Source organism: Argopecten irradians, chromosome 3 (genome assembly GCF_041381155.1).
Source record: "Argopecten irradians isolate NY chromosome 3, Ai_NY, whole genome shotgun sequence".
NCBI lineage: Eukaryota > Metazoa > Mollusca > Bivalvia > Pectinida > Pectinidae > Argopecten > Argopecten irradians.
The window spans coordinates 70030775-70174953 of NC_091136.1; the positions used below are offsets into that span (position 1 = coordinate 70030775).

A 144179-nucleotide genomic window follows, 5' to 3' on the forward strand; every position below is an offset into this window, starting at 1 on the left:
ACACTGACCTCATACGACCTTGGTTGTAGTTGCTGTCATACACACTGACCTCATACGACCTTGGTTGTAGTTGCTGTCATACACACTGACTTCATACGACCTTGGTTGTAGTTGCTGTCATACACACTGACCTCATACGACCTTGGTTGTAGTTGCTGTCATACACTCTGACCTCATACGACCTTGGTTGTAGTTGCTGTCATACACACTGACCTCATACGACCTTGGTTGTAGTTGCTGTCATACACTCTGACCTCATACGACCTTGGTTGTAGTTGCTGTCATACACACTGACCTCATACGACCTTGGTTGTAGTTGCTGTCATACACACTGACCTCATACGACCTTGGTTGTAGTTGCTGTCGTACACTCTGACCTCATACGACCTTGGTTGTAGTTGCTGGTCATACACACTGACCTCATACGACCTTGGTTGTCGTTGCTGCCGTACACACTGACCTCATACGACCTTGGTTGTAGTTGCTGTCATACACACTGACCTCATACGACCTTGGTTGTAGTTGCTGTCATACACACTGACCTCATACGACCTTGGTTGTAGTTGCTGTCATACACACACTGACCTCATACGACCTTGGTTGTAGTTGCTGTCATACACACTGACCTCATACGACCTTGGTTGTAGTTGCTGTAATACAATCTGACCTCATACGACCTTGGTTGTAGTTGCTGTCATACACTCTGACGTCATACGACCTTGGTTGTAGTTGCTGTCATACACTCTGACGTCATACGACCTTGGTTGTAGTTGCTGTCATACACTCTGACGTCATACGACCTTGGTTGTAGTTGCTGTCATACACTCTGACGTCATACGACCTTGGTTGTAGTTGCTGTCATACACTCTGACGTCATACGACCTTGGTTGTAGTTGCTGTCATACACTCTGACCTCATACGACCTTGGTTGTAGTTGCTGTTATACACACTGACCTCATACGACCTTGGTTGTAGTTGCTGTCATACACTCTGACGTCATACGACCTTGGTTGTAGTTGCTGTCATACACACTGACCTCATACGACCTTGGTTGTAGTTGCTGTCATACACACTGACCTCATACGACCTTGGTTGTCGTTGCTGTCATACACACTGACCTCATACGACCTTGGTTGTAGTTGCTGTCATACACACTGACCTCATACGACCTTGGTTGTAGTTGCTGTCATACACACTGACCTCATACGACCTTGGTTGTAGTTGCTGTCATACACACTGACCTCATACGACCTTGGTTGTAGTTGCTGCCGTACACACTGACCTCATACGACCTTGGTTGTAGTTGCTGCATACACACTGACCTCATACGACCTTGGTTGTAGTTGCTGTATACACACTGACCTCATACGACCTTGGTTGTAGTTGCTGTCATACACACTGACCTCATACGACCTTGGTTGTAGTTGCTGTCATACACACTGACCTCATACGACCTTGGTTGTAGTTGCTGTCATACACACTGACCTCATACGACCTTGGTTGTAGTTGCTGTCATACACACTGACCTCATACGACCTTGGTTGTAGTTGCTGTCATACACACTGACCTCATACGACCTTGGTTGTAGTTGCTGTCATACACACTGACCTCATACGACCTTGGTTGTAGTTGCTGTCATACACACTGACCTCATACGACCTTGGTTGTAGTTGCTGTCATACACACTGACCTCATACGACCTTGGTTGTAGTTGCTGTCATACACACTGACCTCATACGACCTTGGTTGTAGTTGCTGTCATACACACTGACCTCATACGACCTTGGTTGTAGTTGCTGTCATACACACTGACCTCATACGACCTTGGTTGTAGTTGCTGTCATACACACTGACCTCATACGACCTTGGTTGTCGTTGCTGCTGTCACACACTGACCTCATACGACCTTGGTTGTAGTTGCTGTCATACACACTGACCTCATACGACCTTGGTTGTAGTTGCTGCCATACACACTGACCTCATACGACCTTGATTGTAGTTGCTGTCATACACACTGACCTCATACGACCTTGGTTGTAGTTGCTGTCGTACACTCTGACCTCATACGACCTTGGTTGTAGTTGCTGTCATACACTCTGACGTCATACGACCTTGGTTGTAGTTGCTGTCATACACACTGACCTCATACGACCTTGGTTGTAGTTGCTGTCATACACACTGACCTCATACGACCTTGGTTGTAGTTGCTGCCATACACACTGACCTCATACGACCTTGGTTGTAGTTGCTGCTGTACACACTGACCTTATATGACCTTGGTTGTCGTTGCTGTCATACACACTGACCTCATACGACCTTGGTTGTCGTTGCTGGCGTACACACTGACCTCATACGACCTTGGTTGTAGTTGCTGTCATACACACTGACCTCATACGACCTTGGTTGTAGTTGCTGTTGTACACACTGACCTCATACGACCTTGGTTGTCGTTGCTGTCATACACACTGACCTCATACGACCTTGGTTGTAGTTTCTGTCATACACACTGACCTCATACGACCTTGGTTGTAGTTGCTGTCATACACTCTGACCTCATACGACCTTGGTTGTAGTTGCTGTTATACACACTGACCTCATACGACCTTGGTTGTAGTTGCTGTCATACACACTGACCTCATACGACCTTGGTTGTCGTTGCTGCCATACACACTGACCTCATACGACCTTGGTTGTAGTTGCTGTCATACACTCTGACGTCATACGACCTTGGTTGTAGTTGCTGTTATACACACTGACCTCATACGACCTTGGTTGTAGTTGCTGTCATACACTCTGACCTCATACGACCTTGGTTGTAGTTGCTGTCATACACACTGACCTCATACGACCTTGGTTGTAGTTGCTGTCATACACACTGACCTCATACGACCTTGGTTGTAGTTGCTGTCTTACACACTGACCTCATACACTGGTTGTAGTTGCTGACCTCATACGACCTTGGTTGTAGTTGCTGTCGTACAATCTGACCTCATACGACCTTGGTTGTAGTTGCTGAGGTACACACTGACCTCATACGACCTTGGTTGTCGTTGCTGCTGTACACACTGACTTCATACGACCTTGGTTGTCGTTGCTGTCATACACACTGACTTCATACGACCTTGGTTGTAGTTGATGTCATACACACAGACCTCATACGACCTTGATTGTAGTTGCTGTCATACACACTGACCTCATACGACCTTGGTTGTAGTTGCTGTCATACACACTGACCTCATACGACCTTGGTTGTAGTTGCTGTCATACACACACTCTGACCTCATACGACCTTGGTTGTAGTTGCTGTCATACACTCTGACCTCATACGACCTTGGTTGTAGTTGCTGTCATACACTCTGACGTCATACGACCTTGGTTGTAGTTGCTGTCATACACACTGACCTCATACGACCTTGGTTGTAGTTGCTGTCATACACTCTGACCTCATACGACCTTGGTTGTAGTTGCTGTCATACACACTGACCTCATACGACCTTGGTTGTAGTTGCTGTCATACACTACACACTGACCTCATACGACCTTGGTTGTAGTTGCTGTCATACACACTGACCTCATACGACCTTGGTTGTCTTTGCTGCCTCACACACTGACCTCATACAACCTTGGTTGTAGTTGCTGCTGTACACACTGACCTCATACGACCTTGGTTCTAGTTGCTGTCATACACACTGACCTCATACGACCTTGGTTGTAGTTGCTGTCATACACACTGACCTCATACGACCTTGGTTGTCGTTGCTGTCATACACACTGACCTCATACGACCTTGGTTGTAGTTGCTGTCATACACACTGACCTCATACGACCTTGGTTGTAGTTGCTGTCATACACACTGACCTCATACGACCTTGGTTGTAGTTGCTGTCATACACACTGACCTCATACGACCTTGGTTGTAGTTGCTGTCATACACACTGACCTCATACGACCTTGGTTGTAGTTGCTGTCATACACACTGACGTCATACGACCTTGGTTGTAGTTGCTGTCATACACTCTGACTCATACGACCTTGGTTGTAGTTGCTGTCATACACTCTGACGTCATACGACCTTGGTTGTAGTTGCTGTCATACACACTGACCTCATACGACCTTGGTTGTAGTTGCTGTCATACACTCTGACGTCATACGACCTTGGTTGTAGTTGCTGTTATACACACTGACCTCATACGACCTTGGTTGTCGTTGCTGCTGTACACACTGACCTCATACGACCTTGGTTGTAGTTGCTGTCATACACTCTGACCTCATACGACCTTGGTTGTAGTTGCTGTCATACACACTGACCTCATACGACCTTGGTTGTAGTTGCTGTCATACACTCTGACCTCATACGACCTTGGTTGTAGTTGCTGTCATACACACTGACCTCATACGACCTTGGTTGTAGTTGCTGTCATACACACTGACCTCATACGACCTTGGTTGTAGTTGCTGTCATACACACTGACCTCATACGACCTTGGTTGTAGTTGCTGTCATACACACTGACCTCATACGACCTTGGTTGTAGTTGCTGTCATACACACTGACCTCATACGACCTTGGTTGTAGTTGCTGTCATACACACTGACCTCATACGACCTTGGTTGTAGTTGCTGCCATACACACTGACCTCATACGACCTTGGTTGGCGTTGCTGCTGTACACACTGACCTTACATGACCTTGGTTGGCGTTGCTGTCATACACACTGACCTCATACAACCTTGGTTGGCGTTGCTAACGTTATACACACTGACCTCATACGACCTTGGTTGTAGTTGCTGTCATACACTCTGACGTCATACGACCTTGGTTGTAGTTGCTGTTATACACACTGACTCATACGACCTTGGTTGTAGTTGCTGTCATACACACTGACCTCATACGACCTTGGTTGGCGTTGCGCATACACACTGACCTCATACGACCTTGGTTGTAGTTGCTGCCGTACACACTGACCTCATACGACCTTGGTTGTAGTTGCTGTCATACACTCTGACCTCATACGACCTTGGTTGTAGTTGCTGTGGCGCATACACACTGACCTCATACGACCTTGGTTGTAGTTGCTGTCATACACACTGACCTCATACGACCTTGGTTGTAGTTGCTGTCATACACACTGACCTCATACGACCTTGGTTGTAGTTGCTGTCATACACACTGACCTCATACGACCTTGGTTGTAGTTGCTGCCGTACACACTGACCTCATACGACCTTGGTTGTCGTTGCTGTCATACACACTGACCTCATACGACCTTGGTTGTAGTTGCTGTCATACACTCTGACGTCATACGACCTTGGTTGGCGTTACTGTCGCACACACTGACATACGACCTTGGTTGTCGTTGCTGGCGTACACACTGACTCATACGACCTTGGTTGTCGTTGCTGCCATACACACTGACTCATACGACCTTGGTTGTCGTTGCTGTCATACACACTGACCTCATACGACCTTGGTTGTAGTTGCTGCGCATACACACTGACTTCATACGACCTTGGTTGTCGTTGCTCGCACACACTGACTCATACGACCTTGGTTGTCGTTGCTGTCATACACACTGACCTCATACGACCTTGGTTGGCTGTACTGGCTGACTTCATACGACCTTGGTTGTCGTTGTGCACACACTGACTTCATACGACCTTGGTTGCGTTGCTGGCTACACACTGACCTCATACGACCTTGGTTGTCGTTGCTGTCATACACACTGACCTCATACGACCATAATTGAAGTTGCTGCCGTACACACTGACCTCATACGAACTTGGTTGTAGTTGCTGTCATACACTCTGACCTCATACGACCTTGGTTGTAGTTGCTGTCATACACACTGACCTCATACGACCTTGGTTGTCGTTGCTGTCGTACACTCTGACCTCATACGACCTTGGTTGTAGTTGCTGTCATACACTCTGACGTCATACGACCTTGGTTGGCGTTACTGTCATACACACTGACCTCATACGACCTTGGTTGTAGTTGCTGTCATACACTCTGACGTCATACGACCTTGGTTGTAGTTGCTGTCATACACACTGACCTCATACGACCTTGGTTGTAGTTGCTGTCATACACACTGACCTCATACGACCTTGGTTGTAGTTGCTGTCTCACACTGACCTCATACGACCTTGGTTGTAGTTGCTGTCATACACACTGACCTCATACGACCTTGGTTGTAGTTGCTGTCATACACACTGACCTCATACGACCTTGGTTGTAGTTGCTGTCATACACACTGACCTCATACGACCTTGGTTGTCGTTGCTGTCATACACACTGACCTCATACGACCTTGGTTGTAGTTGCTGTTATACACACTGACCTCATACGACCTTGGTTGTAGTTGCTGCTGTACACACTGACCTTATATGACCTTGGTTGTCGTTGCTGTCATACACACTGACCTCATACGACCTTGGTTGTCGTTGCTGTCGTACACACTGACCTCATACGACCTTGGTTGTCGTTGCTGTCATACACACTGACCTCATACGACCTTGGTTGTAGTTGCTGTCATACACTCTGACCTCATACGACCTTGGTTGTCGTTGCTGTCGTACACACTGACTTCATACGACCTTGGTTTCGTTGCTGTCATACACACTGACCTCATACGACCTTGGTTGTCGTTGCTGCCGTACACACTGACCTCATACGACCTTGGTTGTCGTTGCTAGTTGTCATACACACTGACCTCATACGACCTTGGTTGTAGTTGCTGTCATACACACTGACTTCATACGACCTTGGTTGTAGTTGCTGTTACACACTGACTTCATACGACCTTGGTTGTAGTTGCTGTCATACACACTGACCTCATACGACCTTGGTTGTAGTTGCTGTCATACACACTGACCTCATACGACCTTGGTTGTAGTTGCTGTCATACACACTCTGACTCATACGACCTTGGTTGTAGTTGCTGTCATACACACTGACCTCATACGACCTTGGTTGTAGTTGCTGCGTACACACTGACCTCATACGACCTTGGTTGTCGTTGCTGTCGTACACACACTGACCTCATACGACCTTGGTTGCGTTGCTGCGCACACACTGACCTCATACGACCTTGGTTGTCGTTGCTGCGCTTACACACTGACTTCATACGACCTTGGTTGTCGTTGCTGGCGCACACACTCTGACCTCATACGACCTTGGTTGCGTTGCTGGCGCACACACTGACTTCATACGACCTTGGTTGTCGTTGCTGTCGTACACACTGACTTCATACGACCTTGGTTGTCGTTGCTGGCGCACACACTGACCTCATACGACCTTGGTTGTCGTTGCTGGCGCACACACTGACTTCATACGACCTTGGTTGTCGTTGCTGGCGCACACACTGACCTTCATACGACCTTGGTTGTCGTTGCTGGCGCACACACTGACTTCATACGACCTTGGTTGTAGTTGCTGTCGTACACACTGACCTCATACGACCTTGGTTGTAGTTGCTGTCATACACTCTGACGTCATACGACCTTGGTTGTAGTTGCTGTCATACACACTGACCTCATACGACCTTGGTTGTCGTTGCTGCTGTACACACTGACTTCATATTTGACCTTGGTTGTCGTTGCTGTCATCACTTGGTTCTCTGCCTACACACTGACTCATACGACCTTGGTTGTCGTTGCTGTACACACTCTGACCTCATACGACCTTGGTTGTCGTTGCTGTCTGTACACACTGACTTCATACGACCTTGGTTGTCGTTGCTGTCATACACACTGACCTCATACGACCTTGGTTGTAGTTGCTGTCATACACTCTGACCTCATACGACCTTGGTTGTAGTTGCTGTCATACACACTGACCTCATACGACCTTGGTTGTAGTTGCTGCCGTACACACTGACCTCATACGACCTTGGTTGTCGTTGCTGTCATACACACTGACTTCATACGACCTTGGTTGTAGTTGCTGTCGTACACTCTGACCTCATACGACTTTGGTTGGCGTTGCTGCATGGCGCACACACTGACCTCATACGACCTTGGTTGTCGTTGCTGCTGTACACACTGACTTCATACGACCTTGGTTGTAGTTGCTGTCGTACACTCTGACCTCATACGACCTTGGTTGTAGTTGCTGTCATACACACTGACGTCATACGACCTTGGTTGCTTTGCCACACTCTGACGACCTTGGTTGTAGTTGCTGTCATACACACTGACCTCATACGACCTTGGTTGGCGTTACTGGCGCACACACTGACCTCATACGACCTTGGTTGTCGTTGCTGTCATACACACTGACCTCATACGACCTTGGTTGTCGTTGCTGTCATACACACTGACCTCATACGACCTTGGTTGTAGTTGCTGTCGTACACACTGACCTCATACGACCTTGGTTGTAGTTGCTGTCATACACACTGACCTCATACGACCTTGGTTGTCGTTGCTGTTGTACACACTGACCTCATACGACCTTGGTTGTCGTTGCTGCTGTACACACTGACCTCATACGACCTTGGTTGTCGTTGCTGTCATACACACTGACTTCATACGACCTTGGTTGTAGTTGCTGTCATACACACTGACCTCATACGACCTTGGTTGTAGTTGCTGCCATACACACTGACCTCATACGACCTTGGTTGGCGTTGCTGCTGTACACACTGACCTCATACGACCTTGGTTGTAGTTGCTGTCATACACTCTGACCTCATACGACCTTGGTTGTAGTTGCTGTTATACACACTGACCTCATACGACCTTGGTTGTAGTTGCTGTCATACACTCTGACCTCATACGACCTTGGTTGTAGTTGCTGGCGTACACACTGACCTCATACGACCTTGGTTGTCGTTGCTGTTGTACACACTGACTTCATACAACCTTGGTTGGCGTTCCTGGCGCACACACTGACCTCATACGACCTTGGTTGTAGTTGCTGTCATACACACTGACCTCATACGACCTTGGTTGTAGTTGCTGCCATACACACTGACCTCATACGACCTTGGTTGGCGTTACTGGCGCACACACTGACCTCATACGACCTTGGTTGTCGTTGCTGCTGTACACACTGACTTCATACGACCTTGGTTGTAGTTGCTGTCATACACACTGACCTCATACGACCTTGGTTGTAGTTGCTGTCATACACACTGACCTCATACGACCTTGGTTGTCGTTGCTGTCATACACACTGACCTCATACGACCTTGGTTGGCGTTGCTGGCGCACACACTGACTTCATACGACCTTGGTTGTCGTTGCTGCTGTACACACTGACTTCATACGACCTTGGTTGGCGTTACTGGCGCACACACTGACTTCATACGACCTTGGTTGTCGTTGCTGGCGCACACACTGACTTCATACGACCTTGGTTGTCGTTACTGGCGCACACACTGACTTCATACGACCTTGGTTGGCGTTGCTGGCGCACACACTGACCTCATACGACCTTGGTTGTCGTTGCTGCTGTACACACTGACTTCATACGACCTTGGTTGTCGTTGCTGTCGTACACTCTGACCTCATACGACCTTGGTTGTAGTTGCTGTCATACACTCTGACGTCATACGACCTTGGTTGGCGTTACTGGCGCACACACTGACCTCATACGACCTTGGTTGTCGTTGCTGACCTCATACGACCTTGGTTGTAGTTGCTGTCATACACTCTGACCTCATACGACCTTGGTTGTAGTTGCTGTCATACACTCTGACGTCATACGACCTTGGTTGGCGTTGCTGGCGCACACACTGACCTCATACAACCTTGGTTGTCGTTGCTGCTGTACACACTGACTTCATACGACCTTGGTTGTCGTTGCTGTCGTACACACTGACCTCATACGACCTTGGTTGTAGTTGCTGTCATACACTCTGACGTCATACGACCTTGGTTGGCGTTGCTGGCGCACACACTGACCTCATACAACCTTGGTTGTCGTTGCTGCTGTACACACTGACTTCATACGACCTTGGTTGTAGTTGCTGTCGTACACTCTGACCTCATACGACCTTGGTTGTAGTTGCTGTCATACACTCTGACGTCATACGACCTTGGTTGGCGTTATTGGCGCACACTCTGACCTCATACAACCTTGGTTGTCGTTGCTGTCATATACACTGACTTCATACGACCTTGGTTGGCGTTCCTGGCGCACACACTGACTTCATACGACCTTGGTTGTCGTTGCTGACGTACACACTGACCTCATACAACCTTTGTTGTAGTTGCTGTCATACACACTAACCTCATACGACCTTTGTTGTCGTTTCTGTCGTACACACTGACCTCGTATGACCTTGCTTGTAGTTGCTGCCGCATACACTGACCTCATACGACCTTGTATGCAGTTGCTGCCATACACACTGACCTTTACTGACCTCACATGACCTTTTTTGGTGCTGCTGCCGTACAAATTGACCTCGTATAACCTTTACCCTAGTTGTCGTCGTACACACTGACCTCATACGACCTTGGTCCTAGTTGCTACCTTCAGTACTGTTATTTTTCAGTCAATCATTGACATTACATCTAACTCCTTTGAGATATGTATATTGTTCTACAATGTCACAAAGCTCAAATGGGGGAATTTTCGAATGATTTTCGCCCTACAGTCCGCTAAACAAAGATTGTCACTGTTGACTCTCAGAAAGTATCCAACGAATCGTTTTCCTGTGTAGACTCCCTTTAGCATTGTCTATACTGCATTAAAATTATTAAAGAAAAACCACAATAAGGCAACAAGCCCGACACCTGACGATTTTGAATTTAGACAAGAACGGTTATCAGTTTTATTACAAAATGTGGTGAATGGTTCTGCCTAAAGGTCGTGCCTACAACCCCGTCGGCTCCATGGTTTCTTATTTCAGTATCACCGGGTATGGTGCCTTGACGAAGAGCTAGAGAGGATCGTTTCGTTTTGCCAGGGAGGGAATGGCTAATTTACACAATTTTGGGAATTTTTGATACATTTTGAGAACATGTGTGCTAAAAACATTGGACTTAAAGTCAGTCCAGAAACTTTGTTGATAGGTCGAAGAATTGTCGCATTTCAAAACAAAACATATATCAACAAGATATCAGATAATATCTTGGGCCAACAATCGTGAAAGTGAATAATCGGGCAAAGGAAAGCCAAAGTCGGTAAAAATGTGTTAATATATCCAAAATATTTTTTTTATGAAATAGAAAAATAGAATTTCCCGTTAAAATCGCTCTGCAAGTGAAGAAATTAATTTGTATTTGAGAAATCCTAAAACGTCCTCCTGACTGGCTGTGTTGACATTTCCACGCAGCCTTATTTTTAAAACTTTGCTAAATTTACACGGGCTTTCCCATAATTTCAATGGTTAAAAACTGGACAACGCAAGCAGACCTCGGCTGTCATTTCGACATGTAAGGACTTTTGGAAGGCCAATGAACGCATTTAGACTGGTTTTGGTTTTCTTTGCTCGACTATTCACTTTAATGCATTTTCAGGAATTATGGACATAGTACATATTCTAACACTCATCAATATCCAGCTGAATCATTTTAGTAAGACAGAAAATGCGGAATCATTACTTCTGATCAGGTGTTACGAAGGGTACTGTTTGTATTCATTATTGTTATGTGGTGTCGCATTGACAGCCCTTAGCATTGTGCACAGATGTCATAAAGTTATGAAGTTACTGACAATACTCTTTGCTGTCTTGTTAGTGAGGTAATTCACCAATGGATATCCCAATGGTTTTCCATTGATGGTTTATATATATATATATAGGTCACGGAAGCAACATCAACAGTTATTTTACATATAACGCTGGATCCTTATAGACAAATGTCTGTGGGATACGAATTACTTAAAATGGTAAATACATGGCAAAGAAGTGATTCTTACATTGTGGACAAAAGATTGCCTAAATATATATAATTCAATTCTGCTTGTTACGAGCATTTTCATTGGCTTAAAAATTTACTTGATCAGCCCATAAAGGAAAAAATGGCGTCGCCGTTTGTAACGTTGCTTCTGATTGGCTGAGATGACGGCGTAATGATTTCATAGACAAAATAGTCCCAAAAAGAATTTTGAATCTTCGCGGTTTATTTAGAGTACACTCAGATTTTTGTGTTATATCTCCATAACATAAAAAATCTATTCAAGTTAATCCTTAAATATATTACACCGTAGATATGTGTTTCAACTATTAGCATCAAATGCCTATGGAAATATTGTATTTTGTGTAATTTAACTGTTTGTTTTCTAAATTACTTTCATATGAAAGAATAAGAAACAGGACAATTTATGGGCCAGATAAAGCTCTATTATGTTTGATTGGATAACAAAATATAATCAAATGACAAGACGTTTAGCTGTTTGACGAAAATGGTTAGGTTTAACTGCTTAAGTGATCAGATCAGGTTGTCACGCGGACTGTTCGACAAAAATGGCTGTGATGGTCGAGCCTTCACCTGTGTCCGGTAGTGGACAGGCCAGTCACCTGTGTCCGGTAGTGAACAGACCAGTCACCTGTGTCCGGTAGTGGACAGACCAGTCACCGGTGCCCGGTAGCGGACAGACCAGTCACTTGTGTCCGGTAGTGGACAGGCCAGTCACCTGTGTCCGGTAGTGGACAGGCCAGAGTGTTGGTTAGTCATTTTTCTGATGGCCTCTAGTTCTACCTTATACTGTGCCCTTATCATAGCTTTCCGTTCTTCTTCGCTGTACCCTAATGGGGCCACGCCATTGCTGGCATTGGTGGTGCTAGACCAAATCTCTGTATTTGCTGAAACACAAGGTGTAGGCGGGCGGACGGCGAATCTCTCCGTATTGTTGGTTTCGCTATCGATCTGTACAGACTCGTCTGTGATCCTCTGATCACGAAAGTATGTGTAACCTCTATTGGGGTTTCTCCATGTGCTGACTGGCATGTGATCATTTCCCCGACGGGACACGTCTATAGATGGTACAACGTTTATACCACTGCCATTAGAGTGTAGACGCCACAGAATGTGCGGGTTAATGGTGCGTTCTGCCCTGTTCTGACTATGCCCACCGAATACCACGTGCTTTGCTTGTTGCTTTGGTCGTGGTAAGGATGTACGTCGGCTGGACCATGTTTGCCGTCCATCGATCCTGCTTTCTTGGTGGTCACGGCTGGTCTGTGGATGGACAAGTTTCGCTCTTGCGTAAGGGAACTCAGACGTTTCTATGAAATTGCTTTCCTTTGGTTTGACTTGCTTTGGTTGTTTTTGTTCATCAGGAACATTCGCCGACAGTACAGTTTGAGCAGTAGCACGGTGACTTGGAGATATCAATTGTTCAGGAGTTTGGTCCGTGGTACCGCTATAACTCGAGGTATCCGATTCTGCCACAGACTCTTTGCTGTCTCTGGTACCCTCACTGTCAGAGGAATAATTTGATGATGAACATGGAGACGGATCGTTGGCACTTTTAACTTGAATATTTTGCGATTTATGTTTTGTTGGAAAAGCCCCCATCTGCTGCCGTCCCACGTCCTCGCCTCGGTTCACATCGGTACGGTTTGTTCTGTCGTTCTTGGGAGAGTGTAACCACGGGCGTCAGCGCCAGTGACATCAAAATGAGTCGAGTACAAACACTGATTGTGACGTCACATGGGGATTGTCGTAATGTCACATGATATAACGTTCAGACCATGTGACAGTATTACCTTGGCGATGGCTAAACGATCTGCGATTATTATGGATAATGTATAGTCATCCGCCACGAAACTGTGAACTTCGAACTCTACGATTAATTCAGAAGAGGCGACAAACATTGGACTTCCTCCTTTGTGATTGCGACATGGGAGCAGCAGCCAGTACAAAAAACAATGAGGCTGATGTGAGTGACGATTCGGAATGTCAGCCACAAACAATTCCCATTGAAACTGCAGTGGAGGACCTAGACATGGAATGGTGCCAGAGGTTCGGAAGTAAAAGTTCGCTTCATCTCAGAGGCTCAAATGCCAGTTTAGAAGAAGTTGACCTTTCACTCATCGATAGCCAAAAGGTACTGAAGACGAGCGATGTACCAAATGGAGTAGCCTTCTTTCACCAGGACAAACCCGTGTTAACGCGGGCAAGACTAGCTTCAAAACGCCTTGATACACCATTTGTTGGTTACGGCATGTCATTTGAACCACCCGGAAGACGCGAATCTATCACCAATACAAAAGGCATCGATTTATTACAAATACACGAAGATAATGGAAACAAGAGGAAATTCCCTAAAGAACAGTTAGATGAACGGCCACCATCAAGGTTAGCCAGAAGCATGAAAATGGACAACACAGATATACTGCAGTCAGGGAGAAATAATATGTTTAACAGTAAGTCGGTCTGTAACCCAAGAGACGAGAGGCCAGCACTACACCCACAGGGAAAGACATGTCCCAATCAGATAGGGAAACATGGAATCGTGCATCCGGATTCAGCGACAGAAAGGTCGGTCGGAGAGACGCGCAGGATGTCATCCAACCTTGAAGAAATGTCTTACGTCCCTTCAGTAGATGCACCAAGACGGCTTGCACCGAGATTGGCACCCATCACAAGCACAAAGAACAGCTTGACAGAAAGCATGCGCAAGCCGCCATGGGAACGCAGTGTTCTTTCAAATGACCGGAATTACGGCAGCAAAGGAAACTTTGACGTTAACCCTCACTTATTCAACAATTCCGGAAAATCTTGGAGCGATGACGTCATGCCTCTTGAAATTAGACTCAACACCGGATGTAGAATGAAGGTGAAAATGATGGACGATTCGGACCATGGCTAAATGTAGAACTTACAAAATGTTCTTTTCTCATTTTGTTATCAAACAAAAAATGAAATAAACGATTGATGTGTTTTCAATATCCATTGTTTTGCGAAACGGGACGCAAGGGTGTCGTATACGATCAAAAAGTGATATATTCTAAGCTCTTTGAGTGCCACCGTAAACGCTTTTCTTTACAAGCTTAATGGGATGCCTGATAATATCACAGTAGTATAATATACATGTTTATTGATATGGAGTTCCAAAAATAAACAAAAGATTTGAGGCCCTTTGGCAGCACCCAAGGGAATACACCAAGAGCCCTTAGTGCCACAGTGCCTCAAATGAGACTCTTGGCGTATTCCCTTGAGTGCCAAAGGGCCTCACCCAGATTTCAACAGTTCAACAATGCCAATGGCGTCACTGATAACATGACGTCATGGATAGCTTGATGGTCTGAAGGCTACTCCATGTATGTTTTCTCTATAAACTGTATGTACTTACTTTTATCTTTTGGGTTTCCATGATCTCATTTATGAATGGATTTCAACCAAATTTTACAAGAAGATACATATAATATACTAGAATATATATAGGAAAGACGTTCAATGCTTATATTCATTTTATTACATTTGCAGAGTGAAATATAAGGTTTTATGGTGAAAATATATGTGGTATTTTTCACCCGAGTTGAAAGATAACTTGACATTTTCACCCAATATTGACCAACCAAAATCGTTTTGGCGAGAATACTTTTTTTTGAAACATCAAACCAAAATTATAACATGAATCTTTCCTATTAATTTTTCATTTTAATCGTTGGGACATAAATGTATTGCATTAGATAAATCTATAATATTATTTTCCCTCGAAATTTGTGCCCTATGTGTGGAACTACGGTAAATTAGTAAGTTGAGAAATCGCGACTGATTGAAATACATATATACAGTAGCTTAATAGACCTAATTTGAACGTTATCTTCCGTGATCGTGGCACGACAACTGTGACGTCACAATGACTCATAGAATTTCTTCTACACGGACGGTGTGACAACGAAGTCACAACCAGAGGGGTAATTCATGAACGTCCAACCCGAGGCTTGCCGAGTGTTGGATATTAAGGAATTCCCCCTTCGGGTTGTGATTTGTTGTCAATTCTATTGCGAAGTCACAATAATGATAACGTCATAATAAGCGGATGGCAGTTTATAGACTAATATTTACATTTTCACTGCAGCCCCACTATGTAACCTTACCAAGCGCAGTTGGCAGTCATACAGACAATGAACTTCAAGCGCTTATTATGACGTCACAATTGTCGTGCCAGCGATCACGGAAGACGGCTGTTCAAATGGCTGTTCCATCCATGACGATAACGAATGATTAATTCATTATATATGCAAAATTCCTTAGGATTTCATCATAAAATTGTAACCAAATGTAAATATAAGCATTGAACGTCTTTCAGTTGGCATTCATAGCCAATATGAATGCAAACTGGACAAAGGCAAATTCAACATGAAGCCTTGCGCGCTTCATGGAATTTGCCTCTGTCCAGTTTGCATTCATATTGGCTATGAATGCCAACTTAAAGACGTTCAATGCTTAAATGAATGCCAACTGCGCTTGGTAAGGTTAACAACGTTACTGAGGCTGTAATGAAAATGTAAATATAACTACATGTAGAACAAAAACGATACGTGACTGGCGTGCCCAATAAACACCACCCGTGTGTCCAATATCCACCACCCACGTATCCCATATACATGTACACCACATATGTATCCCATATACACCACCCATGTGTCCCATATACACCACCCATGTGTCCCATATACACCACCCATGTGTCCCATATACATGTACATCACATATACACTACCCATGTATCCCATATACATGTACACCACCCATGTGTCCCATATAAACCACCAATGTGTCCCATATACATGTACACCACCCATGTGTCCCATATACACCACCAATGTGTCCCATATACACCACCAATGTGTCCCATATATACCACCCATGTATCCCATATACACCACCCATGTGTCCCATATACATGTACACCACCCATGTATCCCATATACACCACCCATGTATCCCATATACACCACCCATGTGTCCCATATACACCACCAATGTGTCCCATATAAACCACCAATGTGTCCCATATGAACCACCCATGTGTCCCATATACACCACCCATGTATCCCATATACACCACCAATGTGTCCCATATACACCACCAATGTGTCCCATATACACCACCCATGTATCCCATATACATCACCAATGTGTCCCATATAAACCACCAATGTGTCCCATATAAACCACCCATGTATCCCATATACACCACCAATGTGTCCCGTATGAACCATCCATGTGTCCCATATACACCACCAATGTGTCCCATATAAACCACCCATGTGTCCCATATACACCACCCATGTATCCCATATACACCACCCATGTGTCATATATACACCACCAATGTGTCCCATATAAACCACTAATGTGTCCCATACACACCATCCATGTGTCCCATATACACCACCCATGTATCCCATATACATGTACACCACCCATGTATCCCATATACACCACCATGTATCCCATATACATGTACACCACCCATGTATCCCATATACACCACCCATGTGTCCCATATACACCATCCGTGTATCCCATATACACCACCCATGTATCCCATATACACCACCCATGTATCCCATATACATATACACCACCCATGTGTCCCATATACACCACCCATGTATCCCATATACACCACCCATGTGTCCCATATACACCATCCGTGTATCCCATATACACCAGCCATGTATCCCATATACACCACCCATGTATCCCATATACACCACTCATGTGTCCCATATACACCACCCATGTATTCCATAAACACCACCCGTATAAATCGCTACTTGTCCTAGAGTTCTACATGGATTTTAACCAAATTTGGCCACAAACATCCTTGGGGGAAGGGGAACAGAACTTGTATAAAGTTTGGCTCTGACCCCCGGGAGCAGGAGGGGCGGGTCCCAATAGGGGAAATAGAGGTAAATCCTATAAATCGCTACTTGTCCTAGAGTTCTGCATGGAATGTAACCAAATTTGGCTACAAACATCCTTGGGGGAAGGGGAACAGAACTTGTATAAAGTTTGGTTCTGACCACCCGGGGGCAGGAGGGGCGGGGCCCAATAGGGAAAATAGAGGTAAATCCTATAAATCGCTACTTGTCCTAGAGTTCTGCATGGATTGTAACCAAATTTGGCCACAAACATCCTTGGGGGAAGGGGAACAGAACTTGTATAAATTTTGGCTCTGACCCCCCGGGGGCAGGAGGGGCGGGGCCTAATAGGGGAAATAGAGGTAAATCCTATAAATCGCTACTTGTCTTAGAGTTCTGCATAGATTGTGGCCAAATTTGGCCACAAATATCCTTGGGGGAAGGGGAACAGAACTTGTATAAATTTTGGCTCTGACACCCCGGGGGCAGGAGAGGTGGGGCCCAATAGAAGAAATAGAGGTAAATCCTTTAAATCGCTACTTGTCCTAGAGTTCTGCATGGATTGTAACCAAATTTGGCCACAAACATCTTTGGGGGAAGGGGAACAGAACTTGTATAAAGTTTGGCTCTGACCCCCGGGGGCAGGAGGGGCGGGGCCCAATAGGGGAAATAGAGGTAAATCCTTTAAATCGCTACTCGTCATAGAGTTCTGAATGGAATGTAACCAAATTTGGCCACAAACATCCTTGGGGGAAGGGGAACAGAACTTGTATAAATTTTGTATAAATTTTGGCTCTGATCCCCTGGGGGCAGGAGGGGCGGGGCCCAATAGGGGAAATAGAGGTAAATCCTTTAAATCGCTACTAGTCATAGAGTTCTGCATGGATTGTAACCAAATTTGGCCACAAATATCCTTGGGGGAAGGGGAACAGAACTTGTATAAATTTTGGCTCTGACACCCCGGTGGCAGGAGAGGTGGGGCCCAATAGAAGAAATAGAGGTAAATCCTTTAAATCGCTACTTGTCATAGAGTTCTGCATGGAATGTAACCAAATTTGGCCACAAACATCCTTTTTGGAAGGGGAACAGAACTTGTATAAATTTTGGCTCTGGCCCCTCGGGGGCAGGACAGGCGGGGCCCAATAGGGGAAATAGAGGCAAATCCTATAAATCGCTACTTGTCCTAGAGTTCTGCATGGAATGTAACCAAATTTGGCTACAAACATCCTTGGGGGAAGGGGAACAGAACCTGTATAAAGTTTGGTTCTGACCACCCGGGGGCAGGAGGGGCGGGGCCCAATAGGGGAAATAGAGGTAAATCCTTTAAATCGCTACTAGTCATAGAGTTCTGAATGGAATGTAACCAAATTTGGCCACAAACATCCTTAGGAGAAGAACAGAATTTTGTATAAATTTTGGCTCTGATCCCCTGGGGGCAGGAGGGGCGGGGCCCAATAGGGGAAATAGAGGTAAATCCTTTAAATCGCTACTAGTCATAGAGTTTTGAATGGAATGTAACCAAATTTGGCCACAAACATCCTTAGGAGAAGAACAGAATTTTGTATAAATTTTGGCTCTGATCCCCTGGGGGCAGGAGGGGCGGGGCCCAATAGGGGAAATAGAGGTAAATCCTTTAAATCGCTACTAGTCATAGAGTTCTGCATGGATTGTAACCAAATTTGCCCACAAATATCCTTGGGGGAAGGGGAACAGAACTTGTATAAATTTTGGCTCTGACACCCCGGGGGCAGGAGAGGTGGGGCCCAATAGAGGAAATAGAGGTAAATCCTTTAAATCGCTACTTGTCATAGAGTTCTGCATGGAATGTAACCAAATTTGGCCACAAACATCCTTTTTGGAAGGGGAACAGAACTTGTATAAATTTTGGCTCTGGCCCCTCGGGGGCAGGACAGGTGGGGCCCAATAGGGGAAATAGAGGTAAATCCTATAAATCGCTACTTGTCCTAGAGTTTTGCTTGGATTGTGACCAAATTTGGCCATAAACACCCTTAGGGGATGGGGAACAGAACTTGTATAAAGTTTGGCTCTGACCCCCTGGGCGCAGGCGGGGTGGGGCCCAATTGGGGATTTAGAGGTTATTATTAAAATTCCTTCAGAAAAGAAACAATGAACCTGTATTCTGAACATTACTTGGCATTACAAACCAGGTGAGCGATACAGGGCGCAGGTGGGGTGGGGCCCAATTGGGGATTTAGAGGTTATTATTAAAATTCCTTCAGAAAAGAAACAATGAACCTGTATTCTGAACATTACTTGGCATTACAAACCAGGTGAGCGATACAGGCCCTCTGGGCCTCTTGTATTTCAGACCCAATATTTTTCCGTATTAGGTCACTAACAAACTGTGTAACTAATAATATGGGATACATGGGTGGTGCATATGTGGTGTACATGTATAAGGGATACATGGATGGTGTACATGTGGTGTACATGTATATGGGATACATGGGTGGTGTATATGTGGTGTTCATGTATATGGGATACGTGGGTGGTGTACATGTATAAGGACACATGGGTGGTGTATATGGGACACATGGGTGGTGTATATGGGATACATGGGTGGTGTACATGTATATGGGATACATGGGCAGTGTATATGTGGTGTACATGTATATGGGATACATGGGTGGTGTATATGTGGTGTACATGTATATGGGATACATGGGTGGTGTATATGGGACACATGGGTGGTGTATATGGGACACATGGGTGGTGTATATGGGACACATGGATGGTGTATATGGGACACATGGGTGGTGTATATGGGACACATGGATGGTGTACATGTATATGGGATACATGGGTGGTGTATATGTGGTGTACATGTATATGGGATACATGGGTGGTGTATATGTGGTGTACATGTATAAGGGACTCATGGGTGGTGTATATGGGGCACATGGGTGGTGTATATGGGGCACATGGGTGGTGTATATGTATATGGGACATACGGGCATGGTGAGGTGAGCCAGGTGAGCTAAAAATTGTATCGGGCGAGGCGAATAGGACCAATAGGAATACAAGATTCTTGTCTGAGGCGGGATAAACATATACACCATCCATGTATCCCTTATACATGTACACCACATATACACCACCCATGTGTCCCATATACATATACACCACCCATGTGTCCCATATACATGTACACCACATATACACCACCCATGTATCCCATATACATATACACCACCAATGTGTCCCATATACACCACCCATGTATCCCATATACATGTACACCACCCATGTGTCCCATATACACCACCCATGTATCCCATATACATGTACACCACCCATGTATCCCATATACACCACTCATGTGTCCCATATACACCACCCATGTATCCCATATACATGTACACCACCCATGTATCCCATATACACCACCCATGTATCCCATATACACCACTCATGTGTCCCATATACAACACTCATGTGTCCCATATACACCACCCATGTGTCCCATATACATATACACCACATATACACCACCCATGTATCCCATATACATGTACACCACCCATGTATCCCATATACACCACCCATGTGTCCCATATACATATACACCACATATACACCACCCATGTATCCCATATACATGTACACCACCCATGTATCCCATATACACCACCCATGTAACCCTATATAAACCACCCATGTATCCCATATACATGTACACCACATATACACCACATATACACCACCCATGTATCCCATATACATGTACACCACCCATGTATCCCATATACACCACTCATGTGTCCCATATACAACACTCATGTGTCCCATATACACCACCCATGTGTCCCATATACATATACACCACCCATGTATCCCATATACATATACACCACATATACACCACCCATGTATCCCATATACATGTACACCACATGTACACCACCCATGTGTCCCATATACACCACCCATGTATCCCATATACACCACCCATGTGTCCCATATACATATACACCACCCATGTATCCCATATACACCACCCATGTATCCCATATACACCACCCATGTAACCCTATATAAACCACCCATGTATCCCATATACATGTACACCACATATACACCACATATACACCACCCATGTATCCCATATACATGTACACCACATATACACCACATATACACCACCCATGTATCCCATATACATGTACACCACATATACACCACATATACACCACCCATGTATCCCATATACATGTACACCACCCATGTATCCCATATACATATACACCACCCATGTATCCCATATACATGTACAACACATGTACACCACCCATGTATCCCATATACACCACCCATGTATCCCATATACACCACCCATGTGTCCCTTATCCATATACACCAGCCATGTATCCCATATACACCACCCATGTATCCCATATACACCACCCATGTATCCCATATACATATACACCACCCATGTATCCCATATACACCACCCATGTATCCCATATACATGTACACCACATGTACACCACCCATGTATCCCATATACACCACCCATGTATCCCATATACATATACACCACATATACACCACCCATGTATCCCATATACATGTACACCACATGTACACCACCCATGTATCCCATATACACCACCCATGTATCCCATATACACCACCCATGTATCCCATATACACCACCCATGTAAACCTATATAAACCACCCATGTATCCCATATACATGTACACCACATATACACCACATATACACCACCCATGTATCCCATATACATGTACACCACATATACACCACATATACACCACCCATGTATCCCATATACACCACCCATGTATCCCATATACACCACCCATGTAACCCTATATAAACCACCCATGTATCCCATATACACCACCCATGTATCCCATATACACCACCCATGTAACCCTATATAAACCACCCATGTATCCCATATACATGTACACCACATATACACCACCCATGTATCCCATATACATGTACACCACATATACACCACATATACACCACCCATGTATCCCATATACATGTACACCACATATACACCACATATACACCACCCATGTATCCCATATACATGTACACCACCCATGTATCCCATATACATATACACCACATATACACCACCCATGTATCCCATATACATGTACACCACCCATGTATCCCATATACACCACCCATGTATCCCATATACACCACCCATGTGTCCCTTATCCATATACACCAGCCATGTATCCCATATACACCACCCATGTATCCCATATACACCACCCATGTATCCCATATACATATACACCACCCATGTATCCCATATACACCACCCATGTATCCCATATACATGTACACCACATGTACACCACCCATGTATCCCATATACACCACCCATGTATCCCATATACATATACACCACCCATGTATCCCATATACATGTACACCAGTACCCACCCATGTATCCCATATACACCACCCATGTATCCCATATACACCACCCATGTATCCCATATACACCACCCATGTATCCCATATACATATACACCACCCATGTATCCCATATACACCACCCTTGTATCCCATATACATGTACACCACATGTACACCACCCATGTATCCCATACACATGTACACCACATGTACACCACCCATGTATCCCATATACACCACCCATGTATCCCATATACATATACACCACATATACACCACCCATGTATCCCATATACATGTACACCACATGTACACCACCCATGTATCCCATATACACCACCCATGTATCCCATATACACCACCCATGTATCCCATATACACCACCCATGTATCCCATATACATATACACCACCCATGTATCCCATATACACCACCCTTGTATCCCATATACATGTACACCACATGTACACCACCCATGTATCCCATATACACCACCCATGTATCCCATATACATGTACACCACATGTACACCACCCATGTATCCCATATACATGTACACCACATGTACACCACCATGTATCCCATATACATATACACCACCCATGTATCCCATATACACCACCCATGTATCCCATATACACCACCCATGTGTCCCTTATCCATATACACCAGCCATGTATCCCATATACACCAGCCATGTATCCCATATACACCAGCCATGTATCCCATATACACCACCCATGTATCCCATATACATATACACCACCCATGTATCCCATATACACCATCCATGTGTCCAATATACATGTACAACAAACAATACAAAATACTCAGTTTATCAAAACAAATTTAATCTCTCCAAAAAACAATACAAAGTTGAATACAATGTGTAAACAATACATGGCCCAATGTGATGAGTAATATCTGCTAAACTTAATCCAAAATAAACATAAACTGATGAATTACAGCAGTACCTTCCTTAAGGTTCTACAACAAATAACAACAAATACTGAATTCTGTAGCTCACCTTGTGTACAACTAACTTTACAAATCTCTCAGACAAAACACCAATCCTTGCCCCAGTGATAAAAAGTGACATTCTGTTACTCTTTGTTATGTTACTCATTTAAACTCTCATCTTAATAAACATGGTATTCCACCATAGATTGCTTTTCTAATGACCTGCACCAGAAAGTTTGTTTGCTGGAAGTAAACATAACATCCAAGGAGCATGTTTCATCAGATCTTCCCAATAGTAAAAGGGAACAGGTGGTTTTTAATGGGAATATTGCTTCCACTGTTCAAGATTTCCACCCCGCATGAAATAACACAAAGATGTTGTGTTTAGACTTGGACATCAACTTGAAGCATGAAATCAAACTTAATATGTCCATATAATGTTCCTTTGTTTGATCTGTTTAGCTTGTTTGAGCCAATGTCACAATCCTTTCTGAACAATGCATATTTGAAGGAGAATATTTTAGAAACACACCATATAAAACTATCAATACCATTTAGCTTATTAAACTACTACGATGTTACAAGAGATCCCAGAGGGATCTTGGAGCCCATCAAAGATTAATTTATGTCTGACAATTGAAAGAGGGATCTTTTTTCTGTTTTCACACTTTATCAATCAAAATCCAAGATGACGGCCTGTCGGCCATCTTGCAGACCGATTGGTCCCGGGTTGCCCTAGGGGAACTTACATGTGAAATTTGAGGAAGATCCCTTCAGTACTTTCTGAGAAATAGTGATAACAAAAAATGTTAACGGAAGAAGGACCACGGACCATGGACGAAAAACGATTTGAATAGCCCACCATCTGATGATTGAGATGGGCTAAAAATTGATCATACAAGGTTTTGATCACGTAGATTTAGATTTTATCTAAAATAAGTGAGGTCATGTTTATATAAGTATCATTTATCATTGGTCTGGCTCTAACCATCAAAGAGAGCATTGTATAAACTATCCTTCCTTACCACTGTTATAACTAGTACAGTCCAGTCTTACACATCAAAACCAATACAGTAGTAGAGGAGTTCTACCATGCTACTATTGTAACATAACAAAGGAACAGAAACGTCTAATGTTTACCATAGTAACACGACACTTGCGTATTTGTGACAAGATTCAAATGGCATCTTACAAAATGAATAATGAAAAAAATATGAAATGTGAAAGTATAAAATGAGTTGATATCAAAAGCGAAATTGTTATCAAGGGTATCGTTTATGGTCAATGTGTACACCTTTGATTAGAGTTCACAATAGCATATGTATGGTAGTAAACTGCACCTGGATCCTACTTCTATATAGCACCAGGGAGCTATCCTGGATCCTACTTCTATATAGCACAAGGGAGCTATCCTGGATCCTAATTCTATATAGCACCAGGGAGCTATCCTGGATCCTACTTCTATATAGCACCAGGGAGCTATACTGGATCCTAATTCTATATAGCGCCAGGGAGCTATCCTGGATCCTACTTCTATATAGCACAAGGGAGCTATCCTGGATCCTAATTCTATATAGCACCAGGGAGCTATCCTGGATCCTACTTCTATATAGCACCAGGGAGCTATACTGGATCCTAATTCTATATAGCGCCAGGGAGCTATCCTGGATCCTACTTCTATATAGCACCAGGGAGCTATCCTGGATCCTATTTCTATATAGCACCAGGGAGCTATCCTGGATCCTATTTCTATATAGCACCAGGGAGCTATCCTGGATCCTATTTCTATATAGCACCAGGGAGCTATCCTGGATCCTAATTCTATATAGCACCAGGGAGCTATCCTGGATCCTATTTCTATATAGCACCAGGGAGCTACCCTGGATCCTATTTCTATATAGCACCAGGGAGCTATCCTGGATCCTATTTCTATATAGCACCAGGGAGCTATCCCATCAAACATACAAGATATGTTGATACCACCTAACACGACACTGTTAACATGACATGTATAGAGCATGAAGTCTCATCTTAGATGTCCAGGTACTATCATCGTAATCTTCAGTTGACAACATCATTAGCCATCACTCTGCTGGCCACCTCTCACTATGGGATCAGATAAAACATAGACTGTTATTCAGGTATTGTCCTCCAATATCTGTCACTTATGTTGCAATCTCCTATAAACTCTAATATGTTCACTCTGGTTTTATCTTCCTCCAATATTTATCTGTGTCTCCTCCAATCTGTTGCTCCAGTTTCATCCTCTAAAGTTTATCTGTGTCTCCTCCAATCTGTTGCTCCAGATTCATCCTCTAAAGTTTATCTGTCTCTCCTCCAATCTGTCGCTCCAGTTTCATCCTCGAAGGTTTATCTGTCTTTCCTCCAATCTGTTGCTCCAGTTTCATCCTCTAAAGTTTATCTGTGTCTCCTCCAATCTGTCGCTCCAGATTCATCCTCTAAGGTTTATCTGTCTCTCCTCCAATCTATCACTTAAGTTTCATCCTCTTCTAAAGCTTCTTCCTTCTCCCTATGTCTGCGCATGTCAAGGTGGGAGGCCAGTAACTGGGGAGTGTTTGCTGTCACATTACACAGTTCACAGGTAATAGGGTCCCGTCTGCTTAAACTGGAAACAAATTACACATTACTACAGTAAAGCAAAGGTAAAATATATATACTAAACCCGACCCCTTGTTCATAAACATAAATCAACAAACCAATGTCTAGTATTTACAACAACACCCCCCACCTCAGCATTTCAAAAATGATTAATGTACATCTGGATTTATAAACTTACGCCCTGGCAGATACGCTGTCTGAGATACGCTGTCTGAGATAATCCCTACAGAATACATACAACTTCTGTATCAGACCCACCCCCCTCCCCTTGTTAAATATGTCTCAGATCATTAACTTACTCCCTGGCAGATACGCTGTCTGAGATAATCCCTACTGAATACATACAACTTCTGTATCAGACCCACCCCCCCTCCCCTTGTTAAATATGTCTCGGATCATTAACTTACGCCCTGGCAGATACGCTGTCTGAGATAATCCCTACTGAATACATACACTTCTGTATCAGACCCCCCCCCCCCCCCTCTTGTTAAATATGTCACGGATCATTAACTTACGCCCTGGCAGATACGCTGTCTGAGATAATCCCTACAGAATACATACAACTTCTGTATCAGACCCACCCCCCTCCCCTTGTTAAATATGTCTCGGATCATTAACTTACGCCCTGGCAGATACGCTGTCTGAGATAATCCCTACAGAATACATACACTTCTGTATCAGACCCACCCCCCTCCCCTTGTTAAATATGTCTCGGATCATTAACTTACTCCCTGGCACCTCTCTTTAGATACTGGACATGCTGTTTGAGATAATCCCTACAGAATACATACACTTCTGTATCAGACCCACCCCCCTCCCCTTGTTAAATATGTCTCGGATCATTAACTTACGCCCTGGCAGAAACGTTGTCTGAGATAATCCCTACAGAATGCATACACTTCTGTATCAGACCCACCCCCCTCCCCTTGTTAAATATGTCTCGGATCATTAACTTACGCCCTGGCAGATACGCTGTCTGAGATAATCCCTACTGAATACATACACTTCTGTATCAGACCCACCCCCCTCCCCTTGTTAAATATGTCTCGGATCATTAACTTACGCCCTGGCAGATACGCTGTCTGAGATAATCCCTACTGAATACATACACTTCTGTATCAGACCCCCCCCCCCCCCCCTCCCCTTGTTAAATATGTCTCGGATCATTAACTTACGCCCTCGCAGATACGCTGTCTGAGGTATTCCCTACAGAATACATACACTTCTGTATCAGACCCACCCCCCTCCCCTTGTTAAATATGTCTCGGATCATTAACTTACGCCCTGGCAGATACGCTGTCTGAGATAATCCCTACAGAATACATACAACTTCTGTATCAGACCCACCCCCCTGTTAAATATGTCTCGGATGATTAACTTATGCCCTGGCAGATACGCTGTCTGAGATAATCCCTACAGAATACATACAACTTCTGTATCAGACCCCTCCCCCCCTGTTAAATATGTCTCGGATCATTAACTTACGCCCTGGCAGATACGCTGTCTGAGATAATCCCTACAGAATACATACACTTCTGTATCAGGACCCCCCCCCCCCCTCCCCTTGTTAAATACTTATCAGATCACTAACTTACTCCCTGGCAGTTCTCTTTAGATATTGGACATGCTGTTTGAGGTATTCCCTACAGAATACATACACTTCTGTATCAGACCCCTCCCCTTGTTAAATATGTCTCGGATCATTAAATTACTCCCTGGCAGATACGCTGTCTGAGATAATCCCTACAGAATACATACAACTTCTGTATCAGACCCCTCCCCCCCTGTTAAATATGTCTCGGATCATTAACTTACGCCCTGGCAGATACGCTGTCTGAGGTATTCCCTACAGAATACATACAACTTCTGTATCAGACCCACCCCCCTCCCCTTGTTAAATACTTCTCAGATCACTAACTTACTCCCTGGCAGCTCTCTTTAGATATTGGACATGCTGTTTGAGGTATTCCCTACAGAATACATACACTTCTGTATCAGACCCCTCCCCTTGTTAAATATGTCTCGGATCATTAAATTACTCCCTGGCAGATACGCTGTCTGAGATAATCCCTACTGAATACATACACTTCTGTATCAGACCCACCCCCTTGTTAAATATGTCTCGGATCATTAACTTACTCCCTGGCAGATACGCTGTCTGATCTAATCACTACAGAATACATACAAGAGATCCCAGAGGGATCTTGGCGCCCACCTAAGAACGATCTTTGTCTGACAAAGGAAAGAGGGATCTTTTCTCTGCTTTTCAAGATTTTACTACATATTACTACACATGAAATTTCAGAAAGATCCTTTGACTGCTTTCTGAGATATATAACGGTAACAAACTTTAATTATCAAAATCCTTGATGGCTACCTGTCGGCCATCTTGTTCACCGATCGGTCCTAAAATGCAATATGCACAACTACAACCCTAGAAGAACCTGCACATACAATTTGAGACAGATCCCTTCAGTATATTCTTAGACATAGCGGAAAAAAACTTCAATTGTCAAAATCCAAGATGGCATTCTGTCGGCCATCTTGTTCACTGATCGGTACCAAAATGCAATTTGCATAACCAGGGACCTAGGGGAACCTGCACATGAAATTTGAGACAGATCCCTTCAGTACTTTCTAAGAAATAGCGGTAACAAGCTTCAATTATCAAAATCCAAGATGGCGTCCTGTCGGCCATCTTATTCATCGATGAGTCTGAAAATGCAATATGCACAACTAGACCCCTAGGGGAACCTGCACATGCAATTTGATACAGATCCCTTGAGTACTTTCTGACAAATAGTGGTAACAAGCTTTAACTATCAAAATCCAAGATGGCGGCCTGTCGGCCATCTTGCTAATCAATCGGTCCCAAAATGCAATATGCACAACTAGACCCCTAGGGATATCTGCACATGCAATTTGAGACAGATCCCTTCAGTACTTTCTGAGAAATAGCTGTAACAAAATTCAATTGTCAAAATCCAAGATGGCGGCCTGTCGGCCATCTTGTTCATCGATCGGTCCCAAAATGCAATATGCACAACTAGGCCCCTAGGGGAACCTGCACATGCAATTTGAGACAGATCCCTTCAGTACTTTCTGAGAAATAGCGGTAACAAACTTCAATTGTCAAAATCCAAGATGGCTGCCTGTCGACCATCTTGTTAACCGATTGGTCCCAAAATGCAATATGCACAACTAGGCCTCTAGGGGAACTTACATGTGAAATTTGAGAAAGATCCCTTCAGTACATTCTGAGAAATAGCGGTAACAATCTTTAACTATCAAAATCCAAGATGGCTGCCTAGCGGCCATTTTGTTGACCGATTGGTCCCAAAATACAATATGCACAACTAGGGCCCTAGGGGAACCTGCATATGAAATTTGAGAAACATCCATTCAGTACTTTCTGAAAAATAGCGGTAACAAAAATTGTTAACGGACGGAAGGACGGACGGACAGACGGATGGAAGGACGGACGGACGGAAGGACGGACGACGGACCACGGACAAAAAGCGATTTGAATAGCCCACCATCTGTTGATGGTGGGCTAACAACTTCTGTATCAGACCCACCCCCCCTCCCCTTGTTAAATATGTCTCGGATCATTAACTTACGCCCTGGCAGATACGCTGTCTGAGATAATCCCTACTGAATACATACAACTTCTGTATCAGACCCACCCCCCCTCCCCTTGTTAAATATGTCTCGGATCATTAACTTACGCCCTGGCAGATACGCTGTCTGATATAATCCCTACTGAATACATACACTTCTGTATCAGACCCACCCCCTCCCCTTGTTAAATGACTTTCTCGGATCATTAACTTACGCCCTGGCAGATACGCTGTCTGAGATAATCCCTACAGAATACATACACTTCTGTATCAGGATACTGAACTAAGTATAAAGTAGGATAGTCCATCAGGAATATACTGAACTAAGTATAAAGTAGGATAGTCATCAGGATATATACTGATACTAAGTATAAAGTAGGATAGTCATCAGGTAATATACATGAACTAAGTGTTAAAGTAGGATAAAGTCATCAGGACGTATACTTGAATCTAAGTAAAGAGTACTGATAGTCATCGAGGAATATATAAAAGTATGATTGGATGAGTCGGATCAGGAATCAGGAATATACTGAACTAAGTATAAAGTAGGATAGTCATCAGGAAATATACTGAACTAAGTATATAAAGAATAAAGTCATCCAGGGATGAACTAAGTTTAGAAGTAGGATATCATCAGGAATATTACTGAACTAAGTATAAAGTAGGATAGTCATCAGGAATATACTGAACTATATAGAGTAGGATTAGTCATCAGGAATATACTGAACTATGTATAAAGAAGGATATGTCATCAGGAAATATGATGAACTAAGTATAGAGTATAATAGTCATCAGGAATATACTGAACTAAGTATAAAGTAAGGATAGTCATCAGGAATATACTGAACTAAGTATAAAGTAGGATAGTCATCAGGAATATACTGAACTAAGTATAAAGTAGGATAGTCATCAGGAATATACTGAACTAAGTTATAAAGTAGGATAGTCATCAGGAATAACTGAACTAAGTATAAAGTAGGATATACTGAAAGTATAAAGTAGGATAGTCATCAGGAATATACTGAACTATGTATAAAGTAGGATAAACGTCATCAGGAATATACTGAACTAAGTATAGAGTAGGATAGTCATCAGGAATATACTGAACTAAGTATAAAGTAGGATAGTCATCAGGAATATACTGAACTAAGTATAAAGTAGGATAGTCATCAGGAATATACTGAACTAAGTATAGAGTAGGATAGTCATCAGGAATATACTGAACTAAGTATAAAGTAGGATAGTCATCAGGAATATACTGAACTAAGTATAATTAAAGTAGGATAGTCATCAGGAATATACTGAACTAAGTATAAAGTAGGATAGTCATCAGGAATATACTGAACTAAGTATAAAGTAGGATAGTCATCAGGAATATACTGAACTAAGTATAAAGTAGGATAGTCATCAGGAATATACTGAACTAAGTATAGAGTAGGATAGTCATCAGGAATATACTGAACTAAGTATAAGTAGGATAGTCATCAGGAATATACTGAACTAAGTATAAGAGTAGGATAGTCATCAGGAATATACTGAACTAAGTGTATAAAGTAGGATAGTCATCAGGAATATACTGAACTAAGTATAAAGTAGGATAGTCATCAGGAATATACTGAACTAAGTATAAAAGTAGGATAGTCATCAGGAATATACTGAACTAAGTATAAAGTAGGATAGTCATCAGGAATATACTGAACTAAGTATAAAGTAGGATAGTCATCAGGAATATACTGAACTATGTATAAAGTAGGATAGTCATCAGGAATATACTGAACTAAGTATAAAGTAGGATAGTCATCAGGAATATACTGAACTAAGTATAAGTAGGATAGTCATCAGGAATATACTGAACTAAGTATAGAGTAGGATAGTCATCAGGAATATACTGAACTAAGTATAGAGTAGGATAGTCATCAGGAATATACTGAACTAAGTATAAAGTAGGATAGTCATCAGGAATATACTGAACTAAGTATAAAGTAGGATAGTCATCAGGAATATACTGAACTAAGTATAAAGTAGGATAGTCATCAGGAATATATTATGACTAAGTATAAGTAGGATAGTCATCAGGAATATACTGAACTATGTATAAAGTAGGATAGTCATCAGGAATATACTGAACTAAGTATAGAGTAGGATAGTCATCAGGAATATACTGAACTAAGTATAGAGTAGGATAGTCATCAGGAATATACTGAACTAAGTATAAAGTAGGATAGTCATCAGGAATATACTGAACTAAGTATAAAGTAGGATAGTCATCAGGAATATACTGAACTAAGTATAAGAGTAGGATAGTCATCAGGAATATACTGAACTAAGTATAAAGTAGGATAGTCATCAGGAATATACTGAACTAAGTATAAAGTAGGATAGTCATCAGGAATATACTGAACTAAGTATAAAGTAGGATAGTCATCAGGAATATACTGAACTAAGTATAAGAGTAGGATAGTCATCAGGAATATACTGAACTACGTATAAAGTAGGATAGTCATCAGGAATATACTGAACTAAGTATAAAGTAGGATAGTCATCAGGAATATACTGAACTAAGTATAAAGTAGGATAACGTCATCAGGAATATACTGAACTATGTATAAAGTAGGATAGTCATCAGGAATATACTGAACTATGTATAAAGTAGGATAGTCATCAGGAATATACTGAACTATGTATAAAGTAGGATAGTCATCAGGAATATACTGAACTAAGTATAAAGAAGGATAGTCATCAGGAATATACTGAACTAAGTATAAAGTAGGATAGTCATCAGGAATATACTGAACTAAGTATAAAGTAGGATAGTCATCAGGAATATACTGAACTACGTATAAAGTAGGATAGTCATCAGGAATATACTGAACTAAGTATAAACGAGGATAGTCATCAGGAATATACTGAACTACGTATAAAGTAGGATAGTCATCAGGAATATACTGAACTAAGTATAAAGTAGGATAGTCATCAGGAATATACTGAACTAAGTATAAAGTAGGATAGTCATCAGGAATATACTGAACTAAGTATAAAGTAGGATAGTCATCAGGAATATACTGAACTAAGTATAAAGTAGGATAGTCATCAGGAATATACTGAACTAAGTATAAAGTAGGATAGTCATCAGGAATATACTGAACTAAGTATAAAGTAGGATAGTCATCAGGAATATACTGAACTAAGTATAGAGTAGGATAGTCATCAGGAATATACTGAACTAAGTATAAAGTAGGATAGTCATCAGGAATATACTGAACTATGTATAAAGTAGGATAGTCATCAGGAATATACTGAACTATGTATAAAGTAGGATAGTCATCAGGAATATACTGAACTATGTTTAAAGTAGGATAGTCATCAGGAATATACTGAACTAAGTATAAAGTAGGATAGTCATCAGGAATATACTGAACTAAGTATAAAGTAGGATAGTCATCAGGAATATACTGAACTATGTATAAAGTAGGATAGTCATCAGGAATATACTGAACTAAGTATAAAGTAGGATAGTCATCAGGAATATACATGAACTAAGTATAAAGTAGGATAGTCATCAGGAATATACTGAACTATGTATAAAGTAGGATAGTCATCAGGAATATACTGAACTAGTATAAAGTAGGATAGTCATCAGGAATATACTGAACTAAGTATAGAGTAGGATAGTCATCAGGAATATACTGAACTAAGTATAAAGTAGGATAGTCATCAGGAATATACTGAACTATGTATAGAGTAGGATAGTCATCAGGAATATACTGAACTAAGTATAAAGTAGGATAGTCATCAGGAATATACTGAACTATGTATAAAGTAGGATAGTCATCAGGAATATACTGAACTAAGTATAAAGTAGGATAGTCATCAGGAATATACTGAACTATGTATAAAGTAGGATAACGTCATCAGGAATATACTGAACTATGTATAAAGTAGGATAGTCATCAGGAATATACTGAACTAAGTATAAAGTAGGATAGTCATCAGGAATATACTGAACTATGTTTAAAAGTAGGATAGATAGTCATCAGGAATATACTGAACTATGTATAGAGTAGGATAGTCATCAGGAATATACTGAACTAAGTATAAAGTAGGATAGTCATCAGGAATATACTGAACTATGTATAAAGTAGGATAGTCATCAGGAATATACTGAACTAAGTATAAAGTAGGATAGTCATCAGGAATATACTGAACTAAGTATAAAGTAGGATAGTCATCAGGAATATACTGAACTAAGTATAAAGTAGGATAGTCATCAGGAATATACTGAACTATGTATAAAGTAGGATAGTCATCAGGAATATACTGAACTATGTATAAAGTAGGATAGTCATCAGGAATATACTGAACTATGTATAAAGTAGGATAGTCATCAGGAATATACTGAACTATGTATAAAGTAGGATAACGTCATCAGGAATATACTGAACTATGTATAAAGTAGGATAGTCATCAGGAATATACTGAACTATGTATAAAGTAGGATAGTCATCAGGAATATACTGAACTATGTATAAAGTAGGATAGTCATCAGGAATATACTGAACTAAGTATAAAGTAGGATAACGTCATCAGGAATATACTGAACTAAGTATAAAGTAGGATAGTCATCAGGAATATACTGAACTATGTATAGAGTAGGATAGTCATCAGGAATATACTGAACTAAGTATAGAGTAGGTATAGTCATCAGGAATATACTGAACTAAGTATAGAGTAGGATAGTCATCAGGAATATACTGAACTATGTATAGAGTAGGATAACGTCATCAGGAATATACTGAACTATGTATAGAGTAGGATAGTCATCAGGAATATACTGAACTAAGTATAAAGTAGGATAACGTCATCAGGAATATACTGAACTATGTATAGAGTAGGATAGTCATCAGGAATATACTGAACTATGTATAAAGTAGGATAGTCATCAGGAATATACTGAACTAAGTATAAAGTAGGATAGTCATCAGGAATATACTGAACTATGTATAGAGTAGGATAGTCATCAGGAATATACTGAACTAAGTATAAAGTAGGATAACGTCATCAGGAATATACTGAACTATGTATAGAGTAGGATAGTCATCAGGAATATACTGAACTAAGTATAAAGTAGGATAACGTCATCAGGAATATACTGAACTATGTATAGAGTAGGATAGTCATCAGGAATATACTGAACTAAGTATAAAGTAGGATAACGTCATCAGGAATATACTGAACTATGTATAAAGTAGGATAGTCATCAGGAATATACTGAACTATGTATAAAGTAGGATAGTCATCAGGAATATACTGAACTAAGTATAAAGTAGGATAGTCATCAGGAATATACTGAACTATGTATAAAGTAGGATAGTCATCAGGAATATACTGAACTATGTATAAAGTAGGATAGTCATCAGGAATATACTGAACTATGTATAAAGTAGGATAGTCATCAGGAATATACTGAACTATGTATAGAGTAGGATAGTCATCAGGAATATACTGAACTATGTTTAAAGTAGGATAACGTCATCAGGAATATACTGAACTATGTATAAAGTAGGATAACGTCATCAGGAATATACTGAACTATGTATAAAGTAGGATAGTCATCAGGAATATACTGAACTATGTATAAAAGTAGGATATACTGAACATCAGTAGGATAGTATCTGAATATACTGACTATAAAGTAGGATAACGTCATCAGGAATATACTGAACTATGTATAAAGTAGGATAACGTCATCAGGAATATACTGAACTATGTATAAAGTAGGATACGTCATCAGGAATATACTGAACTATGTATAAAGTAGGATAGTCATCAGGAATATACTGAACTAAGTATAAAGTAGGATAGTCATCAGGATATACTGAACTATGTATAGAGTAGGATAGTCATCAGGATATACTGAACTAAGTATAAAGTAGGATAGTCATCAGGAATATACTGAACTAAGTATAAAGAAGGATAGTCATCAGGAATATACTGAACTATGTATAAAGTAGGATAGTCATCAGGAATATACTGAACTAAGTATAAAGTAGGATAGTCATCAGGAATATACTGAACTAAGTATAAAGTAGGATAGTCATCAGGAATATACTGAACTAAGTATAAAGTAGGATAGTCATCAGGAATATACTGAACTAAGTATAAAGTAGGATAGTCATCAGGAATATACTGAACTATGTATAAAGTAGGATAGTCATCAGGAATATACTGAACTAAGTATAAAGTAGGATAGTCATCAGGAATATACTGAACTAAGTATAAAGTAGGATATCGTCATCAGGAATATACTGAACTACGTATAAAGTAGGATAGTCATCAGGAGTATACTGAACTAAGTATAAAGTAGGATAGTCATCAGGAATATACTGAACTAAGTATAAAGTAGGATAGTCATCAGGAATATACTGAACTAAGTATAGACTAGGATAGTCATCAGGAATATACTGAACTATGTATAAAGTAGGATAGTCATCAGGAATATACTGAACTAAGTATAAAGTAGGATAACGTCATCAGGAATATACTGAACTATGTTTAAAGTAGGATAACGTCATCAGGAATATACTGAACTATGTTTAAAGTAGGATAACGTCATCAGGCTCCGCTTGCACAGAACTTTTTAATTCTCAATGCCAAGCACATACTTAGTTGAGAAATTCTTAAAAACGGCTTTCACAAACACATTCATATTTCATATCTAAATATTCTCAACTAAGAACAAAGAGGAGTGTCAATTTTGGCCCTCTGGTGGCCATGACCAATAAGCATTATTATTTGTTTACAGATACCCAGGGGTTAGGACATCATGATATGACCAATGATTAAGGTCAGGATGGAGTCCCTTGTCAGTTATGTGGGGTTAAACAGGGAGGTCAATTTTCTATTTAGTCCAATTTTGCTGGAACCAAATGATATTTCATTTTACTACATTTTATTACATTTTCTTTAAAATAATTATACAATCACCTGGTTCCACCTGTATGGTCTGTCAGCATTCCTTGGCTGAACTGTCTCTCTCCTCTTCTGTAAAACTCTGTAAAACATCCCAACAAGATTATATCACAATTAACAACTGTATACATGTAGTTAGTTTATAAACAATTGACCACTTCTACAAGTTTTAGCGTATACATGTACTAGTGGTGTTCCGATTAATCAAGTTCATCGAGTTGGTTTGGGGTCTTGACCAATTAATCGAGAAAGAAATCTGTAATCGAGTTTTGTCGGAATTGTCCCAACATCATGATAGACAAAAGTGTATAATTAGCTGATCAGTAAAACATGCAAGAAAGCCCCTAGAGATCGGACCTTACTCTTTTATATAAAAAATGATTGTCCTTCCCCTATGATGTTTCACACCAAATATGGATGTAATCCACTCAGTTGAAAATATTTGTTAATAATCATGTGAAATTATCAAGTCCATTAACTCTTGCAAATATCAATGGATTTTGACCAGTATCAAACCACTCCGAGATCTCATTAATATAAAGCAATATACTAAATTTGTTTTAAATTGGAGAATAAATACTAAAGGAATCGAGCGGAAACCATAGATTTATCTGTTTTGAGGATTTTAAAGTCCCGTAACTGTTGCAAATATTGCAGGATTTTGACCAGTATTGAACCCATCTAAGAACTCAATGATATAAAAGTATCAACCAAATTTTGTTGAAATCAAGAATAAATATTTAAGTTATCGGGCAGAAACCATGAATTTATCAGTTTCGACAATTTTAATGTCCCGTAACTCTTATATTCTCAACTATAACTCAAATATTGACGGATTTTGACCATTATCGATTTCATTCGAGATCACATTGATGTAAAGCAATATACCAAATTTTGTTGAAATCGGACCATAAATACTATAGTTATCACAAGGAAACCATTTCCTGGATGCCCACACCGACATAGTGATACCTTAATGTCTCCCTTGCGTTGCAGGTGACACAAAAACGTTCTCTATGCCTTCTAGAACTTCACAAGAAGTCATTTGAAAATTTCATGTTTTTTGGTTCGTGTGACCTTGAATATAGATCAAGGTCATTCATATTAACAAACTTAAAAGGCATTTATATCAGCATTCTACAGACCTAATTTTAGGTCTCTGGGCCTTCTAAAAATTGAGAAGAAAATCTTCTAACAATTTTTTGGGGAAAATTTGTGCTTTTTAACTTTGACCATTATTTCAAATCGGAAGGTGATATTTTACAGAACAAGAGATCCCAGAGGGATCTTGGCGCCCACCAAAGAATGATCTATGTCTGACAATGGAAAGAGGGATCTTTTCCCTGCTTTTCAAACTTTTTCAAACACACTATAAAATTTGAGACAGATCGCTATAATACTTTCTAAGAAATAGTGGTAACAAACTACAACAATGAAATCTAAGATGGCGGCCGGTTGGCTATCTTGTTTACCGATCAGTCCCGAAAGGCATTATGGATCAGTCCTAAAAAGTACTATGCACTACTAGGGTACAAGGGGGAAACTATTCATGGAATTTGAGAAAGATCCCTTCAGTACTTTCTAAGAAATAGCGATAACAACCTTTAATTATCAAAATCCAAGATGGCCGTCGGTCGGTCATCTTGTTTACCGATCGGTCCCAAAACACAATATGCACAACTAGGGTCCTAGGGAACCTGTATGTGAAATTTGAGAAAGATCCCTTCAGTACTTTTTGAGAAATAACAGTAACAAACTTTAACTATCGAAATCCAAGATGGCCGTCTGTCGGCCATCTTGTTCACCGATCGGACCCAAAATGCAATATGCACAATTAGGGTCCTAGGGGAACCTGTATATGAAATTTGAGAAAGATCCCTTTGGTACTTTCTGAGAAATAGCGGTAACAAGAATTGTTAACGGACGGACGGACGACGGACCACGGACGAAAGGTGATTTGAATAGCCCACCATCATCAGAATTCTTGAGAATGTTAGTTATAAAGGTTACCAACTGATTCTTTGACTTACTCCATCAGTTTAGTGCGCGCCGACTCTTGTATTTTGTAGACAGCATCAGGACCCCAGCCCAGGACTTTTTCCTGACTACCAATAGCAATGTTAATAGCCATCCGTACACCATTGATCTGTAATTATTAAATTATACAGGTATTAATGAAACTAAAACCAACATAAAGTAAGGAAATGTATTGGTTGTCTCCTTCAAAAGTTCACCATCTACAGCTAATGTAAGTCATTTTGAGGGTTATCTCCCCTATCAATACACCCATCTATAGCTAATGTAAGTCATTTTGAGGGTTATCTCCCATATCAATACACCCATCTACAGATAATGTAAGTCATTCTGAGGGTTACCTCCCCTATCAATACACCCATCTATAGCTAATGTAAGTCATTCTGAGGATTATCTCCCCTATCAATGCACCCATCTATAGCTAATGTAAGTCATTCTGAGGATTATCTCCCCTATCAATGCACCCATCTATAGCTAATGTAAGTCATTCTGAGGGTTACCTCCCCTATCAATGCACCCATCTATAGCTAATGTAAGTCATTCTGAGGATTATCTCCCCTATCAATGCACCCATCTATAGCTAATGTAAGTCATTCTGAGGATTATCTCCCCTATCAATACACCCATCTATAGCTAATGTAAGTCATTCTGAGGGTTACCTCCCCAAGCAATACACCCATCTATAGCTAATGTAAGTCATTATGTGGGTTACCTCCCCTTACCATAACTATCTATAGCTAATGTAAGTCATTATGTGGGTTATCTCCCCTAACCATAACCATCTATAGCTAATGTAAGTCATTATGTGGGTTATCTCCCCTAACCATAACTATCTATAGCTAATGTACGTCATTATGTGGGTTATTTCCCTTATCCATAACTATCTATAGCTAATGTAAGTCATTATGTAGGTTATCTCCCCTATCCATAACTATCTATAGCTAATGTAAGTCATTATGTGGGTTATCTCCCCTAACCATAACTATCTATAGCTAATGTAAGTCATTATGTGGGTTATCTCCCCTACCCATAACTATCTATAGCTAATGTAAGTCATTCTGAGGATTATCTCCCCTATCCATAACTATCTATAGCTAATGTAAGTCATTATGTGGGTTATCTCCCCTACCCATAACTATCTATAGCTAATGTAAGTCATTATGTGGGTTATCTCCCCTAACCATAACTATCTATAGCTAATGTAAGTCATTATGTGGGTTATCTCCCCTAACCATAACTATCTATAGCTAATGTAAGTCATTATGTGGGTTATCTCCCTAACCATAACTATCTATAGCTAATGTAAGTCATTATGTGGGTTACCTCCCCTAACCATAACTATCTATAGCTAATGTAAGTCATTATGTGGGTTACCTCCCCTAACCATAACCATCTATAGCTAATGTAAGTCATTATATGGGTTACCTCCCCTAACCATAACTATCTATAGCTAATGTAAGTCATTATATGGGTTATCTCCCATAACCACATACTATAAACTGGAAAATCAGCCACAAAAGTATTTTTTACAATGAAAAATGAATATATAACTGTAAATTTCTAAGAGCTTACTGTTATACAATTATAAATTGTGTACATTATGTGGGTTATCCTTCCTGACGGGACTAACAAATTACCTTGTAGATGTCCTCAATGTCTATTTTGGTGTCAAAAATGACCTCAAGGTCATGGTCTGGGAAACAGGAATATTCCAAATTCTGGGCTGGTCCAAGTCCGCATATGGCTCCTGTCATTCGTTTCAGTTCTGGATCTGTCCTGTTTTCGACAACATTGAATGTTTTTAAGTTTTAAGAGTGTATGGAGTGTAGAGGATCACTTCATAGAACAAGAGGCCCAAGGGGCTTAACGGTCATCTGACTTCCTTAGCAAACATATAGGAAATTAATTAGATATATTGTCATAGCCATCTTTGATTTGGTATTAACCAGAGATGCAACAACACTTTGTCAAGATCATATCAGGATCATTTCAAGCAAGTTTCAGGTAAATTGCACCGTTATAACTTTTGAAGGTCAAAATGTGTTTTCAAGATGACGGTTGTGGCGGCCATCTTGGATTTCATATTGACCAGTAAAAAAATAACAACACTTGGTCAGGACCATTTTATGCAAGTTTCAGCTAAATTGTACCAGTAGAACTTGAGAAGATGTTCAAAATGTGTTTTCAAGATGGCGGCTGTGGTGGCTATCTTGGATTTATGATTGACCAGTAAAACAAGAGATCCATTGGGCTTGTATCGCCCACCTGTTTCAGGCTGAGAACACAAGCTACCAACTTGAAGGTTTTAGAATTGAACTTAATCTATTTATTTCTACAGATGGATTTTAAAGTAATTGCTATATTTCCTCTATAGGGCCCGTCCCTCTAGGTCCTGGGAGAACAGCCCCACCGTTTATACAAAATTGGTTCCATTTCACTCAAGGAAGCGTCAGACTAAATCCCTTTATTCCCATAGAAGAAGAAGGATTTTAATGAATTTGCTATATTTTCCCTATTGGGCCCTGCCCTTCCGGCCCCTGAGGGACCAGATCCATCATTCATATAAAATTGGTTCTCCTTTATCCATGGAAGCTTCAGGCAAAACTAGAGCTAAATCTCTTCATTCCTACAGAAGAAGGATTTTAAACAAGAGGCCCAGAGGGCCTGTATCGCTCACCTGGTTTGTAATGCCTAGTAAGGTTCATTGTTTCTTTTCTGAAGGAATTTGAATATTTACCTCTAATTCCCCTATTGGGCCCCACTCTTTCTGCTCAAGGGGGTGAAAGCCAAAAATTATAGGAATTCTGTTAACCCCAAGGATGTTTCTGGGCCAAATTTGGTTAAAATCCAAGCAGAACTCTAAGACTAGTAGCGATTTATAGGATTTACCTAAATTTCCCTATTGGGCCCCGCCCCTCCTGCCCACAGGGGGTCAGATCCAAAATTTATACAAGTTCTATTCCCCTTCCCCCAAGGATGTTTCTGGCCAAATTTGGTGTCAATCCATGCAGAACTCTAGGACAAGTAGCGATTTATAGGATTTACCTCTATTTCCCCTATTGGGCCCGCCCCTCCTCCCCCCGGGGGGTCAGAGCCAAAATTTATATAAGTTCTGTTCCTATTCCCCTAAGAATGTTTCTGGCTAAATTTGGTTACAATCCATGCAGAATTCTAGGACAGGTAGCGATTTATAGGATTTACCTCTATTTCCCCTATTGGGCCCCACCCCTCCTGTCCCCAGGGGGTCAGAGCAAAAATTTATACAAGTTCTGTTCCCCTTCCCCCTAGGATGTTCCTGGCCAAATTTGGTTACAATCCATGCAGAACTCTAGAACAAGTCTCCTGTCCCCGGGGGGTCAGAGCCAAAATTTATACAAGTTCTGTTCCCCTTCCCCCAAGGATGTTTCTGGCCAAATTTGGTTACAATCCATGCAGAACTCTAGGACAAGTAGCGATTTATAGGATTTACCTCAATTTCCCTTATTGGGCCCCGCCCCTCCTGTCCCCGGGGGGTCAGAGCCAAAATTTATACAAGTTCTGTTCCCCTTCCCCCAAGGATGTTTCTGGCCAAATTTGGTTACAATCCATGCAGAACACTAGGACAAGTAGAGATTTATAGGATTTACCTCAATTTCCCCTATTGGGCCCCGCCCCTCCTGTCCCTGGGGGGTCAGAGCCAAAATTTATACAAGTTCTATTCCCCTTCCCCCAAGGATGTTTCTGGCCAAATTTGGTTTCAATCCATGCAGAACTCTAGGACAAGTAGCGATTTATAGGATTTACCTCAATTTCCCCTATTGGGCCCCGCCCCTCTTGTCCCCGGGGGGTCAGAGCCAAAATTTATACAAGTTCTGTTCCCCTCCCCCAAGGATGTTTCTGGCCAAATTTGGTTAAAATCCATGCAGAACTCTATGACTAGTAGCGATTTAAAAGAAATGTTGACGGACAGACGGACGACGGATGACGGACGACGGATGCGCGCCATGACATAAGCTCACCGGCCCTTCGGGCCAGGTGAGCTAAAAATTTGCTATATTTCCCCTATTGGGCCCTGCCCTCCAGGACCCTGGGGGGACCAGATCAACCGTTTATACAAAATTGGTACTCTTCACTCAAGGAAGCTTCCGACCAAATTAGAACTAAATCCCTTCATTCCCACAGAAGAATAATTTTGAACAAGAGGCCCAGAGGGCCTGTATCGCTCACCTGGTTAGTAATGCCAAGTAATGTTCTGAATACAGGTTCATTGTTTCATTTCTGAAGGAATTTGAATATTTACCTCTAATTCCCCTATTGGGCCCCACCCCTCCTACCCCCAAAATCTATACAAGTTCTGTTCCCCTTCCCCCAAGGATGTTTGTGGCCAAATTTGGTCACAATCCATGCAGAACTCTAGGACAAGTAGCGATTTATAGGATTTACCTCTAATTCCCCTATTGGGAACGGCCCCTCCTGTCCCCGGGGTCAGAGCCAAAATTTATACAAGTTCTGTTCCCCTTCACCCAAGGATGTTTGTTGCCAAATTTGGTTACAATTCATGCAGAACTCTAAGACAAGTAGCGATTTATAGGATTTACCTCTATTTCCCCTATTGGGCCCGGCCCCTCCTGTCGCCGGGGTCAGAGCCAAAACTTTTACAAGTTCTGTTCCCCTTCACCCAAGAATGTTTGTGGCCAAATTGGGTTACAATCCATGCAGAACCCTATGACTAGTAGCGATTTAAAGGAAATGTTGACGGACGGACGACGGACGCCGCGCCATGACATAAACTCACCAGGTGAGCTAAAAATTTGCTATATTTCTCCTATTGGGCCCTGCCCCTCAGGCCCCTGGGGGTCCAGGGTCACTGTTTATACAAGATTAGTTTCCCTTCACAAAAGGAAGCTTCAGACCAAATTAGAACTAAATCCCTTCATTCCGACAGAAGAAGAAGGATTTTAAAGAATTTGCTATATTTCCCCTATTGGGCCCAGCCCCTCAGCCCCCTGGGTGGGTGGGGCATCAAGATCCCCGTTTATACAAGATTGGTTCCCCTTCATCCATTGAAGCTTCAGACCAAATTTGATGAAAATTCATTCAGCCATTTATGACTAGTATGGATTTTTGTGAAAAGTTGGCGGACGATGGAGGCCGGAAGACTGCCCTTCGGGCCAGATGAGCTAAAAATAACAACTCTTGGAGTCAGGATCATTTCATGCAAGTTTAAGCAGAATCGCACTGGTAGAATTTGAGAAGAAGTTCGAAATGTTTTTTCAAGATGACGGCTGTGGCGCCCATCTTGGGATTTCGGATTACCCTAAAAAACAAGAGGCCCAGAGGGCCTGTATCGCTCACCTGGTTTGTAATGCCAAGTAATGTTCTGAATACAGGTTCATTGTTTCTTTTCTGAAGGAATTATAATATTATCCTCTAAATCCCCTATTGGGCCCCACCCCTCCTGCCCCCAGGGGGTCAGAGCCAAAATTTATACAAGTTCTGTTCCCCTTCCCCCAAGGATGTTTATGGCCAAGTTTGGTCACAAACCAAGCAAAACTCTAGGACAAGTAGCGATTTATAGGATTTACCTCTATTTCCCCTATTGGACCCCACCTGTTCTGCCCCCGGGGGCCAGAGCCAAAATTTATACAAGTTCTGTTCCCCTTCCAAAAAGGATGTTTGTGGCCAAATTTGGTTACATTCCATGCAGAACTCTATGACTAGTAGCGATTTAAAGGATTTACCTCTATTTCCCCTATTGGGCCCGCCCCTCCTGCCCCCGGGGGACCAGAGCCAAAATTTATACAATTTCTGTTCCCCTTCCCCCAAGGATGTTTGTGGCCAAATTTGGTTACATTCCATTCAGAACTCTATGACTAGTAGCGATTTAAAGGATTTACCTCTATTTCCCCTATTGGGCCCCGCCCCTCCTGCCCCCGGGGGACCAGAGCCAAAATTTATACAATTTCTGTTCCCCTTCCCCAAAGGATGTTTGTGGCCAAATTTGGTTACATTCCATTCAGAACTCTATGACTAGTAGCGATTTAAAGGATTTATCTCTATTTCCCCTATTGGGCCCCGCCCCTCCTGCCCCCGGGGGACCAGAGCCAAAATTTATACAATTTCTGTTCCCCTTCCCCAAAGGATGTTTGTGGCCAAATTTGGTTACATTCCATTCAGAACTCTATGACTAGTAGCGATTTAAAGGATTTATCTCTATTTCCCCTATTGGGCCCCGCCCCTCTTGCCCCTGGGGGATTAGAGCCAAAATTTATACAAGTTCTGTTCCCATTCCCCCAAGGATGTTTGTGGCTAATTTTGGTTACAATCCATGCAGAACTCTAGGACAAGTAGTGTTTTAAAGGATTTACCTCTATTTCCCCTATTGGGCCCCGCCCCTCCTGCCCCCGGGGGGTCAGAGCCAAAATTCATACAAGTTCTGTTCCCCTTCCCCCAAGGATGTTTGTGGCCAAATTTGGTTACATTGCATTAAGAACTCTATGACTAGTAGCGATTTAAAGGATTTACCTCTATTTCCCCTATTGGGCCCGCCCCTCCTGCCCCCGGGGGACCAGAGCCAAAATTTATACAATTTCTGTTCCCCTTCCCCCAAGGATGTTTGTGGCCAAATTTGGTTACATTCCATTCAGAACTCTATGACTAGTAGCGATTTAAAGGATTTATCTCTATTTCCCCTATTGGGCCCCGCCCCTCTTGCCCCTGGGGGATCAGAGCCAAAATTTATACAAGTTCTGTTCCCCTTCCCCCAAGGATGTTTGCAGCTAACTTTGGTTACAATCCATGCAGAACTCTAGGACAAGTAGCGTTTTAAAGGATTTACCTCTATTTCCCCTATTGGGGCCCGCCCCTCCTGCCCCCGGGGGGTCAGAGCCAAAATTTATACAAGTTCTGTTCCCCCTCCCCCAAGGATGTTTGTGGCCAAATTTGGTTACAATCCATGCAGAACTCTAGGACAAGTAGCGATTTATAGGATTTACCTCTATTTCCCCTATTGGGCCCCGCCCCTCCTGCCCCCGGGGGGGTCAGAGCCAAAATTTATACAAGTTCTGTTCCCCCTCCCCCAAGGATGCTTGTGGCCAAATTTGGTTACAATCCATGCAGAACTCTATGACTAGTAGCGATTTAAAGGAAATGTTGACGGACAGACGGACGACAGACGGACGACGGACGCCGCGCCATGACATAAGCTCACCGGCCCTTCGGGCCAGGTGAGCTAATAACAACCCTTGGTCGGAACCATTTTGGAATCATTTCATGCAAGTTTAAGCTAAATCGTACTGGTAGAATTTGAGAAGTTCAAATGATCCATTTATATACAGACAGAGATAGATATACAGACAGAGATAGATATACAGACATACAGACAGAGATATATACAGACAGAGATAGATATAGACAGACATAGAGATAGATAGAGACACAGATAGATATAGAAAGACATACAAATAGATATAGACAGACATACAGATGGAGATAGATATATACAGACATACAGATAGATAGAGACACAGATAGATATAGACAGACATACAGATAGATATAGACAGACATACAGATAGATATAGACAGACATACAGATAGATATAGACAGACATACAGATAGATATAGACAGACATACAGATAGATATAGACAGACATACAGATAGATATAGACAGACATACAGATAGATATAGACAGACATACAGATAGATAGAGAGACACAGATAGATATAGACAGATATACAGATAGATAGAGACAGACATACAGATAGATAGAGACACAGATAGATATAGACAGATATACAGATAGATAGAGACACAGATAGATATAGACAGATATACAGACAGAGATATATACAGACAGAGATAGATATACAGACAGAGATACAGAGATAGATATACAGACAGAGATAGATATACAGACATACAGACAGAGATATATATATACAGACATACAGACAGAGATATATAGACATACAGACATAGATAGAATATACAGATATAGATAGATATACAGACATACAGACAGAGATATATACAGATAGAGATAAATATAGACAGACATACAGATAGACAGAGACAGACATACAGATAGATATATATAGACATACAGATAGATATAGACAGACATACAGATAGATATAGACAGACATACAGATATATATAGACACAGATAGATATAGACAGATATCCAGATAGACAGATAGATAGTTAGACAGACATACAGATAGATATAGACAGACATACAGATAGATATAGACAGACATACAGATAGATATATAGACAGACATACAGATAGATATATAGACAGACATACAGATAGATATATAGACAGACATACAGATAGATATAGACAGACATACAGATAGATAGAGACAGACATACAGATAGATATATAGACAGACATACAGATAGATAGAGACAGACATACAGATATATAGAGACAGACATACAGTTAGAGACAGACATACAGATAGATATATAGACATACAGATAGATATATAGACAGACATACAGATAGATAGAGACAGACATACAGATAGATAGAGACAGACATACAGATAGATAGAGACAGACATACAGATAGATAGAGAGACAGACATACAGATAGATATAGACAGACATACAGATAGATAGAGACAGACATACAGATAGATATAGACAGACATATAGACATGCATACAGATAGATAGAGACAGACATACAGATAGATATATAGACAGACATACAGATATATAGACAGACATACAGATAGATATAGACAGACATACAGATAGATAGAGACAGACATACAGATAGATATAGACAGACATACAGATAGATATAGACAGACATACAGATAGATAGAGACAGACATACAGATAGATATAGACAGACATACAGATAGATAGAGACAGACATACAGATAGATATAGACAGACATACAGATAGATATAGACAGACATACAGATAGATAGAGACAGACATACAGATAGATAGAGACAGACATACAGATAGATAGAGACAGACATAGATATAGATAGAGACAGACATACAGATAGAGACAGACATACAGATAGATAGAGACAGACATACAGATAGATAGAGACAGACATACAGATAGATATAGACAGACATACAGATAGATAGAGACAGACATACAGATAGATAGAGACAGACATACAGATAGATATAGACAGACATACAGATAGATAGAGACAGACATACAGATAGATAGAGACAGACATACAGATAGATAGATAGAGACAGACATACAGATATATAGAGACAGACATACAGATAGATATAGACAGACATACAGATAGATATAGACAGACATACAGATAGATATAGACAGACATACAGATAGATAGAGACAGACATACAGATAGATAGAGACAGACATACAGATAGATAGAATATAGACAGACATACAGATAGATATATAGACAGACATACAGATAGATAGAGACAGACATACAGATAGATATAGACAGACATAGACATACAGATAGATATAGACAGACATACAGATAGATAGAGACAGACATACAGATAGATATAGACAGACATACAGATATATAGACAGACATACAGATAGATATAGACAGACATACAGATAGATAGAGACAGACATACAGATAGATAGAGACAGACATACAGATAGATATAGACAGACATACAGATAGATAGATAGACAGACATACAGATAGATAGAGACAGACATACAGATAGATATACAGACATACAGATAGATATAGACAGACATACAGATAGATATAGACAGACATACAGATACAACAGATAGATAGATATAGACAGACATACAGATAGATATAGACAGACATACAGATAGATAGAGACAGACATACAGATAGATAGATAGACAGACAGATACAGATAGATATAGACAGACATACAGATAGATATAGACAGACATACAGATAGATATAGACAGACATACAGATAGATATAGACAGACATACAGATAGATATAGACAGACATACAGATAGATATATAGACAGACATACAGATAGATATATAGACAGACATACAGATAGATATAGACAGACATACAGATAGATAGAGACAGACATACAGATAGATATAGACAGACATACAGATAGATATAGACAGACATACAGATAGATATAGACAGACATACAGATAGATAGAGACAGACATACAGATAGATATAGACAGACATACAGATAGATATATACAGACATACAGATAGATATAGACAGACATACAGATAGATATAGACAGACATACAGATAGATACAGACAGATATAGACAGACATACAGATAGATATAGACAGACATACAGATAGATAGAGACAGACATACAGATAGATATAGACAGACATACAGATAGATAGAGACAGACATACAGATAGATATAGACAGACATACAGATAGATATAGACAGACATACAGATAGATATAGACAGACATACAGATAGATATAGACAGACATACAGATAGATATATAGACAGACATACAGATAGATATATAGACAGACATACAGATAGATAGAGACAGACATACAGATAGATATATAGACAGATATAGACAGACAGATAGATAGAGACAGACATACAGATAGATAGATATAGACAGACATACAGATAGATATAGACAGACATACAGATAGATATATAGACAGACATACAGATAGATAGAGACAGACATACAGATAGATATATAGACAGACATACAGATAGATATAGACAGACATACAGATAGATATAGACAGACATACAGATAGATATATAGACAGACATACAGATAGATATAGACAGACATACAGATAGATAGAGACAGACATACAGATAGATAGAGACAGACATATAGATAGATATAAGACAGACATACAGATAGATATAGACAGACATACAGATAGATATATAGACAGACATACAGATAGATATAGAGACAGACATACAGATAGATATAAGACAGACATACAGATAGATATAGACAGACATACAGATAGATAGAGACAGACATACAGATAGATATAGACAGACATACAGATAGATAGAGACAGACATACAGATAGATATATAGACAGACATACAGATAGATATATAGACAGACATACAGATAGATATAGACAGACATACAGATAGATATAGACAGACATACAGATAGATAGAGACAGACATACAGATAGATATAGACAGACATACAGATAGATAGAGACAGACATACAGATAGATAGAGACAGACATACAGATAGATATAGACAGACATACAGATAGATATATAGACAGACATACAGATAGATATATAGACAGACATACAGATAGATAGAGACAGACATACAGATAGATATATAGACAGACATACAGATAGATATATAGACAGACATACAGATAGATAGAGACAGACATACAGATAGATATATAGACAGACATACAGATAGATATATAGACAGACATACAGATAGATAGACAGACAGATAGATAGACAGATAGATATAGACAGACATACAGATAGATAGAGACAGACATACAGATAGATAGAGACAGACATACAGATAGATATAGACAGACATACAGATAGATATAGACAGACATACAGATAGATAGAGACAGACATACAGATAGATAGAGACAGACATACAGATAGATAGAGACAGACATACAGATAGATATATAGACATACAGATAGATATATAGACAGACATACAGATAGATATAGACAGACATACAGATAGATATAGACAGACATACAGATAGATATAGACAGACATAAGATAGATAGAGACAGACATATACAGATAGATATAGACAGACATACAGATAGATATAATACAGACATACAGATAGATATAGACAGACATAGAGATAGATTGATAGATAGAGACAGACATACAGATAGATATATAGACAGACATACAGATAGATATAGACAGACATACAGATAGATAGAGACAGACATACAGATAGATAGATATAGACAGACATACAGATAGATATAGACAGACATACAGATAGATAGAGACAGACATACAGATAGATATAGACAGACATACAGATAGATATAGACAGACATACAGATAGATAGAGACAGACATACAGATAGATATAGACAGACATACAGATAGATAGAGACAGACATACAGACATAGATATAGACAGACATACAGATAGATATAGACAGACATACAGATAGATAGAGACAGACATACAGATAGATATATAGACAGACATACAGATAGATATAGACAGACATACAGATAGATATATAGACAGACATACAGATAGATATAGACAGACATACAGATAGATAGAGACAGACATACAGATAGATATAGACAGACATACAGATATATATAGACACAGATAGATATAGACAGACATACAGATAGATAGAGACAGACATACAGATAGATATAGACAGACATACAGATAGATATAGACAGACATACAGATAGATATAGACAGACATACAGATAGATAGAGACAGACATATAGATAGATAGAGACAGACATATAGATAGAGATATTGACAGACATACAGATAGATATAGACAGACATACAGATAGATATAGACAGACATACAGATAGATAGAGACAGACATACAGATAGATAGAGACAGACATACAGATAGATAGAGACAGACATACAGATAGATATATAGACAGACATACAGATAGATATAGACAGACATACAGATAGATATAGACAGACATACAGATAGATAGAGACAGACATACAGATAGATAGAGACAGACATACAGATAGAGATATAGACAGACATACAGATAGATATAGACAGACATACAGATAGATAGAGACAGACATACAGATAGATATAGACAGACATACAGATAGTATAGAGACAGACATACAGATAGATAGAGACAGACATACAGATAGATATAGACAGACATACAGATAGATAGAGACAGACATACAGATAGATAGAGACAGACATACAGATAGATAGAGACAGACATACAGATAGATATAGACAGACATACAGATAGATATAGACAGACATACAGATAGATATAGACAGACATACAGATAGATATAGACAGACATACAGATAGATATTAGACAGACATACAGATAGATATAGACAGACATACAGATAGATATAGACAGACATACAGATAGATATAGACAGACATACAGATAGATATAGACAGACATACAGATAGATAGATATAGTACAGACATACAGTAGATAGATATAGACAGACATACAGATAGATATAGACAGACATACAGATAGATATAGACAGACATACAGATAGATAGACAGACATACAGATAGATATAGACAGACATACAGATAGATATAGACAGACATACAGATAGATAGATAGACAGACATACAGATAGATATAGACAGACATACAGATAGATATAGACAGACATACAGATATATATAGACAGACAGATAGATATAGACAGACATACAGATAGATAGAGACAGACATACAGATAGATAGAGACAGACATACAGATAGATAGAGACAGACATACAGATAGATAGAGACAGACATACAGATAGATAGAGACAGACATACAGATAGATAGAGACAGACATACAGATAGATAGAGACAGACATACAGATAGATATAGACAGACAGACAGACATACAGATAGATATAGACAGCCATACAGATAGATAGAGACAGACATACAGATAGATAGAGACAGACATACAGATATATATAGACAGACATACAGATAGATATAGACAGACGTACATATAGATATAGACAGACATACAGATAGATAGAGACAGACATACAGATAGATAGAGACAGACATACAGATAGATAGAGACAGACATACAGATAGATAGAGACAGACATACAGATAGATATAGACAGACATACAGATATAGATAGACACAGATAGATATAGACAGACATACAGATAGATATATACAGACATACAGATAGATATAGACAGACATACAGATAGATATATAGACAGACATACAGATAGATAGAGACAGACATACAGATAGATAAGACAGAACAAACAGATAGATATAGACAGACATACAGATAGATATATAGACAGACATACAGATAGATAGAGACAGACATACAGATAGATATAGACAGACATACAGATAGATATAGACAGACATACAGATAGATATAGACAGACATACAGATAGATAGAGACAGACATACAGATAGATAGAGACAGACATACAGATAGATAGAGACAGACATACAGATAGATATAGACAGACATACAGATAGATAGAGACAGACATACAGATAGATATAGACAGACATACAGATAGATAGAGACAGACATACAGATAGATATAGACAGACATACAGATAGATAGAGACAGACATACAGATAGATATATAGACAGACATACAGATAGATATAGAGACAGACATACAGATAGATAGAGACAGACATACAGATAGATAGAGACAGACATACAGATAGATAGAGATATAGACAGACATACAGATAGATAGAGACAGACATACAGATAGATATAGACAGACATACAGATAGATAGAGACAGACATACAGATAGATAGAGACAGACATACAGATAGATAGAGACAGACATACAGATAGATAGAGACAGACATACAGATATAGACAGACATACAGATAGATAGAGACAGACATACAGATAGATAGAGACAGACATACAGATAGATAGAGACAGACATACAGATAGATAGAGACAGACATACAGATAGATATAGACAGACATACAGATAGATATAGACAGACATACAGATAGATAGAGACAGACATACAGATAGATAGAGACAGACATACAGATAGATATATAGACAGACATACAGATAGATATATAGACAGACATACAGATAGATAGAGACAGACATACAGATAGATATAGAGACAGACATACAGATAGATAGAGACAGACATACAGATAGATAGAGACAGACATACAGATAGATAGAGACAGACATACAGATAGATATAGACAGACATACAGATAGATATAGACAGACATACAGATAGATATAGAGACATACAGATAGATAGACAGACATACAGATAGATAGAGACAGACATACAGATAGATATAGACAGACATACAGATAGATAGAGACAGACATACAGATAGATATAGACAGACATACAGATAGATATAGACAGACATACAGATAGATATAGACAGACATACAGATAGATATAGACAGACATACAGATAGATAGAGACAGACATACAGATAGATAGAGACAGACATACAGATAGATATAGACAGACATACAGATAGATATAGACAGACATACAGATAGATATAGACAGACATACAGATAGATATAGACAGACATACAGATAGATAAGACAGACATACAGATAGATAATAGACAGACATACAGATAGATATAGACAGACATACAGATAGATATAGACAGACATACAGATAGATATAGACAGACATACAGATAGATATATAGACAGACATACAGATAGATATAGACAGACATACAGATAGATATAGACAGACATACAGATAGATATAGACAGACATACAGATAGATAGAGACAGACATACAGATAGATAGAGACAGACATACAGATAGATAGAGACAGACATACAGATAGATATAGACAGACATACAGATAGATAGAGACAGACATACAGATAGATATATAGACAGACATACAGATAGATATATAGACAGACATACAGATAGATATAGACAGACATACAGATAGATAGAGACAGACATACAGATAGATATAGACAGACATACAGATAGATATAGACAGACATACAGATAGATATAGACAGACATACAGATAGATAGAGACAGACATACAGATAGATAGAAGACAGACATACAGATAGATATAGACAGACATACAGAGATAGATATAGACAGACATACAGATAGATATAGACAGACATACAGATAGATAGAGACAGACATACAGATAGATAGACAGAATAAATAGACAGACATACAGATAGATATAGACAGACATACAGATAGATAGACAGACATACAGATAGATATAGACAGACATACAGATAGATAGAGACAGACATACAGATAGATATAGACAGACATACAGATAGATAGAGACAGACATACAGATAGATAAGACAGACATACAGACAGACATACAGATAGATAGAGACAGACATACAGATAGATAGAGACAGACATACAGATAGATAGAGACAGACATACAGATAGATATAGACAGACATACAGATAGATAGAGACAGACATACAGATAGATAGAGACAGACATACAGATAGATATAGACAGACATACAGATAGATATAGACAGACATACAGATAGATATAGACAGACATACAGATAGATAGAGACAGACATACAGATAGATAGAGACAGACATACAGATAGATAGAGACAGACATACAGATAGATAGAGACAGACATACAGATAGATAGAGACAGACATACATACAGACAAGATAGATAGACAGACATACAAAGATATAGACAGATATCATATAGACAGACATACAGATAGATATAGACAGACATACAGATAGATAGAGACAGACATACAGATAGATAGAGACAGACATACAGATAGATAGAGACAGACATACAGATAGATAGAGACAGACATACAGATAGATATAGACAGACATACAGATAGATAGAGACAGACATACAGATAGATAGAGACAGACATACAGATAGATATAGACAGACATACAGATAGATATAGACAGACATACAGATAGATAGACAGACATACAGATAGATATAGACAGACATACAGATAGATAGAGACAGACATACAGATAGATATAGACAGACATACAGATAGATAGAGACAGACATACAGATAGATATATAGACAGACATACAGATAGATATAGACAGACATACAGATAGATATAGACAGACATACAGATAGATATATAGACAGACATACAGATAGATAGAGACAGACATACAGATAGATAGAGACAGACATACAGATAGATAGAGACAGACATACAGATAGATATAGACAGACATACAGATAGATATAGACAGACATACAGATAGATATAGACAGACATACAGATAGATAGAGACAGACATACAGATAGATATAGACAGACATACAGATAGATATAGACAGACATACAGATAGATATATACAGACATACAGATAGATATAGACAGACATACAGATAGATAGAGACAGACATACAGATAGATATAGACAGACATACAGATAGATAGAGACAGACATACAGATAGATATAGAGACAGACATACAGATAGATAGAGACAGACATACAGATAGATATAGACAGACATACAGATAGATAGAGACAGACATACAGATAGATAGAGACAGACATACAGATAGATAGAGACAGACATACAGATATATAGAGACAGAGACATACAGATAGATATAGACAGACATACAGATATATATAGACAGACATACAGATAGATAGAGACAGACAGATAGATAGAGACAGACATACAGATATATAGAGACAGACATACAGATAGATAGAGACAGACATACAGATAGATAGAGACAGACATACAGATAGATAGAGACAGACATACAGATATATAGAGACAGACATACAGATAGATAGAGACAGACATACAGATAGATAGAGACAGACATACAGATAGATATAGACAGACATACAGATAGATATAGACAGACATACAGATAGATAGAGACAGACATACAGATAGATATAGACAGACATACAGATAGATATAGACAGACATACAGATAGATATAGACAGACATACAGATAGATAGAGACAGACATACAGATAGATAGAGACATACAGATAGATAGAGACAGACATACAGATAGATATAGACAGACATACAGATAGATATAGACAGACATACAGATAGATAGAGACAGACATACAGATAGATAGAGACAGACATACAGATAGATAGAGACAGACATACAGATAGATAGAGACAGACATATACAGATAGATATAGACAGACATACAGATAGATATAGACAGACATACAGATAGATATAGACAGACATACAGATAGATAGAGACAGACATACAGATAGATAGAGACAGACATACAGATAGATAGAGACAGACATACAGATAGAATATAGACAGACACAGATAGATATAGACAGACATACAGATAGATAGAGACAGACATACATAATAGATAAGACAGACATACAGATAGATAGAGACAGACATACAGATAGATATAGACAGACATACAGATAGATATAGACAGACATACAGATAGATATAGACAGACATACAGATAGATATATAGACAGACATACAGATAGATATAGACAGACATACAGATAGATATAGACAGACATACAGATAGATATAGACAGACATACAGATAGATAGAGACAGACATACAGATAGATATAGACAGACAGACATACAGATAGATATAGACAGACATACAGATAGATAGAGACAGACATACAGATAGATAGAGACAGACATACAGATAGATAGAGACAGACATACAGATAGATAGAGACAGACATACAGATAGATAGAGACAGACATACAGATAGATATAGACAGACATACAGATAGATAGAGACAGACATACAGATAGATATAGACAGACATACAGATAGATATAGACAGACATACAGATAGATAGAGACAGACATACAGATAGATAGAGACAGACATACATATAGATAGAGACAGACATACAGATAGATATAGACAGACATACAGATAGATATAGACAGACATACAGATAGATATAGACAGACATACAGATAGATATAGACAGACATACAGATAGATAGAGACAGACATACAGATAGATAGAGACAGACATACAGATATATAGATAGACATACAGATAGATATAGACAGACATACAGATATATAGAAACAGACATATAGATAGATAGAGACAGACATACAGATAGATATAGACAGACATACAGATAGATATAGACAGACATACAGATAGATAGAGACAGACATACAGATAGATATAGACAGACATACAGATAGATATAGACAGACATACAGATAGATAGAGACAGACATACAGATAGATAGAGACAGACATACAGATAGATAGAGACAGACATACAGATAGATATAGACAGACATACAGATAGATATAGACAGACATACATATAGATATAGACAGACATACAGATGGATATAGACAGACATACAGATAGATAGAGACAGACATACAGATAGATATAGACAGACATACAGATAGATATAGACAGACATACAGATAGATAGAGACAGACATACAGATAGATATAGACAGACATACAGATAGATATATAGACAGACATACAGATAGATATAGACAGACATACAGATAGATAGAGACAGACATACAGATAGATATAGACAGACATACAGATATATATAGACACAGATAGATTAAAGATACAGACATAACAGATAGATAGATAGACAGACATACAGATAGATAGAGACAGACATACAGATAGATAGAGACAGACATACAGATAGATATAGACAGACATACAGATAGATAGAGACAGACATACAGATAGATATAGACAGACATACAGATAGATAGAGACAGACATACAGATAGATATAGACAGACATACAGATAGATAGAGACAGACATACAGATAGATAGAGACAGACATACAGATAGATAGAGACAGACATACAGATAGATATAGACAGACATACAGATAGATAGAGACAGACATACAGATAGATATAGACAGACATACAGATAGATATAGACAGACATACAGATAGATAGAGACAGACATACAGATAGATAGAGACAGACATACAGATAGATATAGACAGAGATACAGATAGATATAGACAGACATACAGATAGATATATACAGACATACAGATAGATATAGACAGACATACAGATAGATATAGACAGACATACAGATAGATAGAGACAGACATACAGATAGATAGAGACAGACATACAGATAGATATATAGACAGACATACAGATAGATATAGACAGACATACAGATAGATATAGACAGACATACAGATAGATAGAGACAGACATACAGATAGATATAGACAGACATACAGATAGATATAGACAGACATACAGATAGATATAGACAGACATACAGATAGATATAGACAGACATACAGATAGATATAGAGACAGACATACAGATAGATATAGACAGACATACAGATAGATAGAGACAGACATACAGATAGATAGAGACAGACATACAGATAGATATAGACAGACATACAGATAGATAGAGACAGACATACAGATAGATAAGACAGACATACAGATAGATATAGACAGACATACAGATAGATATAGACAGACATACAGATAGATATATAGACAGACATACAGATAGATAGAGACAGACATACAGATAGATATAGAGACAGACATACAGATAGATAGAGACATAGACATAGACAGATAGATATAGACAGACATACAGATAGATATAGACAGACATACAGATAGATAGAGACAGACATACAGATAGATATAGACAGACATACAGATAGATAGAGACAGACATACAGATAGATAGAGACAGACATACAGATAGATAGAGACAGACATACAGATAGATAGAGACAGACATACAGATAGATATAGACAGACATACAGATAGATAGAGACAGACATACAGATAGATATATAGACAGACATACAGATAGATAGAGACAGACATACAGATAGATATAGACAGACATACAGATAGATATAGACAGACATACAGATAGATAGAGACAGACATACAGATAGATATAGACAGACATACAGATAGATATAGACAGACATACAGATAGATAGAGACAGACATACAGATAGATAGAGACAGACATACAGATAGATATAGACAGACATACAGATAGATATAGAATATAGACAGACATACAGATAGATATAGACAGATATACAGATAGATATAGACAGACATACAGATAGATATAGACAGACATACAGATAGATAGAGACAGACATACAGATAGATAGAGACAGACATACAGATAGATATAGACAGACATACAGATAGATAGAGACAGACATACAGATAGATATAGACAGACATACAGATAGATATAGACAGACATACAGATAGATAGAGACAGACATACAGATAGATATAGACAGACATACAGATAGATATAGACAGACATACAGATAGATATAGACAGACATACAGATAGATATAGACAGACATACAGATAGATATAGACAGACATACAGATAGATATAGACAGACATACAGATAGATAGAGACAGACATACAGATAGATAGAGACAGACATACAGATAGATAGAGACAGACATACAGATAGATAGAGACAGACATACAGATAGATATAGACAGACATACAGATAGATAGAGACAGACATACAGATAGATATAGACAGACATACAGATAGATATAGACAGACATACAGATAGATATAGACAGACATACAGATAGATATGACAGACAGACATACAGATACAGATAGATATAGACAGACATACAGATAGATATAGACAGACATACAGATAGATATAGACAGACATACAGATAGATATAGACAGACATACAGATAGATATAGACAGACATACAGATAGATAGAGACAGACATACAGATAGATAGAGACAGACATACAGATAGATATAGACAGACATACAGATAGATATAGACAGACATACAGATAGATAGAGACAGACATACAGATAGATATAGACAGACATACAGATAGATATAGACAGACATACAGATAGATAGAGACAGACATACAGATAGATAGAGACAGACATACAGATAGATATAGACAGACATACAGATAGATATAGACAGACATACAGATAGATATAGACAGACATACAGATAGATATAGACAGACATACAGATAGATATAGACAGACATACAGATAGATAGAGACAGACATACAGATAGATAGAGACAGACATACAGATAGATATAGACAGACATACAGATAGATAGAGACAGACATACAGATAGATATAGAGACAGACATACAGATAGATATAGACAGACATACAGATAGATATAGACAGACATACAGATAGATAGAGACAGACATACAGATAGATATAGACAGACATACAGATAGATATAGACAGACATACAGATAGATATAGACAGACATACAGATAGATATAGACAGACATACAGATAGATATAGACAGACATACAGATAGATATAGACAGACATACAGATAGATAGAGACAGACATACAGATAGATATAGACAGACATACAGATAGATAGACAGACATACAGATAGATATAGACAGACATACAGATAGATAGAGACAGACATACATACATAGAGACAGACATAGATATAGACAGACATACAGATAGATAGAGACAGACGATAGATATAGACAGAATACAGATAGATAGAGACAGACATACAGATAGATATAGACAGACATACAGATAGATAGATAGAGACAGACATACAGATAGATATAGACAGACATACAGATAGATATAAGCATACAGATAGATAGAGACAGACATACAGATATAGATATAGACAGACATACAGATAGATAGAGACAGACATACAGATAGATAGAGACAGACATACAGATAGATATAGACAGACATACAGATAGATAGAGACAGACATACAGATAGATAATAGACAGACATACAGATAGATATAGACAGACATACAGATAGAATATAGACAGACATACAGATAGATATAGACAGACATACAGATAGATAGAGACAGACATACAGATAGATATAGACAGACATACAGATAGATATAGACAGACATACAGATAGATAGAGATATAGACAGACATACAGATAGATAGAGACAGACATATATAGATAGATAGAGACAGACATACAGATAGATAGAGAGACAGACATACAGATAGATATAGACAGACATACAGATAGATATAGACAGACATACAGATAGATAGAGACAGACATACAGATAGATATAGACAGACATACAGATAGATAGAGACAGACATACAGATAGATAGAGACAGACATACATACAGATACAGATAGATAGAGACAGACATACAGATAGATAGAGACAGACATACAGATAGATATAGACAGACATACAGATAGATATAGACAGACATACAGATAGATAGAGACAGACATACAGATAGATATAGACAGACATACAGATAGATATAGACAGACATACAGATAGATATAGACAGACATACAGATAGATATAGACACTTACAGATACATAGACAGCATACAGATATATAGAGACAGACATACAGATAGATAGAGACAGACATACAGATAGATATAGACAGACATACAGATAGATAGAGACAGACATACAGATAGATATAGACAGACATACAGATAGATATAGACAGACATACAGATAGATATAGACAGACATACAGATAGATATAGACAGACATACAGATAGATAGAGACAGACATACAGATAGATATAGACAGACATATACAGATAGATAGAGACAGACATACAGATAGATAGAGACACATACAGATAGATAGACAGATAGATATAGACAGACATACAGATAGATATAGACAGACATACAGATAGATAGAGACAGACATACAGATAGATATAGACAGACATACAGATAGATATAGACAGACATACAGATAGATATAGACAGACATACATATAGATATAGACAGACATACAGATAGATAGAGACAGACATACAGATAGATAGAGACAGACATACAGATAGATAGAGACAGACATACAGATAGATAGAGACAGACATACAGATAGATATAGACAGACATACAGATAGATATAGACAGACATACAGATAGATAGAGACAGACATACAGATAGATATAGACAGACATACAGATAGATATAGACAGACATACAGATAGATATAGACAGACATACAGATAGATATAGACAGACATACAGATAGATATAGACAGACATACAGATAGATAGAGACAGACATACAGATAGATAGAGACAGACATACAGATAGATAGAGACAGACATACAGATAGATATAGACAGACATACAGATAGATATAGACAGACATACAGATAGATATAGACAGACATACAGATAGATATAGACAGACATACAGATAGATATAGACAGACATACAGATATATATAGACACAGATAGATATAGATAGATAGATAGACATAGACAGATAGATATAGACAGACATACAGATAGATAGAGACAGACATACAGATAGATATAGACAGACATACAGATAGATATAGACAGACATACAGATAGATATAGACAGACATACAGATAGATAGAGACAGACATACAGATAGATAGAGACAGACATACAGATAGATAGAGACAGACATACAGATAGATATAGACAGACAGAGATACAGATAGATATAGACAGACATACAGATAGATATAGACAGACATACAGATAGATATAGACAGACATACAGATAGATATAGACAGACATACAGATAGATAGAGACAGACATACAGATAGATAGAGACAGACATACAGATAGATATAGACAGACATACAGATAGATAGAGACAGACATACAGATAGATATATAGACAGACATACAGATAGATAGAGACAGACATACAGATAGATATAGAGACAGACATACAGATAGATATAGACAGACATACAGATAGATAGAGACAGACATACAGATAGATAGAGACAGACATACAGATAGATAGAGACAGACATACAGATAGATATAGACAGACATACAGATAGATATAGACAGACATACATAGAGACAGACATACAGATAGATATAGACAGACATACAGATATATATAGACACAGATAGATATAGACAGACATACAGATATATAGAGACAGACATATAGATAGATAGAGACAGACATACAGATAGATAGAGACAGACATACAGATAGATATAGACAGACATACAGATAGATATAGACAGACATACAGATAGATAGAGACAGACATACAGATAGATAGAGACAGACATACAGATAGATAGAGACAGACATATAGATAGATATAGACAGACATACAGATAGATATAGACAGACATACAGATAGATATAGACAGACATACAGATAGATATAGACAGACATACAGATAGATATAGACAGACATACAGATAGATAGAGACAGACATACAGATAGATAGAGACAGACATACAGATAGATAGAGACAGACATACAGATAAGATAGATAGAGACAGACATACAGATAGATAGAGACAGACATACAGATAGATAGAGACAGACGTACAGATAGATATATAGACAGACATACAGATAGATATAGACAGACATACAGATAAATATTCACAGACCTATGTAAGATTCTTTTTCTCCCATACATAGCAGAAAAATGATGAAATTCCACTTGGTTTCCAGCTTTTTCATCGTGCCATTATCGCAGAAACGTCGTTATGTGTCAAAATTGATGACGTCATCTACAATGTGCGCCGCATGTATTGATGACCTCACATTATTGTCTAGCGCGTGTGAGCTGTCTTACACCCCCCTGTGTAAGATAGAGATATCTTTTCCCTAGCAACCATGGGATATCCCTGTGAAGTATGGGAGAAAATACAAAGCTTTCCATCCTAATGTATAGGTGGACTACCTGAATTCTGCGATAGGTGTGAACAGTAGGGCGATGAGTGAGGGCAATCCTGGTATCAAAGGCATGACAGTGGTGTCGCGAGCCATCATGGTGGATCCTCCAGGATTCAGTCCAACAAAGGTTGCAATCATCAACCTGGAGTGAGGGCTATGAGGTTCATCGTCAATGGCCACACAATTGATGCTACCTGGCTCAATCTTAGCACACCTGTAACATGTATCAGTGTAATTATCAGGGAAAGGAAAGTGGAATAGATGGTGCACGTGTACGGAAATATTCCTCCACCATTATAAGAACTGTTCATTTACCAGTCAGTACTTAAAGCCGCATAATCCGTATCTTTCAGAGTCCGTAAATCAACAAAAGAAAATTAGTGTACATATATTATAAAAAGTTATCAACTTTCCCCTAACTACACACCAAAAAAGTCCCGAGTTCAAAAGAAATTAATGATTAAAAGTTCGATATTCAGAGTGTTTGAATATGCATACCGCGCCATTTTCAATGCTTGGACAATCACGTGACTTTCCAGATCAAACGAAATGGCGTGCCTAGTCAAAAGTGTGTAGTTCATGTTAGCAGGAACTTCTACGGAAGAACTTGTTACTTATCATGAACATGTGAATGTTTTGTTATGTGATGAAGTTAAAGAGTCCATCAGAACAATATATATACATTATTGTCGTGCACACGTACTTTCATTCGGTAGTTTTGAGTGTTCACAATACGGCGATCGGTTGACAATGCTTTGCCTAATTTCCAGGGGCCACCGGAGGGATTTTTGTTAGAACGGTATTTAAACTATGTATAAAATACGTGTTGCGATACAATACATCGTACTAGACTATATAATAAATTGTACAAAAATGTACCAGATATATAAATAATGGTATCGATAAATAATGAAATAGACAAGATACATCGTACTAGATAGAGACCAAAATGGTTATCTGCATGTAAATCTCTGGTGATACTTTTTAAATAAATATCTCGGACGATATTTAACTTGCCTTGGATAACCATTTGTTTTATAAAGGTCCAAATGAAATACAATAATAAATCAAGTAAAATAAGCACGGAGAGCAAACTTGACATTATATGCATTTTTGTTCAAAGTCATATGTGTATACATGTATACATATCAATGTGTGATAAAAAAAAAATCACCATGTACCGCTATAAACGAGTATAAAACTTTACACATGTATGTATATTGCTGATATTTATGTTGGAAAAGCTCCATGTTCGTTAAAAACATGATAATAAATTTCTGGTGAATCTATAAACATTTGGTTATATGATTTCAAGAATTTACTGAAAATACACAAAAAAAGATAAAAAAAAAGAAAGGGGTTGAGGTTGAAATAAGCCAGTTTAGTGTGTGTTATAAGTTCTGATGTCTAATATGCAATTATGTATACATTTTCTGTGTAGATAATGAAGACAGCTCTCTTGGTTTAATTTGTGATGTACATGTACATATAGTTTGCCAATGAACCATATAGCTATCATATCATATGATGTCCATAATTTGCCTCTGAATCAAATGAATCAGAAACATGTATATGATGAAAGATCTAGGTGTTTCTTATACAATCATATTCATACACAAATTGCACATACATATACATTGTATAATGTACATGTACACATATTATGCATTGAATTTTAAATCAATAAAAAATGACTGGAGTTCAAAATAGCATCCAGTAGTAAATAAGCTGACCATAGCATATGATTCTCATGTCTTCAAATAATTGCAGTAAAAATTAATTTTTTAGTATGTATATAGTCTAACCTGATGGAAAATTTAACTTTATTAGATTATTTTGTTAGTTTATTTTTATATATTCAAACAATCATAATTCCTTTAGTGTGATATTGCTCCAAATACTAAGTGGAGTTACTAAGAGCTTTTACCTGTAGACCTTGATTGACCTGGACTATTTAAAGTTATTATCAGTCTATTCCTTTCTAATTCAATCAAAACTTTGCAACTTAAAAAAAAGTCAATAATAAATAATGCAATTAAACAACAGGCACCACAGGCTATTGTCTCTACAGATATATGGATATTCTGATATATGTGCAATATGTGTATTACACAACAATTTTTTTTATTACACATAGGGATATCTGTATATCTATAGAGCCAAAATCTTGAGATTTGACACTGCCTTTTGACCCAAATAACCTATGATCTAGCCCAAGTCTTGTTTGCTATTTTTTTCTGTATTTGAACATTTCTAAAATGAACACTACATAATTAAACAACTCAGACAAATGACATATATTATTTTAATTGGTTTATTGTTCATAAATTATTCAAAAGTTATACATACAAGGTGTGTAAACATGCAATAATCATTATTATTCCTTTTTTCATTTGTGTGAAGAAGAAATAAATTATTAAAAAATATCCTGGAAATAATAGTAAAGAATTATGCTAGGTTTGTACTTCAAGTTTGAATCTGTCCTTCCTTATTGAAAATCATATATATATATCTTTCTGGTTCATAATGGGTACATTACAAACAGACTTTATTTTTTTACTGTCAGTTTTGATCTCAGAGATACATGTAGTTGTTTTTCCCTTTTATTTTTGGGCGAGCTGCCATCACATATTGCACTTCAGTCATCTGGTGCAAGGTCCCATACATTCTATAAAGAAAATATGGAGTAAATGTCAGTTAATGTACATAGATAAATACTGTATATACATGTACATAATCTTCCAGTGTAAGCCTACATGTAAAACAAACTAGTTCCAATTTCTGTTTCTGTCAAACACAAATTTATAACAATTACACATCTTTTGAACACAAGTTTATCAAAATCAAACCCCACTAGATACTACTGAGTCATTTCTTAAATTAGAGGTCTAGGCATTTTCATGTGAAGAATAATGGTACAAATTGTACTAGTGCCAGAATTTATGTAGCCTAAATGTATTGGACATAATATATATAACATATTGTAAAAAGTCAATTACTATTCCTTACTTACACCACTTGTGATGTATTGGTGTGAATTTTATATAATTAAGACCAGCAGATAGGATAACGAGTACGTGACTAAGTGACTGTAAGTCTAAACAAGAGATCCCAGAGGGATCTTGGCGCCCACCAAAGAATGATCTATATCTGACAAAGGAAAGATGGATCTTTTCTCTACTTTTTAAACTTTTTGAAACATACTACATATAAAATTTGAGACAGACCGATTCAGTACCTTTTGAGAAATAGCGGTAACAAACTTCAACTATCAAAATCCAAGATGACTCCTTGGCGGCCATCTTGTTGATCAATCGGTCCCAAATCACAATATGCACAACTAGGGCCCTAGGGGAACCTACATGAGAAATTTGAGAAAGATCCATTCAATACTTTCTGAGAAATAGCGATAACAAACTTTGAATAACAAAATCCAAGATGGCTGCCTGGCGGCCATCTTGTCGACCGATCAGTCCGAGAATGCAATATGCACAACTAGGTCCCTAGGGGAACCTACATATGAAATTTGAGACAGATCCCTTCAGTACTATCTGAGAAATAGCCATAACAAACTTTAACTATCAAAATCCAAGATGGCTGCCTGGCGGCCATCTTGTTCACCGATTGGTCCAAAAATGTAATATGCACAATAAGGGCCCAAGAGGAACCTACATATTAAATTTGAGAAAGATCCCTTCAGCACTTTTTGAGAAATAGGGATATCAAACCTTAACTATCAAAATCCAAGATGGCCGCCTGGCGGCCATCTTGTTTTTCCTATCAGCCTCAAAATCTGTATGGCACAAATAGGGACCAAGGGTAACCTCCATGTGAAGTTTGAACAAAATTCCTTCAGTAGTTTGAAAGTGGCTTCTTTAATACAGGAATATCCATAACATACAGTGAAAGGATAAATATCACTGCATATAAATAAATACACAAATAGATATCGGAAAAGATATCACACTCCTGTAACAGTAGCTACATGTATATCGTACATAACACTGAAGAATGCGATCATCTTGTAGGGAAACGCTTATAATACTACTCTGTGTATGCTTCTGTTGTAATCCAAGATTAAATCTGTTATATGTTCCCCAACTCATCAACACTTTTCCTGATTTCTAATCTCTATTTTACTATGGTATCAATTCCAAAAAGCGACCAAACACTTATAGAATATGCCTATAACTGTTACCCCTTCGGTGCCCCACTCACCTTATAGAGACGAAGAGAAGTCAGTTTATGTGGTTTTGGTAGATCATTCACAAATCATAGTTGTTGTCATAGCTCGAATTTGTTTCCATTTAATATTCTCAGCACTTCACAACATTTTTTAGTTTAAATAAACTCCTTATTCACTTCGAATCAGCAGTTGAATCTAAGCTGGCGAGCTTTCACTGCCAAAGCTCGCTCCATTGCGGTAAACAACTTTTATTTCCGGACATGCGCAAAGTAGCATTTCTAGGCTTTGAGGGCGGTAACTTTTGACTTTCTGTCGGACCACTCATAAGTCTAAAAAATTTTTTTGCATATTTATATCTTTTGACCTCTTAACTTTCTAGACTTGTAATTGGGGGAAAGTTCATAACTTTTTAGGGCTATTACACCATATCTTGTCATTGTTTGTTTTACTGACCCTGGAAGATACGGATTCTGCGGCTTTAAAAGACAAAAACTCTGCAAATTAATAAAAATAATAGCTTGTTTTGACAGTTTTGGGTCATAACAACCATCTCTTATTTCTCATGAAAACTTCAAATCAATATTGCACATCTACACACTAGCAGTTATTACAAAGTGCACATATACGTACTAGTAGTTATTACCATGTGTACATCTACGTACTAGCAGTTATTACTATGTGTACATCAATGTACTAGCAGTTATAACCATGTACACATCTACAAACTAGCAGTTATTACCATGTGTACATCTATGTACTAGCAGTTATTACTATGTGTACATCAATGTACTTAGCAGTTTTTACCATGTACACATCTACATACTAGCAGTTAATTACTAAGCAACCTATGTGTACACATCTATGTACTTGCAGTTATTACCATGTACACACATGTCTACATACTATGCAGTTATAAAACTTTGTGTACATCAATGTACTAGCAGTTATTATCATGTACACATCTACGTACTAGCAGTTTATAACTATGTGTACATCAATGTACTAGCAGTTATTACCATGTGTACATCTAACGTACTAGCAGTTATAACCATGTGCACATCTATGTACTAGCAGTTATAACCATGTGCACATCTATGTACTAAGCTACGTTATTACTATGTGTACATCTACTATGTACTAGCAGTTATTACCATGTGCACATCTACATACTTAGCAGTTATAACCATGTGTACATCTATGTACTAGCAGTTATACCATGTACATCTATGTACTAATTATAACTGTTCATCTATGTTCTAAGTTATAACTGAGTGTGCATCAATGTACTAGCAGTTATTTACCCATGTGTACATCTACATACTAGCAGTTATTACCATGTGCACATCTATGTACTAGCAGTTATTACCATGTGCACATCTACGTACTAGCAGTTATTACCATGTGTACATCTATGTACTAGCAGTTATTACCATGTGTACATCTACATACTAGCAGTTATTACCATGTGTACATCTATGTACTAGCAGTTATTACCATGTACACATCTACATACTAGCAGTTATTTCTAAGTTACACATCTAACGTACTAGCACTTATTACCATTTGCACATCTATGTACAGCAGTTATTACCATGTGTACATCTACATACTAGCAGTTATTACCATGTGTACATCTACATACTAGCAGTTATTACCATGTTTACATCTACATACTAGTAGTTATTACCATGTACATATCTATGACTACGTACTAGCAGTTATAACCATGTGTACATCTACGTACTAGCAGTTATTACCATGTGTACATCTACATACTAGTAGTTATTACCATGTGTACATCTAGGTACTAGCAGTTATTACCATATGTACATCTACATACTTCTAGTAGTTATTACCATGTGTACATCTAGGTACTAGCAGTTATTACCATGTCATCAATGTACTAGCAGTTATTACCATGTGTACATCTACATACTAGCAGTTATTACCATGTGCATATCTACGACTACGTACTAGCAGTTATAACCATGTGTACATCTACGTACTAGCAGTTATTACCATGTACACATCTACATACTAGCAGTTATAACCATGTGTACATCTATGTACTAGCAGTTATTATCATGTACACATCTACGTACTAGCAGTTATAACTGAGTGTGCATCAATGTACTAGCAGTTATTACCATGTGTACATCTACATACTAGCAGTTATTACCATGTGCACATCTATGTACTAGCAGTTATTACCATGTGCACATCTACGTACTAGCAGTTATTACCATGTGTACATCTATGTACTAGCAGTTATTACCATGTGTACATCTACATACTAGCAGTTATTACCATGTGTACATCTATGTACTAGCAGTTATTACCATGTACACATCTACATACTAGCAGTTATTTCTAAGTACACATCTACGTACTACTAGCACTTATTACCATTTGCACATCTATGTACAGCAGTTATTACCATGTGTACATCTACATACTAGCAGTTATTACCATGTGTACATCTACATACTAGCAAGTTATTACCATGTGTACATCTACATACTAGTAGTTATTACCATGTACATATCTACGTACTAGCAGTTATTTCTAAGTACACATCTACGTACTAGCACTTATTACCATTTGCACATCTAATGTACAGCAGTTATTACCATGTGTACATCTACGTACTAGCACTTATTACCATGTGTACATCTACATACTAGCAGTTTTTACCATGTGTACATCTACGTACTAGCAGTTATTACCATGTGTACATCTACATACTAGTAGTTATTACCATGTAATATCTACATACTAGCATTTATTACCATGTGTAAATCTACATACTAGCAGTTATTACCATGTGTACATCTACATACTAGCAGTTTTTACCATATGTACATCTACGTACTAGCAGTTATTACCATGTGTACATCTACATACTAGCAGTTATTACCATGTGTAAATCTACATACTAGCAGTTATTACCATGTGTACATCTACATACTAGCAGTTTTTACCATGTGTACATCTACGTACTAGCAGTTATTACCATGTGCACATCTACATACTAGCAGTTATTACCATGATGTAAATCTACATACTAGCAGTTATTACCATGTGTACATCTACATACTAGCAGTTATTGCCATTTGTACATCTACATACTAGTAGTTATTGCCATGTGTACATCTACATACTAGCAGTTATTACCATGTACACATCTACGTACTAGCAGTTATTACCATGTACACATCTACATACTAGCAGTTATTACCATATGTACATCTACGTACTAGCAGTTATTACTAAGTGTACATCTACGTACTAGTAGTTATAACCATGTGTACATCTGCATACTAGTAGTTATTACCATGTGTACATCTACATACTAGCAGTTATTACCATGTGCACATCTACGTACAGCAGTTATTATCATGTGCACATCTACGTACTGGCAGTTATTACTAAGTGTACATCTACATACTAGCAGTTATTACCATGTGTACATCTACATACTAGCAGTTATTACCATGTGTACATCTATGTACTAGCAGTTATTACCATGTGCACATCTACATACTAGCAGTTATTACCATGTGTACATTTACATACTAGCAGTTATTACCATGTGTACATCTACATACTAGTAGTTATAACCATGTGTACATCTATGTACTAGCAGTTATTACCATGTGCACATCTACGTACTAGCAGTTATTACCATGTGTACATCTATGTACTAGCAGTTATTACCATGTGTACATCTATGTACTAGCAGTTATTACCATGTACACATCTAGGTACTAGCAGTTATTACCATGTGTACATCTATGTACTAGCAGTTATTACCATGTACACATCTACATACTAGCAGTTATTACCATGTGTACATCTATGTACTAGCAGTTATTACCATGTACACATCTACGTACTAGCAGTTATTACCATGTGTACATCTATGTACTAGCAGTTATTACCATGTGCACATCTACGTCTAGGTACTAGCAGTTATTACCCATGTGTACATCTATGTACTAGCAGTTATTACCATGTACACATCTACGTACTAGCACTTATTACCATGTGTACATCTATGTACAGCAGTTATTACCATGTGTACATCTACATACTAGCAGTTATTACCATGTGTACATCTACATACTAGCAGTTATTACCATGTGTACATCTACATACTAGTAGTTATTACCATGTACATATCTACGTACTAGCAGTTATTACCATGTGTACATCTACATACTAGCAGTTATTACCATGTGTACATCTACATCTACATACTAGCAGTTATTACAATGTGTACATCTACATACTAGCAGTTATTACCCATGTGTACACATCTACGTACTAGCAGTTATTACCATGTGTACATCTACATACTAAGCAGTTATTACCATGTGTACACATCTACGTAGCAGTTATTACCATGTGTACATCTACATACTAGTAGTTATTACCATGTGTACACATCTACATACTAGCAGTTATTTACCATGTGTATATCTACATACTAGCAGTTATTACCATGTGTACATCTATGTACTAGCAGTTTATTACCATGTACACATCTACATACTAGTAGTTATTACCATGTGTACATCTATGTACTAGCAGTTATTACCATGTACACATCTACATACTAGTAGTTATTACCATGTACATATCTACGTACTAGCACTTATTACCCATGTGCACATCTATGTACTACAGCAGTTATTACCATGTACACATCTACATACTAGCAGTTATTACCATGTACACATCTACATGCTAGTAGTTATTACCATGTACATATCTACGTACTAGCACTTATTACCATGTGTACATCTACGTACTAGCAGTTATTACCATGTACACATTTACGTACAGCAGTTATTACCATGTGCACATCTATGTACTAGCAGTTATTACCATGTGTACATCTATGTACTAGCAGTTATTACCATGTGTACATCTACGTACTAGCAGTTATTACCATGTAAACATCTATGTACTAGCAGTTATTACCATGTACATATCTACGTACTAGCACTTATTACCATGTGTACATCTACGTACTAGCAGTTATTACCATGTACACATTTACGTACAGCAGTTATTACCATGTGCACATCTATGTACTAGCAGTTATTACCATGTGTACATCTATGTACTAGCAGTTATTACCATGTGTACATCTACGTACTAGCAGGGGGGTTATTCTATGTAAACATCTATGGTACGTACAATCATTTATTACTATGTGCCATTTCAAACAACAACTACTCAATCACAGATGCTTGTAAAAGTGAAGAAGGCCTCACTCATTGAAGTAAATATTATGTATTTGAGTGGGTCAATACATACCTACATGCTCCCACATTGGTCATATTAAGGAAAGTCATCTCATAGGGATAGTGTGGACCTCGTAAATTTACCTACAAAACAATCAGAGTAGGTCAAGTTCATCTGTACAGTGTACATACAAAGGTATGTTGAAGTGTACAGTATAAGTGTACATACAAAAAAATGTTGAAGTGTACAGTATAAGTGTACAGTATAATTGTACATAAAAAATGTAATGATTGAAGTCTACAGTATAAGTGTACATACAAAATGTATGTTGAAGTGTACAGTATAAGTGTACATAAAAAGGAATGTTGAAGTGTACAGTATAAGTGTACATACAAAAGGAATGTTGAAGTGTACAGTATAAGTGTACATACAAAAGGTATGTTGAAGTGTACAGTATAAGTGTACATACAAAAGGTATGTTGAAGTGTACAGTATAAGTGTACATACAAAAGGTATGTTGAAAGTCTACAGTATAAGTGTACATACAAAAGGTATGTTGAAGTGTACAGTATAAGTGTACATACAAAATGTATGTTGAAGTGTACAGTATAAGTGTACATACAAAAGGTATGTTGAAGTGTACAGTATAAGTGTACATACAAAAGGTATATGTTGAAGTGTACAGTATAAGTGTACATACAAAAGGTATGTTGAAGTGTACAGTATAAGTGTACATACAAAAGGTATGTTGAAGTGTACAGTATAAGTGTACGTACAAAATGTATGTTGAAGTGTACAGTATAAGATAGTGTACGTTCCAAAATGTATGTTGAAGTGTACAGTATAAGTGTATTACAAAATGTATGTTGAAGTGTACAGTATAAGTGTATGTGTACAAAATGTATGTTGAAGTGTAACAGTATTAAAGTATGTGTACAAAATGTATGTTGAAGTGTACAGTATAAGTGTATGTACAAAATGTATGTTGAAGTCTACAGTATAAGTGTACATACAAAATGTATAGTAAGTGTACAAACAAAAGGTATGAAGTCTACAGTATAAGTGTACATACAAAAGGTATGTTGAAGTGTACAGTATAAGTGTACATACAAAAGGTATGTTGAAGTGTACGGTGATGTACAGTAATAGTGTACGTACATGTATAAGTGTACAGTATACATGTACAAAGGTATGTTGAAGTGTACAGTATAAAGTGTACATTACAAATGTATGTTGAAGTGTACAGTATAAGTGTACATACAAAAGGTATGTTGAAGTGTACAGTATATAGTGTACATACAAAAGGTATGTTGTGAAGTGTACAGTATAAGTGTACATACAAAAGGTATGTTGAAGTGAAGTGTAGTGTATAAGTGTACATAACAAAGGTATGTTGAATGAAATGTACAGTATAAGTGTACATACAAAAGGTATGTTGAAATGTACAGTAATAAGTGTACAATACAAAAGGTATGTTGAAGTGTACAGTATAAGTGTACATACAAAAGGTATGTTGAAGTGTACAGTATAAGTGTACATACAAAATGGTATGTTGAAGTGTACAGTATAAGTGTACATACAAAAGGTATGTTGAATGTACAGTATAAGTGTACGTATAAGTGTATACAAAAGGTAATGTTGAATTGTAACAGTTAAGTGTACATACAAAATGTATGTTGAATGTACAGTATAAGTGTACATACAAAAGGTATGTTGAAATGTACAGTATAAGTGTACATACAAAGGTAATGTTTGAATGTACTGTATAAGTGTACATACAAAGGTATGTTGAATGTACAGTATAAGTGTACATACAAAAGGTATGTTGAATGTACAGTATAAGTAGTACATACAAAAGGTATGTTGAATCTACGGTATACATGTACATACAAAAGGTATGTTGAAGTGTACAGTATAAGTGTACAGTATAAGTGTACATACAAAAGGTATGTTGAATATAACAGTATAAGTGTACATAAAAAATGTATGTTGAATGTACAGTATAAGTGTACATACAAAAAAGTGTGTTGATAATGTACCTGTATAAGTGTACAGTATACAGTGGTAAACAAGTTGTTGGAAGTGTACTGTATAAGTGTACATACCAAAAGGTATGTTGAATTGTACAGTATAAGATGTTACATACTAAAGGTATGTTGAATTGTGTATAAGTGTACATACAAAAAGGTATGTATGTTGAAATGTGTACATACAAAAGGTATGAATGTACAGTATAAGATGTTACAAAAGGTATGAAGTGTACAGTATAAGTGTAACATACAAAAGGTATGTTGAAGTGTACAGTATAAGGTACATACAGGTGTATAAGTGTACATACAAAAGGTATGTTGAAATGTACACTATAAGTGTACATACAAAAGGTATGTTGAACTGTACAGTATAAGTGTACATACAAAAGGTATGTTGAATGTACAGTATAAGTGTACATACAAAAGGTATGTTGAAGTGTACAGTATAAGTGTGTGTACAAAATGTATGTTGAAGTGTACAGTATAAGTGTGTGTACAAAATGTATGTTGAAGTGTACAGTATAAGTGTACATACAAAAGGTATGTTTGAAGTGTACAGTATAAGTGTACATTACAAAAGGTATGTTGAAGTGTTACAGATAGTAAGTGTACAGAATAAGTGTACATACAAAAGGTATGTTGAGTGTTACAGTATAAGTGTACATACAAAAGGTGGTACTACAAAAGGTATGTTGAAGTGTACAGTATAAGTGTACATACAAAAGGTATGTTGAATGTACAGTATAAGTGTACATACAAAAGGTATGTTGAATGTACAGTATAAGTGTACATACAAAAGGTATGTTGAAGTCTACAGTATAAGTGTACATACAAAAGGTATGTTGAAGTGTACAGTATAAGTGTACATACAAAAGGTATGTTGAAGTGTACAGTATAAGTGTACATACAAAAGGTATGTTGAAGTGTACAGTATAAGTGTACATACAAAAGGTATGTTGAATGTACAGTATAAGTGTACATACAAAAGGTATGTTGAATGTACAGTATAAGTGTACATACAAAAGGTATGTTGAATGTACAGTATAAGTGTACATACAAAAGGTATGTTGAAGTGTACAGTATAAGTGTACATACAAAAGGTATGTTGAAGTGTACAGTATAAGTGTACATACAAAAGGTATGTTGAATGTACAGTATAAGTGTACATACAAAAGGTATGTTGAATGTACAGTATAAGTGTACATACAAAAGGTATGTTGAATGTACAGTATAAGTGTACATACAAAAGGTATGTTGAAGTGTACAGTATAAGTGTACATACAAAAGGTATGTTGAAGTGTACAGTATAAGTGTACATACAAAAGGTATGTTGAAGTGTACAGTATAAGTGTACAGTATAAGTGTACATACAAAAGGTATGTTGAAATGTACAGTATAAGTGTACATACAAAAGGTATGTTGAAGTGTACAGTATAAGTGTACAGTATAAGTGTACATACAAAAGGTATGTTGAATGTACAGTATAAGTGTACATACAAAAGGTATGTTGAAGTGTACAGTATAAGTGTACATACAAAAGGTATGTTGAAGTGTACAGTATAAGTGTACATACAAAAGGTATGTTGAAGTGTACAGTATAAGTGTACATACAAAAGGTATGTTGAAGTGTACAGTATAAGTGTACATACAAAAGGTATGTTAAAGTGTACAGTATAAGTGTACATACAAAAGGTATGTTGAATGTACAGTATAAGTGTACAAAAAGTATGAACAAAAGGTATGTTGAAGTGTACATGTACAGTATAAGTGTACATACAAAAGGTATGTTGAAATGTACAGTATAAGTGTACATACAAAAGGTATGTTGAAGTCTACAGTATAAGTGTACATACAAAAAGGAAAGTGTTGTACATACAAAATGTATACATGTACAGTAAGTGTACATACAAAAGGTATGTTGAATGTACAGTATAAGTGTACATACAAAAGGTATGTTGAAGTGTACAGTATAAGTGTACATACACAAAAGGTATGTTGTAATAAGTGTACAGTAATAAGTGTACATACAAAAGGTATGTTGAAGTGTGTACATACAGTATAAGTGTACAAACATAGTACAAAAGGTACAAAATGTTGAAGTGTACAGTATAAGTGTATACACAAAAATGTATGTTGAAGTGTACAGTATAAGTGTACATACAAAAGGTAAGTTGAATGTGCAGTATAAGTGTACATACAAAAGGTATGTTGAAGTGTACATACAAAATGTATGTTGAAGTCTACAGTATAAGTGTACATACAAAAGGTATGTTGAAGTGTACAGTATAAGTGTACATACAAAAGGTATGTTGAATGTACAGTATAAGTGTACATACAAAAAGTATCAGTAAAAGTTGTACATACAAAATGTTGAATGTACAGTATAAGTGTACATACAAAAGGTATGTTGAAGTGTACAGTATAAGTGTACATACAAAAGGTATGTTGAAGTGTACAGTATAAGTGTACATACAAAAGGTATGTTGAATGTACAGTATAAGTGTACATACAAAAGGTATGTTGAAGTGTACAGTATAAGTGTACATACAAAAAGGTATGTTGAATGTACAGTATAAGTGTACATACAAAAAAAGGTATGTATGTGAAGAATGTACAGTATAAGTGTACATACAAAATGTATGTTGAAGTGTACAGTATAAGTGTACATACAAAAGGTATGTTGAAGTGTACAGTATAAGTGTACATACAAAATGTATGTTGAAGTGTACAGTATAAGTGTACATACAAAAGGTATGTTGAAGTGTACAGTATAAGTGTACATACAAAATGTATGTTGAAGTGTACAGTATAAGTGTACATACAAAATGTATGTTGAAGTGTACAGTATAAGTGTATGTACAAAATGTATGTTGAAGTGTACAGTATAAGTGTACATACAAAATGTATGTTGAAGTGTACAGTATAAGTGTACATACAAAAGGTATGTTGAAGTGTACATACAAAATGTATGTTGAAGTCTACAGTATAAGTGTACATACAAAATGTATGTTGAAGTGTACAGTATAAGTGTACATACAAAAGGTATGTTGAATGTACAGTATAAGTGTACATACAAAAGGTATGTTGAAGTGTACAGTATAAGTGTACATACAAAAGGTATGTTGAAGTGTACATACAAAATTGTGAAGTGTACAGTTATAAGTGTACATACAAAAGGTATGTTGAGTGTACAGTATAAGTGTACATACAAAAGGTATGTTGAATGTACAGTATAAGTGTACATACAAAAAGGTATGTTGAAGTGTACAGTATAAGTGTATGTACAAAATGTGTATGTTGATCTAAACATGTACATACAAAAGGTATGTATGTTAAAGTGTACAAAAGGTATAAGTGTACAGTATAAGTGTACATACAAAAGGTATGTTGAAGTGTACAGTATAAGTGTACATACAAAAGGTATGTTGAATGTACAGTATAAGTGTACATACAAAAGGTATGTTGAAGTGTACAGTATAAGTGTACATACAAAAGGTATGTTGAAGTCTACAGTATAAGTGTACATACAAAAGGTATGTTGAAGTGTACAGTATAAGTGTACATACAAAATGTATGTTTGACAGTATAAGTGTACATACAGGTATAAGTGTACTGTACAAAATGTATGTTGAAAGTATGTACAGTATAAGTGTACATACAAAAGGTATAGAGTGTACATACAAAAGGTATGTTGAAGTGTACAGTATAAGTGTACATACAAAAGGTATGTTGAAGTGTACAGTATAAGTGTAGTACAAAATATGTTGAATATACACAATGTTACCCTACAACGATGTATGTTGAAGTCTACTGGTATAAGTGTACAGATACAGATTTAAGTTAGTTGAAGTGTACACGTATAACCTTACCCCCTCATACGACCATCCCCAGTACTGGTATAAGTGTTGATAGACAGATTTAGTAGTATGTACATTAAGCAATACCCCCTCAACGACATCCCCAAGGACTGGTAATGGGTGTGAATAGTGACAGATTTAGTAGTACAATACATTTACCATACCCCCCTCAACGACCATCCCCATCCAGAACTGGTATGGGTTGTGATACCACAGATTTAGTAGTATATACATTACCATACCCCCTCGCAAAACGACCATCCCCAGGACTGGTAATGGGTTTGATAGACAGATTTAGTAGTGTATATACATTACCATACCCCCTCGACGACCATCCGTCCCAGACTGGTATGGGTGTGCCTGATAGACAAACAGTATATACATTACAGTAGTAATACAAAAGGTTTATACCACAGATTTTGTAGTTTATACATTACCATACCCCCGCAACGACCATCCCCAGGACTGGTTATGGGTTTGATAGACAGATTTAGTTGTATATACATTACCATACAACCCCCTCAACGACCCATCCCCAGGACTGGTATGGGTGTGATAGACAGATTTAGTAGTATATACATTACCATACCCCCTCAACGACCATCCCCAGGACTGGTATGGGTTTGATAGACAGATTTAGTAGTATATACATTACCATACCCCCTCAACGACCATCCCCAGGACTGGTATGGGTTTGATAGACAGATTTAGTAGTATATACATTACCATACCCCCTCAACGACCATCCCCAGGACTGGTATGGGTTTGATAGACAGATTTACATAGTAGATATACATTACCATACCCCCTCAACGACCATCCCCCTGGTATGGGTGTGGATAGACATACATTACCATACTTACCCCCTCAACGAGACCATCCCCAGGACTGGTAACGCATGGGTGTGATAGACAGATTTAGTAGTATATATACATTACCATAATCATCGACCATCCCCCTCATACGACCATCCCCAGGACTGGTATTGGGTTTGATAGACAGATTTAGTAGTATATACATTACCATACCCCCCCTCAACGACCATCCCCAGGACTGGTATGGGTGTGATAGACAGATTTAGTAGTATATACATTACCATACCCCCTCAACGACCATCCCCAGGACTGGTATGGGTGTGATAGACAGATTTAGTAGTATATACATTACCATACCCCCTCAACGACCATCCCCAGGACTGGTATGGGTTTGATAGACAGATTTAGTAGTATATACATTACCATACCCCCTCAACGACCATCCCCAGGACTGGTAAGGGTTTTATGATACACAGATTTAGTAGTATATACATTACCATACCATACCCCCTCAACGACCATACCCCCAGGACTGGTAAGGGGTTTGATAGACAGATTTAGTAGTATATACATTAAACTTAACCATACCCCCTCAACGACCATCCCCCAAGGGACTGGTATTAGGGTTTTGCATATAGACCACAGATTTAGTAGTATATACATTACCATCCCCAGGACTGGTAAGGGTTTGATAGACAGATTTAGTAGTATATACATTACCATACCCCCTCAACGACCATCCCCAGGACTGGTATGGGTTTGATACACAGATTTAGTAGTATATACATTACCATACCCCCTCAACGACCATCCCCAGGACTGGTATGGGTTTGATAGACAGATTTAGTAGTATATACATTACCATACCCCCTCGATGACCATCCCCAAGGACTGGTAAGGGTTTGATAGACAGATTTAGTAGTATATACATTACCATACCCCCTCGATGACCATCCCCAGGATTGGTAGGGTTTGATAGACAGATTTAGTAGTATTATACATTACCATATCCCCCCCTCGTAAACGACCATCAGAACCATGCCCAATGACCCAGGACAGGTAAGGGTTTTGATAGACAGATTTAGTAGTATATACATTACCATATACCCCCCAGATTTAGTAGTATATACATTACCATACCCCCTCGACGATCATCCCCAGGACTGGTAAGGGTTTGATAGACAGATTTAGTAGTATATACATTACCATACCCCCTCGATGACCATCCCCAGGACTGGTAAGGGTTTGATAGACAGATTTAGTAGTATATACATTACCATACCCCCTCGATGACCATCCCCAGGACTGGTAAGGGTTTGATAGACAGATTTAGTAGTATATACATTACCATACCCCCTCGATGACCATCCCCAGGACTGGTATGAGTTTGATACACCCCATTCCATTACGACCATCCCCAGGACTGGTAAGGTTTTGATAGACTAGGTATTGGGGACTGGTATGGGATGATACACAGAGATTTAGTAGTATATTACATTACCATACGATGCCCCTCAAACGATCATCCCCAGGACTGGTATGAGTTTGATTACACAGATTTTAGTAGTATATACATTACCATACCCCCCTCAACGACCATCCCCAGGACTGGTATGGGTGTGATAGACAGATTTAGTAGTATATACATTACCATACCCCCTCAACGACCATCCCCAGGACTGGTATGGGTTTGATACACAGACAGATTTAGTACCATACGAAACCATACATTACCAGTATATATACATATACCATACCCCCTCAACGACCATCCCCAGGACTGGTATGGGTTTGATAGACAGATTTAGTAGTATATACATTACCATACCCCCTCAACGACCATCCCCAGGACTGGTATTGGGTGTGATAGACAGACATTTTAGTAGTATATACTATTACCATAACCCACCCCTCAACGACCATCCCCAGGACTGGTAAGGGTTTGATAGACAGATTTAGTAGTATATACATTACCATACCCCCTCAACGACCATCCCCAGGACTGGTATGGGTTTGATAGACAGATTTAGTAGTATATACATTACCATACCCCCTCAACGACCATCCCCAGGACTGGTATGGGTGTGATAGACAGATTTAGTAGTATATACATTACCATACCCCCTCAACGACCATCCCCAGGACTGGTATGGGTGTGATAGACAGATTTAGTAGTATATACATTACCATACCCCCTCAACGACCATCCCCAGGACTGGTATGGGTGTGATAGACAGATTTAGTAGTATATACATTACCATACCCCCTCAACGACCATCCCCAGGACTGGTATGGGTGTGATAGACAGATTTAGTAGTATATACATTACCATACCCCCTCAACGACCATCCCCAGGACTGGTATGGGTGTGATAGACAGATTTAGTAGTATATACATTACCATACCCCCTCAACGACCATCTCCCAGGACTGGTATGGGTGTTTTAAGACTAGATTATTAGTAGTATATACACTTACCAATACCCCTCCTTCGACGACCATCACCCAGTGACTGGTAATGGGTTTGATATACAGATTTAGTAGTATATACATTACCATACCCCTCAACGGACCATCCCCAGGACAGGTATGGTGTGATAGACAGATTTAGTATTAATATACATTACCATACCCCTCGACCGGACCAATCCCAGGTACTGGTAAGGGTTTGATAGACAGATTTAGTAGTATATACCATTACCATACCCCCTCAAACGACCATCATCCCAGGACAGATATGGGTGTTGATAGACAGATTTAGTAGTAATATTACATTACCATATACCCCCTCAACGACCATCCCCAGGACATGGTATGGGGTGTGATAGACAGATTTAGTAGTATATCATTACCATACCCCTTTCAACGACCATCCCCAGGACCTGGTAAGGGTTTTATAGTATTTAGTAGTATATACATTACCATACCCCCTCAACGACCATCCCCAGGACTGGTATGGGTGTGATAGACAGATTTAGTAGTATATACATTACCATACCCCCCTCAAAGACCATTCCCCAAGGACTGGTAAGGGTTTTGATAGACAGATTTTAGTAGTATATATACACATTACCATACCAGCCCTGGTCAAGGGTTTGATAGACAGATTAGTAGTATAATACGAACGACCATCCCCAGGACTGGTAAGGGTTTGATAGACAGATTTAGTAGTATATACATTACCATACCCCCTCAACGACCATCCCCAGGACTGGTATGGGTTTGATAGACAGATTTAGTAGTATATACATTACCATACCCCCTCGACGACCATCCCCAGGACTGGTAAGGGTTTGATAGACAGATTTAGTAGTATATACATTACCATACCCCCTCAACGACCATCCCCAGGACTGGTATGGGTTTGATAGACAGATTTAGTAGTATATACATTACCATACCCCCTCGACGACCATCCCCAGGACTGGTATGGGTGTGATAGACAGATTTAGTAGTATATACATTACCATACCCCCTTATAACAGGGGTGTGCAGTATAACAGGGGTGGTGGTATAACAAGGTGTGGTATATCACAGGGGTGGTGGTATAACAAGGGGTGGCAGTATAACAGGGGTGGTGGTATAACAGGGGTGGCAGTATAACAGGGGTGGCAGTATAACAGGGGTGGTGGGGGTGGTGGTATAACAGGGGTGGTGGCAGTATAACAGGGTGGTGGTATAACAGGGGTGGTGGTATAACAGGGGGTGGCATATAACAGGGGTGGTGGTATAACAGGGGTGGAGTATAACAGGGGTGGTGGTATAACAGGGGTGGCAGTATAACAGGGGTGGTGGTATAACAGGGGTGGTGGTATAACAGGGGTGGTGGTATAACAGGGGTGGCGGTATAACAGGGTGTGGCAGTATAACAGGGGTGGTGGTATAACAGGGGTGGTGGTTATAACAGGGGTGGCGGTATAACAGGTGGTGGTATAACAGGGGTGGCAGTATAACAGGGGTGGTGGTATAACAGGGGTGGCAGTATAACAGGGGTGGGTATAACAGGGGTGGTGCAGTATAACAGGGGTGGTGGTATAACAGGGGTGGCAGTATAACAGGGGTGGCATTATAACAGGGGTGGCGGTATAACAGGGGTGGTGGTATAACAGGAGTGGCAGTATAACAGGGGTGGTGGTATAACAGGGGTGGTGGTATAACAGGGGTGACAGTATAACAGGGGTGGTGGTATAACAAGAGTGGCAGTATAACAGGGGTGGTGGTATGGGTGGTATAACAGGGGTGGAGTGGGTGGTATATAACAGGGGTGGTGGTATAACAGGGGTGGTGGTATAACAGGGGTGGTGGTATAACAGAGGTGGTGGTATAACAGGGGTGGTGGTATAACAGGGGTGGCAGTATAACAGGGGTGGTGGTATAACAGGGGTGGTGGCATTATACAAACAGGGTGGCAGTATAACAGGGGTGTATAAGTAGTGATAACAGGGGTGGTGGTATAACAGGGGTGGCTGTATAACAGGGGTGGCAGTATAACAGGGGTGGTGGTATAACAGGAGTGACAGTATAACAGGGGTGGTGGTATAACACAGGGGTGGCAGTATAACAGGGGTGGTGGTATAACAGGGGTGGCAGTATAACAGGGGTGGCAGTATAACAGGGGTGGTGGTATAACAGGGGTGGCGGTATAACAGGGGTGGTGGTATAACAGAGGTGGTGGTATAACAGGAGTGGTGGTATAACAGGGGTGGCATTATAACAGGGGTGGCGGTATAACAGGGGTGGCATTATAACAGGGGTGGTGGTATAACAGGGGTGGCGGTATAACAGGGGTGGCGGTATAACAGGGGTGGCGGTATAACAGGGGTGGCGGTATAACAGGGGTGGTGGTATAACAGGGGTGGTGGTATAACAGGGGTGGTGGTATAACAGGGGTGGTGGTATAACAGGGGTGGTGTATAACAGGGGTGGCAGTATAACAGGGGTGGCGGTATAACAGGGGTGGCGGTATAACAGGGGTGGCAGTATAACAGGGGTGACAGTATAACAGGGGTGGTGGTATAACAGGGGTGGCAGTATAACAGGGGTGGCAGTATAACAGGGGTGGTGGTATAACAGGGGTGACAGTATAACAGGGGTGGTGGTATAACAGGGGTGGCAGTATAACAGGGGTGGTGGTATAACAGGGGTGGTGGTATAACAGGGGTGGCAGTATAACAGGGGTGGTGGTATAACAGGGGTGGCGGTATAACAGGGGTGGCGGTATAACAGGGGTGGCAGTATAACAGGGGTGGTGGTATAACAGGGGGTGGCGGTATAACAGGGGTGGCGGTATAACAGGGGTGGTGTATAACAGGGGTGGCAGTATAAACAGGGGTGGTATAACAGGGGTGGTGGTATAACAGGGGTGGCGGTATAACAGGGGTGCAGTATAACAGGGGTGACAGTATAACAGGGGTGACAGAGTATAACAGGGGTGGCAGTATAACAGGGGTGACAGTATAACAGGGGTGGCGGTATAACAGGGTGGTGGTATAACAGGGGTGGCGGTATAACAGGGGTGGACAGTATAACAGGGGTGGCGGTATAACAGGGGTGGCAGGTATAACAGGGGGGTGGCAGTATAACAGGGGTGGGTGTATAACAGGGGTGGCAGTATAACAGGGGTGGCGGTATAACAGGGGTGGCAGTATAACAGGGGTGGCAGTATAACAGGGGTGGTGGTATAACAGGGGTGGCGGTATAACAGGGGTGGCGGTATAACAGGGGTGGCAGTATAACAGGGGTGGCAGTATAACAGGGGTGGTGGTATAACAGGGGTGGTGGTATAACAGGGGTGACAGTATAACAGGGGTGGTGGTATAACAGGGGTGGCAGTATAACAGGGGTGGCATTATAACAGGGGTGGCGGTATAACAGGGGTGGCATTATAACAGGGGTGGTGGTATAACAGGGGTGGTGGTATAACAGGGGTGGTGGTATAACAGGGGTGACAGTATAACAGGGGTGGCAGTATAACAGGGGTGGTGGTATAACAGGGGTGACAGTATAACAGGGGTGGTGGTATAACAGGGGTGGTGGTATAACAGGGGTGGCAGTATAACAGGGGTGGTGGTATAACAGGGGTGGTGGTATAACAGGGGTGGTGGTATAACAGGGGTGGCAGTATAACAGGGGTGGCAGTATAACAGGGGTGACAGTATAACAGGGGTGGTGGTATAACAGGGGTGGTGGTATAACAGGGGTGGCGGTATAACAGGGGTGGCAGTATAACAGGGGTGACAGTATAACAGGGGTGGTGGTATAACAGGGGTGGTGGTATAACAGGGGTGGCAGTATAACAGGGGTGGTGGTATAACAGGGGTGGCAGTATAACAGGGGTGGCAGTATAACAGGGGTGGTGGTATAACAGGGGTGGTGGTATAACAGGGGTGGTGGTATAACAGGGGTGGTGGTATAACAGGGGTGGCAGTATAACAGGGGTGGTGGTATAACAGGGGTGGCAGTATAACAGGGGGTGGTAGTATAACAGGGGTGGTGGTATAACAGGGGTGGTGGTATAAACAAGGGTGGTGGTATAACAGGGGTGGTGGTATAACAGGGGTGGCAGTATAACAGGGGTGGTGGTATAACAGGGGTGGTGGGGTGTATAACAGGGGTGGTGGTATAACAGGGGTGGTGGTATAACAGGGGTGGTGGTATAACAGGGGTGGCAGTATAACAGGGGTGGTGGTATAACAGGGGTGGTGGTATAACAGGGGTGGTGGTATAACAGGGGTGGCAGTATAACAGGGGTGGTGGTATAACAAGAGTGGCAGTATAACAGGGGTGGCAGTATAACAGGGGTGGCAGTATAACAGGGGTGACAGTATAACAGGGGTGGTGGTATAACAGGGGTGGCAGTATAACAGGGGTGGTGGTATAACAGGGGTGGTGGTATAACAGGGGTGGTGGTATAACAGGGGTGGTGGTATAACAGGGGTGGCAGTATAACAGGGGTGGTGGTATAACAGGGGTGGTGGTATAACAGGGGTGGCAGTATAACAGGGGTGGTGGTATAACAGGGGTGGCAGTATAACAGGGGTGGTGGTATAACAGGAGTGGCAGTATAACAGGGGTGGTGGTATAACAGGGGTGGTGGTATAACAGGGGTGGTGGTATAACAGGGGTGGCAGTATAACAGGGGTGGTGGTATAAACAGGGGTGGCAGTATAACAGGGGTGGTGGTATAACAGGGGTGGCAGTATAACAGGGGTGGTGGTATAACAGGGGTGGCAGTATAACAGGGGTGGTGGTATAACAGGGGTGGTGGTTATAACAGGGGTGACAGTATAACAGGAGTGGTGGTATAACAGGGGTAACAGGGGTGGCGGTATAACAGGGGTGGTGGTATAACAGGGGTGGCATTATAACAGGGGTGGCGGTATAACAGGGGTGGCATTATAACAGGGGTGGTGGTATAACAGGGGTGGTGGTATAACAGGGGTGGTGGTATAACAGGGGTGGTGGTATAACAGGGGTGGCAGTATAACAGGGGTGGCAGTATAACAGGGGTGGTGGTATAACAGGGGTGGCAGTATAACAGGGGTGGTGGTATAACAGGGGTGGTGGTATAACAGGGGTGGTGGTATAACAAGTGGTGGTAACAGGGGTGGTATAACAGGGGTGACAGTATAACAGGGGTGGCATGGTATAACAGGGGTGGCGGTATAACAGGGGTGGTGGTATAACAGGGGTGGTGGTATAACAGGGGTGGCAGTATAACAGGGGTGGTGGTATAACAGGGGTGGCAGTATAACAGGGGTGGTGGTATAACAGGGGTGGCAGTATAACAGGGGTGGCGGTATAACAGGGGTGGCAGTATAACAGGGGTGGCGGTATAACAGGGGTGGCAGTATAACAGGGGTGGTGGTATAACAGGGGTGGCAGTATAACAGGGGTGGTGGTATAACAGGGTGGCAGTATAACAGGGTGTGGTATAACAGGAGTGGCAGTATAACAGGGGTGCGGTATAACAGGGGTGGCGGTATAACAGGGGTGGCAGTATAACAGGGGGTGGCAGTATAACAGGAGTGGTGGTATAACAGGGGTGGCAGTATAACAGGGGTGGCGGTATAACAGGGGTGGTGGTATAACAGGGGTGGCGGTATAACAGGGGTGGCAGTATATAACAGGGGTGGGGTATAACAGGGGTGGTGGGTATAACAGGGGTGGCAGTATAACAGGGGTGGCAGTATAACAGGGGTGGCGGTATAACAGGGGTGGCGGTATAACAGGGGTGGCAGTATAACAGGGGTGGTGGTATAACAGGGGTGGCAGTATAACAGGGGTGGGGTATAACAGGGGTGGCAGTATAACAGGGGTGGCAGTATAACAGGGTGGCGGTATAACAGGGGTGGCGGTATAACAGGGGTGGTGGTATAACAGGGGTGGCAGTATAACAGGGGTGGTGGTATAACAGGGTGGCGGTATAACAGGGGTGGCTGGTATAACAGGGGTGGCAGTATAACAGGGGGTGGCAATATAACAGGGGTGGCAGTATAACAGGGGTGGTATAACAGGGTGGTATAACAGGGGTGGTGGTATAACAGGGGTGGCAGTATAACAGGGGTGGCAGTATAACAACAGTATAACAGGGGTGGTGGTATATAACAGGGGTGGCAGTATAACAGGGGTGGCAGTATAACAGGGGTGGCGGTATAACAAGGGTGGTGGTATAACAGGGGTGGGCGGTATAACAGGGGTGGCAGTATAACAGGGGTGGCAGTATAACAGGGGTGGTGGTATAACAGGGTGGGTGGTGGTATAACAGGGGTGGCGGTATAACAGGGGTGGTGGTATAACAGGGGTGGCAGTATAACAGGGGTGGCAGTATAACAGGGGTGGTGGTATAACAGGGGTGGCAGTATATAACAGGGGTGGTGGTATAACAGGGGTGGTGGTATAACAGGGGTGGCAGTATAACAGGGTGGTGGTATAACAGGGGTGGCGGTATAACAGGGGTGGTGGTATATAACAGGGGTGGCGGTATAACAGGGTGGCAGTATAACAGATGGGGATCATGGGTATAACAGGGGTGGTGGTATAACAGGGGTGGCGGTATAACAGGGGTGGCAGTATAACAGACAGGTGGTGGTATTATAACAGGGGTGGCAGTATAACAGGGGTGGTGAGGTATAATACAGGGGTGGCAAGTATAAAGGGTTTATAACATGGGTGGCAGTAATAACATGGGTGGCTGGTATAACAGTGGCAGTATGGGATAACATGGTGGTGGATAACAGGGTGATGTATAACAGGGTGGAGTATAACCAGGTTGGCAATATTACAAGGGTGGCAGTATAACATGAGTGGCAGTATTACAAGGGTGGCAGGCAGTATAAACGGTGGAAGAATAACAGGGTTTACAATATGTAGGTCCTAATCACTATCGTCCACCACCATAATGATACATGCCACCTTCATTCAGTAAACTAGATACAAATGCATGGATATCGTATATTTGAAAGAATCAAACTGAAACATTAAAGGGACTAAATCGCTAAAAATCATGTAATAAAAGATAAAAAGAATTATAGGACTAAAATTAATTGTAAAAGTTGTGTACTTTGTGGTAATAACAATATTTAAAAGTTTGTATAACAATTTTGTTCAAAATGGAGAAAAACTGAAAATAAATAGGACCGACCTAGTCACTATTTCATATTATTATCTTTCGGCGAGTGTAAACAACCCCTATGTGCATGCGCGACGCGTGAACATTCCAAACATCCGATCGAAGGAAATCTCATCTGTCTAATGGACATATCTACTATCGACTGAAAACACAAATTTATCGACTACAGGTTCCTGATTACTGTGTTAATCTAATAAACGTTGAAACGTATGCAAAAGTTTTGTGAAGAGTTTCTAAGTGTAAATAATCCTATACTGTACAGGTTTTTGTAGCCATAAAGAAGGGTTTTCATTATATTATATGGTTTTATACTTGCTTCTGCCATTATTTTATTTTCATTTGTCATGATATTATGTACTATTCCGCTAAACCTACCAATATTATTAGGCTTTTAAAAAAATGGCCTAATATATAGACTTTATAATAAGGAAAAAATGACGAAAAACTAATAATATAGGCATGTTTAGCGGACTAAGTAAGTACGTGTATTTCTTTTATCATTATATCAATATTTGATATTCCGTATACATTGTATATCCTTAGTTATAATGTCTATCCGTCTAATGGGCATTCCCTATATATCTCTAGTTATAGTCTTTGTCCGTCTAATGGACTTTCCTTATATAGCCCTAGCTATAATATATATCCTTCTAATGGAAATTCCCTACATATCCTTAGTTATAGTGTATATCCGTCTAATGGACATTCCCTATATTATCTAGTTATAGTCTCTATCCGTCTAATGGACATTCCACTATATGTCACTAGTTATATAACTTTTTTACATCTGATTTACTTTAAAAAATCAGCCTATTTATATATCTAAATTTTATGTGTACTTTTATGTATTCAAAGCAAAAATATACCTTACATATACATTGTAGACCTATGTACATATATGTTTGCTTAATAATGTACATGTACACCTGTATTTATGTATAATATATACATAATTAACGGGTGAAAATACCTCTCACTTCTTGTCATATTTCCATCAAATACTCTAAAGCTTCATAGAACTATGCTGTTTTACTTGACAATGTAGATACAGGGGCGTAGGAAGCGGTTGTGGGAGGTGGGGGCGGGGGGGGGGGGGGGGGGGGGGGGCGGCAATCGCCTCCCCGTTTCCCAGGACGAGGGCAAATATTTCTTGTTTTCGCCGACTGAAATGTTCTAAAATTGCACATTTGAAAGAAAAAAATGGTCCTCCTGCACATTTTCGTGAACTAGACTTAAAATGTCAATCAGATGGTTCTACGTACTATTTTAAAAAATGTCTCTTAAAAGATTCATCTGTTTATATGACTTAGCAAGACAATTAATTCATTATTATTTTGTGTTAAAGTAACAACAATGTACCGATGGTGTGAAGCCAGTATGTTCAGATCGAGTTGCATAGATATGACGGCATTCACAATTACCAATTATTAATGCAGGTAACTTTAAATAAAACAAAAAGTATTATGTTAAGAATGCTTTAAAATCTTTAAGATATATTGTAAAACTCATCACAACCATTCTAAATCTAATATTTTTACCCGGGGGGGGGGGGGGGAGACCCTCGGACCTCCTCAAACACCCAAATCTCGCGCCTTCAGGCGCTCCCACATTCATCAAAATGCATCGTAAAATTCTAAATCGTAATGTATTTCCAGGGGGAGACCCCCTGGACCCCTCAAACACCAAATTCTCGCGGTTCCGGCGCTCGCAAATTCATCAAAATGCATTGTTAAACTCATCGTAGCCATTGTAAATCGTAATATTTTTTCTCGTAGGAGATTGTCGAACACCCCCCCCCCCCCCCAAACACCAAAATATCGCACCTTTGGCGCTAGCATGGCAATTTGCGTATTCATTAGTTTCCGTTTATCGAAAAAAATCAATCTCCTCCTGTGGGTGCGGGGCGAGGAGGGGGGTCCAAATATTGAGGACCTTTGCACCCCCCCCAGGGGCGTAGCTAGAGTCTTTTACATGTGCAAGCCCAGGCGAGGGGTCTGGGGGCCGCTTAAGCCCCCAGCGGGTCCAGGGCAGTGCCATGGTAAGGGGGTTCAGGGGGGCCCCCCCCCCCCCGACGGAAAATGGTTTTAAGGAATTGTTTAGCCCCGAAAATGATATTTGATAATGCTTGGTATTGCTAAACTATATTTATTAAAATCAAATGTATAGGACTGTTTTCTACCTGTACCTGATAATTATGCGTTAATGTTTAGTACTTAAAAAGTGTATGAAAATCTCATGATAAGTCCTGCATGTATCTTGAGTGACTCTAATGGGATTTGAGGATAGATTGACGGAACTTTCTTATGTTATCGATTTTTTTTTATGTGAAAAAATCGAATTATACATATATTGTTATGTATGACACTAAATACATGTAGTTATGAGATAAGGGAGATAACTCCTATAGCTTTTTTTTCAATACATCCTATGAAGGTCATATCATTGATTTAGGTTATAGAACTTTCTAGAATATAATCATGTATAAACAAATATGTTTGTAAACATGTTGATTTTAAGTAGAGATCTAGAATGATCTATTTCCAGAAAGTTATGTGTGTTTATTTGTTTACTGCTTTTAGTTAGATATTTCTAGGAGTAGAAGGTTCTCCAATATTCTTGAATTAGGGTTTAGCTATATATACTCCAGCTGTCCAAGGCTAATCAGAACTGTAATGAGACCTGTAATAAGACATACCAAGAATTGTACAGCGCCATATAAGATTCTATTGGGAGAGCTATTGTGACTTTATCTGTGGATTATTACAACACTGTGTGAGGATTTATTCATATTGCCTGGAACTTTACAAATCATCGGTGGACATTCAATTTCCTTGTGGATTTGTGATTATTGTTAATTTGAAACCTGGAAGGATCAAGGATTATACCAGGACATTCGCATACAGATAAGTAACACTTTAAATCATCGTACTAGTCTTGTACCACCACCAATTACTTTAGATATCGTAAACCATCTCTGTATAATATTGTATATATAATTAAATTGTGTTTTGAATTTAGCTGCTGGTTTCTCCTTTCTGTTATTTGTTAATGTAACAGAATTGGGGGCTCGTGTCCGAGATCGATATTCAATTTGTGAAATCTAACTTTGAAAAATTAATTAAGAAATTTTCAAAATTTGTGTACAAACTTTGAGTTTACATTTGAAACCAACAGCTAGATAAATATGACTACTATGCAGGTAGAACAGTTTGTTAAAGCGCCATCCCTGGAAGTTCTTTTGCAAGTTAGTAAGAAGGATTTACTGTTATTGGGTAAACATTTAGGCCTTACTATCAAAACTAATTTGAGGAAAGCTGAAATTAGGAATGTAATTATAAGATATTTTGTTGACAATGGCAAATTTGACTCTAGTGCATTAGATAGTATAGAGGAAACAGTCACTTCAGAAATCCAAATTAGACAAATGGAACTTGAACATGAAATGAAAATGAAACAAATAGAGAATGAAATGAAAATGAAACAAATAGAGAAAGAAATGAGAGAAAGAGAAATAGAAAAGGAGTTAAGAGAAAAAGAAATAGACAAAGAAAGAGATTTAAGAGGAAAAGAAATTGAGAGAGATCAGATGTTAGAGCTAGAGAAGCAGAAAATTCAAGCTGAAACAGAACTTAGAATGAAAGAATTAGAGCTAGCTTCTCAAGACAGTTCAAGTAATCTAACTTTTAGGGGTTTACAAGGAAACAGAGGTTTTGATGTCAGTAGAAATATTAGGTTAGTTCCTCCTTTTCAAGAGAAAGAAGTTGACAAGTATTTTCTACATTTTGAGAAAATAGCTGATAGTATGAAATGGCCTGAAGATAAGCTTACAATGCTTCTTCAAAGTGTCTTGATAGGTAAAGCTAGAGACATTTATTCTTCTTTATCTGTAGATGACATTTCAAATTACCAAGTAGTCAAGAAAGCTATTTTGAAAGCTTATGAGTTAGTTCCTGAGGCTTACCGCCAGAAATTTCGAAACTCGAGAAAGAGAGATGAACAAACTCATGTAGAATTTGCCAGAGAAAAGGAACAATTATTTAATAGGTGGTGTGATTCTAAAGAAATTGATGAGGATTTCGGTAAATTGAGGCAATTATTGTTGATAGAGGAGTTTAAACGTTGTGTCCACTCAAACATAAAAACTCATTTAGATGAGAGAAAAGTTGAAACACTTAGTGAAGCAGCTACAATGGCTGATGATTACGCTCTCACCCACAAAGGCTCATTTGTTAAAAACAGTTCTCAAGACAAAAACAGTACCACAGGTACTAGTAAATTTGGTCAGCCTAGGAACCCAACCTTTAGTGGCCCTTCCAACGACAAACCTAAATTAGGTGATAAAACTAAGTCTGCTTCTAAAACAGATGATAGGGTAGGTGTGGGGTCTCCTTCTGGTCTTGTTTGTAATTACTGCAAGAAAGTAGGGCATGTTATGTCTGAATGTTATTCTCTCCAGCGTAAGGAGCAAAGGCGTAAACAGTCAGTTCCTTCTGTGTTAGCTATGTCAAAGCCTAGTCAGAAACTTAGTGATATTGTGGAAGATTCTAAAGTGTCTGTTGAGATTAAGAGCTCAGAGTCTGATAGCGTCTTGGAGAAGTACTCTCCCTTCATTTCTGAAGGTTTTGTTTCACTTACTAGTGATATTACCAACTTGAAACCTGTGAAGATTTTGCGAGATACTGGGGCTTCTCATTCTTTGATATTAGATGGCGTAGTGCCTTTGTCTGAGGAGACCTCATGTGGTAGTAGTGTTTTGCTTCAAGGTGTAGAGTTAGGTTTTGTTAATGTGCCTCTCCATTGTGTTTATTTAAAGTCAGACTTGGTTACTGGGCCTGTCACCATTGGTGTTAGACCGGAACTTCCCATAGAGGGCGTGTCGCTCATTTTAGGCAATGACTTGGCTGGAGAGAAAGTTAGGGTAGATCCCTTAGTGTCCAGTATTCCAGATAAAACAGATGATGCTGAGACTATTCAACAGGAATTTCCTGGTATTTTCCCTTCTTGTGCTGTAACTCGTTCAATGAGTAAGAAGGTTTCTGATGTTGCAGTAGTTGAGGATCATTATAGTCCAGGGTTAGGTGACACTTTCTTGGCTCATGATATAGAGGATGTCGGGAGCAAGTGTGATCTTTTGAGCAATCCTGTAGACTTTGATAGTGATAGAGTTGTTCCTAACAAGGGTACTTCTTTGTCTGACATGATGAGTAAATCATCTTTGTCTAGAGAGGAGCTTATAGTAGAACAGGAGAAAGATCCTGAAATCTCCTTATTGTGTAATCGGGCTTTGAGTGAGGAAGAGGCTGAGAAAGTCCCGGTTTGTTACTTCCGTCAGTCAGGTGTGTTGATGATGCGCAAGTGGCGCCCCCCTGATGTGTCTCCCGAGGAAGACTGGAAGGTTGTTAATCAAATAGTTGTCCCACCGAGGTATAGGCAAGATATTCTGAGTTTGTCTCATGACGTACCTATGGCAGGGCATCTAGGTGTGACCAAGACTTATAACAGGATCTTAGATCACTTCTTTTGGCCCAAGTTGAAACGGGATGTGGCTGATTTTTGTAGGTCTTGTCATACTTGTCAGGTGGTAGGGAAACCTAATCAGAAAATCCCTGTTGCACCTTTGCACCCCATTCCAGCATTTGAGGAACCATTTAGTAGAGTCATTATAGACTGTGTAGGTCCTCTACCCAAAACTAAGTCTGGGAATGAGTATCTTTTAACTATTATGTGTGCTTCCACACGCTTCCCTGAAGCCATTCCACTCAGGAATATTAAGGCCCCTAACATAGTCAAGGCTTTGGTTAAATTCTTTACATTGGTTGGTCTTCCAAAAGCTGTCCAATCGGACCAAGGTTCGAATTTCATGTCTGGTATTTTTCAACAAGTCATGTACCAGCTCCAGATCAAGCAGTATAAGTCTAGTGCTTATCATCCAGAGTCTCAGGGTGCTTTAGAACGTTTTCATCAGACATTGAAGAATATGATGAAATCTTATTGTTTTGAAAACAAAAGAGATTGGGACGAAGGTATACACATGTTGTTTTTTGGCGTTAGAGAATCTGTACAAGAATCTCTTGGCTTCAGTCCCTTTGAACTTGTGTTTGGACATACTGTACGTGGTCCTTTGAAAATTTTGAAAGACAAAATTTTGGACGAAGATTCTAAAGTGAATCTCTTAGAGTATGTGTCTAACTTTAAGCAAAGGTTGACAAGGGCATGTGAACTGGCAAAAGAAAATTTGGCCGTTACTCAAACCAAAATGAAAACATGGTATGATAAAGATGCCCGTGCAAGAAGTTTTGATCCAGGTGACAAAATTTTGGCCCTATTACCAATACCGGGTCAGCCTTTGCAAGCTAGATATTTTGGACCTTATGTTGTTGAGAAAAAGGTCGATGATGTTAACTACATTGTACAAACTCCAGGGAGGCGCAAGAAAACTCAATTATGTCATGTTAATATGCTTAAGGAATATGTAGATAGAGAAGAGAGCAAGACCTCTCAACCTATTGCTACTTTGGCCTCTGTACCATCACAAAGTGAAAGTACAGCTGATATTTGTAAATTAGACTTAGATGGTGGTGTACAAGATGTAGGTTTAGACTGTGGTGTTAAGTTAAGGAATTCAGATGTGCTCGCGAACTTGGACAAGAAACTGTGTCATCTATCAGAAAAGGAACGCAATGAACTGAAAGATTTGATACTTGAGTTTAAACATTTGTTTCCGGATACACCAGGCAAAACAGATGCTATCTATCACGACGTGGATGTAGGCGATGCGCCACCTGTCAAGCAACATCCTTACCGTGTCAATCCTTTGAAAGAAGAACACTTAAAGAAAGAAATTCAATACATGTTGGACAATGATATTATTGAACCAAGCAAAAGTGAATGGAGCTCTCCATGTGTTCTGGTACCAAAGCCAGATAAGACATACCGGTTCTGTACTGACTTCAGAAAAGTAAACTCTGTCAGTAAAACAGACTCTTATCCAATTCCAAGGATTGACTCGTGTATTGACAAAGTTGGCAAAGCCAAGTACGTAAGCAAGTTTGACCTGTTGAAAGGATATTGGCAGGTGCCATTAACAGAAAGAGCTAAAGAAGTGTCGGCATTTGTAACCTCGCAAGGTTTGTACCAGTACAAAGTTATGCCATTTGGTATGAAGAATGCCCCGGCAACATTTCAACGTCTTCTTAACAGCGTGATATCAGACCTGGAAGGCTGTGATGGATACATTGATGACGTCATCAACTACCACGACACGTGGGAAGACCATCTACGCGGGATTCGTGAATTCTTCGAAAGACTCACTACCATGAAATTGACTGTAAACTTATTGAAATGTGAATTTTGTCATGCAACTGTTGAATTTTTAGGCCATATTGTAGGACAGGGGCAGGTTAAACCTGTTCAGGCCAAAGTAGAATCAATTATAGATTTTCCAGCTCCTGGAGGCAAGAGAGAGCTGATGAGGTTTCTTGGTATGGCTGGATACTACAGAAAATTTTGTCAAAATTTCTCTGTTATAGCAGCTCCACTTACTGCTTTGTTAAAGAAAAATGTCAAATTTGTCTGGTCAGACGAATGTAAGTCTGCCTTTGAGAAATTGAAAGCCATACTATCAAACTCACCAGTTCTGACTGCTCCAGATTTTAATAAACAGTTTAAACTGTTTGTTGACGCCAGCGATGTAGGTGTTGGTGCTGTTTTGATGCAAGAAGGTACTGAACAAATTGACCATCCAATTTGTTATTTCTCGAAAAAGTTTGACAAACACCAGAGAAATTATTCCACCATTGAGAAAGAATGTTTAGCATTGATTTTGGCCTTAAACCAATTTGATGTGTATCTATGCACTACAGTTGTGCCTGTGTTGGTCTTCACCGACCACAACCCTTTGACATTCATTGGGAAAATGAAAAACAAAAATCAAAGAATTCTCAGGTGGAGTTTGACTTTGCAAGAGTACAATCTTGACATCAAACATATCAAAGGGAAAGACAATATTCTAGCTGATGCTTTATCAAGGATTTAAATATTACTTGATATGTCAAGAAAGTTTCCTTTTCAAGAAAACTTTCTTTTCTTTAAGGAGGGGTGTGTTATGTATGACACTAAATACATGTAGTTATGAGATAAGGGAGATAACTCCTATAGCTTTTTTTTCAATACATCCTATGAAGGTCATATCATTGATTTAGGTTATAGAACTTTCTAGAATATAATCATGTATAAACAAATATGTTTGTAAACATGTTGATTTTAAGTAGAGATCTAGAATGATCTATTTCCAGAAAGTTATGTGTGTTTATTTGTTTACTGCTTTTAGTTAGATATTTCTAGGAGTAGAAGGTTCTCCAATATTCTTGAATTAGGGTTTAGCTATATATACTCCAGCTGTCCAAGGCTAATCAGAACTGTAATGAGACCTGTAATAAGACATACCAAGAATTGTACAGCGCCATATAAGATTCTATTGGGAGAGCTATTGTGACTTTATCTGTGGATTATTACAACACTGTGTGAGGATTTATTCATATTGCCTGGAACTTTACAAATCATCGGTGGACATTCAATTTCCTTGTGGATTTGTGATTATTGTTAATTTGAAACCTGGAAGGATCAAGGATTATACCAGGACATTCGCATACAGATAAGTAACACTTTAAATCATCGTACTAGTCTTGTACCACCACCAATTACTTTAGATATCGTAAACCATCTCTGTATAATATTGTATATATAATTAAATTGTGTTTTGAATTTAGCTGCTGGTTTCTCCTTTCTGTTATTTGTTAATGTAACAATATGTGGAAAAAAATGAATGAATATGAAAACAGCGCCTCATATTATAAGGCATAAAAGTCGCACTGATAGAAAAAAATAGTATTTTGCCTTCTTAAAGTCTATCTTGACGGGAAGTTTTATTTCTGTGTCAGTAGATTGTGCATTTACTCTGGGTTGGGATTTTGGAACAATAATCCCATAATATCTAGATAAGGTGGCCTTGACTAAGTAGAATCTAGTCCGCTAAGCCTGCCTATATTATAAGTTTGTTTTTTTGCCTAATATATAGACTTTATATTTGGCAAAAAATAAATAAAAAGCCTAATAATATAAGCAGGTTTTAGCGGACTATCTAAGTAGAATCTACTTTGTGTCACTATAATTTGCGAGGTGTCATTTTCGATATTTTGACTTTGCGTGTCTTTCGATTTAAGCTTGAAAAAGCCATCTTGTGTCTTAGAAGATTCATTTTAACGCATAACGTATATTTCAGTATTATTAATTTTAGATAAATCATCTACGTTAAGGTTATTTTAACTTTGATTTTAATTTACATTCAAGACTTTGACGGATCGACATAAATGTTTTAACTTTAAAAGACAATGAATAACTCATACTAGGATTTTTTATGTGCAAGCCCGGGCTTTTTTTTATAGAGCAAGCTACGCCCCTGCCCCCCCCCCCCCCCCCCCCCCCCCCCCCCCCCCATTACGTTTCTTTGTATCGGCTATTACGCTTAATCAGGCCAATGTAACCGATAAAATATAAGTTGCCTCTTAGTGGTGTTATTACATCTATATCCATTAGCCGGATGAGATTTTCAGCGACCTCGATTCCGAACTCAAAGATGCACTCGGTTCTTTCCGTTGTAAACATTCAATGCCGACAGATACAATTTCTTGTTGTGTTTGGCGATATTTTAACGTTGATAAACATTGCCAATAGTTCAAATTAAATGTTGTAATTTTGAAAACTTTCTAATTTCAGGTATAAGAACGTTTGTAGGAAGTCAAAAACTCTAAGAAATCTATGTAAATCTAATGATTTAGTAACTTTAATTGTATACTCTTTGTTATTTGTTAAATATAAAAAATATCAACAAATATTATCTAAGTAAAGAAAATCTCCAATACGCCGATTCCAGGATACAACATTCAGTCAGTTTAGTCATGTGACTTTCATCACCAGGTGACTTAATTTAGGGCACATTTGAAACAAAATGGCGGCATATGTAATGATTGAACACGGGTGGAAAATTACATATCATGATAGAACATTTAACATTAATTATAAGAACATATTGTATTAAATTTAATCTAAATATGCAAGAAAATTGAATTTAGACACTTCATACGGAATGACATGTAAATTACGGCATCAAATGGAGCCGTTGCCTAGCAGTTGGAAATCAGCGGTATCTGACGTCTCACTCAGAAATATTTCAAAACTTACCTTGGTGCATTTTCCCAAAAATCAATAACAAATAAGAAACATAAAACATAACAATTTATCTTAGTTCCGTTATCGAGCAAGTATTACCGACTATGACCTTTAACGGGACATTGGTATTCTCTGCCTCAGTGTCACCGCCATGACGGAAAAATGTGCCCTAAATTTTTCCCGGTCACACGACCAAATCAACGTTTTCTACCTCCTACCCAGAAGAGTTCCTTGTATCCCGGAATCGGCGTATTACCAAGGTATGTATATAAGAACAGCTTAAAAGCCAAATAAAAAAGTTTATGTTCTATAATACCTTTGACAAGAAGCTTTCCTCTGCAGTGTCAGCAAATTCCAGGCAAATTAGCTCATGATTGAAACATATTTGTCGACCATTTCCAAACACTTGAATCAACTCCAGGCGAAGCACTCCACGAACTACAGAGTAGATCTATAGAAGCAGAGATACATCATCAATTAATGTCTGAAGGATTGTGAATACATTATCAGGTTTATGTACTAAGTTTATGGTTATTCATTTGAACAAACTTGGTAGCCCTTCATCCCAACATGTCACAGGCCCAATATCAGGTCCCTAGGCCTCTTGGTTATAAAGAAGAAGTTGTTTAAAGATTTTAGCCTATTTGACCCCTGTTACCTTGAATGAAGGTCAAGGTCATTAATTTGAACAAAATTGGTAGCACTTCATCCCAGCATGTCACATGCCAAATATCAGGTCTCTAAGCCTCTTAGTTATTAAGCAGAAGTCGTATTAAGATTTTTCAGCCTATTTGACCCCTGTAACTTCGAAGGTCATTCAATTGAACCTTCATTCCAGCATGCTATAAGTCAAATTTCAAGACTCTAGGTCTCCAAGTTCTGGAGAAGATCAGGGATCAATCTAGATTTTGGGGGAAACTACCCTTTTTTCAGAATAGGGGAAAAGTTTGGCGAAATATAGGGGAATTTGAATCATCTTATTTTGGTCCAAAATTATATTCATTTTGACGAAAAAGTATTGTAAAACAACTAATTTTATTTCAAAATTTAGTAAAGCAAGGTTTTAAGCTCAATAATGAAAAATTTGAGTTTAACATAAAATATGCAGTAGCTGTATGATAAATATGAAGACATTTGCAAACAAAAGTCTAAAAAAATAATCAAAGTACTGAAAGAAACACAAAGGCTACCTGATCAAGTTGGTTCTATTAGCAATACCATTACCATTGTTATGAAAGGAGTAAATTGGCCGATTACAATTTTTTCATGAATGTATGTACTTTTCCAAGACTGGCAAGAAATTATTGCATTCTAGATAAAGACAAATTTCATACATACCGTATGCTAATAGTTATTGAGAAAGAAAGAAAAAGCATTTAAGTAGGTATAACAAATTGAAAATAAGAAATAAATGGATAGTTTCTATAAAAAGACAAAGTCCAATAACAATAATTATTTCAAAGGGCAATAACTACGTAAGTTACAGTCGAATCAAGCTGATTTTCGAACTCGTCCGAGATCTTTCTAATGTTAGTCTCCTTTAAAGTTTCGTTAAAATCGGTGCATATTTACTCAATTCAAAGTGTTCATTAATTTTTATTGCAAATGGGAAATAACTCTGTAAGTTAATGTCAAATCACGCTAATTTTCGAAATTGTCAAAGATCTTTCCAATGTTGGTCTAATACTCAAGTTATCATGTTCACAAGATTCAACAAGGACATAGTCATTCAAATCCCCCGCCAATGGTGATATCAAAGCTGAAGTAAGTTTGATTGTGGAGACTTATGTGTGTGAAAAAAACCAGGAAAAAGGAAGTTGAGCTAAAGAAAGATGGTGTATAATTCAAGTAGAGCGGGGCTGCAATTGTTGAATCAGGTATACAGCCTTGACATTTATATTAGACTATATACACAAAGATGGGTGGAGTTTTGCAAAGTAACATTTAACATTTAACATGATATTTTCAGCAATGTTAAATGAAAACCTAAAAATAGCAAAAGGTATAACTAGACCATAAAAAGAATGTGTCTATGAAGTTTCGAGGAAATATCTCTGCTGGTTTTAGAGTTATGCTCCGGAAATGAACCTGCTATAAAAATATTATATTTTCAGCAATGTTTCCATGGTTACGGAAAAAGTGCAAAAAATGAAAACCTAAAAATAGCAAAAGAAACTACTAGACCATAAGAACAATGTGTCTATAAAGTTTCATGGAAATATCTCTGCTGGTTTTAGAGTTGTGCTCCGGAAACGATTCTTGCACAAAAATCTGCCATTTTCAGCAATGTTTCCATGGTTACAGAAAAAAGTACAAAAAGTGAAAACCTTAAAATAGCAAAAGGCACTACTAGACCATAAGACCAATGTGTCTATGAAGTTTCGTGGAAATATCTCGTCTGGTTTTAAAGTTATGCTCCGGAAAAGAACCTGGTACAAAATATGATATTTTCAGCAATGTTTCCATGGTTACGGAAAAAATGCAGACAATGAAAACCTAACAAGAGATCCCAGAGGGATCTTGGCGCCCACCAAAGAATGATCTATGTCTGACAACAGAAAGAGGGATCTTTTCCCTGCTTTTCAAACTTTTACTACATACTCTAAATGAAACTTGAGAAAGATCCTTTCAGTACTTTCTGAGATATGTAGCAGAAACAAACTTCAATTATCAAAATCCAAGATGGCTACCTGTCGATCATCTTGCTGACCGATAAGTCCGAAAATGCACTAGACCCCTTCAGGAACCTGCACATGAAATTTGAGAGAGATCCCTTCAGTACTTTCTGAGAAATAGCGGTAACAAACTTTAACTATCAAAATCCAAGATGGCCGTCCTTCGGCCATCTTGTTGACCGATCTGTCCCAAAATGCAATATGCACAACTAGGGTCCTACGGGAACCTACATATGAAATTTGAGAAAGATTCCTTCAGTACTTTCTGGGAAATAGCGTTAACAAACTTTAACTATCAAAATCCAAGATGGCCGCCTGTCGACTATCTTGTTGACCGATCGCTCCCAAAATGCAATATGCACAACTAAGGTTCAAGGGGAACCTACATGTGAAATTTGAGAAAGATCCCTTCACAACTTTCTGAAAAATAGCGGTAACAAACTTTAACTATCAAAATCCAAGATGGCTGTCAGTCCGCCATCTTGTTGACCGATTGGTCCCAAAATGCAATATGCACAACTAGGGCCCTAGGGGAACCTACATGTGAAATTTGAGAAAGATCCCTTCACAACTTTCTGAAAAATAGCAGTAACAAACTTTAACTATCAAAATCCAAGATGGCCGCCAGTCGGCCATCTTGTTGACCGATTGGTCCAAAAATGCAATATGCACAACTAGGGCCCTAGGGGAACCTACATGTGAAATTTGAGAAAGATCCCTTCACAACTTTCTGAGAAAATAGCAGTAACAAACTTTAACTATCAAAATCCAAGATGGCCGCCAGTCGGCCATCTTGTTGACCGATTGGTCCCAAAAATGCAATATGCACAACTAGGGCCCTAGGGGAACCTACATGTGAAATTTGAGAAAGATCCCTTCACAACTTTCTGAGAAATAGCAGTAACAAACTTTAACTATCAAAATCCAAGATGGCCGCCAGTCGGCCATCTTGTTGACAGATTGGTCCCAAAATGCAATATGCACAACTAGGGCCCTAGGGGAACCTACATGTGAAATTTGAGAAAGATCCCTTCACAACTTTCTGAGAAATAGCGGTAACAAACTTTAACTATCAAAATCCAAGATGGCCGCCAGTCGGCCATCTTGTTGACCGATTGGTCCCAAAATGCAATATGCACAACTAGGGCCCTAGGGGAACCTACATGTGAAATTTGAGAAAGATTCCTTCAGTACTTTCTGAGAAATAGCGGTAACAAGAATTGTTAACGGACGGACGGACGGACGGACGGAAGGACGGACGGACGGACGGAACCCGGGTAAAAAAATAATTATTAGTGCAAAGGGCAATAAGTCCGTAACTTACAGTAGAATCAAGTTGATTTTCACAATCCTGTGAGATCTTACCAATGTTAGTCTACACACAACGTTTCATTACACTTGGTATTTTACTTAAGTTATAGTGTTCACAATGTTCGCTGATTTTCATACTCGTCCAAGGATTTCTCCGGTGTTGTTTTACACACAAAGATTCAATAAACTCTGTGCATACTTACTCAAGTTATCGTATAAACAAAGTCCAGTCATAATTATTAGTGCAAAGGGCAATAATTCCCGTAACTTACAGTCAAATCAAGCTGATTTTCAAACTCGTTTATTTATTAAGTTGGTTCAAATTTACTCAAGTTAATGTGTTCACAAGAATGGACAAAAGAATATCACAGGTCATCATGACCTATGGTCAGGTGACCTAAAAATTTAAAATGAATGCTTCACGCGTAATTACAGTAATTTAAGTGAATTTGAAGTGGGTCACCTATGGGGATTTTAAGCATTTAAAATATTTAAATTATTTACCAGTTTTTCTGCTAAGGGGATTTGCAGTGGTCCATTTAAGGGGTTATCCAGTGGTTTCGATAAGGGGATTTGAATTGACCCCACTAAGGGGGTTTGCAGTGGTCCAGCTAAGGGGATTTGAAGCGGTCACACAAAGGGCATTTTTTAAAAACGTCTACAATATGTAAATGAGGACACCAGTGGATTTGAAGTGGTATCCTTAGGGGGATTTGATGGGGTCTCACTTAGGGGATTTAAAGTGTCTAAAAATCAAATGGTGCTTAACAAGAGTTATTTCATTAAATTCATCTTTGGTAACTTCTGGCTTAAAAGAAATAAACTGCTGTAACAGCTGTTGTTTGAATATCTAAGCAAATCTGGAGTCTAGGGGTTTGTGAAAGATGTTTTACTGGAATAGCTCTTATTTCTGAAAAATAACAAAAGTGACAACTAAATAATAGTTTATTGTATTTCATATACATTCTTATTTCTTTCTTTTTTTAAATACATTCATAAATAAAATATTGAATGGTAGTACACATAAAAATTAGAAATAAATACCATAATTACAGGACAACATGCATGTCAATCTACATATAATCCCCTAAATGCTCAATTTAAAATATATATTTTGTAATATAACAGCACAGTCATTACTTTATAGTATAGATATTGACTAATGATATTCTGTATTTGCATATTATAGAGTTATCTGCCCTAGAGGGTAGGTATTGATTGTGATGTCATGTGTTTGCAGGCATAATATTATACTTTAAGAGAAATCGACCAGAATTTCTCACACAAAATAATGACATCATAATGGATACCTACCGGCAAGGGAGGTAATTCTGTAATCTGCAAAGATTGAATAGGTTTTATATGAGGAGACACAATAATATTTTATAATTGATGAGTTCAGTACTTCCTAAGAAATAGTGGTAACAACCTTCAACTATCAAAATACAAGATGGCGTCCTGTCGGCTATCTTGTTCACCGATCAGTCTGAAAATGCAATATGCATAATTAGACCCCTAAGGGAACCTGCACATGCAATTTGATACAGATCCCTTGAGTACTTTCTGAGAAATAGTGGTAACAAGCTTTAACTATCAAAATCCAAGATGGCCATCCTGTCGGCCATCTTGTTCATCAATCGGTCCCAAAATGCAATATGCTCAACTAGGCCCCTAGGGGAACCTGCACATGCAATTTGAGACAGATCCCTTCAGTGCTTTTTGAGAAATAGCTGTAATCAAAGTACTGTAAGTACTGAACTGAAAAAGCATAGATGTAACAAAAATTTAGTTCAAGGAAGGCAAATATGTCATTAGTAACATTTTAGAGTGTGTATTTTCTTGCAAGTCTCATGTCATTATCTAGTTGGGTTATTTATCTTCCAAGTGTTCATTTAATTAATTTTGGATAAATTGTTAAGATTGCAGACAACCATTCCTCCTCATATCAAAAGATGAATCTAAAAATTATGAGAAGATTTTAAGAAAATGCTACAAAATTTCTTTTAGATTTGAACTTTAAACCTATCTTGAATTCAACAGTGTCAACAAACATTTACAGTCAGTGTCATGACCTTTTCTCTAATGTTTGAATATAATTGTCTGAATAACAAAATAAAGAAAAAAATTGTAGTTATGATTATTTGATAATTGATCTTGTGGACAAGGCCATGGAGACCTACAGCTAATAACAATCTGCAGTAAAATGACAACAAGGGAAACATTAAGACTCCATTAAGAAGAAAGTGTAATCTGACACATGGATATCCCTTGATGGCATTTTTACAAAGTTCATGGCTTATGCTGCAAATGTTGTTTACAGACCTCATTTATAAGGAACTATGTGCAATGCATATAATATACAAGTATTTTTTTTCGATGAACTATGTGGTACAGATCTATTACAGGAGGAAAGGGCAAAAGGCAATTAATTAGATTGTTATCAAGAAAAGAAATGAAATGACAAAAACTAAGGGTCAAATGTTCATTTAAAGAATTGGTTACTGCATCAAAATCAAAACTGAATTGTTTTGAATTATGTTTATTCAAAAATACTTTAATACAAACATGAAATAACATCACAATACATTATTTTTTCTAGTTCTCTTCTGTGATACACACAATGTATTCAGGCATATTAGTAAGTAATGAGCAGTTCTTGATACTTTGCAGGGGCCGCGGTTGCCGAGTGGTTAAGATGTACCGACATATAACCACATGCCCTCCACCTCTGGGTCGCGAGTTTGAATCCTATGTGGGGCAGTTGTCAGGTACTGACCGCTGGTCGGTGGTTTTTCTCCGAGTACTACGGCTTTCCTCCACCAACAAACCTGACATGTCCTTAAATGACCCTGGCTGTTAATAGGACATTAAACTAATCAAACCAAATTGATACTTTGCTGCAATATTGAAGAAAGGTCATATCAAAGTCAGATTCAGTATGATACTGTCTCTATGTAATGCATAAAATGGACACTGAGAATTCTTAACAGCATATTAAAACAACCATTCTCAAAATCAGTGTGTTATTTGTATACATTGACATGTACAGTGGACCCTCGATAATCTGGACACCTTCGTTCCCAGCCTAAACCGTCCAGATTACAAATTTTCCGGACTGCCGAATTTCGTGTACCCTAGTCAATTTTGAAATTGTCATGTACAAGTTAATCCCCTTGACCTTGTAAATCAATGATGGGTTTTTATGTTTATGTACTAAAATAAATACTTTGTTTGTTATGTTTTAAAGGTTTTTTCCCATTTAATTATGTTAAGAATATGAAATTAACGTACAAGTAATCACACATTATTGGCAACTTGTTGTTAATGTCACATTACTTACAACTGTTTATACATGTATTGGTAACAAGATCAGAAACAGTTGTAAAAACATTTGATAGAGGCATCAACTAATGGGAAAAAACAGTGGGCTATGTCACCAGGGTTGGGGTAATTAAAAATGTAATTGTAATTAATTGCAATTAATTACATTTTTTAAAGTAATTGAAAGTAATTTGTAATTAAGAAATATTTCAATTACATGTAATTGTAATTGTAATTAATTACATTCTAAAAATGTGTAATTAACAATTACATTTCAATTACTTTTCAATTACATATATATATTTACTAATGTCTAATACTAAAATTAATGAATGTAAGACATTTATTTGGCTATATAGAAATTTAAACAGGTTACATATGTGAGGCAGTGACCATAGTATACCCTACACTTGTACCTCTTTTTACCTGTAGTTTTCTCCTGAGGCAATATATACAGGTGTGAGTTGTGAACACATAGCCTGTGATTACAAATCACAAAGGTCTTGCTTATATAACACCTATATATACATGTTGATCACCTAATTAGCATATCTAATGAAGGCAAAAATATAGATGATAGCTCAGATTAGTCTTCAACCGCCCCTGCCAAGAAAACTTTTTCAGTTCATTCCACTACACCCTCACGAAAGAGACACAACTCTTAAATCCAATGAAGTAGACACCTACGGGTACATTGGTGAATATTGCACAGAGAGATGTTGGGACCCATTTAAGTTCCGGAAAGATAATTCTTGCAGATTTCCACATTTGTGTATTTTACCAGCTCCAGTAGAGAGATTATTTAGTGTTGCTGGCAAAGTATTCCGACCAGACAGAAACAGAATGCATATATGTCTGATGATAATTTTCAGACTCTGATGATGATAAAATGCAATTTATAAATATGAATACCTGGTACCATCATATTTTTAAATTGCATTTTATCATCATCAGAGTCTGAAAAGTTTTAAATGTACATTTTTATTTGACCTAGGTCTAATAAAAATGCACATGTAAAACTAATACACGTACACCCTACCAATACTCAATTGTAACTTGTGAAGCATATGTTCTATCAGAACTTACTGATAGTGACTTATATACTATACAATTGTGTATATATTTGTAAAAATAAACATCTTAAGAAAATGTAATGTGTAATTGTAATTAATTACTTTTTGAATGTAATTGTAATTGTAATTAATTACATTTACAAAACTGAGTAATTGTAATTGAGTTTTGACCAAGTAATTGTAATTGTAATTAATTACATTGCAATGTAATTGACCCCAACCCTGTATGTCACCAGAAGTGTTAAAATTTGTGTCATTTTGGTGAACACACTGCACAAAGTCAACAAGTACAGATGTAAAACTGTTTAATATGTGTCTGTTGTAGCAAATAAATGAATGTCATTCCATATACAATGTACTAATGGCCGTGTCACATATGTGAATCATTGAAATATACATTGTAGTAATGATAATTCAGGCGTGATGATGGGTAAATAAATTATCAGTTTATATTATAAATGTAGGATATTTCTATATATATCTAAATGCAAAGTTACTCGACATTCGCTAATTGTCATCACTTGATGTTTTGCAACATTACAGTCAATGGGACAGAATTGTAGTTCTGATAATGACCGTCTGTCAGAACATATATAGTGTGTTTCATTTAAGCCAAGAAAACTCTTTTTTTGTTTGTTTGAATTTTACAACAAAACAGAAAAACTAACACATGAGTCAGTCTGTTAAGTTAAACGTTTAAACACCTTCTATCTCTCCACAGATTGATAAAAATCAGCAGTTTGTCAAATGGTGACAACTCTTTGCAAAAGTTGCAAATATACTGGATTTACTTTTTTTGTATTTTGCTGTTTTAATTGGCATTATGAAACAATGCGAATGAGTAGCACCAACCCATATGCCTGTTGTCCAGAGCTATATGTATGTTGTCCCAGCTAGTTTAATATATGCCTGGTAGTCATCCTTAGAATCATTTCACTGCTTCCAAAGTAATCCTGATAATCTCCAGTCTTCAACAATTTGTGAATCTGCTTCAGATGACTAGCCAATGAGTCCTGTAATTATAAAATTTAACATATATATCAATATTCTTAATTTGTTATAAAAAGTTACAGAAATCATCTAACAATGACAAAAGGAAGAAATTGGACTCATGTATACAAGGACTTTGAGTTAAAGATGCTCCACCGCCGACACAGTATAAATGATATTCTTTGAACAATAGAATAGTGTTTAATCGTGTATGCATAAGTCTAATTAACACAAAAAATTAATTTATCTTGCCTTTGGGTCAAGCGCAATCAGTACTTCATTCCATATAGGATATAGTGCTATGGAGTTTTTTCGGGATGCAATTAATTATTTTTTTGATATTTTTAACTTGAAGTGAAATTAGAAGGTCAAACTTTTCAACGGCGGTAATGGTGTAAAGTAAGTAACTTTTGTAACTGAAGAAAAATACTAAATCGACTGCTGCCATTTTTGATAGTGAAAAAATACCATTTGTCAGCAGTGGAGCATCTTTAAATATATTAGCATCATAATTAATTTGTCTCCTATATCTGATACACATTGATAAAATACAATTTTTTTACTGTTAGCAAAACTTACTTTAAACCAAATACTGTAATATTGAGCAAGTGTAAATTTACCATGTATGATATATTACAGTGCATAGGTTATTGTTTATTTTGGTAAGTGTTATTTATAAATTCTCTGAATTGATGAAGATATATATGTATAGTGACTGTTTAATCGATGTTCTAAGTTCATACCGCCAATTTCGAAATCCCAGATATTAATTGTCTTATAATAAATCTAGCATTACAATTCTTCTATTTATCTAAAGAAATTCTGTATTCACATGTGTATCATGCATTGTTTTGCCTACAAATAAACACATGCTTTGTGATGTTTATAGACATATTGACAATCTGGTAAATTGACTCTATGCATTAATATAAAATTTGATGTCATCGCATTAGAAAATAATACCAAAAATGAATCTTGTCAACAGCTATTATAACAACAAACTACTTCAAATTTTAAGTGATATTCAATTTTGTTCGTTCCATTGTAATAAAATAAAACGTCGATTATATGGATGCCAACCCAAAGGCATGATAGGCAAAGAAGCAAAACGAAATGAAACTTACGATTTTCACTGCTTCTGTCTCCAAATACGAAAAGAATTCCGTAGTTTACTAGCAAGGTGGCTTGCAACATGCAGTGTTCAAATATTCTTCGGTGTTTTTCAGATATGAGAATGCATTTATTACGCTTCATAATTAAATGGAAAATATCTCTTGACTTGCAAGTTTACATCACAGGTCCGCTTTGCGTGATGACGTCTTTGTTTACATTCGGCCGTTTACACTATTGCCGAGTGTCACGATATTTCATTGTATCTGTATCCATGTATTAAATATTCCCTCGTTAATGAAAGGATGCGTTAGTTGACAATCCGTGCGAAATGATATGGAGCCAGCGTAACTCAGAATTTATCGTGTTTGTTAGCTTCTGCACAGATCACCCAGACGCTTGATGCGTACTTATTTAACAAGCGTCTGTTTGAGTGAGACTTGGTTAAATTCAGTGGGCCATAGTAATGACATGATAACAAAACGAACCTACCAGTTCTCCAAAATGACTATCAATACAATACATGTAAAAACAAACAACTTTTATATCTTTCTTACGTCACGATGAATTAAAAAATTGTCATTATATAATAGATTATGAATGTATACACCAAAGTACAATTAGATACTTACATACCAAAATCCTGACAATTCCTTTATTTAGTGTTACCCAAACCGGATGTTTACATTAAATATATGCAAATGACTGGCGAGAATTAGGCCACCGATCGCTACCACTGATGCAAATTATCCTCACTATTTTTCAAATATAGACGTTCATGCTGTAGTTTTTGTAGACATGTTTGAAACTATTCTACTTAATGAAATGCCATAGAAGTTGTTCATTACAATTAAACTGCACTATGGCAGCATATTTGTTCTAGAAAGAGGAAAAGAGAAAAAATCGCATGCAAATGAGAGGTCAATCGCATTTAAATTAGTGGGTCATCGGGCCGTAGCAATACTGGAAAAGCAAGCTTTTTCAGTAAAAAACTTCAATTGTCAAAATCCAAGATGGCGGCCTGTCGGCAATCTTGTTTATCGATCAGTCCCAAAATGCAATATGCACAACTAGGGCCCTAGGCAAACCTGTACATGACATTTGAGAAGAATTCTTTCGGAACTTTCTGAGAAATAGTGGTAACAAACTTTAAATTATCAAAATCCAAGATGGCGGCCTGTCGGCCATCTTGTTAACCGATTGTCCCAAAATGCAATATGCCCAACTAGGCCCCTAGGGGAACTTACATGTAAAATTTGAGAAAGATCCCTTCAATATATTCTGAGAAATAGCAGTAACAAACTTTAACTATCAAAATCCAAGATGGCTGCCTGGCGGCCATTTTGTTGACAGATTGGTCCCAAAATGCAATATGCACAACTAGGCCCCTAGAGGATCTTACATGTGAAATTTGAGAAAGATCCCTTCAATACAATCTGAGAAATAGTGGTAACAAACTTTAACTATCAAAATCCAAGATGGCTGCCTGGCGGCCATTTTGTTGACCGATTGGTCCCAAAATACAATATGCACAACTAGGGCCCTAGGGGAACCTACATATGAAATTTGAGAAACATCCCTTCAATACTTTCTGGGAAATAGCGGTAGCAAGAATTGTTAACGGACGGAAGGACGGACGGACGGAAGGACGGACGGACGGAAGGACGGACAACGGACCACGGACAAAAGCGATTTGAATAGCCCACCATCTGTTGATGGTGGGCTAAAAACAGGAAGTTCCCATACCGAAATAAAGCATGCTTTTATGATGCTTTTAGTGACATATTTTAGTACTTTTTCTAAAAAGTACAAAAAAAGCATGCTCTTTTAGTACTTTTTCCGGACACACCATCAGGGCAGAGTACTTTTTTTGTACTTTTTTTGGACTCTGAAATTTTGCAGAGTACTTTTTTTGTACTTTTTTTGGACTCTGAAATTTTGCAGAGTACTTTTTTTGTACTTTTCTGGACTTAAACATTCTGCAGAGTACTTTTTTTGTACTTTTCTGGGACTTAGTCATTTTGCAGAGTACTTTTTTTGTACTTTTCTGGGACTTAGTCATTTTGCAGAGTACTTTTTTTGTACTTTTCTTGGACTTAGAATTATTCACATGGTATGAGAAATGTTCAGAGTACTTTTTTTGTACTTTTTTTGGACTTAGAATTTTTCACAGGATGAATGGGAAATGTTCAGAGTACTTTTTTTGTACTTTTTTTGGACTTAGAATTTTTCACAGAGTATGAAAAAATGTTGTGTACTTTTTTTGTACTTTTTTGGGACTTAGAATTTTTCATAAGGCATCACCATTTCAGTGCACTTTTATTTTGATTTTTTTTTTCTACTCCAATTTTTTTTAGGGGGAGTTTTTTAACAAAATTATATATTTAATTAAAAATTGTTTACATCTGAACATTAGAAGGAAATATAATTCAACTACCGGTAATTAAGATGTTTATTTAATAAGTGAATGTTGCAGATGATGTTTTGAATAATTTTACATTCTTAATGCTAAGTTTTTATTTTCATTTCTTTACCATAAATGTTTAAATTATTTCTAATCACTTAAGTGTTCACCTTAAAATATTGTTGAAATGTGTTTATATAAGTGTTCACCTTAAAATATTATTGAAATGTGTTTCCAATTCCCTTTCTCTCTAAATGAGTTAAAATGTAGTAGTATACACGAGGCCCATGTACATATATGTTACATAAAACCAATGCCTATGTGATCAGCATAAGATGCATTAAAATTAGAGTCTTAATTATCGACAGTCACGTGCACACTGACACACAAATCGCCTGTCTCTGACCAGTAGTGTCACACACAATAACGATTTACAACCAGGTAAACAAGCCAACACATGTACATTAGTCGTTCTGCACGGACCTAACAAAACTCTCCCCTGGGTCAGACTCATGGTCCCATACGATAATAAATAGTTTGTGAAAGTATTTCCATCCTCAAAATGGATTCAGTATAAAATCTCAACAAACTAACCAAAACAAATAGACATGCCGGGGATACTCCGTTGCACACACTGTTGACGTAAATATGCTATCGGTTTGATTTATATGTAAAAGGAAATACAAGCTATCATAGATGAATTTGTCAATGGAATTTTATCAACTCATTTGTTTACACCGACTCGGACATCATAGTAGGCTAACCAACAAAACACTCACGGCTCATGTTTACGTAGGCCTGGATGTTTCTGGTCAGATACATGGTCTTATACGACGATAAATAGCTTGTGACTATATAATCTTTCCAGCATCACAACGATGAAATTGATACTTTAAAAAGTTCCTCCAAACCATGCCAAAACATCGGTTTTGTTTATCTTTTTTTTTATATAGGCCTAAAAATCTCGATCTTTTCACGACATGCCGGAAATGGTTCTTATTACAAATACTCTGTTGTCGTGATTATAAATTGGTTTACACCTCGCGTCAAAAGGTGGATTTATTAATATAATAGTTCGTATATTTTCTGTTTTGATATATTATCACAAACTCTCAACAAAAATTTAGGAATTAAGAGGTTTGGTTTAGACGATAGGATCGTACAACATTCTTTTGAATCACGTAAGAGGCCTACAGGTGTCTGTTTGTAATACAGCAACTAAATGTGGATTTATCAGCACACCAGTTCATTTGTTTGCGTTTTTTATTCCTTGTCCTAAGTTAATAATAAAACGTGAGGAATTGAGAGATTTTGTTTAGAAATATTATAGTACAGCATTCCTTTGTGAAAGACGTAAGCGGCCCCACATGTGTTTGTCACGTGATTATTTGAGCGGGAAACACAGAATGTGAAACAGCTGGCTGGCGGCCATATTTGTTTACGTCTGTCAGCTGATTGCAGAATGTAAACAAACAAATATAACTGGCTGCTGGGCCAACATCGAAAGAAGGTAGGATGTTTGCACAGAGACACGAGGTTATTTATTTTTTGTTTATTGTTACAATACCATCGATCTCCTCAAACTCTAGCTGGTGAACACAGTACCGATGGAGGATGGAGTTACGGTAAGTTCATTTCTCTTACTTGTTTACTTCGTTCTGAAAGCATTTGGATGCAATTAAAACACCCAGTTTATGAAATAAGTTAGACATCATTTTTTTGTTTACATAGCTGTGCTTTCTTTTTGAATGGGCTTGGCAATTATTTCATTGCCGTTCAGTTGTAAATTTCAACATCATTTCCAATTTCAAATCACAAGAAAATTTACACGGCAGGGGGGTTTAAATGTTATAAATCAATTCAACATCCAACAAATTGTATCTGGACACAAGTTTTATTAAAAAACTATGGAACTTTCCATATCATTTTCACTTCATTATCGCCCACAATTTCGTTTTGTGGTACATAATTTATTTTATGTTTTTTTTTTTTTTTTTTAAACTTTATTCATCGTGATTAATTAGATTGGGAAATAATATTTGTTTTCTTGAAAACATGGGTAATGAAATAACATTATTAACTTAAATATGTGAGTGTGATTTGGATGCTCATATTCAATTATATCATTGTTTTTCACGACATTTTTTTTGACAAGAAGGTATGGTGTTTCAATGATGTAATCCTATCATATTTACATTTTGCTGTCTATCAGTCAATTAAGTCCTGCAATTAAATCTAAATGTGTATACACATTCATACATGTGTTTCCATACAATCAGGTCATGTATATATAACCTCATATTTTTCCTTTCAGGCAAATTGCAGATCAGTGTGTGATAATGATCGAGGGCAGACTGGTTAAAGACAACATTAATATGCCTAATTTAAACAGGTAAATATTAATAAAAGGATGGTGGTAACATGTGAATATTTAAATATTTGAAGATGACTGATATACACAATGTATGAACATTATAAAAAGAGTTATTTTACCATCTAAACATAACCTTTGCATTCCTTTTTTGTTAAGTAATATTTCATTGAGACTTACAATTTAAGTGAATTAACACTCTGAGAAAAATGTCATTTATCAGAATGGCAGTAGGGTCACTGGGGTGTTGATCAGGGGTCAGGGAGTGGTCACACCTCTTTTGTTTACATAATTATCAAGCGACTGCCTGGTATTTTGGTAGTTTAGTAAAACTGTACTGGGACAAACAGGGCTGGGTTATAGATCGAGGCATGGCGTCAGGTAAAAAGGGCACGGCGCTGCACCATGCGTACATAAAAAACACTAAAATAATTTAGTTCTGTAAATTTATTTTTGATTAATTAATCTAGCCATGTGTGAACTTTTTATGAGTATACTATTGTACCATATGCATTCACACTGTATCCATATTGCACATCCTATTATTTTTCTTTCTTTTCAGAATACAGTAATTATGAAGAAGAAACAGTCAACAAAAACAAAATGAATAGCTGATGACTGAAAATGAATGCACCTCGTCAAAGAGACTGAAAATCCACAGCTGTCATCAAGCCACTTTTGCAGGTAAATATTTCAATCTATCCTGGTTTCAGATTGCTATTACTAGCAATTATGTAAAAATATGGATGCCATTTTAGACACTAAAACTCAGTAATCCTGTGTGGAGTGTATCTGGCTTCATTGTACGTTCATATAGGCGGGTGCTTCGAAAAATAAATGGAGGAATTTACGTTGTTACATACATACACATGGCATGGTATATAAAATTAAAGCAAAGATTTATTTGAGCCAAACAAAAAAATAAGACATTTTAATATATCCATAAACATTATTGTTCCAGCACAAGTCTTTGTCTTTTTTCAGGCTTTCACTGCCAGGAAAATGGAATGAAAAACAGCATGTAATGGACTTGCACTGGACAGTGATCAAGGGGAAAAGATTTGGACAGGATTTCATTGCATTGACATATTGAAATTTATATTGTAGACAACATTGTGACAAAACCTGATGCCAATGTTCAACAATTTACACATTTTTTATCTCTGAATACAATGCTGTGTTGTAAATATTGAACAGAGTGTGGCCCTTAATTTATTTGTTTCTTCTGTGCATTACCATGTCCAGGTACTATCTTTAAACTTGATGTGTGGGTCCATCTTGGTTGGATTGTGTGTCACATAAAAAACACTGCACTAACTAAGACAAGTCTATTTGAACAAAAAAAAACAACCTTGAATTGCATCTTCATTTAAGAAAAACATTGCTAAACTTTTTTCTGTGTTATAAGAGATGCCAGTAGGTCCCTCTAGGTGAGCTGAGGCACCTATAACCATCAATAAATAAGATTTCTATCATAGTATTTGAAATTAGTGAAAGAGTACACCTGGGTTTTCATGTTGTATTCTTAATTATTTTGGTAAATTTCCACCAACATCAGTAGTAAATTTTTCATACAGTTTATAATTTGTTTTGAGCTTGTTAAAAAGTACTAAAAAAGTACTGTACTTTTTTTGTACTGTTTTAGTACTTTTTGGTCTACATAGAAAAGTACTAAAAAAAGTACTGTACTTTTTTTGTACTTTTTCTAGACAAAAGAAAAGGTCAAAAAAAGTACACTGTGTGCTTTTTTTGTACTTTTTTTTCCGCCACAAAGTACTTTTTTTGTACTTTTTGTACTGTTTTAGTACTTTTTGGCCTACCTATAAAAGTACTATAAAAGTACTGTACTTTTTTAGTACTTTTTCTGGATAAAAAAGGTCAAAAAAAGTACTGTACTTTTTTAGTACTTTTTCTAGATGAAAAAAAGGTCAAAAAAAGTACTGTACTTTTTTAGTACTTTTTCTAGATGAAAAAAAGGTCAAAAAAAGTACACAGTGTGCTTTTTTTGTACTTTTTGTACTATTTTAGTACTTTTTGGCCTACCTTCAAAAGTACTATTTAAGCACTGTACTTTTATAGTACTTTTTCTGGATGAAAAAAAGTACAAAAAAAGTACACATGCCACGGTCATGTGTGCTTTTTTTGTACTTTTTTCCCCCCACAGAGTACTTTTTTTGTACTTTTTCTGTATGGTGTAAAACAATAGAGTGTACTAAAAGCATGCTTTTTATGAGCCTGTTTTAGTACTTTTTGTACTTTTTTTGACTCATTTTGGAACCGGGAGGTAAGTTCGGTTCCAAATTGAGTCAAAAAAAGCATGCTTTTTTTGACCTTTTTTTAGTGTACTTTTTTTGTACTTTATTTCGGTATGGGTTAGCCCATCGGCTATCTTGGAATACCAACAAGAGGCCCAAGGGCCTTAATGGTCATCTGACTCATGACACAAAACAACAAAGTCACAGTATAAAGTATTGGTTAACGATTAATATAAACAATACAACGAACTCCTTAGTTGAATATGTAAGTTTCTGAAATAGGTAAATGTCATTTGTTGAACAAACTTGGTAACCCTTCATCCATATATGGTTGTAACCAATTCAAGGATTAATATAAGTTTAAGGAGGAGTCAGATTTTAAAGCCAAATTTCAGCAAAGCTCCCATTTTGGACCTACGTCGTACTATTCCCATGGGTCTTACCTAGGTCCTTTATAAAATGTGATTGTCCTTACCTAAAGTTCCCCCTTCTGAATCAATTAAAACTCCTATAGACCAATTTCCATTGAGATCAGAGACTGAAAACAGGAAGTTGGCCAACGGCCATCTTGGAATACCAAAATCTTTACAAAAATGTTTGCATGTTGTTCAGTATCAATTAAAACCCCTATATACCAATTTTCATTGAGATCGGAGACTGAAACCTTAAAATAGGAAGTGGGCCAGCAGCCATCTTGGAATACAAATTTTTTTACAAAAATGTTTACATGTTGTTCGGCATCAATTAAAACCCCTATAGACCAATTTTGATTGAGATCGGAGACCAAAACCAGAAAACATGAAGTGGGCCAGCTAAAATTAAGAAAATTTGCCCTTTTGGGACCCCCACCCCTCAGCCCCTAGGGGTCGGACAAGACTCATTTATATAAAATATTATTATAAAATATTATTGTCCTTCCCCAATGATGTTTCACACCAAATATGTATGAAATTCATCCAAGGATGAAGGAGGAGTAGGATTTTAAAGCTAAAATTAAGAACATTTCCCCATTTGGGGCCTCAGCCCCTAGGGGTTGGACCAGGCTCATTTATATAAAATATGATTGTCCTCGATCCCCAATGATGTTTTACACCAAATATAGATGAAATCCATCCAAGGATGAAGGAGGAGTAGGATTTTAAAGCTAAAATTAAGAAAATTTGCCCTTCTGGGGCCCCATCCCTCAACCCTAAGGGGTTGGATCAGGCTCATTTATATAAATTATGATTGTCCATCCCAAATGATGTTTCGCACCAAATATGGATGAAATCCATACAAGGATGAAGGAGGAGTAGGATTTTAAAGCTAAAATTAAGAAAACTTGCTCTTTTGGGGCCCCACCCCTCAGCTCCTTGGGGTCGGACCAAACTCATTTATATGAAATATGATTGTCCTTCCCCAATGATGTTTCACACCAAATATGGATGAAATCCATCCAAGGATGAAGGAGGAGTAGGATTTTAAATCTAAAATTAAGAAAATTTGCCCTTTCAGGGCCCCACTCCTTAGCCCCTAGGGGTCGGACCAGGCTCATTTATATAAAATATGATTGTCCTTCCCCAATGATGTTTCACACCAAATATGGATGAAATCCATTCAAGGATGAAGGAGGAGTAGGATTTAAAAGCTTAAATTAAGAAAATTTGCCATTTTGGGGCCCCGCCCCTCTGCCCCTAGGGGTCGGACCTTTCTCATTTATATAGAATATGATTGTCCTTACCCAAGGATGTTTCATACCAAATATGGATGTAATTCACTCAAGGGTTTAGGAGGAGTAGGCTTTTGAATAAAAAGTTTTACGCACGGCGGACGGCTCACGGCGCACGACGACGGACGAAACATGATGACAATAGGTCATCCTGACCTTTGGTCAGATGACCTAAAAATCTTTACGAAAATGTTTTTATGTTGTTAAATCCCTTAAAACCCCTATATACCAATTTTCATTGAGATCGGACATGAAAACAGGAAGTGGGCCAGCGGCCATCTTGGAATACTAAAATCTTCACGAAAATGTTTGCATGTTGTTCGCCATCCCTTAAAACCCCTACAGACCAATTTTCTTTGAGATCGGAGACCAAAACCTGAAAACAGGAAGTGGGCCAGCAGCCATCTTGGAATACCGTACCAAAAATCTTCACAAAAATGTTTACTTGATGTTCGCCATCCCTTAACACCCCTCGGAAAATACGGTATACAGAGGAACAGGGAACCATTAAATATATTCAACGAATGGGGGATAATCAAGGAAAGAAAGTTTGAATTAAGGGGTTATACCATAGTTAATGATTGTAACAATACCTACCTTTCCAAACAGCTCCTTATTCAGAACCATACTCTGGAATGTATTGAAGGCCTGCTGTGTCCACCGCCCATCTGGACACTTGATTACCGATGGTCGGATACCACAAAGGAAACACTCCACAGCCTGCAAGGTAACCATGATTGCTTCACCAAGGCAATTAACACACATAAAAAATCTGACCATGTGTGACTTCTTTTCTCAGCACTTTCTAAGAAATAGCGGTAAAAACTTCAAAATCCAAGATGGCTGCCTGGCGGCCATCTTTTTTATGGATTGGTCCCAAAATCCAATATGCGCAACGAGGGCCTTAGGGGAACCTACATATGAAATTTGAGAACGATCCCTTAAGTACTTTCTGAGTAATAGCGATAACAAACTTTAACTATCAAAATCCAAAAATTGAATAGCCCACCATCTGATGATGTAAACTGTTACTAACCTGGAATGGGACATCAGCGACAACATCAGGTAACTCTCGTACATCTTCTCGTGACACAACTGCTGAGTTACCATAGTCCACAAAGAAAACCTGCCATTTAACATCATAGATATCAATTACAATATCATTAACAATCAAACAATTAAGTAAATTTCTAATTCAAATCAATTTCTTTATCAATTACAAACAAGGAGCTGCAAAGGGTGGCATTATCCCCCGTGCCTCGCAGTTGGTATAAAAACCCAAATACATTAAGGTCAAAGTAACAATTATTCAAGTATAACTTTAAATGTGTGCTAGTATAGTAAAACTGAAAAAAAATAATAGCAGGTAACAAAAGGAAACTGTAATTTAGTAGTTTTTATTGTAACAGAAAAAACCAGCAAGAGGCACAACTAGGGTACTTGTCTTATTTATACAGAAAGCTCCATGGAGCTGTGTTGAACGGTTTCGAACACTAGTCCGGAAACAAAAGGAAACAACAATAATTAGGTATTTTTGACAAAGTTTCCATGGTAACGAAAACAATTCTCAAAATGGAAGGTCCAAAACAGCAAAAGGCGCAACTAGGGCACTAGGGCTGAAATGCTTCATCGCGATACACATTGAATCGTGATATTTGTATGTTGATACGATTTTACGATACAGCCTTGCCGTTTCGGTTCGATACCATGCAGTCTTTAGACTCACACTTGAAGCAATAAATCTTAGCCATATCAAGATTATCAGACCCAAAAGAGGTGTGAACACTCTCTGACCATCCACCACCTGTTTTGATTAACAGCCGAGCCTATTAACCTGGTAGTGAGCTAGTGTCACTACTCACGTGTGTCTGTTACAGAAGTCGACCAGCTGGTCGCGGCCGATTTGGAAACAAGCTACCAATATTTAAAGCCCTTACAATAAATGTAATGACTACAGCTAGTAAGAATCACATCAATAGCAAAATTTTTTCACATTTGTTAATGATTTACTAACGTTTTCAGTGTTAAATAGGCCTACATTGTCTGATGGAAGTCATAAAATTTGCAATCGTAATGGCCGTCATTTTGGCATTTGGTAATTGTAATAAAGGAGTCGGATAGGTATAACAAATCCGGATTTAAGTTAAATTTTATTAATGTTATATGGCCTACTACTCAAATGTCAATAAATTTTACTAGTATAAAAACAATTTGCATTGAAATTTTATGAACACAGAGAATTTTTTTTTCTCTTAAACATAATTAAATGTAATAATTTAATTAGTAGGTCAAAAGATTTTTTATTAGTATTTTAGGCATATAGCTAGAACAAGCTCACAATAAAATGATAATCATTTATAATTTTGAACCCTGTTCAATCAATTTAAAGAGATATCTAAATATACTATTTAAATCTCTGATTTAAATAAGTAAATGATTGCTTTAGAAATATTTCAAGTATACAAATATATGAACTTAGTATTATTACTTTTTGTTACAGTTAGATGGCTACATATACTTAAACTCAAGTCATCAAATTTTTTTTACCTTTTTTTTAATTAGAGAAATTTGTTTACATCAAACATCAAAAATGTCTCTTTTAGGTATGATTTATTAATGCTTTAGTTGTACATTTTAAAATCCAGATGTAAACAAGAGATCCCAGAGGGATCTTGGCGCCCACCAAAGAATGATCTATATCTGACAAAGGAAAGATGGATCTTTTCTCTACTTTTTAAATTTTTTCAAACATACTACATATAAAATTTGAGACAGATCGCTTCAGTACCTTTTGAGAAATAGCGGTAACAAACTTCAACTATCAAAATCCAAGATGACTCCTTGGCGGCCATCTTGTTGATCAATCGGTCCCAAATCACAATATGCACAACTAGGGCCCTAGGGGAACCTACATGTGAAATTTGAGAAAGATCCATTCAATACTTTCTGAGAAATAGCGATAACAAACTTTGAATATAAAAATCCAAGATGGCTGCCAGGCAGCAATTTTGTTGACCGATCGGTCCCAAATCACACTATGCACAACTAGGGCCCTAGGGGAACCTACATATGAATTTTGAGACAGATCCCTTCAGTACTTTCTGAGAAATAGCGATAACAAACTTTGAATAACAAAATACAAGATGGCTGCCTGGCGGCCATCTTGTTAACCGATTGGTCCCAAAATTCAATATGCACAACTAGGTCCCTAGGGGAACCTACATATGAAATTTGAGGCAGATCCCTTTAGTACTATCTGAGAAATAGCAATAACAAACTTCAACTATCAAAATCCAAGATGACTCCTTGGCGGCCATCTTGTTGATCAATCGGTCCCAAATCACAATATGCACAACTAGGGCCCTAGGGGAACCTACATGTGAAATTTGAGAAAGACCCATTCAATACTTTCTGAGAAATAGCGATAACAAACTTTGAATATAAAATCCAAGATGGCATCTTGTTAACCGATTGGTCCCAAAATTCAATATGCACAATTAGGTCCCTAGGGGAACCTACATATGAAATTTGAGGCAGATCCCTTTAGTACTATCTGAGAAATAGCCAAAACAAACTTTAACTATCAAAATCCAAGATGGCGGCCTTGCGGCCATCTTGTTCACCGATTGGTCCAAAAATGCAATATGCACAGCAAGGGCCCTAGGGGAACCTACATGTCAAATTTGAGAAAGATCCCTTCAGCAATTCTTGAGAAATGGGGATATCAAACCTTATCTATTAAAATCCAAGATGGCCGCCTGGCGGCCATCTTGTTTTTCCTATCAGCCTCAAAAACTGTATGGCACAAATAGGGACCAAGGGTAACCTCCATGTGAAGTTTGAACAAAATTCCTTCAGTAGTTCTCAAGAAATATCGAGAACAAACTTCAACTGCCAAAATCAAAGATGGCTGCCTGGCGGCCATCTTGTTTTTCCGATCAGCCGCAAAATCTGTATGGCACAACTAGGGACCAACGGTACCCTCCATGTGAAGTTTGAACAAAATCCCTTCAGTAGTTCTCAAGAAATATCGATAAAAAACTTCAACTGCCAAAATCAAAGATGGCTGCCTAGAGGCCATCTTGTTTTTCTGATCAGCCTCAAAATCTGTATGGCACAACTAAGGACCAAGGGTAACCTCCATGTGAAGTTTGAACAAAATCTCTTCAGTAGTTCTCATGAAATATTGATAACAAACTTCAACTGCCAAAATCAAAGATGGCTGCCTGGAGGCCATCTTGTTTTTCCGATCAGCCTCAAAATCTGTATGGCACAACAAGGGACCAAGGGTAACCTCCATGTGAAGTTTGAACAAAATCCCTTCTGTAGTTCTCAAGAAATATCGATAACAAACTTCAACTGCCAAAAGCAAAGATGGCTGCCTGGAGGCCATCTTGTTTTTCCGATCAGCCTCAAAATCTGTATGGCACAAATATGGACCAAGGGGACCCTCCATGTGAAGTTTGAACAAAATCCCTGCAGCAGTTTTTAAGAAATAGTGATAACAAGCATTGTTTACGGACGGACAACGGACGACTGACGGCAGACGACGGACACAGGGCGATTTGAATAGCCCACCATCTGATGATGGTGGGCTAAAAAACTGTTGAAAACGCAAGATGGCACAAAACATATCGAAAATAATCGAATCGAGAGGCATGTATCGTGATACGGTTGGTTGCAGCCCTATAGGGCACTAGTCTGATGTATACAGAAAGTTTAAAGAAGCTGGGTTGAACAGTGTTTTAGTAATAGCTCAGAAAATAATCTGGGACGGCCGGACACACTAAAGGAGACTAATTTAATATCCCCCGCAAACGCGTTTCGTGGGGGATAACAAGAGATCCCAGACAGTTCTTCGCCTACCAAATAATGATGTATGATTTACATAATGGGCTACTGCAGTACAAGATGACTGCCATTCGGCCATCTTTTTGACCGATCAGTCTCAAAATGCAAGATGCACAACTAAGGTCTAAGGGGAACACAGGTATGAAATTATAGAAAGATGCCTTCTGTACTTTCTGAGATAAGGAATTATTAACAGTGTGAAGGACTAACTGACAGACGATGGATCGGATGATAGTGGACATGATGCACACCTATAGTAGTGAAGTCTTACCTCAAGTGACTCGCGAAATTGGTTAGTGTGAGGAAGTTGTGTACGAATTACATTGTCTACTCTCGCCCGGTAGTATTCTCTCCCTTCATCTAGAAAAGGAGCAGCACACAACCTTCCGATGGCGATACGTCCCACCAATGGCTGCAACAAATCACCACATAATGGAACCACTACTCTCATAACACACGAATAGACCTAAACATTCATAATCTGTCATCAACTGTATTTAAATTCATAGAAGGAAAATTATAGTAGAAATAGGAAGGGTGAGATAAGTTGAATAAGAGCGTATTAAAGGGACATGAACTTAAGTCAATTCTATAGTAAAACACATGTCAGATACCTTACTAAGTAATAATCATTAGTCACGGTGCAAATATGTCAGATAAAATTAGTAACGCTTGAACTTTAGAGACCTCCCATAATGCACTGCACAAATTAAGAATGGAGGGTTGTAAACCTGGGTGAAGTGAACACAAACAAATTGTGATAGAAAACAAGGGTCAAGAGTCAGTAATGCGCCTGATTGATGAAGTAGATAAATATATAGATCAACGTACCTCATGACTATTATCTTTCTCTGTACTTACCTGGAGTGCTCTCCCCTGGTTAAGACAGCCATGGACCCCTACCAGTGTGTTATAGTTAACACTCTCGGTGTACTTACCCGGAGTGCTCTCACCTGGTTAAGACAGCCATGGACCCCTACCAGGGTGTGATAGTTAACTCTCTCTCTGTGTACTTACCTGGAGTGCTCTCCCCTGGTTAAGACAGCCATGGACCCCTACCAGTGTGTTATAGTTAACTCTCTCTCTGTGTACTTACCTGGAGTGCTCTCCCCTGGTTAAGACAGCTATGGACCCCTACCAGTGTGTTATAGTTAACTCTCTCTGTGTACTTACCTGGAGTGCTCTCCCCTGGTTAAGACAGCCATGGACCCCTACCAGTGTGTGATAGTTAACTCTCTCTCCCTCTGAGTACTTACCCGGAGTGCTCTCCTCTGGTTAAGACAGCCATGAACCCTACCAGTGTGTTATAGTTAACTCTCTCTGTGTACTTACCTGGAGTGCTCTCCCCTGGTTAAGACAGCCATGGACCCATACCAATGTGTGATAGTTAACTCTCTCTCTCTGTGTACTTACCTGGAGTGCTCTCGCCTGGTTAAGACAGCCATGGACCCCTACCAGTGTGTGATAGTTAACTCTCTCTCTCTGTACTTACCTGGAGTGCTCTCCCCTGGTTAAGACAGCTGTGGACCCCTACCAGTGTGTTATAGTTAACTCTCTCTGTGTACTTACCTGGAGTGCTCTCCCCTGGTTAAGACAGCCATTGACCCCTACCAGTGTGTGATAGTTAACTCTCTCTCTGAGTACTTACCTGGAGTGCTCTCCCCTGGTTAAGACAGCCATGGACCCCTACCAGTGTGTTATAGTTAACTCTCTCTGTGTACTTACCTGGAGTGCTCTCCCCTGGTTAAGACAGCCATGGACCCCTACCAGTGTGTGATAGTTAACTCTCTCTGAGTACTTACCTGGAGTGCTCTCCCCTGGTTAAGACAGCCATGGACCCCTACCAGTGTGTTATAGTTAACTCTCTCTCTGTACTTACCTGGAGTGCTCTCCCCTGGTTAAGACAGCCATGGACCCCTACCAGTGTGTGATAGTTAACTCTCTCTCTGAGTACTTACCTGGAGTGCTCTCCCCTGGTTAAGACAGCCATGGACCCCTACCAGTGTGTGATAGTTAACTCTCTCTCTGTGTGTACTTACCTGGAGTGCTCTCGCCTGGTTAAGACAGCCATGGACCCCTACCAGTGTGTTATAGTTAACTCTCTCTGTGTACTTACCTGGAGTGCTCTCCCCTGGTTAAGACAGCCATGGACCCCTACCAGTGTGTTATAGTTAACTCTCTCTGTGTACTTACCTGGAGTGCTCTCCCCTGGTTAAGACAGCCATTGACCCCTACCAGTGTGTGATAGTTAACTCTCTCTATCTGAGTACTTACCTGGAGTGCTCTCCCCTGGTTAAGACAGCCATGGACCCCTACCAGTGTGTGATAGTTAACTCTCTCTCTCTGTGTACTTACCTGGAGTGCTCTCCCCTGGTTAAGACAGCCATGGACCCCTACCAGTGTGTGATAGTTAACTCTCTCTGTGTACTTACCTGGAGTGCTCTCCCCTGGTTAAGACAGCCATGGACCCCTACCAGTGTGTTATAGTTACCTCTCTCTCTGTGTACTTACCTGGAGTGCTCTCCCCTGGTTAAGACAGCCATTGACCCCTACCAGTGTGTGATAGTTAACTCTCTCTATCTGAGTACTTACATGGAGTGCTCTTCCCTGGTTAAGACAGCCATGGACCCCTACCAGTGTGTTATAGTTACTCTCTCTCTCTGTGTACTTACCTGGAGTGCTCTCCCCTGGTTAAGACAGCCATGGACCCCTACCAGTGTGTGATAGTTAACTCTCTCTGTGTACTTACCTGGAGTGCTCTCCCCTGGTTAAGACAGCCATGGACCCCTACCAGTGTGTTATAGTTAACTCTCTCTCTCTCTGTGTACTTACCTGGAGTGCTCTCCCCTGGTTAAGACAGCCATGGACCCCTACCAGTGTGTGATAGTTAACTCTCTCTCTCTGTGTACTTACCTGGAGTGCTCTCCCCTGGTTAAGACAGCCATGGACCCCTACCAGGTGTGTTATAGTTAACTCTCTCTCTGTGTACTTACCTGGAGTGCTCTCCCCTGGTTAAGACAGCCATGGACCCCTACCAGTGTGTGATAGTTAACTCTCTCTCTGTGTACTTACCTGGAGTGCTCTCCCCTGGTTAAGACAGCTATGGACACCTACCAGTGTGTGATAGTTAACTCTCTCTGTGTACTTACCTGGAGTGCTCTCCCCTGGTTAAGACAGCCATGGACCCCTACCAGTGTGTTATAGTTAACTCTCTCTGTGTACTTACCTGGAGTGCTCTCCCCTGGTTAAGACAGCCATGGACCCCTACCAGTGTGTTATAGTTAACTCTCTCTGTGTACTTACCTGGAGTGCTCTCCCCTGGTTAAGACAGCCATGGACCCCTACCAGTGTGTTATAGTTAACTCTCTCTGTGTACTTACCTGGAGTGCTCTCCCCTGGTTAAGACAGCTATGGACCCCTACCAGTGTGTGATAGTTAACTCTCTCTGTGTACTTACCTGGAGTGCTCTCCCCTGGTTAAGACAGCCATGGACCCCTACCAGTGTGTGATAGTTAACTCTCTCTCTGTGTACTTACCTGGAGTGCTCTCCCTGGTTAAGACAGCCATGGACCCCTACCAGTGTGTGATAGTTAACTCTCTCTCTGTGTGTACTTACCTGGAGTGCTCTCCCCTGGTTAAGACAGCCATGGACCCCTACCAGTGTGTTATAGTTAACTCTCTCTCTCTGTACTTACCTGGAGTGCTCTCCCCTGGTTAAGACAGCCATGGACCCCTACCAGTGTGTTATAGTTAACTCTCTCTGTGTACTTACCTGGAGTGCTCTCCCCTGGTTAAGACAGCCATTGACCCCTACCATTGTGTGTGATAGTTAATTCTCTCTCTGTGTACTTACCTGGAGTGCTCTCCCCTGGTTAAGACAGCCATGGACCCCTACCAGTGTGTTATAGTTAACTCTCTCTCTCTCTGTACTTACCTGGAGTGCTCTCCCCTGGTTAAGACAGCCATGGACCCCTACCAGTGTGTGATAGTTAACTCTCTCTCTGTGTACTTACCTGGAGTGCTCTCCCCTGGTTAAGACAGGCCATGGACCCCTACCAGTGTGTGATAGTTAACTCTCTCTCTGTGTACTTACCTGGAGTGCTCTCCCCTGGTTAAGACAGCCATGGACCCCTACCAGTGTGTGATAGTTAACTCTCTCTGTGTACTTACCTGGAGTGCTCTCCCCTGGTTAAGACAGCCATGGACCCCTACCAGTGTGTGATAGTTAACTCTCTCTGTGTACTTACCTGGAGTGCTCTCCCCTGGTTAAGACAGCCATGGACCCCTACCAGTGTGTTATAGTTAACTCTCTCTGTGTACTTACCTGGAGTGCTCTCCCCTGGTTAAGACAGCCATGGACCCCTACCAGTGTGTGATAGTTAACTCTCTCTCTGTGTACTTACCTGGAGTGCTCTCCCCTGGTTAAGACAGCCATGGACCCCTACCAGTGTGTTATAGTTAACTCTCTCTCTCTCTGTGTACTTACCTGGAGTGCTCTCCCCTGGTTAAGACAGCCATGGACCCCTACCAGTGTGTTATAGTTAACTCTCTCTCTCTGTGTACTTACCTGGAGTGCTCTCCCCTGGTTAAGACAGCCATGGACCCCTACCAGTGTGTGATAGTTAACTCTCTCTCTCTCTCTCTCTCTCTGTGTACTTACCTGGAGTGCTCTCCCCTGGTTAAGACAGCCATGGACCCCTACCAGTGTGTTATAGTTAACTCTCTCTGTGTACTTACCTGGAGTGCTCTCCCCTGGTTAAGACAGCCATGGACCCCTACCAGTGTGTGATAGTTAACTCTCTCTGTGTACTTACCTGGAGTGCTCTCCCCTGGTTAAGACAGCCATGGACCCCTACCAGTGTGTTATAGTTAACTCTCTCTGTGTACTTACCTGGAGTGCTCTCCCCTGGTTAAGACAGCCATGGACCCCTACCAGTGTGTGATAGTTAACTCTCTCTCTGTACTTACCTGGAGTGCTCTCCCCTGGTTAAGACAGCCATGGACCCCTACCAGTGTGTTATAGTTAACTCTCTCTGTGTACTTACCTGGAGTGCTCTCCCCTGGTTAAGACAGCCATGGACCCCTACCAGTGTGTGATAGTTAACTCTCTCTATCTGTAGTACTTACCTGGAGTTATAGTTACTCTCTCTCTCTGTACTTACTGGAGTGTTCCCCTGGTTAAGACAGCCATGGACCCCTACCAGTGTGTTATAGTTAACTCTCTCTGTGTACTTACCTGGAGTGCTCTCCCCTGGTTAAGACAGCCATGGACCCCTACCAGTGTGTTATAGTTAACTCTCTCTCTCTGTGTACTTACCTGGAGTGCTCTCCCCTGGTTAAGACAGCCATGGACCCCTACCAGTGTGTGATAGTTAACTCTCTCTGTGTACTTACCTGGAGTGCTCTCCCCTGGTTAAGACAGCCATGGACCCCTACCAGTGTGTTATAGTTAACTCTCTCTGTGTACTTACCTGGAGTGCTCTCCCCTGGTTAAGACAGCCATGGACCCCTACCAGTGTGTGATAGTTAACTCTCTCTCTGTGTACTTACCTGGAGTGCTCTCCCCTGGTTAAGACAGCCATGGACCCCTACCAGTGTGTTATAGTTAACTCTCTCTCTGTGTACTTACCTGGAGTGCTCTCCCCTGGTTAAGACAGTCATGGACCCCTACCAGTGTGTGATAGTTAACTCTCTCTGTGTACTTACCTGGAGTGCTCTCCCCTGGTTAAGACAGCCATGGACCCCTACCAGTGTGTGATAGTTAACTCTCTCTCTCTGTGTACTTACCTGGAGTGCTCTCCCCTGGTTAAGACAGCCATGGACCCCTACCAGTGTGTTATAGTTAACTCTCTCTGTGTACTTACCTGGAGTGCTCTCCCCTGGTTAAGACAGCCATGGACCCCTACCAGTGTGTTATAGTTAACTCTCTCTGTGTACTTACCTGGAGTGCTCTCCCCTGGTTAAGACAGCCATGGACCCCTACCAGTGTGTTATAGTTAACTCTCTCTGTGTACTTACCTGGAGTGCTCTCCCCTGGTTAAGACAGCCATGGACCCCTACCAGTGTGTTAGTTAGTTAACTCTCTCTGTGTACTTACCTGGAGTGCTCTCCCCTGGTTAAGACAGCCATGGACCCCTACCAGTGTGTTATAGTTAACTCTCTCTGTGTACTTACCTGGAGTGCTCTCCCCTGGTTAAGACAGCCATGGACCCCTACCAGTGTGTGTGATAGTTAACTCTCTCTCTGTGTACTTACCTGGAGTGCTCTCCCCTGGTTAAGACAGCCATGGACCCCTACCAGTGTGTTATAGTTAACTCTCTCTGTGTACTTACCTGGAGTGCTCTCCCCTGGTTAAGACAGCCATGGACCCCTACCAGTGTGTGATAGTTAACTCTCTCTCTGTGTACTTACCTGGAGTGCTCTCCCCTGGTTAAGACAGCCATGGACACCTACCAGTGTGTTATAGTTAACTCTCTCTGTGTACTTACCTGGAGTGCTCTCCCCTGGTTAAGACAGCCATGGACCCCTACCAGTGTGTTATAGTTAACTCTCTCTGTGTACTTACCTGGAGTGCTCTCCCCTGGTTAAGACAGCTATGGACCCCTACCAGTGTGTGATAGTTAACTCTCTCTCTGTGTACTTACCTGGAGTGCTCTCCCCTGGTTAAGACAGCCATGGACCCCTACCAGTGTGTTATAGTTAACTCTCTCTCTGTGTACTTACCTGGAGTGCTCTCCCCTGGTTAAGACAGCTATGGACACCTACCAGTGTGTGATAGTTAACTCTCTCTGTGTACTTACCTGGAGTGCTCTCCCCTGGTTAAGACAGCCATGGACCCCTACCAGTTTGTGATAGTTAACTCTCTCTCTCTCTGTACTTACCTGGAGTGCTCTCCCCTGGTTAAGACAGCCATGGACCCCTACCAGTGTGTTATAGTTAACTCTCTCTGTGTACTTACCTGGAGTGCTCTCCCCTGGTTAAGACAGCCATGGACCCCTACCAGTGTGTGTGATAGTTAACCTCTCTCTCTCTGTACTTACCTGGAGTGCTCTCCCCTGGTTAAGACAGCCATGGACCCCTACCAGTGTGTTATAGTTAACTCTCTCTGTGTACTTACCTGGAGTGCTCTCCCCTGGTTAAGACAGCCATGGACCCCTACCAGTGTGTGATAGTTAACTCTCTCTCTCTGAGTACTTACCTGGAGTGCTCTCCCCTGGTTAAGACAGCCATGGACCCCTACCAGTGTGTTATAGTTAACTCTCTCTCTCTCAGTACTTACATGGAGTGCTCTTCCCTGGTTAAGACAGCCATTGACCCCTACCAGTGTGTGATAGTTAACTCTCTCTCTGTGTACTTACCTGGAGTGCTCTCCCCTGGTTAAGACAGCCATGGACCCCTACCAGTGTGTTATAGTTAACTCTCTCTGTGTACTTACCTGGAGTGCTCTCCCCTGGTTAAGACAGCCATGGACCCCTACCAGTGTGTGATAGTTAACTCTCTCTCTCTGTGTACTTACCTGGAGTGCTCTCCCCTGGTTAAGACAGCCATGGACCCCTACCAGTGTGTGATAGTTAACTCTCTCTCTCTGTGTACTTACCTGGAGTGCTCTCCCCTGGTTAAGACAGCCATGGACCCCTACCAGTGTGTGTTATAGTTAACTCTCTCTGTGTACTTACCTGGAGTGCTCTCCCCTGGTTAAGACAGCCATGGACCCCTACCAGTAGTTCCTTCTGTACTGAGCTCCCGGAGACACCATGGACCCCTACCAGTGTGTTAAGTTAACTCTCTCTGTGTACTTACCTGGAGTGCTCTCCCCTGGTTAAGACAGCCATGGACCCCTACCAGTGTGTTATAGTTAACTCTCTCTGTGTACTTACCTGGAGTGCTCTCCCCTGGTTAAGACAGCCATTGACCCCTACCATTGTGTGTGATAGTTAATTCTCTATCAGAGTACTTACCTGGAGTGCTCTCCCCTGGTTAAGACAGCCATGGACCCCTACCAGTGTGTTATAGTTAACTCTCTCTCTCTGTGTACTTACCTGGAGTGCTCTCCCCTGGTTAAGACAGCCATGGACCCCTACCAGTGTGTGATAGTTAACTCTCTCTCTGTGTACTTACCTGGAGTGCTCTCCCCTGGTTAAGACAGCCATGGACCCCTACCAGTGTGTGATAGTTAACTCTCTCTCTCTGTGTACTTACCTGGAGTGCTCTCCCCTGGTTAAGACAGCCATTGACCCCTACCAGTGTGTGATAGTTAACTCTCTCTATCTGTGTACTTACCTGGAGTGCTCTCCCCTGGTTAAGACAGCCATGGACCCCTACCAGTGTGTGATAGTTAACTCTCTCTCTCTCTGTACTTACCTGGAGTGCTCTCCCCTGGTTAAGACAGCCATGGACCCCTACCAGTGTGTTATAGTTAACTCTCTCTGTGTACTTACCTGGAGTGCTCTCCCCTGGTTAAGACAGCCATGGACCCCTACCAGTGTGTGATAGTTAACTCTCTCTGTGTACTTACCTGGAGTGCTCTCCCCTGGTTAAGACAGCTATGGACCCCTACCAGTGTGTGATAGTTAACTCTCTCTCTCTGTGTACTTACCTGGAGTGCTCTCCCCTGGTTAAGACAGCCATGGACCCCTACCAGTGTGTGTGATAGTTAACTCTCTCTGTGTACTTACCTGGAGTGCTCTCCCCTGGTTAAGACAGCTATGGACACCTACCAGTGTGTGATAGTTAACTCTCTCTGTGTACTTACCTGGAGTGCTCTCCCCTGGTTAAGACAGCCATGGACCCCTACCAGTGTGTTATAGTTAACTCTCTCTGTGTACTTACCTGGAGTGCTCTCCCCTGGTTAAGACAGCCATGGACCCCTACCAGTGTGTGATAGTTAACTCTCTCTCTCTCTGAGTACTTACCTGGAGTGCTCTCCCCTGGTTAAGACAGCCATGGACCCCTACCAGTGTGTTATAGTTAACTCTCTCTCTCTGTACTTACCTGGAGTGCTCTCCCCTGGTTAAGACAGCCATGGACCCCTACCAGTGTGTTATAGTTAACTCTCTCTGTGTACTTACCTGGAGTGCTCTCCCCTGGTTAAGACAGCCATGGACCCCTACCAGTGTGTTATAGTTAACTCTCTCTGTGTACTTACCTGGAGTGCTCTCCCCTGGTTAAGACAGCCATTGACCCCTACCAGTGTGTGATAGTTAACTCTCTCTATCTGAGTACTTACATGGAGTGCTCTTCCCTGGTTAAGACAGCCATGGACCCCTACCAGTGTGTTATAGTTAACTCTCTCTGTGTACTTACCTGGAGTGCTCTCCCCTGGTTAAGACAGCCATGGACCCCTACCAGTGTGTGATAGTTAACTCTCTCTGTGTACTTACCTGGAGTGCTCTCCCCTGGTTAAGACAGCCATGGACCCCTACCAGTGTGTTATAGTTAACTCTCTCTGTGTACTTACCTGGAGTGCTCTCCCCTGGTTAAGACAGCTATGGACCCCTACCAGTGTGTTGATAGTTAACTCTCTCTCTGTGTACTTACCTGGAGTGCTCTCCCCTGGTTAAGACAGCCATGGACCCCTACCAGTGTGTTGATAGTTAACTCTCTCTGTGTACTTACCTGGAGTGCTCTCCCCTGGTTAAGACAGCCATGGACCCCTACCAGTGTGTGATAGTTAACTCTCTCTCTCTGTGTACTTACCTGGAGTGCTCTCCCCCTGGTTAAGACAGCCATGGACCCCTACCAGTGTGTTATAGTTAACTCTCTCTGTGTACTTACCTGGAGTGCTCTCCCCTGGTTAAGACAGCCATGGACCCCTACCAGTGTGTGATAGTTAACTCTCTCTGTGTACTTACCTGGAGTGCTCTCCCCTGGTTAAGACAGCCATGGACCCTACCAGTGTGTGATAGTTAACTCTCTCTGTGTACTTACCTGGAGTGCTCTCCCCTGGTTAAGACAGCCATGGACCCCTACCAGTGTGTGATAGTTAACTCTCTCTCTGTGTACTTACCTGGAGTGCTCTCGCCTGGTTAAGACAGCCATGGACCCCTACCAGTGTGTTATAGTTAACTCTCTCTGTGTACTTACCTGGAGTGCTCTCCCCTGGTTAAGACAGCCATGGACCCCTACCAGTGTGTGATAGTTAACTCTCTCTCTGTGTACTTACCTGGAGTGCTCTCCCCTGGTTAAGACAGCCATGGACCCCTACCAGTGTGTTATAGTTAACTCTCTCTCTGTGTACTTACCTGGAGTGCTCTCCCCTGGTTAAGACAGCCATGGACCCCTACCAGTGTGTTATAGTTAACTCTCTCTGTGTACTTACCTGGAGTGCTCTCCCCTGGTTAAGACAGCCATGGACCCCTACCAGTGTGTGATAGTTAACTCTCTCTCTGTGTACTTACCTGGAGTGCTCTCCCCTGGTTAAGACAGCCATGGACCCCTACCAGTGTGTTATAGTTAACTCTCTCTGTGTACTTACCTGGAGTGCTCTCCCCTGGTTAAGACAGCCATGGACCCCTACCAGTGAGTTGATAGTTAACTCTCTCTGTGTACTTACCTGGAGTGCTCTCCCCTGGTTTAAGACAGCCATGGACCCCTACCAGTGTGTGATAGTTAACTCTCTCTCTGTGTACTTACCTGGAGTGCTCTCCCCTGGTTAAGACAGCTATGGACACCTACCAGTGTGTGATAGTTAACTCTCTCTGTGTACTTACCTGGAGTGCTCTCCCCTGGTTAAGACAGCCATGGACCCCTACCAGTGTGTTATAGTTAACTCTCTCTGTGTACTTACCTGGAGTGCTCTCCCCTGGTTAAGACAGCCATGGACCCCTACCAGTGTGTGTTATAGTTACCTCTCTCTCTGTGTACTTACCTGGAGTGCTCTCCCCTGGTTAAGACAGCTATGGACACCTACCAGTGTGTGATAGTTAACTCTCTCTGTGTACTACCTGGAGTGCTCTCCCCTGGTTAAGACAGCCATGGACCCCTACCAGTGTGTTATAGTTAACTCTCTCCTGTGTACTTACCTGGAGTGCTCTCCTCCTGGTTAAGACAGCCATTACCCCTACCAGTGTGTTATAGTTAACTCTCTCTCTGTGTACTTACCTGGAGTGCTCTCCCCTGGTTAAGACAGCCATGACCCCTACCAGTGTGTGATAGTTAACTCTCTCTCTCTGAGTACTTACTGGAGTGCTCTCCCCTGGTTAAGACAGCCATGGACCCCTACCAGTGTGTATAGAGTTAACTCTCTCTCCTTGTACTTACCTAGACTCCCTGGTTAAGAGTGCTCTCGTACCCTGGTTAAGACAGCCATGGACCCCTACCATAGTGTGTACTTAGATTAGTTTAACTCTCTCTGTTTTATACTTACCCTGGAGATAATGCTTCTACCTCAGTGACACCTGGTTAAGACTGGAGTTCCAGATGGACCCCTACCAGTGTGTTTTATAGTTAACTCTCTCTGATGTACTTACCTGGAGACAGATACACCTGTGCTCTACACAGATAAACCTTAACTTCAGTGACACCTTACAGATAATACTGTTTACCTCAGTGGACTCCAGATAATGTTACCGAATAGTGACACAGATGATAATGTTACCGAAGTGACACAGATAAATGTTACCTCAGTGACCCAGATAATGTTACCTCAGTGACACAGAATAATGTTACCTCAAAGACACTGATAATGTTACCTCAATTGACACAGATAATATTACCTCACAGTGATTCAGATAATGTTACCTCAAGTGACATCAGATAATGTTTACCTCAGTGGACTCCAGATAATGTTACCTCAGTGACCAAGTTAAATGTTTACCTAACTTAGTGACACAGATAAAAAAAAAATGGGTTATAAACCTCAGGGACGACAGATAATGTCTATGTCCTCAAAGACCAGCATAGTGTTACCGACTCTATGACACAGATTAAACATTACCTCAGTGCTCAAAGATAATGTTACCTCAGTGACACAGATAATGTTACTCAGTTGACCAGATAATGATGACCTTCAGTGACCCATATAAAGTTACCCTTAGTAACACAGATAATATTACCTCAGTGACACAGATTATTGGTAACCCACGCAGTGACACAGATAATGTTAACTCAATGACACAGCAATGGTTTACCTCAGTGACACAGATAATGTTACCTCCAGTGAACACAGGATAATATACCTCAGTGACACAGATATAATGATACCCCAGTTGGTACAGATAGGTTTATTTAACCTCAGTGGACCCATAATGTTACACAGTGACCCAGATAATGTTACCTCAGTGACCCAGATAATGTTACCTCATGACACAGATACTGTAACTTCAATGACACAGATACTGGTTTACCTCAGTGACAAAGATAATGTTACTTCAGTGACCCAGATAATGTTACCATCATGTGACCCAGGTAATGTTCCGTCAGTGACCGAATAATGTTTACCTACAGTGACAACAGCATATTGTTACCTCAGTGACCCAGATAATTTACCTCAGTGACCAGATAATGTTTACCTCATGACCCAATATTGTTTTACCTCAGTGACACAGATAACTGTTAACCCTCATTGACCCGATTAATGTTACCTCAATGACACAGATAATGTAACCATCATTGACACAATATGTTAACATCAATGACACTAGATAAGTGTGTACCTCAGTGACACAGATAATGTTTGTTTGAATCATATGACACCAGATAATATGACCCATCAGTGATACAGATAATGTTACCATCAAAGACCAGATAATTGTTAACCCGTCATGACACAGCTAATGTTTACCCCTCAAGTGACTAGAAACAGATAATGTTACCTCAGTGACACAGATAATATTACCACAGTGACACAGATATAATATTACCCTCAGTGACCCCAGATTAATGTTACCTCAATGACACAGACAGATAATGTTAACAATAGATAACACAGATAATAGTTTACCCTCAGTGACACAGATAATGTTGACCATCAGTGATACAGATAATATTTACCTCAGTGATACAGATAATGTTACCTCAGTGATACAGATAATGTTACCCTTCCAGTGACACAGATAAAGTTGCTTCAGTGACACAGATGTTACCGTTTCAATGACACAGATAATTGTTACCCGGCAAGTGACACAGATAATGTTACCTCAGTGACCCAGATAATTTTTCCTCAGTGACACAGATAATGTTACCTCAGTGACACAGATAATGTTACCTCAGTGACACAGATAATGTTACCTCAGTGACACAGATAATGTTACCTCAGTGACACAGATAATGTTACCTCAGTGACACAGATAATGTTACCTCAGTGACACAGATAATGTTACCTCAGTGACACAGATAATGTTACCTCAATGACACAGATAATGTTACCTCAATGACACAGATAATGTTACCTCAGTGATACAGATAATGTTACCTCAGTGACACAGATAATGTTACCTCAGTGACACAGATAATGTTACCTCAGTGACACAGATAATGTTACCTCAATGACACAGATAATGTTACCTCAATGACACAGATAATATTACCTCAGTGACACAGATAATGTTACCTCAGTGACACAGATAATGTTACCTCATGTGACCCAGATAATTTACCTGTTACCCAGATATTTACCTCAGTGACCCAGATAATGTTACCTCAATGACACAGATAATGTTACCTCATGACACAGATAATGTTACCTCAGTGACACAGATAATGTTACCTCAGTGACACAGATAATGTTACCTCAGTGACACAGATAATGTTACCTCAGTGACCCAGATAATGTTACCTCAGTGACACAGATAATGTTACCTCAGTGACACAGATAATGTTACCTCAGTGACACAGATAATGTTACCTCAGTGACACAGATAATGTTACCTCAGTGACACAGATAATGTTACCTCAGTGACACAGATAATGTTACCTCAGTGACACAGATAATGTTACCTCAGTGACCCAGATAATGTTACCTCAGTGACCCAGATAATGTTACCTCAGTGACACAGATAATGTTACCTCAGTGACACAGATAATGTTACCTCAGTGACACAGATAATGTTACCTCAGTGACACAGATAATGTTACCTCAGTGACACAGATAATGTTACCTCAGTGACACAGATTAACTCAGTGACACAGATAATGTTACCTCAGTGACACAGATAATGTTACCTCAGTGACACAGATAATGTTACCTCAGTGACACAGATAATGTTACCTCAGTGACACAGATAATGTTACCTCAGTGACACAGATAATGTTACCTCAGTGACACAGATAATGTTACCTCAGTGACACAGATAATGTTACCTCAGTGACACAGATAATGTTACCTCAGTGACACAGATAATGTTACCTCAGTGACACAGATAATGTTACCTCAGTGATACAGATAATGTTACCTCAGTGACACAGATAATGTTACCTCAATGACACAGATAATGTTACCTCAGTGACACAGATAATGTTACCTCAGTGACACAGATAATGTTACCTCAGTGACACAGATAATGTTACCTCAGTGACACAGATAATGTTACCTCAGTTATACAGATAATGTTTACCTCAGTGACACAGATAATGTTACCTCAGTGACACAGATAATGTTACCTCAGTGACACAGATAATGTTACCTCAGTGACACAGATAATGTTACCTCAGTGAACAGATAATGTTACCTCAGTGACACAGATAATGTTACCTCAGTGACACAGATAATGTTACCCTCAGATAATGACCTCAGTGACCAGATAATGTTACCTCAGTGACACAGATAATGTTACCTCAGTGACACAGATAATGTTACCTCAGTGACACAGATAATGTTACCTCAAGTGACACAGATAATGTTACCTCAGTGACACATAATGTTACCTCAATGACACAGATAATGTTACCTCAGTGACACAGATAATGTTACCTCAGTGATACAGATAATGTTACCTCAGTGACACAGATAATGTTACCTCAGTGACACAGATAATGTTACCTCAGTGACACAGATAATGTTACCTCAGTGACACAGATAATGTTACCTCAATGACACAGATAATGTTACCTCAGTGACACAGATAATGTTACCTCAGTGACCAGATAATGTTACCTCAGTGACACAGATAATGTTACCTCAATGACACAGATAATGTTACCTCAGTCAGATAATGTTACCTCAGTGACACAGTAATGTTACCTCAGTGACACAGATAATGTTACCTCAATGACACAGATAATGTTACCTCAGTGATACAGATAATGTTACCTCAGTGACACAGATAATGTTACCTCAGTGACACAGATAATGTTACCTCAGTGACACAGATAATATTACCTCAGTGACACAGATAATGTTACCTCAGTGACACAGATAATGTTACCTCAGTGACACAGATAATGTTACCTCAATGACACAGATAATGTTACTCAGTGACACAGATCAATGTTACCTCAGTGACACAGATAATTTACCTCAGTGACACAGATAATGTTACCTCAGTGAACACAGATAATATTACCTCAGTGATACAGATAATGTTACCTCAGTGATACAGATAATGTTACCTCAGTGACACAGATAATGTTACCTCAGTGACACAGATAATGTTACCTCAGTGACACAGATAATATTACCTCAGTGATACAGATAATGTTACCTCAGTGACACAGATGTTACTCTAGATAACACAGATAATGTTACCTCAGTGACACAGATAATGTTACCTCAGTGATACAGATAATGTTACCTCAGTGATTACAGATAATGTTACCTCAGTGACACAGATAATGTTACCTCAATGACACAGATAATGTTACCTCAGTGACACAGATAATATTACCTCAGTGATACAGAATAATTTTACCTCAGTGACACAGATAATGTTACCTCAGTGACACAGATAATGTTACCTCAATGACACAGATAATGTTACCTCAGTGACACAGATAATGTTACCTCAGTGACACAGATAATGTTACCTCAGTGACACAGATAATATTACCTCATGATACAGATAATATTAACCTCAGTGACCCACAGATATTAATGTTTTACCTCAGTGACACAGATAATGTTACCTCAGTGACACAGATAATGTTACCTCAGTGACACAGATAATGTTACCTCAGTGACACAGATAATATTACCTCAGTGACACAGATAAATTTACCTCAGTGACACAGATAATGTTACCTCAGTGACACAGATAATGTTACCTCATGACACAGCTAATGTTACCTCAGTGATACAGATAATGTTACCTCAGTGACACAGATAATGTTACCTCAGTGACACAGATAATGTTACCTCAGTGACACAGATAATGTTACCTCAGTGACACAGATAATTGTTAACTCAGTGACACAGATAATGTTACCTCAGTGACACAGATAATGTTACCTCAGTGACACAGATAATGTTACCTCAGTGACACAGATAATGTTACCTCAGTGACACAGATAATGTTACCTCAGTGACACAGATAATGTTACCTCAGTGACCCAGATAATGTTACCTCAGTGACCCAGATAATGTTACCTCAGTGACACAGATAATGTTACCTCAGTGATACAGATAATGTAACATCAGTGACACAGATAATGTTACCTCAGTGACACAGATAAAGTGACACAGATAATGTTACCTCAGTGACACAGATAATGTTACCTCAGTGACAGATAATGTAACATCAGTGACACAGATAATGTTACCTCAATGACACAGATAATGTTACCTCAGTGACCCAGATAATGTTACCTCAGTGACCAGATAATGTTACCTCAGTGACACAGATAATGTTACCTCAGTGACCCAGATAATGTTACCTCAGTGACACAGATAATGTTACCTCAGTGACACAGATAATGTTACCTCAGTGACCCAGATAATGTTACCTCAGTGACACAGATAATGTTACCTCAGTGACCCAGATAATGTTACCTCAGTGACCCAGATAATGTTACCTCAGTGACCCAGATAATGTTACCTCAGTGACACAAAGTTTGATGGAGGAGTTGGTGGGTGGAGGTAACACAAGTCTTTGGTTGTCCTGTGACTGGTTAGACACTGTAACTCTGAAAGAGACAGCAAACATTAGTATACCTTACACACTAAATATAAACCTTACACACTAAATATATACCTTACACACTAAATATAAACCTTACACACTAAATATAAACCTTACACACTAAATATATACCTTACACACTAAATATATACCTTACACACTAAATATATACCTTACACACTAAATATATACCTTACACACTAAATATATACCGTACACACTAAATATATACCTTACACACTAAATATAAACCTTACACACTAAATATATACCTTACACACTAAATATATACCTTACACACTAAATATAAACCTTACACACTAAATATAAACCTTACACACTAAATATATACCTTACACACTAAATATATACCTTACACACTAAATATATACCTTACACACTAAATATAAACCTTACACACTAAATATATACCTTACACACTAAATATATACCTTACACACTAAATATAAACCTTACACACTAAATATATACCTTACACACTAAATATATACCTTACACACTAAATATATACCTTACACACTAAATATATACCTCACACACTAAATATATACCTCACACACAGAATATATACCTCACACACAGAATATATACCTTACACACTAAATATATACCTTACACACTAAATATATACCTTACACACTAAATATATACCTTACACACTAAATATATACCTTACACACTAAATATAAACCTTACACACTAAATATAAACCTTACACACTAAATATATACCTTACACACTAAATATATACCTTACACACTAAATATATACCTTACACACTAAATATATACCTTACACACTAAATATATACCTTACACACTAAATATATACCTCACACACAGAATATATATACCTCACACACAGAATATATACCTTACACACTAAATATATACCTTACACACTAAATATATACCTTACACACTAAATATATACCTTACACACTAAATATATACCTCACACACAGAATATATACCTGACACACTAAATATATACCTTACACACTAAATATATACTTTACACACTAAATATATACCTTACACACTAAATATATACCTTACACACTAAATATATACCTTACACACTAAATATATACCTTAACACACTAAATATATACCTCACACACAGAATATATACCTTACAGACTAAATATATACCTTACACACTAAATATATACCTTACACACTAAATATATACCTTACACATTAAATATATACCTTACACACTAAATATATACCTCACACACAGAATATATACCTTATACACTAAATATATACCTTACACACTAAATATATACCTTACACACTAAATATATACCTTACACACTAAATATAAACTTTACACACTTAATATAAACCATACACACTAAATATATAACTTACACACTAAATATAAACCTAATTACACACTAAATATATACCTTACACACAGAATATATAACTTACACACTAAATATATACCTCACACACAGAATATATACCTTACACACTAAATATATACCTTACACACTAAATATAAACCTCACACACTAAATATATACCTTACACACTAAATATATACCTTACACACTAAATATAAACCTTACACACAGAATATATACCTTACACACTAAATATAGACTTTACACACTAAATATAAACCTTACACACTAAATATATACCTTAAACACTAAATATAAACCTTACACACTAAATATATACCTCACACACTAAATATATACCTTACACACAGAATATATACCTTACACACTAAATATATACCTTACACACAGAATATATACCTTACACACTAAATATATACCTTACACACTAAATATAAACCTCACACACAGAATATATAACTTACACACTAAATATATACCTTAAACACTAAATATATACCTTACACACAGAATATATAACTTACACACTAAATATATACCTTACACACAGAATATATACCTTACACACTAAATATATACCTTACACACTAAATATAAACCTCACACACTAAATATATACCTTACACACTAAATATATACCTTACACACTAAATATAAACCTTACACACAGAATATATACCTTACACACTAAATATAGACTTTACACACTAAATAT

The 144179-nt window shown here is 39.0% G+C and overlaps 2 protein-coding genes and 3 long non-coding RNA genes across 6 annotated transcripts in view; 1 reads left to right on the forward strand and 4 right to left on the reverse strand.

Moving 5' to 3' along the window:
• Positions 1–24046: 24046 nt before the first annotated feature.
• LOC138319444 (uncharacterized) lies at positions 24047–30345 on the reverse strand. Its single transcript, XR_011208020.1, has 2 exons — positions 28714–30345; positions 24047–26798 (listed from the first exon to the last, which is right to left on the reverse strand). It is a non-coding gene; the product is annotated as an uncharacterized lncRNA (long non-coding RNA).
• A 7038-nt stretch (positions 30346–37383) lies between these two features.
• LOC138319847 (ATP-dependent RNA helicase TDRD9-like) lies at positions 37384–74526 on the reverse strand. Its single transcript, XM_069262977.1, has 5 exons — positions 74459–74526; positions 64955–65161; positions 41052–41190; positions 39411–39526; positions 37384–37462 (listed from the first exon to the last, which is right to left on the reverse strand). The coding sequence occupies exons 1-5, from the start codon at positions 74494–74496 to the stop codon at positions 37384–37386; spliced, it is 579 nt and encodes a 192-aa protein (XP_069119078.1). The 5' UTR covers positions 74497–74526.
• Positions 74527–101237: 26711 nt separating this feature from the next.
• LOC138319848 (probable ATP-dependent RNA helicase spindle-E) lies at positions 101238–137258 on the reverse strand. The gene is made up of 6 exons (XM_069262978.1): positions 137191–137258; positions 136115–136151; positions 125286–125426; positions 121200–121289; positions 120761–120883; positions 101238–101396 (listed from the first exon to the last, which is right to left on the reverse strand). Exons 1-6 carry the CDS (start codon positions 137256–137258, stop codon positions 101253–101255), a joined length of 603 nt encoding a protein of 200 aa, XP_069119079.1. The 3' UTR covers positions 101238–101252.
• On the forward strand, positions 113918–118417 carry LOC138319442 (uncharacterized). 2 transcript variants are annotated; one of them, XR_011208018.1, is made up of 5 exons: positions 113918–115454; positions 116144–116221; positions 116763–116884; positions 117185–118077; positions 118128–118417. It is a non-coding gene; the product is annotated as an uncharacterized lncRNA (long non-coding RNA). The 2 variants fall into 2 exon arrangements; XR_011208017.1 differs by having other exon boundaries at positions 113932–115454; positions 117185–118417.
• A 4709-nt stretch (positions 137259–141967) lies between the features above and the next one.
• The window catches only part of LOC138319443 (uncharacterized), a 6964-nt gene continuing 4752 nt past the window's right edge, over positions 141968–144179 (reverse strand). The window contains exon 4 of the long non-coding RNA XR_011208019.1: positions 141968–142069. This is a non-coding gene — a long non-coding RNA (uncharacterized lncRNA). The remainder of the gene's footprint in view (positions 142070–144179) is intronic.

What these genes read in the sequence shown, in the direction of transcription:
- LOC138319847 (XM_069262977.1), bottom strand. Translation starts at nt 74,496, where the DNA reads ATGACTTTCCTTAATATGACCAATGTGGGAGCATGTAG. An exon ending in ACCAATGTGGGAGCATGTAG is followed by an intron (nt 65,162 to 74,458) that starts GTATGTATTGAC and finishes TACATGTTACAG; the next exon opens with GTGTGCTAAGATTGAGCCAG. An exon ending in ACACCTATCGCAGAATTCAG is followed by an intron (nt 41,191 to 64,954) that starts GTAGTCCACCTA and finishes TGTCGAAAACAG; the next exon opens with GACAGATCCAGAACTGAAAC.
- LOC138319848 (XM_069262978.1), bottom strand. Translation starts at nt 137,258, where the DNA reads ATGGGTCCACTGAGGTTAAATAAACCTATCTGTACCAACTGGGGTATC. An exon ending in AATTTCGCGAGTCACTTGAG is followed by an intron (nt 121,290 to 125,285) that starts GTAAGACTTCAC and finishes GTTAAATGGCAG; the next exon opens with GTTTTCTTTGTGGACTATGG. An exon ending in ATAAGGAGCTGTTTGGAAAG is followed by an intron (nt 101,397 to 120,760) that starts GTAGGTATTGTT and finishes CTGCTTCTATAG; the next exon opens with ATCTACTCTGTAGTTCGTGG.